This window comes from Motacilla alba, chromosome 2, assembly GCF_015832195.1.
Source record: "Motacilla alba alba isolate MOTALB_02 chromosome 2, Motacilla_alba_V1.0_pri, whole genome shotgun sequence".
In the NCBI taxonomy this organism is placed as follows: domain Eukaryota; kingdom Metazoa; phylum Chordata; class Aves; order Passeriformes; family Motacillidae; genus Motacilla; species Motacilla alba.
The window spans coordinates 94,119,694-94,228,218 of record NC_052017.1 but is presented as its reverse complement, the minus strand read 5'-3'; the positions used below and the strand labels follow the sequence as shown (position 1 = coordinate 94,228,218).

The 108,525-nt window shown below is 40.8% G+C and overlaps 3 protein-coding genes and 1 long non-coding RNA gene across 7 annotated transcripts in view; 1 reads left to right on the top strand and 3 right to left on the bottom strand.

The window, feature by feature from the left end:
• Nucleotides 1-36,296: 36,296 nt before the first annotated feature.
• Nucleotides 36,297-50,675, bottom strand: LOC119697501 (cytochrome b5). Its single transcript, XM_038128335.1, has 5 exons — nucleotides 50,456-50,675; nucleotides 40,862-40,990; nucleotides 39,161-39,190; nucleotides 38,225-38,259; nucleotides 36,297-37,369 (listed from the first exon to the last, which is right to left on the bottom strand). The coding sequence occupies exons 1-5, from the start codon at nucleotides 50,597-50,599 to the stop codon at nucleotides 37,291-37,293; spliced, it is 417 nt and encodes a 138-aa protein (XP_037984263.1). The 5' UTR covers nucleotides 50,600-50,675; the 3' UTR covers nucleotides 36,297-37,290.
• Nucleotides 50,676-52,072: 1,397 nt separating this feature from the next.
• On the top strand, nucleotides 52,073-72,970 carry C2H18orf63 (chromosome 2 C18orf63 homolog). 2 transcript variants are annotated; one of them, XM_038128334.1, is made up of 15 exons: nucleotides 53,187-53,573; nucleotides 54,281-54,450; nucleotides 55,121-55,199; nucleotides 56,613-56,669; nucleotides 58,007-58,118; nucleotides 58,676-58,717; nucleotides 59,678-59,754; nucleotides 61,171-61,280; nucleotides 61,925-62,021; nucleotides 62,119-62,204; nucleotides 62,775-62,958; nucleotides 64,425-65,486; nucleotides 66,473-66,589; nucleotides 68,189-68,279; nucleotides 71,095-72,970. In XM_038128334.1, the coding sequence occupies exons 1-14, from the start codon at nucleotides 53,553-53,555 to the stop codon at nucleotides 68,246-68,248; spliced, it is 2,274 nt and encodes a 757-aa protein (XP_037984262.1). In that variant the 5' UTR covers nucleotides 53,187-53,552; the 3' UTR covers nucleotides 68,249-68,279; nucleotides 71,095-72,970. The 2 variants fall into 2 exon arrangements, with proteins under 2 accessions (XP_037984261.1, XP_037984262.1); XM_038128333.1 differs by lacking the exons at nucleotides 53,187-53,573; nucleotides 62,119-62,204; nucleotides 62,775-62,958 and adding an exon at nucleotides 52,073-52,207.
• LOC119697502 lies at nucleotides 52,221-61,306 on the bottom strand. Its single transcript, XR_005255856.1, has 4 exons — nucleotides 60,328-61,306; nucleotides 54,759-54,859; nucleotides 53,346-53,396; nucleotides 52,221-52,668 (listed from the first exon to the last, which is right to left on the bottom strand). It is a non-coding gene; the product is annotated as an uncharacterized LOC119697502 (long non-coding RNA).
• A 19,267-nt stretch (nucleotides 72,971-92,237) lies between the features above and the next one.
• DIPK1C (divergent protein kinase domain 1C) overlaps nucleotides 92,238-108,525 on the bottom strand; it is a 17,999-nt gene continuing 1,711 nt past the window's right edge. For 2 of the 3 annotated variants that reach the window (XM_038129811.1, XM_038129812.1), the window contains 3 exons: nucleotides 103,808-104,485; nucleotides 100,223-100,387; nucleotides 92,238-98,558 (listed from right to left, as the gene is read on the bottom strand). In XM_038129811.1, coding sequence (XP_037985739.1) covers nucleotides 98,343-98,558; nucleotides 100,223-100,387; nucleotides 103,808-104,485 — 1,059 coding nt within the window. In that variant the 3' untranslated portion in view covers nucleotides 92,238-98,342. Of the gene's footprint in view, nucleotides 98,559-100,222; nucleotides 100,388-103,807; nucleotides 104,527-108,525 lie in introns of all 3 variants that reach the window. The other variant, XM_038129813.1, reaches the window with a different exon arrangement.

Below are 108,525 nucleotides of genomic sequence, written 5' to 3'. Positions count from 1 at the left end.
AATAATTGAACAGCAGAAGTATTTGATAGTTTTTCTTAGTAAATTCTCAGGGTTTTTTATTCTGTATGTGTTATGTAAAATAATCTATAGGAATTACAGAAAAATGTGAATTAATAACATCCTGTATTCAAATTCAGTATATTTATATTGTTAATGATATATAGTTAAAAGTTGAAAATATAGCAAAAATGTTTCACAATTTAAAGGAAACATAAACAAAATAGCTTTTTGGACTTCTGGTTGTCCTGGGAGGAATGTGCTGTATTTGATTTCCTTCATCTCATATAGGTTATTGTGGAACATTGGTAACTCAACAAATAAAAATACTAAGTACAGATACCCATTTCAGTAAAAAAGATCAGTGTGGAAAGCCTCTGTTTGTGTTTCAGGGTTCAGTATCAAAATACTGCATTTCATTTTAATATCTGTGTACACAAATTCTATCAGTTCTGGAAAAAGCGTCATATGGGAGGGATGCTCTCACCTGCTCCAGCCCACAGCCATGCTGCGGCAGATCAACCTTGGTCAGCGCCCAGAGCTGCTCCCAGCACAGCAGGATGGGGTGGAAATGGGCATCAGCAGAAATGAGACGAGCAAAACACGAAGATCACTTGCCAGTTAGTGCTGCAGTTAAACTAAACTTCAAAATGAGCTCAATTGATTGCCTTTGCTGGCCGGAGCAGCAGCAGCGTGAGCAGTGTGCTGCAGTGGTGAGCACCCAGCAAGGCTGGCAGCAGCGGTGTCTCTACTACCAGATCACATACAGGCGTCTGCCTCCACATCTTAAAACTTCCTGGTACTGCGCTGGGAAACCTTTTCAGGATAATCGTGTTTATCCAACCTCTATTTAATTACAATTCCCCTTTATCAGAATCACAATTATCTCCTCCAGCATGAGTTGCTGTCTTGTATTACTCCCCACAATTAACTCTATTAACCTTTTATCCAAGCACATTTTTACCTTTTATGGGAACTGGGTTGTTTTTCAATTTCAATCCTAATTCTTCTTTTCTTCCATTTGAAACATAACAATCTCAGCCATAACAACATTTTATTACAGTTATACACGTACTAAATCACAGCTATATTCCCTGAGATGTGATTTGCTTCATTAGTGCTACAACTTCCATAGAGGAGCTGGAAGTGAATTGCTATTTTGTGCGCTGTCTGGGGCCATGCATTATCCCATGTTTTAATAAAATGGAGGCAAATCCCACTGCTGGAGTGCAGATTTGCAAAATGCCACCAGTTGCTTTTTGGTGTGATAGCTGATAAGGTACGGATGCCCTCCCCTCCTCTGTGTGGCTGCAAAACCACCACATTCAGGACTCTGACACTGGTGTAGGGATAATAGAGGTGGAAAGAAATAAATGAGACATCTCATGATTTAAAACAGCAGCTTTCTATCAACTGCCTTGAGCATAAAAGCCTCATAAAAAGCCACAACTTTTTTTTTTTCTCTAAAAACATCCATGAAAAATGTCCTGCTGTGCTATTTTTTTTTTTGTATTTTTCACCTTATTTTCCTTGAATTTCTCTTTTAACACCTTTTTTTGTGGGGAGTCTTGCCAGCCTTTGCATATATTTCTCTTTTTCTTCAAAATACTGTGCTTAACTTCTATGTTTGCATATCCTTTCTTTACCTATACTTAATTTAGCAGAATAAAAGCTAATCTCCCTCAACTTCTCATCATGAGATGTTTTCTAGACGCTTCACCAGTTTCATTGCCCTTATACATATATAGCCCTGAAAACCACTGTCTAAATATATAATGTGGAGCATATATGTTATAGAATATATGTACATATTTGTGTTCTTCACTTCGTCTTGAAAGCTTTTCAGGTAACATCAAAATAAAACAGCTTCCAGGGCCATTCCAAAACAGAGACCTCCCATTACTGTCCAAGTCATGTTGCAGAGCTGGTCTCCAGGGATGTTCCTGAGAGCGCTGTGATCCTCAAAAGCCACATAGAACAAACAAGTCTTGAATTCTGGGTGGTGGGTCTGATTGACACCTTCATTTTTAACTGGTATCCAGCACCCCATCCAAACCTTCGATGACTGACAGGTAGAAAAGCTCCAGACATCTCTCAGTGGCAAATACTTGAAGGTGAATTATGAAGAAATCAGATAAGCAAAAGGATGTGACTTGCACCAAGATTAGAGCCAGTCAATTCTAATCTCTTCTGTACTGAGTGAATCATGATGGCAGCTCCTTCTTGATAAGCCATCCTGCATTATAATGGTAAAGGCCAGCAAAACAGTCCTGCTTTGCTGGTGGTTGTCAGCTTTTGGGGTGGAATTAGAAGTGGAAGTATGCGAACATGGCTTTTGTGCTTTTGTAAAAACGTGCATTTTTCACATGGGAAGTATTAATCCTAAAGCAACCATCAGCATCACAGTCAGCCCCATCAACCCACAGGCTATAGCCATCATGCTGTACTACTGACACAAGGGATGTGTGAGTAGTAGGAAGTCCCTACTCACATAGGGACTTCCTTTTCATGGAGAACAAGCTCCATGCTTCCTAAATAAAGTGTTTCTGCGTAAGGTCTCCAAAATAACCATCCACCATGGCATAAATATCAATGCATATACAAAATCAAGGGAAAACTAATACTCTGAAAAATGAAACATCAAGAATACAACATGTGTTCCATGGACTGAAATCAAAGTTTTTAGATTCTATGAACTTTGCCAGGTAAAGCTGTAACCAGTGAGCAATCTTGCTGTGTGGGAGCATTAAATACTCTGCTGTGTGCCCATTTGGATGTGGTTACATTGCTGTCCCTTGCCACAGAGTTCAGGAGCAGCCAACACATCCATATCCCTGTTGAGGTTATTGTGATGACTTCTATAAAGGGTTCTGCTGCTGTGCCAGCTGGTGTCCTGCTGGTGGGACTCTCCAGCTTTCAAATGGCAGACATCTGATGGCTTTCTAAAAATACAGTCTTCTCAGTCTTGGAGCCCTGGGGATGGTTCTTGTCTCTAATTCATCTCTTCTCAGGGAATAGGAGACCGTTTGATGGAGGCCAACTGCAGGCTGGTCTTTTAGACCTCTGCATACCACACATGTCCCTCAGGCCATGCTTTCTGCAGCAACTCTGTGCAGATCTCACTAGGATTTTAAGGACAAGAAATAACAGCTATTTTTGGAACTGCCTGTGCATTACATTACCACTGCTTCATACAGGGTTATGTGCAAATAACACTTTGACTCTGAAATAATTTACTTAGTAGAAAGAAGGACATGTTAGTAATGATACAGATATTTTTTTCATCACAAAAATAGGCAATGAGTACAGAGCTGGCACTCAGAAAATACTGATTCTATGATTCTATCACCTTTCTCTCCTGTGGACCAGAAGTGAGTGTTTTTGTCTTTCTCTCTGCTAGAATAATCACTTGTCCCAAATGTTGTGAGAATCAGGTAAGGAACTGAAACTGCAGACAGCCTGGGCCAGGTGAGCAGGAGCCCTCAGAACAAAACAATGAGTTTGAGGAAACCAGAGGGATCTATTTTCACAAATCCTTGATTTTCAAACACATTTCAAGTCAGTACTTGAAACCATTTTTCCAGGAAGAAGATCTCATCACTTCTGTCTATTAAAGTGATGAGTAAAGAAATTGTTTGATATTATGTCACAACATTAAGGAAACAAACACTATTAACCTTTCCCTCAGGCCATTCCTCAAAAACATGCATTATTGTATAGGAAGTTTCATAGGAAACTGATAATATTAGCACTGATAATAAGAAGTTGAAGTGTCCAATAGCTCAAGCCTGGTATTCCTGGACATTCCACATGTCTGCACTGCAATAATCTCTGGTTTTAGTGAAAAAGTCTTCAGACTTGAAAAAGAACGTGATCAGAAGCAGAAGCTTACTTTTAAACTCAGGTTAAAAAACAGCAAACCAAAGAATTTTATGCATAGCAGAACAAAGCTGATCACTTGAGAACAGTATAAAATTCTTTATGCATATAAAAAATAAAATGTATTTCTCTGAACTGGATGCATCTTTCTTATGAGGCAAACACTGCCTGTTGTGAGTGGGAGCACATACATCACTCTACAATATAAATAGTCTAAAAGCCACAAAGCTGAGAGCAGATCTTGATTCTCACATGACAAAAGTAAGACATGCAACAGAAACGATTGAGTTTTCCTAACACTGAACTGGGAACTTCATCAGGAGATGATAAATAATAGTATCCTAAGCCTATTCACCTTTTTTTTTTTTTTTTACTTCCTACAGCATTCCTTTTACAGTCTTTCTGGATTTTAAGAAACAGCAACAACCATCAGTAAGTCCTTTAGGCAGCTCCCACAGCTTTTTCCATAATTTGTAGTTTAGCACCACCTTCCTAGACACCAGAGAATGGCAGCTTTGCACTGCCAGAACATTTGGCTTGAAAGCCTTAGAACAAAAAGGAAAGCGCAAAGACAGGTGGTTATTTCCCTATCTGTTTTAATTACTAGACCTTTTTCAACAAGATAGTATTCTCTGTCCTCAGCAATTTTTGCAGCTCATCAGTTTTCAGAAACCATCTCACAGACTAGTGCTCCCTGCAGCACTTCATTTATGGCTCTATAGCTGTGCCTCTGTGCTGTCACAATTTCAGGGCCCATCGCTTTTGTTTCCAAGTCATGAAAACTGAATTTTCTAATGTTAACTGTATTTTCTGCTGAATATAGTGTATTTTAATGTTTTGAAATGAGCTTGTAAATGCTTGATGTGAACATGGTACTTTCATTCAACATTCACTGGCAACAAATTTCAACCTCTTTTCTGCACTTCATGATAAACAGGTGTTAAGGAGAGAGTTTTGATGTCCCATTGAAAAACAAAAAAAAGAAAAAAAAACCAGAATTTAAAATGGTGGTCTGTAGCCTCATAGTCCAAAATATAAACATTTTCTTCCATAATCCAAGGAGTTGGTAAGAAAAATGGTCAAGGTGACAGACACGTGGGTAACTGACCTGCATTGGTGTCAAAGACAAACCCATACCTCAAAGAAAATTCATGCAAAGCATATAGATTTTTTTTTTATTAATTCTTCAATTTTCCCTTTTTGTGTGTTCCCCAGCATGCCCTCAGTTGCATGGGATATGTCCCGGATCAGCTACCCAAGAATAAGCTTAATCACAAAATTACCTTACAGTCACCCCCTGCAAAACCTCCTTCTAGGCTGATCTCTTTATCTTGTGACACAGAAGCTGCAAATACCCACCATGACATGACCTGTTTTGGAAAATTCTCTCATATTGATCCCTGAAAACAATCCAGAGGTCTGTATGCTTGGTGCTTGGCTTGGTGCTTCCCATCAGCGCTGTATGAGGAAGTCCCAGGAGGTGCTCCCTAAGACGTGGTCACAAAATTCTGGGTGACACATCACCATCCTCCCCACATTTCTCGGGGCAGTCCAGTGGCTAAGCTGCTCACTGCCATGTTGGATACTGAACCTGCATCCCCTCTTAAGCCTTTGCTTCCCTCTCTACTTTATTCACCAACTAGAAAACACTTTCATTATTGGGGAGACCTCTTTGGCATTTTGTTCCTTCATTTCTTTGTCTGTGCAATCACTCAAGTGTAATTTGTCTGTGAATATAAAAAAACCCTCATTTATGTGTCTTTGAGGGAAGAAAAAAGCCCATGACATTGCATATTAAGCAACATTTTCCCTGCTAGGTATCCTCCCTTCTATCACACACTTATTTTCCCAAATTCGGTACCTCAGTGGCAAATGATGGCAGTTTTAATTAAGGCAGTGTGTTGAGAAATGGACACTCATTTAATATCTGCTGACTGTGGGCAACAACACAGACAGAAAAGTAAACGATAAGAAAGGAGCTGCAGGAGTCAGCCCTTAAAAATCTTCACTGAACTCCATGTGTGAATCAGGTAAGGTTTCTGGAGGCTACCTCAAGAAAATGCATGTGAATGAGTCATTTAAGGTGTATTAGTTTAATTTCTTTACACTTTTATCTGGATATTCTCATTCAGAATTATAAAAAAAAATTCTAAAATAGCCTTAATTTAATTTATTTAATTTCTAAGGAGAACTAAAGCAGATTGAATTAAGGAAACTGAAATTCTGGCTAGGAGTGTCCATGTAATATCTTTTAATGCAGTTTAATTCTTGACTTTTCAAATTCACAGCTTTAATTTGTTGGGGGTGCTTTTCCAGTGCAGCCGTGAGAAGCCAAACACCAAATGCATTACTGAGAAGAATGTCATGATAGTCTGCAATGCTAAACAAATATATATTCATTTTTGTCCTGGTTAATGGAGTCTACAAATATTTCCACAGACGTTGTTACTCAGTAGAGGCAACTGCATGAACGCATGCAACTGTATGCTCATATGGCCCATATTTTTGATGCTTCTGTTAAAATTTGAATTTTATTGTAATTGTACCTGGAGTTTGCATAGAAAATGTGTTATATAGGAGCATTCTTTCAACTGTATATGATATTTACCTTTGCAGGAACTAGTCATTTCTATGCAAACTTGCCCAGTATAAACAGATTAGCTCCTATTCAGCTGAGAAACTGGTTTTAGTTTTCTATAATTCCCTGGCTGCCCAGACCTTCTCAGACAGCAATCATTATCTCTAAAACCCCTCTGAGATTCTCCAGTATCAGATACAGACCAGCCACAGTGTAGGACAGGTCAAAAAAAGCCATGGGAAGGACTCAAGCATCATGACATTTTCCAGTCACAATATTTATATCCCCAGTTCCTGAAATTGATTTTGGTAGGCTCTGGCTTCTCTTTGTAAAACATTAGTTCTGTAAGTGAGCCAGCAGGTATCTCAGAGGTGTTGGCACTGGATGAAAAAGCCCTTTACAGCTATGGTCCATCAAAAGTCACAGTCCTGGCAAACACAGCCAGCATAGTAGGCAGCCACCCTGGGCTGGTAGTACGTACTTCTTCTTCCTCCCCATCTTCCTTCACACATAGCATTGCTGGCAGTGCCAGAGGCCACACAACAGCAGCACCTGGGGACTCTGGGGTATTGTGAAAGAGGAGCCTGGAGAAGGAGGATCTGTGGGCTGCCCATGAGCAGGAGTTATGGACTTCAGTCACTTTGATTTAATGCTTTTCTTCAGTGTGGTCCATCTCTTCTCATGAATGACAGACGAGGAAGTCAAACTATTGTGAGCAGCGAGATATGTCTGCCTCAAATGTACTGGCCTGGTGAAGATATTTGTTTACCAAGCAGTTTTCCATCTTTCAGGAATGTGAACTTCTCAATTAGCTCCCGAGCATGGTATTTGCATGAAAATCATTCCATTAATGACACTCTCTTTGTCTCCAGCTGCTGCACTTCAAATTTGATGGCATTGTGTGTTGTTAGAAATTTGAACAGAACAAAAAGCATACAGAGAGAACAGAAGGCACACAGAATTAGCAATTATTGTTTGATGAATACAAAGTGATAGCACCAGCTATAAAAGCTGAAAAAGTTGTGCTTACAGTTCTTTAACAACTTGGAATTAAATTTTACACAATGAGCATCTGTTATCAGTTGATTTTCCCCCACACTCTGAGAGCTTCAGTCAAGATAGTTTGCCCATTTCTGGGGCCAAGGCTGAGGAAGAAATGTGTCACCGTTTTTCTTCTGCCTGATGTAAAGTACCAAGACCTACCGGCTCCAGCAGCCTCAGATTTGAAGTAGGGATTTGGATTTTCCTGCATATAGTTTGTGCAGCAGAAATATGCACTTTTATTCCCATGAAAATCCAGGCAAACATTTCCAATAAATAAAGAAGTGATGATTGCACTTGTCTGCTTTGCACAGACTGAGGCCAAAGCCTCCTGCCTGTGGTTATTCCCCAGCACCTGGGACAGGGCAGCTACCAAATGCCTTGGGACACTCAAGCCCAAGCATCTCAGGTTGACCATGCCCCATGCTGCTGGGTCATATCCATGTGGATGTCCTGCTAGGCAGCAGGAGATCCCCTGGAGCTTTGTAAGTAGCCTTTCTCCAGCATCATACCCTTTCCTACAGCATTTATAGCCAGGAAGAGGGAATAACTTTTCTGTGAATTGGAGGGCAATAAAAGTGCTGAACAGCTACAAAACAAGTGTCAGAAAATGACACCAGAGAAGAGCCAGTTGCAGTAAGATGCTGGAGACATGCTCTTTGTCTCTCCTGGTCTGTCACAGCAAAATTTAAATGTGGCTTTGGGTCATTCCTTCAAGCTGTAAAAAGCATTATAGTCATCTTCTGACTTATGGTGAGTGGTGGGAGAAAGAGGGGTTATACTGTGACTGCTTTGGACTACACATTCATTTCAGAGTGATTCTAGGGATAGAATTTAAATGACACAGTATTTCTAGGATATCTGAGTAAACCTGATTCTTGTCTTGGTGTCTGTTTTAGCTCCATGGCATTCTGTGTCCACAGCTATTAGACACAACATAAAAATACTTCAAGATACAAAACAGTCCATTCCCCAAAGTGAAGCTAAGCAAAGAAGTGAAGAGCCCAATCAAATGCTATATGTTTTTGGATGCAGTTATTGGAATGACAGCTTTGAGGAGCCAGAATTCAAGGAGCCAGGTAAGATCAGTCAGAACTATGCACTGTGCTCTCCCCAGTATGTGGCTACTGGTGGCAGGTAGAAGAGCAACCTCCCTACTCCTAATGCTCATTCTCAGTTTGAAAAATACCCAGGCTGGGGCAGCGATCTGCCACACAGTGTTGGAAAACATTGCCTAGAGTGGGTGGGTGGTGTTGAAAATAAAAAACAAAAAAAAAAAGAACCCTTGGAAAGCATCTGAATATTTGTTGAGGCCAAGAGCCAGCAAAACACCAAGCTGGCTGATGTGCTCCACCAATGCAGCTTCCAGCTGGGCACTGGGCCTCCCCTCTGGGCCTGGTGCTGTGGCAGTGGTCCTGTGAGGGACCATGTACTCTTTATAGTGGCTGTCTGCTGGCACCAAGCACAGGAGCAGCTGGAGCAGCTGCCTGCAGAGCTGGCACGCCGCACTCTATCTGGCCCAGTGCTGGGTGCAGGCAGAGCAGAGCCCATGGAGGTAGAAGGGCACACAGCCTGAGTCCTTGACATCTTCCAGGGAGAGGGGGCATTGATGGGCTCCTCCAGGCTGCCTGTGGCTCATGCTGCTGTTCCTTGCTCCTGCAGGTCTGGCTCAATGGTGCCCAATGCCATGTCCTGCCAAGAGAGTCATGCAGAGTGCTGGAGCTTTTCTAGTGCTGAGAAAGAAGGAGCAGAGAAAAGCCCAGAGAGCTGGGATCTCCTCAGCAACTCCCCAGATTTCAAGCCACCTGGGGCAAACTGTGGTGAGCTGTCAGGGGGCACCTGAGAGGGGAGATGGAGCCTCCAAGCCCTCAAAGCACCGTGTTCTTCACCAGACACCAGCTGGATTAGCACAGGGCATCTGCCTTCAGGAGATGCCAGAAAATCTGGGCAATGTTCAGCACTACTGAAATCCCTGGCTCTCTTCCTGGTATGTCTGGTCCCAGCGTGGGCACCAAGGATTCTACACAGCCCTGCAGAGCTGAGTAGATGAGCTAGAAGTGCTGGAAGTGGGTTTGAACCTCAGGGTCAATGTGTGACATGGGGCCAGTGTCCTAAAGATTGAGACCTGGAAAACAGGCAGCCCCACACTACAGTGGGGGAGCCCTGGTGAGCTCCTGAGTGCCAATGGAGCAACTCAGCTCTTTCAAGGGCTTCACTGGGGGTAGAAGTTCCTGACCCTTGTCACTGAGATGGCAGTTGAGGTTGGAAGGGACCTCTGGAGGTCACAATGTCCAAGGTCCCCACTCAAGCTAGGTCAAGATGTACAAATACAGGTGTTAGAGAAAATTAACTTGACTGTAAAGAATTAGAGTTTTTATCTCATCAAATTTTTATCATATTCTGCCAGGTTCTTTTTGGTCCTCCTGGTGCCAATCTGCAATTGAGTGAGCAACAAAAAATACAAGTAATTGCTGTACTGGAAATAGGTCCTGCCATATTCAACATTTATCCTTCATGAGCAGCAGCAGTTGTATGCTGTATGTGTTAATGAATTCTTCATCCACCAATGCTGAAGGCTGTGAACATTCTCAGTCTAAATTTGAAACAGACTAACACATACCCTGAGTAACTGGTTTTCCCACTTTTCTCTGTCTTCTGCTGTGTTACTACTTGCCCTGTTACTACTTCCATGCAGAATTGGTAAGAGCCAGCCTTCCCTGCCTAGGTAAACAATGGCAATACTCAGCACCTGATGTGCTCACTCATATATAAAAATATATGTTCATAATTATTTCAGTGATACAACTATTTGTTTTTCTGCTACTACCTGAACTTCCATGGCCTGTGAAACTTATTTTCAGGCTTCTGTAAATTATATTCTTGGTAGCTATTAAAAGTATTAATATTTACATTATTATTTTTAAAGTTATTACCTCTGATTAGCACTTCAGAACTTAGTGAAGAACTGTAAAATATAAAACTTCTAAACATTTCTATTTTCTATCTACTCTAGAAAACCAGTAATTCAGTAAGCTTTTTAATAAATACAAATGGATCTCTCATTATCGGCTCTCCTGAGACTTTGAAAGTGTTAGTAGAATTCTTAGATCCAACCTTACCTATTCCAAAAATCCTTGTGTCCCTATATGTCTTTCTGTCTTTCTTGGGTCCCTGATCACTCTTTGAGACACGATGCATATAAGAACTCTTCTTGTCTTCAATTTTTTCAAGGTAAACTCCAAAAAGGAAGATTCTTTGTAAGGAATAAATGTTATATTTCAAAGGACATTTCTAGATTTTACAACCCCAGAATTTAAGATTTTGAAAAAAACATTATACTTTTACGAAAATGGAGCTTTATGAACCACATCTTTTCTGAAGTGGTTGTTTTGTTGTATCTCAGGCAAGCACTACCTATTCACTAATCATGGATTAAGGCTCTTGAAAAACATTTATAATCCTTTTATTTTCCTTATTTATCTATTTAGGCTTTGAATTACATGCCAATATGCTTCGATTTTCATCACAGTCACAAAGCCTGCAAAGTCATAACCTGAGAATCTTGGATAAATCACTTGACTCTAGAAATTGAAGATTTATGTGCATCTGTTAAAAAAAAAGTAGCCCTGCAAGTAAAAGCCTATAAAATAAAGCAAAAGCAAATAGTATTACCTATTTCTAATCAAATTCAAGGAGTAGACAGGAAAATAAAGGAGGAAAACTAGATTAGATAGAGTAGATAAGATGAGGATTATTTACATCTGAAAGTAGAATTTAATTGTGTAATCTTCACTGTTGTGGTTCCACTAAGAGTTCCTTGTCACATGTGCTGGCCATGAAACATGTATGTCTTGGAGGACACTGGAAAATTGTATGGCAATTCCTAAAAAAAAGTAAAGCAAGGCTTCTTACTTCAGATAGAAGTACAGAAAACCTAAGCTCACTTCACTGGAAATGGAAAAGTCTCTTCCCTTTGGTTATTTCTTTAGAATTTATAACATTCAGAAGAAGGCTTGAGTTTAATGACAGAAGAGGGGATCATAACAACCCTACACAGTGATGTCTGCTGCCTCAGATCTGCTGATGCTCCATTTTGAGGGAGATTGATCACCACATAAAAATCAGTCCTGTGAATTATGACTTTGCTTCAAAACTGTTTTATGGTTATCTAATGCTTCCCACTACCTTGCACTGTTGCAATGACAGACATTTTACCCTGAATGAAAGATAGATGAAAAGTAGCTGGAAATGCAGTTTCTTTGTTTTTTTTCCTGGACAATATCAATATTTTTTTTCTTTATTCATAACCTAGGTTGTTCAGCCGATCTTTACAAAGAGCAGGTATAAGTTTTCACAGTGCTTTTGTGTACATCATGCATCACTTTTTACATAGCTTCAGTGACATACTATAAAATGGGAAGATAACTTCCAAACAATGCTCACAAGTTTACCAACTTTCCCTGATAACCAGCAAATTTGGCTAGATGCTTAGTGATTTTCTTTCCAGTGCCATATGTCAACAAACTATGAGTCATACCAAATTCACATAGCCCCTAAGAGGATAATATTAACTCTGGCTGAAGCCAAATAACTCAAAGTCTTTGTGTGTGAGCAGGAAACAGATTCAACACAAATTTTTGTTAGATTAACATAGCAATGGAGTGGCTACAGCCGGCAGAGGAATGAGCTGTTGGGTTGGATATGCCTCGTGGTTTCTGAGAACTGACAAAATGTCTTTCAGAGTCTATGGGTATTACCACAGAATCAGTAGGTCATGGCAAAAGTCCTACTGAATTAACTGAGCTATTGCTGATTGGATGGATGTTCCCAGATATTTAACTGCTGACTTGCCTGGAATTCATCCTGACAGGTCAGCCTGCAGGCACTGATCCTGAATAACACAGAAGAATTTGCGATAGCTACATCGGCTATGCAGTACATGTTGTGTACTGCAAGCATAATAATAAAATTGTGTTACCTTACACAATAACCTTAAAGAACATACACATGAAACCACAGTAACTATTGAGAGTTAACAACTTTTCATCTTTCTCTGTTGTACCAGTAAAGCAGAAGTAACCTATTAGTTCAAGACACACACCTTTTTTCTAGTGTAGCAGCAAATTATTTTTAGTGTATCATCACAGAATTGAAGAGAAAGTGTATACCGGTTTAAATGACCATATACTGAATATACAAGCTATGCAATAGTTCTTAATGCAATTCTTAGCCAGTAAGGAGAAAATGTTAAGACTATTAAAGGAAATCACAGTAGCTTTTAGCTCTTGTACAGTCCCCTGCTAATTTCCTGAAAAACAGTCATCCATCTTTTCAATTAGTAAATATTTTACTAAAGCTGGAGTATTTTCACAAAAACAATTCTTTTTTTCACCCACAACTTTTACTGCTATTGGTTTCCACAATGAAGTCACTCAGCCAGCAGTCACTTGCCCTTATCTGTGATGCTGTGTACCTCTGTGAGGCAGAGGGAAAGGGGAGTGTGCAGGAAAGTGAAGTGTTTGGTCTCCTGCTGCTGTTCTTCTGCTGGCTCTAGGATCCTTGGAGGCCACCAGAAAAAGATTAAATTCAATCTCCTCTTACCCTCTGGGTATCTAGATAGGCATTGTGTAAATGCACAGAGATTGAAGTTTATTAGGTGACAGCATTATAAAAAAGAATATTGTCATGGGGTTCATTACTAAGGGGCTCACTCAGATTAACTTTTTCACCTCAACTTCTGCCTGGCAGTTATAATAAATGAGAACTCTACACTACCAATTACTGAACAGGCATCTAATTAGTATTATACCATACATTTCAATATTTTATTTACAGTTGTGGCTGATGTGTTATGTCTATTTTTCAAAGTAGTACCTGGGAATACCCTACCACCTTATGATTAAACACTTGCAAGGATTGCTTAGCTTTGCTACTAGAGCACAGGAGCAGAGTGTTTGGCAAATGTAAACTGGTGTTTCACTGAAACACGTTCATGCAGAAAGTTGCAGCAAACAGGTACTGAAACTAGTCAGCCCCACTTCTGTACACTCAAATGGGAGTCAGAAAAAACACAAGACACATATGTGCTGAAAGCATATACCTCCAGGATTATTGTGACAGCATGGAAAACTAAGGATGTATCTTTACAGTGTGGTACTGGGGAGGTATCTGCAATAGCCAAGACATTTGAAGGAGCGTGTTCTGGCTCAGGCCAGGTGTCATGCTCCTTCTGCCCACAAACACTTCAAACTGCATAGGCAAAAGCTCTGCTTGAAAAAATAATCGACTTCCTTTTAAGAAGTCATCAGCACCCACAAAAACTGTGCTCAACAGCTTTGCTCCAGCTTTGCCCAAAAGCCCATGCCTGTGTGGGACCTGTCTCTTTTGCACAGTGCAGGGAGAACAACCTACAATGTTTCCTAAATTCATGGGCCAGACTACCTGAATGTCTGTGATTCAAACCGCCTGCTACAACCCGTCACAGTTTCATTGCTGACTTTTGCTCTCTTGTTCATACTGCCTTTGACCTCAGGTCCTAGACCTCCATTTGCTAAACTTATATTTATGGGTAAAGCAGCCACAGGACAGCACGAGATCAGTGCAACAGAGCTGTGTCAGAGAAACATATGCAAAGCTACCCAACACATCTGTGCACTCACCGGGATACTTAGCCCCCAACAAAATCTGGAAATGCGTGAGACTTGCCCATGCACACATCAGGTTATCATACTCATCTCCATACCCCACTTCTCTGCTTTGCAGGCACCAGCCACAGCAATTACTCAGTCTCTCCTGAGCATCTGTTCTCAGTGTGTATTTAGCTTCACAGGTTGCCAAGAATTTTAAACCCAGAGGCCTTTTGGTATTCTTGCACGACAGAAGGTTTGTTATGGAAAGGCAGTGTGTGCACACCCACCCTTTCAGCTTCCACCGTATCCTGATATTGCAAACTGCTTCTGGACCTGAGAAGTCATGGGAGAGACAGACTACTCTTATGAAAGTAATCTGAAGCTAACACATCCCACACCCACAGCCACCACTGCCAATACCAAACAAATGGTAAATGAAAATAAATGAAAGGGAAGTGTGTTGAAAGATAAATATTTGCAGACTGTTTATAAACAACAGTTAGGGACTTTCCAGAGATGTAAAACGGGACCATCTTTTTCCTGAAGAAACTAATAAAAAAGGGCAGAGAAATGCTGGAGGATTCTTATGTACAAGATACAGTAGAAAGTCACTGGAAATTATTTAATTCAAATGTAAAGAAAAAATATTTTTTATCATCAGAGGGAAAGTTGTTAAACAACCTCTGAATGCAGGCACATTACCTTTCACCCAAAATTACTCTTACAAAATTTTTCGCCACATACCATATTATTAACTACCATGTTTAACAGGGAAATAACTTCTTGCTTCTAAATTCTGCTAATTTAAAATTAATCAGTAGATCATCAGCTGCAATAGCAAAGGTCACGGCAATGTTGTAAAACAAGTATTTTCCAAGGCTGCAAGAGAGATTTCCTGCAGAAACCTGAAGGGAACTGCACAAAAATGGTGCTGTTCTGTACCTCCTCTAGGACATACACAATGTGGAACAGACATTAGAATCTGTCTTCTGGAAATGTCAGCAACCTCACTGCTTGCCTTGGTTTCATCTAGGATATCAATTTCTGATATGGTAAAAAATGTTTACAAAAATGCTTTATGTGTATGAAAATGAGGTACCAGTATTAAGGGCAACTCATTCTTGCTACAAAACACTACATGTATTTTTATTGCTGTTACTTTAAACATTTTTCATCTGCAGGTACAGACTGTTTTCCCCCTGGGTTTCAGAGGAAACACTGTCCCAAAATCGCCATTAGCTCATATTGATCAGCAGCTTATAAACAGGCCATTCGTGTGACTGAACTGCTGCAGTATCTGCTGCCATACTGGGAAGAAAGTTTGATGGTATTTTTCTTATCAGTGTGCCTGGGAAGTGATGGCTTGTCCTCGTTCACTCTGAGCTCCTGCCAAGGCCTGGGATGACAGTTTCAGAAGAGAATAAATCCCAAAGAAGAAGAATTGCTGGCCTCTTTTTGTACATGATTGATTTGATAGTTTGGAGCATGGAAACGTATTCCTTTGTGTATTACTAGCAGAAAATTAATAGCCCTTTTCTTTTGCCATAAGAGCATTAGGTGCTTGCCTCATGGATTCTGCCCCCTTTCTCAGCTTAATTAGCAGGAAGGAGTTTAGATGAGAAGCCCTTTGGGTCCTAAACCTTAGCTGATGGTTAATGCTTTTGGGAAAATTCACCATGGTGGTGTTTTAGACTCTCCTCCAAAACATACGTGATGTGTTCACCCATCTCCAAAACATCTCTGATTCCTGAGTAGTGTGACGTGCAGTGACATGCTACTCATCTACTGGAGCTGCTGATTTTTGCAGTTGTGTATGCCTTGCCTTGTAGTACTCTGACACAGGTAAACAAATATCCTCTGAACACATTTAACAGCTTTCTTCTTGTACTTATCTAAAGCTTTTGTGGTCTGTTCTTGTTCCCTGACACAGGAGTTAATCAATGTGCCAAGCAAAGCTGCTTTGACATCTTGCTGCTGAAATGTAAAGCTGTAAAGTACTTAGGAGTTGATCCAACTTTCCTAGTTTAAGGAGCCTTAAGTCAAAATGTCTATAGGAGAACAGTTCTTGCCTTAAAGAGACTGAAATCATGCAGCACTGCATAGATGTAGCTACAGAAAGGTAACTACAAAATACCAAAATAGGTATTTTGGGTACCATTCAGTAAAAAAGTTAATTTGGCCAAAAGCCACTTCAATTTTTTTTATTTTTTTAAATGAGGTTTATATATACTTGAGGCTGTAAGTTTGAACAGATAGGTTTTAAGCAAATGTGAGAATGAAGCTTGGTACCTACCCTGTTTCTCAGATGGGTTTTGGATCTGCTGAGTTTACAGCAGGTCAAACAGTTCTTGCATAGCCAGCTCTGCAAAGCCTGCCAGAGAGCTGTCAAATTAGGGGGGGTTTGTTGGGGTTTTTTAAATTATTTTTTTTTAATCTTCATTAATTAAGTTCCCACAGGAGAAAAGGTTTCCATTTTTCAGCACCGGCAATTGTATCCTACTCTTTATTAAGCCATTTAAACTATGCTGAAAACTGTGAAGTGGCTTGAGGGTTTCTGACTGGCTTCCTGATTACAAATAACATTGATTCTTGTCCCAAGTGCACTTGCAGTAGAAAAATAATTTGTTGTGAGCACCTTAGTTTATGGGTCTTGCCTACAGGGGGGATTTTTTAAGACAAAAATCCCCAGTCACTTCAAGTAAAACTGAGAAGATACATAGTTAATGTGCTGTTGAAAAAAAGTGAGGTGCGCTTAAGTTTTGTATTGGCAATATATCCAAAATTAACATTTAGAGATGTGATCTCATTAGAGGGAAGGTAAAAGATCTAATTATAAGCGGGTTTTTTTTACATCAGTATTGTGGTGCTAACAACTCTAAAACAAAGAAATAATTTATTCTAATTTCTAAAATATGCATAATTGATTTCAAATATAGCCTAGATGCAAATTTACTGACACAGAAGACACCATTCTTGTTGTCATGTGCAAAAGAAGGATTGCTCTTTAAATATAATTAAAATCCTCAGAGAAACTTGTTCAAATATTTAGTGATTTGTAGGTCTTGCTAAAGTGATGTTGACTATTTTTCACATTCTGCAGCCTTCCAGCTTTGGGAGACATTTTTGCTGTGAGTGTTATGTGTTCACACAGATATCTCATGACCACTGAGACTGAAATTTAAAATTAACAGGATGGTGTGGGGTTTTTTCCAATTGTGATGACCACAGTACACAGGATATGCAGAGTATCTGGCAACTATAATGTCCTTCCTTCCTCCACCTCTTTAAATATTTGTTAACACTGCCTTTCTGCACGTGCTGAATATTCTGTGAAGAAAACCACATTAAATAATAAGAGTTAAATGTGTGGGGAGGAAGATGGGGGCAGAGGTAGAGGCAGATGACTTAAGGAGCAAGCTGGAGGGAAGAAATGAGATGATTTCTAATGACTGCAGGTAGACAGCTGGTCCCTGGCCTGAGCTGATGCCATCTCTCTCAGCAGGACATGGAAAAATTGCTGGTGGTGACAGATGACAGTGGAGAAACTGGGTTTCACAGGGGACTGAGGGGAAGGCATGTGAGCAAGGGGAAGACATGACAGGTGAAGGTTGTGCTGGGACTTTCGGGCACACTGTACCTCCCAGGACCTAGGGATCCACTTTGGTAATGCCCTCCAAGGCTGAGAATGTCGCCAATGGCAAAGGTGAGGTGGGATGCAGAAAACTGGGAGCAGTGAGGAAAAAGTGATTTGGGGCAGGCTGTTTATCTGAGTGGAGATAGGGGGAGGTGGGGAAAAGGATGTAAGAGGGAAGTTTAAAAGGTGATCAGGAAAGCAAAAAGGAAAGGATGAGAGGAAGATAAGGTGTAGAAACAATGTTACCTGGAGGTGGTTGCAGAGCAGCCCAGCGCTTGGCCACAGGCTCACAGCACCATTCAGGAGGTCTCAGCCCAGGCTCCTGCTTTTCGGAACCCGGGACATTCCTCTGACTGCTCAGGATGGCTCGAGCCCTGGGCAGGGGGCTCTGAGACCCTGGCATGCAGCCAAAGGCACCTGTGACTTTGATTTTGATCCATGGAACAAATTACCAACCTTGTATGAAGAATTACAAGTCACAAAAGTATAAGTAGCATAATAGTAGTCATCACAGGGTGAAAAGTATAATTTTGGGATTTTTAGAATAGAGGTTTGGGGTCCCAAGTTTGGGGGATTTGGGCGTTCCCTGTCCTTCTTCTTTCTTCCTTCTAACCTCCATGATTTGGGTGATGTTGGCACTTCTAGATTGGTTCAGAGTAGAGACTCACTGTCTAACATAGGTGATAGGTATTGGAACATAAGTATAAATATAGTACACGTCGTTTTAGTATAAAAGACAACACCAGCCTGGGAGGTGGGCAGCGTGGCTTTGGCTGACCTGCTGAACAGATCTGCAGCAGATCTTATTCTTTAGATAAGATCTTCTTATCTAAAGAAAATGTTTTAGATAACCAATAATAAACAACCTGGAGAATCAGAGCCAAAGAACTCCAACTCTTCCTTCGACCATCGGGCTGGGACTCTGGGGGTCACTCTGACAGCAGAGAACCCGAGACCTGCTCACAGCCCTGAGGTCAGACTTAGCTGCTGCTGGCTTTGTCCAAATGAATCTTGAAAAACTGGGGATCATCACTACCAGGATGCCTTAACTATTGTCGGTCATCTCACACGCACCAAATTTCATCCGTGCATCCACAGCCCGGATGGCTGGAGGCAGTGGGCTGCTTCCCTCCTCCAAGAAGCTGGACACATTGGGCATGAACCTTTCTTACCAAAGCTGCACATTATGGCAATGCAACCCTCCAAAACTGTGTTTGGCATGTCCCCAATGACTATTTGAAAGCATGTTATCTTTTCTGTCCCTCCTTGTCCCCATATCTTAGGTCGTCTGATGGACACAGACACAGAGCAGGGCTTGTCAGAGGTGAGTGACCATACAAGTCGGGATCAACCAAAAATTTGTCACCGTTCACCTCAGTTTAGCACTTTGCATCAAGCCTTTCCTGCAAAACTAAGGATAACACGTAAGAAAGTGGTTTTAACCAGGGTACAAGCCATTTATGGCTGGTATGTATGTATGGTATGCAAACCACTTTACAGGCTGTCTATCCAGTGTTTCAACTTTAATAAATTGTGACCAATTCATAACTCAACTCATTAAAAATTTTGGTACCAAATCATGTAATCACTCAGTTCTCTGCATTTGTCAGATTACCTAGGAGTAACCATTTCCTTACGTTTTATTTTAGATTGACTGTTTACATGAAAAACTGTGATCCCAATGCCATGACCTCATCCTCAGGCAGCAAACTTCGTGATTTAACCCCAGGAAATGTAATTGGTGCAGCCATAAGGCAGTAAAAAAACTAAAGAGGTCAGCGAGTCTAGGTCCTGCATCAAGGCCAGGGAAAATTACACATAACAATAAACTGCCTAACCTGAAGACCTTTGGCTGTTGTAGCTCCACAACCATTCATGCAGACTCTCCCACTGCTTCATATCCTTGGGTTGCCACTGCAACACAGTTGGACCTGCAGTCCCCAAATATCCTCTGATCCTCTCCTGTGCAGTAACACTACACAGTGACTCCTGCACAACTGTACCACTTTTTTTTTTTATCACTGTGATAAAAGTCATCCCTATCTCAAATTTATCAACATTTTTTAATTCTAACCTTGTTCCCCTCTGCTCACATCTTCTTGTGGCCAAGAAAATCACCTTGAGCTAGGTGTAAATTACCTGCTTTCTAATCTGCTGTGAGACACCGGTGAAAGTGTGGCTGGGTTCTCTCCATGTCAACCTCCCACAGGCATTCTGTCTCCACACTGACACTACTATTCTTTAATGAATTTTCCTTTGTAGATATCTAGTTGTTTTTACAAATAGTGTCAAACTTAGTATTTCCAAAACCTTTTTTCCCACTGCCAAATTCATTTGACAATAGCCAATAATTTCACAATTATTCAGGGGGACAAATACTGACTTCTGATGCCAAAGGTAGCAGTTCTTTAGAAAATAATAAAAGTTTGATTAAAGCATTTTGTGCCTAGGTATGATACTCAATTTAAGAGGTAGCTGTTTTCTATCCAGAATACCAAATTAAATGTAGAGGTGTATTTAGTGCAAAACTGTGTTTCTGATTTTAAAGAGTTACTTTGAGGGTAGATTTTTTGATGGTTGATGTGTGGGTTTATTTTGTTTTGGGGTTGGGTTTTTTTTTGTTTTGTTTTTGGTTGGTTTTGTTTTTGTTTTGTTTTGTTTGAGTGATTTTGGATTTTTTTTTTTTTGCTTGATTGGTTGGTTTGGTTTGTTTGATTGCTGGGATTTTTTTTCACGGTAGAGGGTGCTGTTATTTTCACTTTGACTTCATTGAGTTCCAGACAACAATAAGCTTCTGATTCTCTTTTCTTGCCCTCCCAAAGTGCCTGTTCAGAAGAAGGAAGAAGCAGCTACTTGTACTGTGCCAGCACTTTAGATATCTGGAATAATCTGTAGTTGACATATTTCATCACTAGAGGGAAATCATTACAGTGCTCTTCTCAGCAATGCTGGTAGGCACACTGTTCTCTAGAGTTGCAAAATGTGCAACAGGTTTCAGTAGGGATGCAAAAGTCAGCACTTGCCCCAGGCCCTGCCCCAGCCCTCACATCCCTGAGGGTGATCTACATTCCTGTGAGAAAGACAGAAAGGAAAGAGAAATGCTAACAAGGGAGCAAACCTGATTTTCAGTGCTGTCTCATTGGGATTTATAGTACATTTTACCTTTGACTGAATTTGGTAGAAGTCAAAGTGAGTCAATGAGAGAATTTCTAGTGCAAATGTTTAATTTCAAGATGATTTTGACTTCTGTCTCCAGAAACACAATTTGCACTGTTTTTACAGTGACCTTCTGAGGTGAAGCACTACAGAAACAAGTATTGCATATGTATCTGGCATTAATTAAGTATTCAGTCAAATACTCATTTTTAATGGGAGAGTTGCCACAAATAAATTCCTACTTTTTTTTTTTCCTTTTTAAATAGTTCTGTGTTCCTTAATCTTCAAATATTTAATCAAATTATCAAGATATTTCAAATCCTGGACTTGATTTTATGAATGAAAGAAATAATAAAGAGATTTCTGAGTGATTTTTTGATAGACAAATCCTTACTTTTCCATCCATGCTTTCAGGATTTTGGTTTGCTTTGCTTTCCTCTCTGTTGCAGTACTACACACCAGTAACTACTTTGCTGCTCTGACATCCTACTCACAGGTGCTGAAAGATGGAATAAATCTTTGGATTGACCCAGGGTTACATTGACTTATACTGGGATCACCCTAAGTTCTGATCAGGCTTCTATATAATTTCCCAATTATATTGTTCCTTTAACCCACTTCAAAGTCATTTTCATCTTCTTACACAACTTTCTTTGAATGCAGTTGAGGATTAGATTACAAAACTTTCGGGCTTCACAGATGACTGCCTGAACCTAAGCCTCATTAAACCCTCAGAGATCAGACTGAAGAAACACTTGCTGTAATTCTAGTTTCAAACAGCTGTCAAAATCCATCCAACTTCCAAAGTTTCTTATTCTGTTCCAAAAAACTGGAGTTTTGGAACAGAAAAAAAAATGGAGCTCTTGTGTCCTAGGGGGCTTTTTCTCCTAATGGTGTTTCACCTCCTATGAACAAATACTTCAGCAGACATATTATGGCCATTTAAAAATGGCTTAGATGGGTTTTAGGTTCTATTCCTAGATAACAACAACTAGCAGAGAGAAGAACAAGAGGAAGGAGAACAGGAATAGAGGGAGGAAAATAAAAAAAAAAAAAACTAGGGAGATTGTAATCAGGTAACCAGCAACAGCTGATCAAGTCACACTGGTGGAAACACCCACAACCTGCCTCCACACTGTCTTAGGCCACCACCTCTGTCTTGTTGCTGTGGGTCACTTTTTGCTGTGCAGGCAGGCAGGACTTCTAAATTTACCTGTTTTGGAGTGAGAAATAAAAAAAAAAAATGAATTCAGGACTTTTTTTCAGAAGAATTTCCCCTCCAAAAAATAAATATCTTAGGAAAAAGGAATTTAACTTGCAAAAATCTTAGAATAGTGGCCCTTCATTCACATGGGTTGGCTGCTCTGTATCTGATTTAATTACTTTCAATGCTTTGAAATTGAATTCAGAATTTAAGATTTAATTGAATAGCAAGATAAATAATTTTCTCTACTCACTGATTGAACCAAAGTGCCCTATGACAAATTTCATAGTGATGCTTTCAGTATGAAACTTACATCCTTAGCCTGGAGCCGAGGAGTAAGCTCTTTCAGTATTGTTTGCATACACATGTGTACACATCCACAAACTCATAGAGAAACCTCAGTCAGAAGGATCCTCCTGATCTCATCTAGTCTGATCCCTGCTCAAAGCAGGGCCAACCTTGAAGTTAGAGTCAATGTTAAAATTAGATGGGATCGCTCAGGGTCACGTCTAGTCAAGTTCTGATTATCTCCAAGGATGGAGATATATGCTCTTTCCATAACAAACAAGTGGCTTAGATCTAGAGCAAAGACAGCTCAAGGACTCAACCTTTTGGGGTTTATCTGCAAAATAAATTAAGGACACTAGTGAAAGGGATCATGTAAATGCATAAACATTCCATTCACTAGACCCAGACCTGGGCTTCAATTATGACCTACTGCTCTGATGATGAATTTTGCTTTTTCAATTCCAGTGTTTTACTCTCGCCCTAATATCACAAAAATAGCAGGTATTTTTCCCCTTAGGAGAAAAAAATTAATTACATTGTAGGCAATTTAAGGGTTTAACTTAAAATTGTAACCTTTTAGGTTCTCTCTGACCCACAGATGCTAAAACACTTCTTTTACTGATTAATAGATTCTGGCAATCAAACAGTCCAAAGTTTTATTGGCAGGACTGAACTCTTTTGCACTTTTTCAATTATGAACCCTTTCAGAGCGCAATAAAAGTAATTAGTTAGGCTTTTTAATAAATTACCTGGGGAAAAAAAGTCTTTTTCACCACCACAGAATTATCAGTAAGCAAAATAATAAAATCAATTGGTGAAAATAAATGTTTGTTTCAAGGTAAGTTTCAAAATGTGACATTTGATCAGTTCCACATTTATTTTGGAAAGCTATGCAAAATGTTTATACTTTACATTTTAAAATAAAATTACTTAAAAATATAATTGTTTTGAGGAAAAAAAAAAAAAACTACAAAAACTAGCACAGACAATGTTTTAAACACATAAAATATTGAATAGCTATGTTAATTTTTTCAGATAGGTAGGACCCAAGTAAAATATAGGATGAGACTGAAAAACAAAGGCTGGTGTAACTTATGTAAAAGTAATTTCAGATGTACTTTATCCTGCTAAAGGTCTTTCTGTTCACCAGCGAAGATTGCTGAGCCCATGAAGACATTGTCCTGTCTCCATTCTTCATTCTTCACATTCAGGGCCACTGCAAAATTCTCACCTATAAAGTTGGGCTTGTACTAATGTGCTGATTAGTACAAGCTATATATATGCTGGGCTATATACCAACCGGGCACAAAGCTGACACCTCCAGCAAAACAGGGCTAAATCCACCAGTTCCTGTCTTTCAGGATCAGCAGTATGCTTTAGAGCATTTTTCCCCAAATGAGGAAAAAACTCCAGATTCCTCCTCCCTTTACCTGCCTCTCATCTCTTAGAAGAAAAGTCCAGCCAACTTTATACCAAGTTCAGCCAAGTTTATACCAAGGCCATTCCAGATCATTCCCTCAGGGACTTTATGCAGAAGAACATCTATTTTATGGTTCCTATAACCAAGGTGTCAATCTGCTCAGCCTGGTTAATCCCTGGGAATTCTCTGGAAACACATATAGATGCTACAGCAGCCATTCAGAAAACCTCAGTCAGATGAGAAAGGTTTTTTGTGGATACTTAGACACAACACTTAGGCGTGGTTTTTAGGACCTTTGGTTTTGGACATTGGGCAATACATTTGTCTGGCTTCTGACACCCTCAGCAACAGCACACCAGCAGCAGGAAATAAATCAGGATCAAGGCCCAGGCCCCCACTGCACAGACCTAGTCCAGGCAGCTCTGTTCATCTCAGCAAGTGTGGGTGGTGCTACAGCCACAGCAGCAGCCAGACTGCCTGCAGAGAATGAGCATATCCAGGGAGGCCACTGCCCACTGACACAGCACTCCGTGGGGGGCTCACTCCATGCCCACTCCATGGAGCAGTGGTCAGGTGACACAGCTGCATGATGAGATGACCACAAACCAGGGAAGTCACTTCTGTAGCCCCAGCTGGCTTCTCTCTGCTAGCCTGGGCCTCTTTTGAACTGGAATTGATATCAGCTATTCTTGTCCTGCCTTCCAGACAGAATATCAGCGCATCAACACATCACTACAGTGAGAAGCCTGATCATAAATCCATCCTTTAACAAGGCCTCATTTCTTCTTTACCTGAATAAAGGCAGCCCTTCATCTGGACCTAACTCTAGCCTTAGTTCAGTCTGTGCCATACTGTCCTCAAGCTGTTTGCATTCCATTTTCCTCTTGGGACTTCAGAATTCAGCTATGACCCACCAAAACATTTGTCCTGTGCTCAGTCTCTAGCTTCCTAAAGCTAAAACCACAAATGCAGCATCAGTCATAATCTTACCAAAATATCCCCCCCTTAGAAATTGGATTGATCAAGAAATGAAATGGGATAAAGTTAAGAATAGAAGTTACTGAAACAATAGCTAAGATTGTTATGAAATTAATGAATTTTTCCCTCTTGCCCAACCATATTAAAATTTACTGTCTGCAAAAACTTGGCCATCAAACGCAGAAAGGATCCCGTGCTTCTTTACAAAGTTGACATGGCAAGGGGATCCCGGCATGTGACCCATGCTGAACTTAGGCCAAAACAGAGAGAAAAGAGCATTATCTGGTATTGCCACAGCAAAATTCATCTTGCTTCCTCTGACAGAGGGCAGCATTTTTCGAAACAGCTCCAGCTCTCTCTGCCTCTCTTTGAGGACACCATGACTTGGTGGCATAGGAGAGCCAAAAGGGTTGGGGTTTTAAGTATGGACCTGAGGCTACAGTGAAGGTCTGGCTTCAGGCAGGACCTCTACCAGGTGGGAGGCCACGGCCCCAGTGGCAAGGACAGGACAGGGACGAGGTTACAGAGCCATGGCTTGAGGCTGTTGAGAAGGCACCAGGGGCTGGCCAGCAGGCTGGCACCTACAGGGGTTTCTGGACAAGCCTGGACTCGCTCTCTTGGGAGGGCACCCACACCAACCATCCCATGGGGGATGGTTTGCTGGGTCAGGGGCTCATCCCAAGAGTATGGTGGAGCTCCAGGAAGAACCTCAGAACACATGCATGTGGAGCCATGGGCTTAGGCCGGGTATCAGACCCTGCAAAGCCCAGTGCAGGAAGGTGACTGAGCTGGCCAGGTTTCACTGGGCTGAGCTGTGGCCTGCTCTCTGTAATTAGTATCAAAACATTTCAGCACTTAAGGCTACACAGGATGCCTAGACCAGGATTAGGTTTGGGATATTTTTTCAGGACAGCATAAGTACCCAGGTTTAAAACATGGGTTGCCCAGCACACCCTGCAGGCTGCAGCCCTTAAAGCCAGCACAGCTCCTGCAGGTAACAGGACACAAGGCTTGGCTTTGGCTCTCTAGAGCTTTGGGATGGAAGTTTTTCTTTGCCTGAATTTGCCTAGACCTGCATGAGGCTTTCCTTTTGCTTGGTTTGGTTTGCTGCTTTAACAGGCATTTTTCTAATGACCAAGCAGCTACACTGAGCTTGCATTGCTTGCCTTCCAAAGGTATAACCATGGCTTTTATACAAAGAGTAGCAACCTGCAGCTCTTGTGTGGAGCCTGCAACTTTCACAACCTTTGCAGAATGATGCAAAGCAGTCCTGGTTTGAGAGAAGAGGCTGCAAAGGCAGGCTCCTAAGAGGTGCTGTAGAGGAGGAGTACAGGCACAGGATGTTGGAGACAGGGCATGGGCTCATGCTGAGCACTGTAGGGCTATAATCAGCACATCAGTGGTGAGCAACAGAAGTGCTGGCCTGGAAGCTGAACAAAACCCATCTTAGGAGTAATGAAAATAAAAAGAAAAACAAAAAAAAAAAAACAAAAAAGAAACAAGGGGGGAAAAAAGAAAAGAACAAGTCTTTAACATAGCTAAAATGTACCATATATAGTAAATTCAGATGTAACATTGAACTGCAGACAAATGAAGGAAGAAAAAACACAAAGGTGTTGGGAAATATGAGTATGACCTAAAGTAGATCCTAGAGGAGGAGGAGGAGGAGGAAGAAACCACCACCATCCTCACCATACTTATCCCATTGAAGAATTCTGAATGCTATTGCCTGGCCATACCCACTCCCCCCAGGCTGAAGCCATTGGCCCAGAGGAACAGTGGAAGAGTGAGTGGGACACCAGAGGAAAGGGGGAGAGCCTACACCATGTGTGCATTATAGTTTTGGCTGTACTATTATTACTGAGGCTTTCCATAAATAATTTTGAAAAACAAACAAACAAACAACCTGCAGAATAACAACTTTTCTATTAGTCTGATAAGACTTCAGTTACACTAATGCTAAATTCTTGGCTGAAGCTGGAGTCAGAGTTTGGTTTAAGGTTGGATTCATGGCTCAGGTTTGGGGAGTTTTTCCAGAAGAGCTTGGGCAGCAAAAGAGCTGTCAGGTGTGGCTGAGCTAAACCTGTCATCCCTCCACATCTGTAGCTACGTTTTTGCATCCCCAACTACAACAAAGGCATTGATCCCTGTTCAATGATCCTGTGCAGAGGCAAAGCTCAGCGACCCTTGCAGGCATCAGCTGACAACTTAACCCACCCCACCTTTTTTAACTTATCAGTTGCCTTAGTATGTCCCAAATTCCAGCTGTGGCCAGGTTATGGGTAAGGATGATGGCTCAGGTTTGCACACACCTGTGAGTAGCAGTAGGCTGGAGCTGAGTCCAACTGGTACCACCAGCACTCCCACAGCTTCCCAGCTGCTCCACTGGCTTGGAGCTTAGTAAAGGCTGATGCTGGGCAAACAGGCAGGGAAGTGGAGAGAGGCTTCCCATGCCTTCCCCTTCCTCTGTCTGGAGCTCACTGTCCCCAAAGCAGTCTCAGTTTTCCCTTGGGCTTCCTGCTCTCTGGTGTCTCTGAACTTGGCTTCGGTCTGAAGGAATACATAACTCTGAACATTTTTCCTTCCAATTTGCATACTGGAGCTTGACAATGGCTCTTAGGCAACAGAAATAGTTAATTAAGCTATGAACTTCTGAATGGGGTTGTCATGCAACAGGGTCAATTTAACTCTTTTGCCTTGGACTTTGTCCCGAGACTGTTGCCTTCACATAGTCCAGAAGGACACAAAGTTCAAGTAAACAAAAGATTATTGGTCTGCTTGGGCAACTGGGAAGGACAGGAAAGATAAATTAAACTGCCTGGATAACCATAAAAAGATTGATTGTTGCTACTAGTGCAGGGATAGAGAAAGGATAAGAGGTTTATCCAAGTTTTGTGGTGACAAAAGATAGAAAAGACAACAAGAACAAAGCCCTTTCCACTTGTATTTATATGAAAATTATTCAGCACATAGACACTGAGTTAAAAAATTTACTGAACATGTAGGAGGGAAAAGTTTTTCATCATTTCTTCTCTTTTTAAAAAGAAATCAAAACCAAATGTAAAGACCATGCTTACTTGAAAAAAGATCAATCACCTTATATTCTTTTCTGTTTATACTCTTCAGGTTTAAAAATAATTTTCTAAGATTAAAACTTTTTTTGGCCCATTATTATACTGAAAAAATAGATTTTAAGGGGTTTTCCCACTTTTTTTAATTATTGAATGTTTTAGTAAATAGTAATTTTTTACAGAAGAAAACACTACTGTGATTCAAAATGTTAGTTTCATTCTGTCTCTGCAGTTAAGCCCACAGCCTGACATAACTATATTCCTCATCCCCACAGAAAAACCTCTCTGATTGTTAATCAACTTAACAAGACTCCTGCAAGGATCCCAGCATATGGTCCCTTAGCACAGCTTCGTGATGCCCTGATTCTAAGGTCACTGAATTTCTCCTCGTTAACACCTACTTGCGTGACACAGCTGATCCTGGCTCATCTTCAAAAGAACCCCTCAAAGCTCTCAGGGAACTGTTTGCTCTGAGAGCTCAGCAGCCTTCAGAGGTGCCTCTGGAAGGAGTCTTGCACGTAAAGCCACACTAGCAGAAAAGGAAGAGTTACGGACACACAAGGGGCAGCCCTGAGCCATCACCCTGGTGACCCAACCCGCTACAGCCAGGAGTGTTTAAAAACCTTCAGCTGTAGCTTTTAAACCCTTGGCCACAGAGGAGTCAGTGAATGCCTTCAGCCAACACACAGGGCTGGCAAGCATTGTGAAAACGCACAACACGTGATATGAATCTTCTGTGGTGGGTGTGCAGCACTTCTTCCTCCTCTGAACCATGACTACTTAAAAACAACAAAATCCACTAGGAATGTAAGCATCTTCCAATCCTCCCCTGGACAAAGACCAAGCCCCTCCATGGCTCAGAGCCCTGTTATTTCAGCAAGGTCAGAGGGAGTTAGCCTGGACTTATGGTCAAGAAGCATTTGGACCAGCATTTGTTAATGGCAGTTTCCTTCTGCCTCTGCCTAACTTTCCATTAAAGGTGCAGCAAAACTGGAGAAGTGGGACCGAGTGGGGATTTTATACAGATCCCCCAGCTGCCCCTGCCCATGGCATGCTCTGCATCAACCTTTTTTTCTTTGAAAGAAGAAAACACTGCAGCAGAACTCACAAAAGCTATGTAATCCCATATGGTATAGATGGGAAGGAAAAAAATTAATGAATCAGCTCAACCTCTTGAAAACCTTTTGTTCCTTACTGCTCACATTGTCTGGCAACAGAACAGCACTATGTTTGGGCTGAGTTCTTTGTCTTGACTGTATTTTGGCACAGCTACAAAACCCAGACACAGGTTTTGTTCCACACGAGAAGGCATTTAGGACTCAAAAGAATGTGGGAGAGAGCTAATCATTCTTAAGTAAAAGTGTGACCAGAAGTTTTCAAAAAGAAAAGAACTGTTCAGTTCTCAATACCCAGAGATGAGCAGCTAAGTCTGAGAATTTCATTTATAATGAGAGCCTGTTTACATATACCTCCATATAGGCAACTAGATAAACAATTGTCCAGATTTCAGCAGCACAGAACAATAACCCAGCTAGGCTTTGGCATTAAGTAACCTTAGGACTGACTTTAGCTCAGTGAATCTGTTTACTTTGATCAAGTGTTTGTAATAAATACTAACTCATGTCTGGGCAAGAAGGGCATATACTCCAAGAAGGCCTCCAAGAAGGGCAGCTACCTTGGCACAAGGTTTCAAGAAGGTTGGAGTATTAATGGAAGAAGGGGGTGAAGGTGACCTTCTTTTACTAGCACCTCGTGAATGCAGCTTCACTGGTACAAAATATCTTTAAACTGAGCCAATGGTGCCCATTTCAGAGGGACCAGCCTGCTCAATGCAACAAAGCACTGCCAAAATGCTCAGCATGAGGATGTACTCTGATGTCTGAGGAGGCTGCAGCAGCCCTTAGCTCAGGACAGGAGTAACATGGGAGGGAGCAGTCAGACAGGAAAACTGTCACTGCCCAAAGACAACTTCAGAGATCCTCTGCATCTGAAAATCAGCACCAGTGAAATGTTGCAGGACACTCAGAAAGTGGCATAAGAACAACAACTCCTATTTATTGAGAAGAGTTTCTAAGATTTTTCAAATCCATGATCTTTGGATGCCCATTGCCTGGAGCAAAACTTACTTTCATTTTACCAATTAAAAACTGTTAAAATTGCACTTATCTTCCTTAATTTTTTTTCTATTGACAGCAATTTAAAGAGCCCTGGTGAGTCCCATGCACTTTTCTATTTTGCTATCATAATTCTAATTGCTGAACTTCCTGGTGTCATGTTAACTCATAATATAATTAAAAACTAGAGGACCTTTTTGGATGCAAACCTCAGTACTTGAAGTGTTGGCAAACCTTCCTTTAGTCTTTAGAGTGGAAATCAAATCAAGTTCTCACCTTGTGAAGTCATAGAATGTATCCCATTAAATTTTTATTACTAGGGCAGAGATATAAAATGCATATACTCTGACTTGGGCACATTAAATTGTAATAAGGCTCACACTATTTCATTAAATGGAGGAACTGGGAGGAGGATGATAACCAGGGTATATGGTGTACACTATAACAAAAGCCACCAAAACTTGGTTTGATACTATTTTCTGTTTATGCTGTTTATAGTGTAACACATTGACAAAGATAGGCTAATTTTGTTGTACACATAAGAGACAAAATTTGTCATATCCTGAGCAGCTGCTTGTGTCCTACACATCCTACAAGGATTTGTGGCTTACACATGACTGATTTATGCCATAAGATGCTAAAAGTACATATACCTACGCAAATGTGTTTCTGGAAGAAGACTGTTCTTTTTCAGGTCATTTTGATGGCACTTTGTTGCACAGATAGGGTTGATCCCTCTAAGATAAACGCTGTTGCCTGAGTTTAAAGTTTCTTTGAAGTTTTAAATTAAAAATAGAGAAAGTATATTTATTATATACTTTGGATATATTTTCGTGGAAATCCTGTTTCCTTCATGATATTCCTAGTCACTGATCTCCAGAGTTAACATCTGAGCCAGGATACGACCAATGAATAATAGAAATCATGATATTTATATGACATTTTCAAAATCTCTAAGTCCTTTTTCATTGTGTTAATAAAACAAGTATTAAAGTAAATTTAGCCTTTTTCTTCTAATAGCATTGTACTAGTGGATTCAAAAATGAGAGTATTAAGGGAAGTTTTCCCAGAAGACATTTCCCAGAATTACCAGAGTGTTGTGTGCCAGAAGGAATAGGATGCTGACACATAGTCCTCTGGCTTGCTTTTCAATAACACAGCACAGCAGACAGCTGCAGTGCCTCACAGCGCTCACACACCAGGGCTCAGTTCCTGCTTAGCTCCAAGACAAAGCTTGTTGTCTTAATTCATTCCATACTTCCCATTTTTAATTGTGCTGGTAGTTTACTTAGTAAACAAAAGAAAATCTAACAGACATACAAATTTGTGTTTATGAGGGAATTTACACTCGTCTCTTTGCATGCAAGCTGCATTGCTGACACCCTTTTCAACAGCATTATTGGAACTCCTGAGCATTCCAAACAAAATCAGAATCTGTTTGCCCAGGGTTTTCTTTCACACACAAGACTGAAGTCCCTGAAACAATGGATTTAAAATATGTGGATTTTTAAAGTACAAAAGGAACGTAGTTTGGTGACTTGTTTTTTTAACCCTGTGCCTCTTTGTTATTTTTTTTAATTGCATAACAGCTGTTGGAAGTAGGAAGGCCATCTATTTTTAAGGGATTCATAATGAGCTTGTGATGACTTCAAGAACAAACTGAAATGTTCCCACATGAAAGTGTGTGACAAGTCTGGAGCTGCATTATCATGCTTCATGCCAACCAGAAGCAAGGCCCAGCACAAACCAGTGAGGTTACGCCTACAGGGATGGTGCAGACATATCCAAACTCACTCTAAACTAGGCCAGAGTCTGCCCAGGCTGTAAAACTTTGTCCAAGAACCAGGATAAATATGCAATCAGTCCATCCATTCCAGTAGAAACAACAATGCTGGATTCATAGCAGAGAGGAGAGTAAAAATCTCTGCACTTAGCAGTTAGGGCACAGAGCTCGGACAGAAAATTGTGGACAACAGTCCTTGTTTCACAGCCTGTTTCTCTTTTCTTCAGCCACCCTTCCTCCTCTTCCTCACCTCCTGACATTTATTTGAAGACATCAATTTACTAAATGAAAAAGCATAATTAGTTTTGAAGAGTCTGATCCTGTAGATGTGTGTTATATGTGATCTGAGACACAATCCCAGATCAAGACTCTACTGGGACCTTGGGGCAGGATAATCTTGTCTGCCCAGGCTGGCACATCCAATAGATGCTGAGCTTCTCAGGCCTGTGAATGTCTTTTCTTCAGCTAAGGTGCAATAAAGTATCTTGCATGCAACCAAGACTTAGAGCAGCCCACCACCAGGAGTTGCCTGAAAGCAGCTAGTTAGCTCTAAGTCTGCACACCCCAGCTTGTACTCTAGTAACTTGTTCATCCATATCCTCATGCCTGAAGATCTCACCATGACAACAAAATATATAATAACCAGCATTCTCAAATGTCTTTGTGACTTCCACAGGGTCAAAAAGTAGTTCTACAGAATCACCTAAAAATAAAACAAGGTTTTCTCATTCTGACCCCGGAAGCCGTGACTGCTCAAATACAAACTTCCCTTTGAGTGTTTTTAAATTGCTTGTCCTCCTCAGACTGATACAGAGAATGTTATCAACTGCAACGCTACTCAGAAAATGGATCCTAATGAATACAAGCTGTGAATCCCCTCAGTTTACAAATGAAAGATATATTTTTTGTTTCCAGCCCACCACCCTGCTTCTAAGGCTTCTAAAGCAGCAGGTCAAACTCTTTCATGTCTACCCTCAAACACCTACCACCTTTTATGGATACCTCTGCAAGCCATGTTAAGACGAGTGATACTAAAAGCATCAACTACCTTCAGAAATCTGTGACAGGAGAATGATGTCTCCTTTCTGAAAAAAGTCACTTAGGAAAGCACACCCCTTGCTTGGCTTACCTTTTTCTCTCTGTTCATGCCCCCCCCTAAACCTTGAAGCAGTTTCCAGAACACATTTCCCACTGCTGAGAGGTAAAACACCTATTAATTTCAAACAATACATGGCTGTTTTTATCCAAGACCTAAATAGGTGGGACTCCAGAGACACAGTAGTGCTCTCACCCTGCAACAGGATCAATCAGGTTTATCCACACATCAGGGTCTGTGGAAAAGGCAAAAATTTCTGTGGTAGTCGTGCTACTGGGCACAGTTCCTGGACTCTGGAGGTCTGCAGGAGCTCTCTGGTGTTCTGTCCAGAAACATCCAGAAACCTTCCCTGAGGCTTTCTTGTGCATAGCTCTTCTAGCCTGACAGTGCTACTTTGAGTGAGCACAGCTGACAGCCACAGGCAGTGCTTAGGCTCTGTCTGCCTAAGTGCAGGAAACTGTTTCAGTATAGGCACAGGTATTATACTACACAGGATAAAAGTAAAAATCTATTCCCTTACACATGAGACTGCAGTGCAATTGTGTTTACTCTGAGCTTTGTTTTAGCAGAATCAATATGGACCATTGCATGTTCCCACTTTTAGAAAGTCACATTTGATGTCCACACTTTTAAAAAATTTGCAAAGAAAATGTCAAGGATTGCTTTATGCACACTCCTACATGTAAGAAGATTAAGAACAAGTCTAACTAGTTTTTAGAAAGAATAGAAAATCCAGCATTAATCATCTACCAAGATCCAATGTTCCAACATTTTCTCATTAATTCATGTGCTTGTCTGCCCACCAACTTAAAACCTCAAAATATTTCAACACATAATGAATAAATCACAGGAAGGAATGTAATGAAGTATGAAAGTAAAGTGGAATTCAAATATGTCATCCCTCAGTTACTAGCTTCACCATAGAGTGGACAGGCATTAGAGCTAAGCATAGAAGAGCATGAGTTTCCTCCGGCTTCTTCTTCCTTCTATTCTGAACTTCTGAATTTTAAAACCTTTTCTATATTCAAGAAAAGATACTGTAATACTGTTATGTTTTGTGCACACTGATATAGCTCATTCATTCCCACTGAGTTTCACTTAAGTCATTGCCAGCCTTGCAGAAAATACAGCAACAGTTTTGCTTCAAATGCCCATGAATTTATAAACACTGTTTTACCCTCAGTAGTCAAACATATAGAAAATAAAAATTAGCACCTTTGCATTTTTTTTTCTCTGAAGAAAATTTGTCATCAGCTTCCATTTGCCCAGCTTCCACCCCCTTGCCAGCTTCCCTCTAGCATTCTGCAAAATCCTGACTGCAGCACGATGACCAGGGAAACCAGTGAGAAAAACCAGCATCAGACCAGCGAGACAGAGCAGGGAAGCCAGAGAAAGGAACAGCACACTGTTTTTCCCTTGTCATCTCAGAGGGGGCAAGTGAACAAGCTGTGCTGGCTTTACTCCACAGACACCAAGAAGCAGCCAAGGCCATCTCCATCTAAGGGGGAGCTCCCCATCACTGTTCATTCTTGTGAACAACAGAGGACAGGGAAATAAAAGGCCAAAAATGCAATGCCCAAATAGTTTAAGGCAGTGTAAACATTACAAGGCTGTAAAAGTAGACAATAAGACAACTGATTTGAAGCATCAATCACTAAGGCCAGCCTCTTTTAAGAAAATAGTATCTATTTTCAGATAATTAGAGCAAATACTTTCAGATTGGATCTGTGGACAAAGGATTTTGTTCTGAGAAGAAAGCGGACTGTCAATTATTTTCTTTTTGCTGTCAGACTGTAAAAACATTGACTACCCTTAATTCACTTACTTTTACAATAGCACAGTCATTCATTCCTCACCACACCCATATGTATTTTCTCTTCTCCTATTCATACTCAAAAGCTATAGTCATCTATATGACACCCCTAAAGAAAGCAGCTCTAACCCGAAGAGTATTAAAAAGGAAAATAAACCTGATCATTTTTCTAGTTTAGCTCTATCTCCATTTACATTTTAAAACCCAAAAGGAATGTGTATCTCTGAGGAGCAACTTGTATCCACACCATTGGAGGGAAGTGCACATCTACATTAGCATTTTTACTTTTATTAGTTATTGAAGCACTGCCTATTTATCTGTACTCACCATGGTTCACACTGTGGAAATTCCCTGCACATGCCAGCTTGAATACTTTTAGATGGGACTGCGCTTCCACAGCTACTCCAGGGAATTGCATAAATATCCAGTATACAGGACTGAAATAGAGCTACATCATATTGAAACTCCAACATACACAGCATGGGAGAAAAACATTTCACAGCAAGTGTTTCACATTACAGATCCACATTAATTGCACTGCTCTATCTGCAAATGTGAACATCCTTATCTGTCTGAAATTCTTGGAAGGGGAAAGCTAAGCTTTCTAAAGTTTCCTTTTTTTTTTTTGCCCTGCCTACATATATGGGCTCAAGTGTTGTTTTAAAAATGAAACTTGATTTGTGATTCTAAGTACTAACTCTGAGTTATATCATTTTCAAAGGTTATCTAGAAAACTATCAATAAAGCTTGAAGTTTTAAACTCTGTTTTACCACATTCAGAGGAAAAGCCATGGACAAACATGGACAAAAGTTAGTGTCGGAACCCAGGATTCTCCTCTGGGTGCCCTGGATGGCCAGAGCTGCTGGCAGGGGGCTCTGAGACCCCGGCATGCAGCCAAAGACACACGTGGGGTTTGGATCTTAGCCCATGGAGCAAATTACTAACTCTATATGAAGAATTACAAGCCACACACACACAAGTTTAGATAGTGTAGTAGAAGTAGTCACGAAGTAAAGGGTAGGATTTTTGAGTGCTGTACAGGGGGGTTTTAAGCCTTGTACGCAGGGGTCCAAGTTTTGTACATGGGGGTCAGGAGTTCTAAGATGGAGGGACCTGGGTGTGTCCTGTCCTCTTTCTTTCTCCTTCCTAACCTCCATGTCTTTGGTGATGTTGGCACTCACAGATTGGTTTAGAGTAGAAAGTCACCATTCAATATAGATAGTAGGTATTGGAGAAAAAGCATAAACATGTAGTACGTAATATATGATATAAAAGATAGCACCAGCCCCCTGAGAGGGCAGAGAGTGTGCCTTTGTCTGAGCTGCTGAATGGGCCACAGCAGTTCAGGGAGAAGACTCTTGTAGATAACCAACAATAAACAACCTTGAGAACAGACAACAGAAGACTACTGAGTCTTTCTTCGAAGGCACGGGTTGGAGGAGGGACTTTTCCATCTTTCGGGGTCATCCCAATCCGGGGGTGAAACCCCACAAGTTAGTGCTTGACATGAAGTGATGGGAGCTACTGTAAGTGCACTTCTGAGAAGTGCCCCAATAGGACATCCCTTTCAAGACCGTCAAAGAATTTGGAAATGAAGGTGTTTGAGCCAGCAGGTGTAACCAATTAAACTTTTATTCATGATCATTTACATATGACTAAAAATGTTCACCACAAAATGCAAACTTGTAGTTATCTTGTATTCAGCAGTAAAAACAGTCGCCTCTTCATAGTAAAGCACCAAAGCACATAACAGAAGAGTCAGAAATAGATTTAATTTATCAGTTTTTCCCCTCACAATGTACTTGACAAAGCTGAAGATTTTATAGAAGGCTAAAGTTCCAGAACAAATTCTACAGTCACCTGAGTGTTTGGCAGGAACAGTACTACTTAGTAGCAGTTGCTTTTTTCTACCTTTTTTTTCACAAAAATGAGACAGACAGAATTGGGCCAAACATCGAGTTTCATTTCACCTGAATTTTTCAATGGGAGACAAACAGAACAGTTTGCTAGTAGGAGTACCTACAAAAACTATAAGAACAGTTGTCAAAAAAAAATGGAAAAAAACTCAGCTCATTATAGGTGATTGGTAGGGCCCAACCCACTTCTAGGCACCTATACCTCCACTCAGTTTTATCCATTACATTTAACTTGCATTTCATTCATACTGCATTTAAAAAGACAACATGATTTTTTTTTAAGTTAAGTTGTGTACATGTACACAGTTTTGGTAGTTTTTTAAAGCTGTAAAATGTATAAGTAAAGAGAGTCCTAATGACCCTATTACAGATTAAAGAGAAATAACCAGAATCAGTGTTACATACAAAATAATATTCTACCACAGAAACCAAATACAGTTATCAAGTAATTCATTAGAGAATAAAAGTGTTATACAAAAAGAGAAATGGTGCCTTTTTATCACTTCACAGCAGCATATAAGAAGGCAACATTGAGAAAAGTGCACAGCAGAAAAAGAATTGTTTCATTTTCTGAAAAACTTGAATTTTTCTTCAGACATCAGGCTTTTCTCCGGGAACATATTGGGTTAGGATTGCTTATATTTTCTTCCAGAGAAGGTATTCTCTTCTTGCATTACTTCTCAGTAAGGCGCTTACTCTGACATGTAGGAACGATACATCAGGGCCACGATAATGGCTGCTATTGCTGGGATCACCCAGTTGGACCATGAACTAAAGGGAAGTTTTTGAAAAAGCAGTTTAGGAAGTGCCAACCAGCAAGTTAGAAACAAAAAGGTCATTGCTTAAAGAAGTTTTTTCTAGCCACTCCAACAAATACTTCAAATTCAGGGCAACAGAACACCTGGATTGGCCAGTAATACTCCAGACAAGGGAAAAAGCTTGTACAGTAAAGCTTTGTACTAAAGCTTACAAATAGTTTGCTTACTAGAGTAAAACCCTAGGCACATTTAAAGTCATGGTGTGCTGCCCAGAATGTCATTCATTCAAAAGCTATTTAAGCAGCAGCATCACATGACTCTTCTAAGCACCCAAACTCCCCACCCAGAGGGTCATAGAAGAGTCCTCCGAGGTTTCAGCAGTAGGCAATTGTCAGCAGGATATAACCTTACGAAGTTTTTGATTCACTGGTATTCCGAAGTGTTTTGCAACCCTCTGCTAATGGAGGAGGTTCTGACATATCTTCCTTCATACACACAGAATCCTCTTATTTCCCTTAGATGCAACAGCAGAAGCAAATTTTAAAAGCATGGCATCCATGACACTAAAATATCTGGCAGTGGCACTAAGAGTCTTCCCTTCACTGGGCAGACTCCAGAAATAAAAGCCTGTGCCAAACAAACCATTTGGTAGATACTGACACCTGCCAATATGAGAAAAGTATCTACCTAGTAAGCTGCCGCACTTGTAAAGTGGTACATAGATGCCAACTTGGACTTCACAAAGAACTGAAGTTTTCACGCACCACCCCCTGATATCTCAGCTTCCAGCAGATAAAAGCTATTCAGCTTTTTAACATTCAGAAAATCATGAGGAACTTCAAGTTTGACATCAGATGTCATACTGTACCTGGAAGAAGACTGAACAGTGGTAATAAGAGTTTCCTGGAAAGCAAAGCATAAGAAGTTATTTACTTCAGGAAGACAAACCTCTCCACTTTACCTAGCCCCACAGTTTCTCAAAACTATCATCAAAAGTTTCTCATCCAGTGAGACTAATTCAGAAACAACTCAATGCATGCACTTGGGAAGCATTTTCTCCTAATTCCTACAGCAGGTCTATTGTATTATAAGCTAGCTAGTAACAGTTTCTATAGCTAACATTGCATCAAGTTCCTAAAACATTATCAACAAATATTTTGCAGCAAGTTTTCTATGAAGCTGACTTCAACCTCAGGTAGTATTTGAAAAGTTTCAGTCATCTGTAAGACAAAAATCCTTTCCTTGACTAAAATCAAATTGAAAAAACTTGGAATTAATTCACAAATATTTTTCATATCAAAACTACATAAAGAAAGCTACTAATTTATATCTACAAAGCTTATTAAACTCGGGGGTTTCAGTGTGGTGTTTCAGATTGTGTAAGAATCAGGCAAATTTTTATAGCTGATCCTGATAATGATTTCGACTTGTTCAGTTTCCACAGAAAAAGCAGCACTACAAGGCCAAATCCCAGCTGGGTACATGTGCACAATTTATATGAAGACTTATTAATTTGACTAACTCTACTTGTGTATGACCCTGTTTATTTTAAAAATCCGAGCATTAAAACCCTACCTAAATTTAGTGGTGCATGATCCGTCACTGCAAAATTACTTGTTTTGTTACCAACATTTGCAATTAATTTAAAGAAAGAAGGATTTTGCTATAGTATAGTGACCCCCAGGTATCCAGTTATTAAACTGAATTATTTCTTTTTCTGGGGTACACCATTCATACACAGACATTAGGTCACTGTCTGTAATGCCCAAAAGAAACAATGTGGCATTTCAAGAAACGCACTTACTGTTGGTTTCTGAAGCTTGGATCTATCATCCTGCAAGAGAAAAGAGCAAGAAACATTCAGACAAAATCTGAAGCATTGAAAACAAAACCAAACTCACACAAATTATAACTAAATTCAGTTTGCAATTAATTCTGTTAATGTGTAAATATTTTTCCCTAGGTAAAAACAGACTTGCAAGAGAGCAGATGTCAGTGATTGATTTTGAGCTAACATAAACAAGATCACTTCCTTAAATAATACTTCCCAGTATGCAATGAAGAAGCGAAACCTGAGCCTCCAACAAATTTCATTATTCTTTGTGCCTATGTTTTCACCATTCCTTTGTCTCCAGAGAGGACATAATCTTAGCTTATACATTGACTGCAATCATATTGATTCTGCTTACTGTACTTGTACTATCAGGTAAAGTCAACTAACTGGTTGTGCCAATGTTCACTGGATCAAAGGTCCCAAAATCTAGGGATCTTTCATAAACTCAAAGTTCTGTTTGGCACAGTCACATTCATTACAAAAAAGCCCAACAGTATATAATCCTGTTAGTGCTGTATTTGTACATTACACTACCAAGCTGCTTGTTTCACCTCAAGTGAAAACAGGCACTTGCCAAACAAGGAAGAACTGGACTGATACCCATGTTAAGAACAACATTAGTGGCATCAGAAATAGACAGCAAGCTTGCAAAGCCACAAATGCACAAATGTGCACCAGAGCCAAACCACTTCTTATTAGGACAAGCTATACTAGTAACACTTATCAAGAGATGACCTGAGACAAAAGAGACGAACAAGAGCGGGAATCTTACTGTGAAATAGGCTACTCAAGACAGTGATTTTTACCCCAAAACATGCGTGACACAAGAGGAAAAGAGAAGAGGCAGGAGTGGGCAGTAAAATAGAGCAGATGGGCACTCTAGCAGCCTAAACCCCCAAACAGTGGTTTTCAACTATTAAGATGCAGGAAAGTTGAACTGTGGCCTAGCTGGAGGAAGCCAAGGCAGCAGCTCCATAGTTAGAAAAAAATACTTCAAAACTTGAGACAGCAGAAAGGTGCTCATCAATGGATGATGAGCACCAGGAAATGGGATGGACAGAATAAAAGAGAGGATGCGACAGATGATCCAGTGGGATCATAAACAACCCTGACAACCACAAGTAGGGAACCCTGATACAGCTAAAAATGGCAGGAGAAGACAGAGCAACAAGCTAGAAGTACAATGCATATAATAACAATTTTCTAGACATGCATATGAAGAGCCAGGATTGCACCTTTAGATGCAGGTGGGAGCCTGGCAGATAGGTATTTACAATGGTGAAGGCATGAAGGTGGTTGTTCAGTAGTCACTCTGCATAGTGGCGTAAGAAAAGATCTAGACATTCTGACACACCACCTTCAGGGTTACAGAGTTTCATTACATAGCTGCCAGTGTATACCAGAAATGACAAAATTCCATGTTCAGTTTATTCAAGAACTAAGCTGTAAGGCAATTTAAATCACCAAAAGATGTGATTATCTTTATGCTACACTAATCAAATCCCTTTACACTGAGGGAACCATCTCAAACCTAGGTCCATCCACAAACAGCAGCAGGACTGACATCCAACCAAACTAGTAGTTCTTGATTTTGAAGTAATTACCAGACAAGTAACTAGACACAAAAGCAGTACAGTAAACACAAAAGTAAGGATAGGCTCATATACTCACGGGATGAAGTTCCCCAACAATAAAGGTTTCTGACAGTGTCCTTGCATCTGTGGAATGGCCAACATCTTCGAAGTTCTCAGTAGCATCTCCTCCAGCTTGCTCCCTAAGGACCTCTTCACCTCCTGGGTGCTGCAAATTTTAATGAATTTGAATTTGTTACTGAAATACATTTCAAATTTTAGAAATGGAAATTCTGCATTTTTACATTTCTAAAAATAAAAAAAAAAAAAGCAAAAACAGCCGCTTGACTTTCTAGAGCAAACATCAGCCTTTCTGAATAACTAGAGAGCTTTGGGTACTCTCTGAAGCCAAAACCAAGGAAGCTAAGTCTCTTTGTCATTGGCAAAGAAGCAGTAAGAGGCAGTACCCCTTGCAACTAAAGCACTTAGAAAGTTGTGTGGGAATCAGTCTGTATTTTAACAGCACAACTATTACCTGAAGTAATATTCTGTGTTATCACTTCATTAGGAAATGTGTATTTTTATCCAATCAATATATGCTTTATACAGCAGAAGGATAAAAGCCAAAAAGGTATTAGCTGCAGCAAGAACAATTCAGGAAGATAAAAAAATCTGTTCAAAAGATGTGAATCAAGCATTGGCAAAACAAGTTGGCAAGGTGCTAAGGAATCTGACCTTCTAATTAATCCTGGTTTGGGCAGGGAGGTGGGCCAGATAAGTTTAAGGGTCCTTTCCAAAACAAATTATGGTACAAATATCAAGACAGCTCCTTTGGAAGTGATTAAGCACAACTGAAAGCTCACTCAAGACCCTAGAATAGAAATTTGGTTTTCATAAGACTATGGAATCCCAAAACCACATTGTTGATAAAACCCCTGAGATACAGAGAAGTCATCTCCTAGGATTGTCTAATACCTCAATCCATCACCATTCTCTTAACATAAACCCCTGTTCTCCATTAACTTTTATTCTTCCCCAGGATGCACTTTGGGGGTTTTATGAAGTTTTTATGAAGAACATTTTTATCTATCAAATAACTCTGCCTGAATATACTGCAAGATCTATCACATTTTCTAGTTCAGTGCATTCCCTCAGCTCCCAGTTACTTATTATGTAAGAGGTAACACACCACAAAAATTCACCACTCAACTTTCAAGCAGGAAAGTGTTACATAAACATTGGGAATGATTAGGTAAACAAGTTAAAAGCACTTATTAGTACTTCCTTGGATTAAGGCAACCATGGAATAGATATTAGCACTTTACCAGTAGTAGAGAAGATACAAGCTTTTGAAGCTCAATTGAGTTTTTAATGCTTCTGAGTACAAGATATAACAGTATGGAAAATAGGCAAAATTTCCACAATTTAGTGTCATCTTCTGGGGAGCACAGCTCGCCAAAAAGCCCACAGGTTAAAGAAATGGCGTTTCTACTAGTCTAGACAATTCAGGTTAGCACTTACTTCAAATCCTCCTAGTTAATCTCATATTAAAGCTTCTCTTCTGACAAAACCAGTATTTGTTCATACAGTTGAACAAAACTACTAATATGAGTTTCCAGCAGTACCAGAACTCCATAACTTGAATCTTCACATTAAAGGCAGACATTTATTTTAACAGATTAAGGAAACTGAGGAGAACAACAAAACAAACAAACAAAAAATCCCAACACAACACCTTTTTAAAGAGCCAAGATATCACAGTTATTAGGGTAAAGGATCCCTACCATGACTAAGCAAAAGCAAGATTAAGCAACTGATAGAGAGATTAGACACAGCAGCTGAGCCAAAAAAGGTCAGAAGAGTACAAGCAGAGTAAAGATTATGCAAGCAACCTGCAAATATGGCATGCTCACCAAAATCCTGTCCTTGGATCCATTCTGGAAAGTATTCAGAGAAAGGACTGGACAAAAGTTGAGGGAGCACTCAAGTTCAATGCCTTGAAATGACACTTAAGAAGCTGAACTTGGGTCTAAGCAGCACTCCAAGACATTACCTCAACTAAATCTTCACAGAATTTCTTCAGCAATGTGGGTTTGGGCTTTCAATACCATGATAAAGAATTGTGCCCCCCCACAAGTAGAAAAACATATGTGCCAACTTTAGCAGAAAAGCTGGCACAACTCCTTGGAAAACATGCTTGGCGAACAAGGTATCAACAAGCAGCAAGAGGCCCCAAAGTTAAGCCACTCAGAGCACCAGCAGCATAAGCAGTATGTAAACTCCTACTCATGCACTGCAATGAACCCAAACCCCACTCATACAAGCACATAAAATACCAGTTACTCCAGCAAGTCATGAAGATCACATGGTTTACGCTACCTCACCAAAAATAAAAAAAATCCACGATCCAGCCAAACAAGTGGATACCTACCCAACATAACTGCATCTGCATTAAAATTAATTCATGGAGTACTTGAACAAACTACTTGCAGGTTGCCAGCTACAGAATGATCATGTACTAACTTGTGCTCCCAAATCCCTCCCCTGTGCCACTACAAAGCAATCACGTAGCAGTATGGGCAGCACCACAGAGGCACTCCAGCTTTGCTCTGTAGAACTAGTTTTTTGTCTAATTAGCAACTGATCCCTCTGTCTACAAAACCACAATACTAGCATCAAGACAGTGACTGCAACCAATCTCTCTACCAATCCTCAAACTGACTATCACACATCAGCTGAAGAGGACAAATTCACCCTGACCTCTGCCACTACAGCTGGAAAACTGATAATTTTTTTTTATGACATGAGCAAGGCTAAGTATGGAGAACCACACACAGAATTCCAAACTTAAGCCATCTACCAGATAATGTTAATTATAACCTACTAGACATTGATGGAAGTACTTAGAAACTAAACACTTTGCTTTTAGATGCCACTTCTGCTTAATGATATGAACTTACAAACCCTCTGTAAGTAACTAGCATCTAATACACGCAATTAATGAAAAGAGTTCACCTCCCCTAATGAAAGGGAGCAACTGTAATGTCTCACACAAAGGGCAAGAACTGACTCTTCTAACAAAAAAATGAGCATCTTTCATGGTTGGATGAGTTTCCCAAAGCTTGTTTATACAAGGCTTTTGTTCATGATTCTGCCTGGTAAACAAAGCCTGCTACCAGAACTGCTACTTTAATGAAGATCCTCTGGATAGCCCCTGCTGGAAAGCCCACAAGGCTACAGAGATAGTGACTCCTAAACCAAAATCCTGCTGATAAAAGTAATCAAAGAGTTCTTGCAGGTAAACTGTAGTTGAGGGGAAATGAAAAAGCTTTTGATGATGAATTAAGACAGCCTAGCTTATCCCCAGGACATTCCCAATAGAATAAATAGTCTAAGCTATATGCATAACAAATACCTATGTAGAGCCAGCACTAGTACAGAGCGCAGACAAATTCCTAACAGCAGCACATTAGAAAGTTTTAGATAAGGCAAATATGCAGTTAATCTTGCTGCTCTCATCTGGGTCAAAAGTCCAAATCACCTCATCCTGAATACCACCTTCTCCCCCTTGCTCATGCAGATTTCTCAGTGTCATAGTTCAAGACTCCATTAAATCATAACTACCTTAATTTGCAATTCCTGCCATCTCTCTTCCTATACCGAGGGAATGAAATCTAGGGTACAATTTAACTTTCAGGAAGATCAGCAAAGGTCTCCATTAGTGGCAGTCTCAAACTTACATTTCCCTTTCTGCACTACAGGAACGAAAAGCAGAAAGGGGGCAGTGACAGAGCCAGGAACACCAGAGAACCTCAGCTCTATTATGCAGGACAGACAGACAAATGCTTGCTTATTTCAAGGGCATTTTCAAGTGGCCTGAACAGAGTCCTCCAAATTATTTCTATCATCTATTTAAGTTTCAGGACAGAAACTGACAGCTCATATAAAATGTCAGGAGCCTAGGAAAGAAGATCTCTCTCTGAAAGTGTATTTTTGAAAACTATCATTAGGCTTTTAGATGAAGTGCAAACAAAATACCCAGTAGTTTGGTGCCTGCCCTGATTTCAGCTGGAATAGAGCTGCATTTTTTTCTTGGAGGCTGGTACAGCACTGTGCTTTGGATTCAGTGATACGAGTGCTTATGATTCAGTGAGATGTGGGAATAATCAGTGATAACACAGTGATGCTGCAGTTGTTGCTAAGTAGCACTAACCCTAATTCAAGCGCTTCTCAAATGTCCCATGTTCTGCCTGCAAAAGCACAAGAGGCCAGGAAAGAAGACAGCCAGGACAGCTGATCCAAACTGGCCAAAGGGGTATTCCATACCACAGAATATCATGCCCAGTATACAAACTGCAAGGAGCTGGCCGGGGGCTGCAGCTTGCTGCTTGGCAATGGGCTGGGCATAGGTTAGCATCTCTTTTTTCTCCCCCTTTTTATTGCAATTATTATATTTTATTTTATTTCAGTTATTAAATTATTCTTATCTCAACCCACACATTTTATCTTTTTTCCCTAATTCCCTTCCCCATCCCACCAACAGGCTGTGAGGAGCAGTGAGCAAGGGGCTGCACGAGGTTAAAGCACAACAGTGCCCATTTCCTGACTTACGAAACAGTTACAGCTTGCAGAGTTTCACATATAAGTGCTAAGAAGTGCTATTTCTTAAAACATTTTCAAATTCTCCTGCCAGCTTCATCAGAGCTTAAGGAAGCGTTAACACTGGATTCAATCCTCAGACTGCAAGGTTCTGCAGGAACAGTTCCCATGGTTCACTGGCAGATTCCAAGTGTGCCAATAAAGGCATCTTTCAATGCAAGGTGATCATGACTATAAACATGGAAGGCATTATGCTACTCCTCCACAACACCATCAAGCTGTATGAATGTACCTTATTGCCACACAGGGGAGAGAACATTTTTCATCCTGACACAATAGAACAATATTTGCTTTTTGCACTTTATTTGACCAGCATTACAAAACACATTTAATGGCAGCTGTCCATTCTAGAAGTTTAGGAAAAGTGCTATGGATGCACAAGTTCATACCCTATGGGAAAAAAAAATACCAATAATGTTTTTGCTGAATTCTTAGACCACCAGCAATTGAATTAACCTAAATAAATCTGTATTAGATTAATATTAAATGAATGCCATTGTTGGTTTCTAGAACAAGAAACTTCTCATATATGTAATTATCTACAATACAGATACAGCCATGACAGTCTGCTGTGAGTACACATGCATTTCTAGTAGCTATTTTCCTATAAGACCTTATCCTGGTTTTAGCTAGGATACAGTTCATTTTCTTCTTAGTAGCTGGTACACTACAGTGCTTTGGATTCAGCATGAGAATAATGTTGTTAATGAACTGATACTTTGGTTGCAGCCAAGTAGTGCTCACCTAAGTCAAGGACTTTTCAGTGTCCCACGCTCTGCCAGTGAGGGAGCACAGCCAGGACAGCTGACCCAAAGCGGGCAAAGGGATATTCCATATCACAGAATGTCACACTCCATCCATAGAGTGGGAGGAGATGTCTGTGAGCCACAATCACTGCTCAGGAGCAGGCTAGGCATCGGTCAGTGAGTGGAGAACCCATACATGCTGCACCATTTGCTTCTGTTGGGTTTTATATTTCTCTCTCTCCTTATCATCACCCTTATTGTTACATTTACTTTATTTCCATTATTAAACTGTTCTTATATTGACCCACAAAATTGACCTTTTTCTAATCCTCTTCCCCATACAGTGGGCAGGAGGGCAAGGGAGCCACTAAGTGGTACATGAGTACTCCATGGGGATAATCTACAAAATCTGAAGCAGTGGAAAAGGCTTCCCAAATCTTCTGCAACACAGGTCTGACAGCCTTTAATGACAAACAACATCAAAGTTTCTGGTTTCAAGAATGCTCTTTCTTGCCAAGACCTTTTAAATAATGCATTCTGAAAGCTGAGGTCTCCTAATTTCTTCTCCCAAACTTGGAAAATTAAAGAAAATTCAGAGATGAATATTCAAGCTATGAATTTTCCCCATTATCTGCCACTTAAACAATAAACCAAACAACCCCCCCCCAAAAAACCCAAACAAAACAAAACAAAAAACAACTAGAAAGAAAAAAAAAAAAAGAAAAAAATCAAACTGACTAAAAAAATGCAGTTGCTGGAATCTTCATTAACCCCATGGATAAGATATCAAAGCACACAACTGTTTCCTCATTCAGCACTTTTTCTCTATTTCACATGATCTTTTTTAAGCCTTGTCCTTTAGGAAGCCAAGCTACTATGTGTCACACCATGCAATGCCCCCACTCCCAACACACATATGTCACCATCCCCAGCCCATTTCCTATCTAACTTCAACCAAGTGTTCACAGAGGCTGATTGTTCCCCAAAGCCAAACAAGTTCCACTAAACATCTACAAGCTCCACGAAGACACAACAGCTGAACATAGGGAGTACACCGAAGGCACACCAGCTGGACAGAGGGACTACACCCTTTACCTACTGTAATGGAGTGAAAAACAGCACCACACTTTCACTTATTAAGCACAAGAGCATCCAAGGTGACTTCAAGATTGAAGCACAGTAAAGTTTTCAATTTCATTATTAATAAGAAAATATTTCCACAGGTTAATGCAGTAGCTGAAAAGATGACTTACTGGTTTAAGGAACAGGACAAGTGAGCTTAGCTGCTGCTCCCAGCTCTTCACTCCCCAGTAAACTGATACTTATGCACTACTTGGGAAGAGCATCAGTGAGGTGACACTTTAGCAATCCACCCTTTTTAATACTATTGGACTTAAATTTCAGTGGCCCACATTAAAGCTGTAAAATATGTTAAGCTTTTCTACTTCCTAAAGGAACTGCAAGAAATACACCTGAGGAGTTTGACCAATAATGCTACTGAAACAGCTAACATAATCCCCATTTGAGTACGGTTTTCTGGATTCTGGAATGAACTAGCAAGAGGCTAGCTTCCATTTCTCCTCAGCTGTCACATGTCACATGCCTCAGGGTGTCTGACAGTATCAAAAAAATTAGCATAACACTTGATAAGTTAACTAAGCACCAAAAGCATTAAAAAGAGGTTTAAACAAGTGCCCTATGAAGCATCCTAATCAAAGAGTTCCGTAACAAAAATCACCAACACAATGAATAGTAAAATGCCAAAGAACTTTCCCTAGGACTGTAGCTTCACTTAAAATATTTCGGGTAACTATTTCCTACAATCTCATTGATTATCTCAGAAGGTCTTGGAAATTTCAGCTCAAAACCAGCCATGTTCTGTTGAAAGCTGTTTAATATGAGGTTGAAGTCTGACTTATGCTTACCAGAGTGTCTCAAGACATCCCCCACATTGTCCAAAACTCAACTATTTAAATATTTACAAACTGAATTCTTTTGATATGCTATCAAATTATCAATGTTGGCCTGATGGATGAAAATGAGGTTTTGTTGGAGAAATTTTCACAAGGTGATGCCTCTTAATATTTACCAATTTCACCATATGTACTGAAGGAAGAGGCTGTGCAACTACTTAAACTCAAAAGCTCATGAGATCATGGAATTTTTTTTGTCCTATTTTTTTTTTTCTCTGGTGGGGTTAGATTTAGGGTTTTTCTAAGGTGTGGGTCTTTTTGTTTCTGCCTCCTCAATCTAGACAATATGTACAAATAATACAATTATGTATCAATCAAAACTGATCAAGTTCCCAAAAGCAAATTCAATTTTGCAGACTACACAAAAAGCTGCATTCTCCTCCAGAGCTTCTACAATTAAATTGGCCCTGACTGCATAACCATACAGTGATGCCCATAACTAATGGATGAAGATGACCAGGGGCAGAGCTAGATGACAAATAATGAAGGAAGAGTCAGTAGATCAGTTTCATAATCTGCCTTGCTGAAAAGCCAAACAATTTGCATTGACACACAGCTTAAGAATGAAATACTATCTGTGTCAACACTGCCTTTGAAAAATCACTTGTCAACCCTCCTTTGCAAAATGCTCAGTTTCTCCTTTGAATTGGAAGTGTTTACAAGCACAAAAATAAAGATGGGGCTACTGGTGCTTAAAATCCATCATGCCTCTACCCATTTAAACGGTATTCTTTAAGAAGTTTATGTGAGTCTACCATACACTTTTTAATTGGGTGCTTTTAGGAAGAATTTCTTCACAGAAATGGTGATTAGACGTTGAAATAGACTGCCAAAAGAGGTGGCAGTCACTGTCCCTGACAGTTTTAAGGAAAGACTGGATGTGGCACTTACTGCCATGGTCTAATTGACATAGTGGTGGTTGATCAAGGACTGGATGAGATCTCAGAGGCCTTTTCCAAATAAATTTATCCTGTGATTCTACCTCTGCTAACTGGGAATACAGAGGAAGGGAGAAAACTCAAAATATCTAAATCCCAGCGCCATTCAATTACTAAAGAAAAAAAAGTGGTAGTTTTATTTCTGCATTTCCACTGAAAAACATTTTAGCCCAATAACTAAAATGCTTCTTTATTAACCATGACTATCAATGATTACATCAACTGCTGTCTGCCAGAGATCAAAAACATCAACCAGTAACTGGGAAGGGAAAAAACCCAACAAAACACAGCCAAAGGAACTGAACTTGACTCTGGTGCTCTACACTAGAGCTGGAACTGGCTCAGCTTCGTAGCACCACACTGCATCCCCACACTGAGCGGATCAGGGCAGCAGTGAGAGCCGCCCTAATTTTCTGAACCTGACTGCCTGTACCTAAAGCCACGTCTGCCATGTCCTGCAAAAAAAGACCACCCAGGCGTTAAGGCTACCCAGGATGCACTTATTTGGCAGACAGAAGCACAAGCTACTGTGACCAAGAGGCTTTACCGAGGACTGGATATAAGGAAGAATTTTTTTACAGTGACAGGAGGGAGGCATTAGCACAGGTTGCACAGGGAAGTTGGGAATGCCCCATCCCTGTACACGTTCAAGGACCAGGGCTGGGAGCAACCTGGTCTAGTGGAAGGTGTCACTGCCCTTGGCAGGGGGCTGGAATAAGATAAGCTCTAACGCCTCTTCCAATCCAAACTATTTTGTGATTCTGCGACTATTAGAGTAAGCCCAAGATCTGTGATATTCTGCATGTTGTGGTACTTTCCTTCCACTTTGTGAAGGTTTCTCTTCTCTTCCATAATACAACACATACTACACTAGTGTGAATAGAGGAGTTGCTGACCTTTTAGTTTACAAGCTAATACGGCTCTGGGTCCCAGCTGAGTCTTCACTTTTAATTCTGTTTTCAGCTGGCACACCAAAGCAAGAAGCAGATGGATTCAGCAGACGGATTCAGCCCCACTCGCAGTACCCAAGATTCACACGGCCAGCCGGCCTATCTCAGCCCTCAATACTGACTCCAGTTTTTTCTCCTTGTCCTTATTTACTAGAAACTCAGATCCGAAAGTTTCAGGCGGGCGCACAGCGGATGATGGCACGGTGGTGCAGCCGGCGCACGGCACTCGCGGGCTTCTCCGGCCCGAGAGGCGCGGCAGCCCGGGCCCGCCCCGCGGCTCCTCCTCCAGGGCGCTATCGCGGCCCCGCGGGCGGGGGCAGGCGGACGGGAGCCCGCCGGAGGCACAGCGCGGGGAGCCGAGCAGCCGCGAGCGAGCCGGCCCCACGGGGCTCCGGTGCCCTCAGCGTCCCGGCAACGCGGGCACCCACCTCGTCCAGGAACTTGGTGACATCGTAGATGCGGTTGTGGATGATGATCCAGGTGCTCTGGCTGTTGTTGTGTTTCTGCACCTCCTCCAGCCGGTAGTAGCGGCCCCGCCACGACTCCTTCCCGGTCTCGCTGGAGCCCACCATCTCCCGTTCTGTCCCGCACCGCACGCACGCACCACAGGCCGATAGCCGCGCACCGCCAGCGCCCCGCCGCAGGCCCTATCACCACCCGCCACCGCCCCGCCCCCGGCCGCCCTGCCGGCCTCTCATTGGCGCAGAGCAATGCCACTCAAAGCAGACGGGCAGCCTGGCGGCGGCCGTGGCGGGCGGGGGCGGGACTTTGAGGTCGTGCCCCGCCCTCTCCCTCCTCCCAGCCGTGCCACATGACCGGCCGTGGCGGGCGGGGCGGGGCGGGGGCGGTGCCGGGACAGCCCCCGCGGGCCGCGGTCCGGCCTCCGCCGGTGCCGAGCGCTGCAGCCGCAGCTTCTCTGCTGTGGACTTCCTGCGGTGATCACCCCAGCGTACGCCACCTTTGTCAGCAGCGAGCTGTGGGGCTGCCGGTGTGCGCTGCGACGAGCTAATCGCCGACTTGCAGTGTAGAACCGCATTGGAATGGTTTGGTTGGAAGGGACCTTCATCTAGTTGCAATTCCCCTGATATAGGAACCACTAGACAAGATGGTTCAAAGTCCGATCCAGCCTGACCTTGAACACTTCCAGTACAAAAAAAGATAAGGAACAGCTGGAGAGTGTACAGCATAGGGCCACAAAGATGTTTAGGAGTCTACAGCACTTCTTACGGGAAGAGACTCAGGGAGCTATCAGACTCTTTTTAGTGAGCCAGGACGAGGAGCAAGGGCCATAAACTAAAAAACAAAAGTTTTTAAAGGTCTTCACCTTAATGTGAAGACGTTTACATTGAGAGTGGCACAGATGGGCCGGTCGGGGCCGCCCAGGGAGGTCGTGGAGTCTCCCTTTCTGGAGACACTCAAAACCGACCTGTACGTGATCCTGTGAAGCCTGCTCCAGGTGACCCTGCCTTGGCAGGGGCGCTGTACTAGATGATCTCCAGAGGTCCCTTCCAACCCTAACAATCTGATTCTGTGATTCAGGCTCCCCGGACAGCCTGTTCCAGTGCGTCAGCACCCTCGCAGTAAAGATTTTTTCCCCTAAGCTTTTTTTTCCATCTAAGCTGAATTATCCTGGTTCCGCTGAGGTAAAGCCGGCTGGCGCCCCAGCTCGGCGAAGAGCTGCCTGTGCCCGGCTAAAGCGCCTTTGCCATGGGCACGCGTAGCGCCGGGCGCTGGCTGAGTTACACCCGCACACAACGCGGCTCTGCCGGCGCTCTGGCCGGCGCTGTGACCGCCCGAGCACCCTGCCCTCCCATCCCGGCGTCCCAGCAGGCAGGGCTGCCCGGGAAGTCGCACACCCTCGCCGATCCCGGCAGGCGGCAGTGCCGAAGGCGGGAGGCGCGCGGCTGCCGCTTTTCCCGCGCAGCCCGTGAGGCGATCCCGGCGGGAGCGCCCGTGCCGCAGGGGCTGCCGCACAGCTCCCCAGAAGCTCCCGGCTGCCGCAAGAGTCCCTCGCCCCGCCTTAGGAGAGCTCCTCCGCAGGGCCGGGAGAGAGACTTCCCTGTGGCACCGCCCTGCTTTGCTGCCAGCTGGGCTGAGGGCACAGGGAGCCGTGCTTTCCCCTTCTCTCGGGAGGCTCTGTCACCAATCCAGTATCCTGTTTCCCTGCAGTTTTGGCTGAGGTAAAATGTTTCCTTTGCTCTGGTCTCAGATGTGTGCGATGGCTTTGTCTGTGTTTCAGGCCAGTACGGGTCTCCACATCCCCATGTCATATCCATACGCAAATTGGGTGCCTCAGCAGCAATTAGCCCCATGGACACACTCAGGCGTGATTATAGCCTGGATTTGTGGGTTTGTTTGTTTTTTTTTTTTTTCAGCATAAAACTTGCCCAGTGTGACCTGTCATCCTTCCTGGGAGCTGGTGCTTAACTTCTGCACCCTGAGCCTGAGTGCAGGACAGGTTTGTACTTCATGGAATGCCACCACCACCTTCAGATAGATCCCGCCTCAACTTTTCAGACAGTAAGAGTAGCGACTCCCCCTCAGATTGGTGTTGTTCCCAGCTTTGATAAGGAGGTTCTTCATTCCGACTCCAGGTTATTACTGGAAATTGCTGTGCTGCCGAGCTCTGGGATTTAGTTGCCTGTTCAGACAGAAAAGACAGGGATAGCCATTCCCTGACTGATGTTCCCTTCAGCTTAGCAGGAGCTCAGGTTTCAAGTGCTGTGATTATTGGCACGTAAAGGTCCGATTTCTCCCACACACGTCAAGTCCTCCTGAACAGAGGTTGTGTTCATTTCCCATGATTTATAACCAGTAGCACTTTCTTAACTAGCAGTTCTGTGTTAACTCCTGCCTTTCTCTTTATCCTCTCCCCTGAAGGGAGAAGTCTTTTGCAAGCCCTCTGTCCCATTAGCTTTTAAGATGTCTGAGAAGATTTAACTTAGGCTTAATACAGCAAGTTGTTCCCACAGGGGAGTCATCCTCAAACAGCAAGCAGGGCACTGGAGCATTGCAGCATGTGTTTTACAACATCTCTGCCACAAAAACCCCCAATAAACATTATGAAAGCCTCGGACTCAGGCTGTCTTTTCCATGGTTGCAAAAGAAGGAGATTTTTTTTCTCATTTGTTTAAAATTGAGCTTTCCTTTGAGCTATAGCTTTTGGAATTCTCTGATGAAGTGATAATCTTGGCTGGCATTTAAAAAAAGAAACCCTGCTTTTCATGACTGCTGAAAAACATTGGAATGTGTTTTCCTTTAGGGGTAAGAAATAAGAAAGCATTATTTTCTTTTAAATGGCAGTTATAAAACACTCACCTAGTGATTTTTCTTGGATATGATGGAGGTTAATCTGTTTAAAGTGTTACACTGTAAAGAAAGCAAAGTAAAATCAGAACAGCAAAGTTATCTTTGACATTGTTCCTCAAAATATGCTTCCAGTTCATAATTGCTTTATCAGAATTTACAAAATTGCTTTTCAGATGAATACGTTGTGAGTTCATAAAATTTGGGATCAAAGTATTTATGGCTGTCCTCACTGTGCCGGTGAGACCATTTCCTAAAATTTTTTTAGGGTTTGGAGAAGGAAGAAATATTAAACCTTTTAATATAAAAACCAGCTTTTTCTGGTGTGCAGTGTTTGTTCCCGGCTTTCTAAGTACCTGTCTATCTTTGAAATACTTTGATTGAAAAAGGTGATACAGTTAAAAGGTGTATTTTTCTTCAAGTAATGAAATGTTGATTTATTTTGTCATGAATATTCTACCTCATTACACTGAGCCTGGCCTGTGCTGCAGGGTAAAGGAGCACATCACAGGCACTCAACAAGATGGGTAATATGAATTCATGTTGTTCCCAATCACATGTAATTTGTTAGTACTGCATCAAAGAATCATATTCTTAGTCTGAAATTCTGGTTCTTTGGGTTCTTTTCAGTGGTTTTTAGGAAGTTCCAAAAATGACAGAGTTCCATTGCATGTGCTCAGCTAATATAGAAAGGATCATACATGTACTCTGTATTCTTTTGTCCTTGGCTTTAATCTGAATATTTTGGCTCTTGCAAATAATTTTTCAAGTATAATGCATTATAAATACAAAAAGGATATTCAGCTGTTTTAGCTGACCAAATCGTGTTATATTTTCTCTATATTCTTAATCAAAATATAATTGATTATTCATTTACCTAATAACATATAAAGTTCTGTAAACAAATACCTGCCTTACTAAAATGAATTATTTGTTTTTCTTTTAAGACCCAGGTGCTGCTTTGGGGCAATCAACAACATACCATGAATAGCACCAGACCCCAGTCTCTCTTCTTTGTCTGTCTGCCTGAACTGCAAAAACTCTGTGCTGCTACAGTAACACTGAGTTCTCAGATACCAGAAACTGAGGCAAGGAGTACACAGATAAAGACTTGCAGGTAAAGAGTTTTGAGGGCTGTTGTTTCCAGAAGCTGCTAGTGGTTGTTATTCAAATATTTTATTAGCCGTACTAGAATTAACTATAATAAAATCAGCAAAATTCTTATCAGTGGCAAGTAGTACAAAATTGTTTAAATTGTTTAAAATACCTTTTTTTTTTTTTTTTTTTTTGCTTCCTTGGGCAGAGGACTTGCTTGCTATTGGGGAGCAAAACTAAAATTTCTATAATGTTTTAAATTTCATAGGCTAAAACTAATGAATCCACATACTTCAAATTAATAAATGGTTAAAATTAATCTCTGTTTACCTGCAAAGCTGGGATGCTTCATGTAGGTTGAGAATAAGTGGAAAGACTCTTTGGAAAGCAGATGTAGGCTCCTTAGCATTCACTAAGCATTATGTTTTTCCCTTTAAAAGAAAAGGGGAGAAGTGAGAAATTCTGCCAAAAGGAACACTTCTGGAGAGCTCCATTTGTGTGCCAAAGGCCTGTAATCTTTGTCTTAGACCATTGTGTTTCATCTAGAGCAAGTAACTTGGACTAATCCAATTTATTGTACTGAGCCAATGGAAACTGATTAGAAGTGGAACATATTGTGCTTGCAAAAGATAAGGAAAATAAATTTAAGCTGAGAAAATAACATTTTAATTTATTTCTCATTTTTTTCATAGACAATTACTATTCCTTTATCAAGAGATCCTTTCTGCACCTGTTATGGGGACACTGAATCAAGTTTCGGTTGTGATGGCGGTCAGTATCACTGTGTAAATAAGTATCTGTAGTTACAGACTGCTGCAGGTGAGCAGAGTGCACCTCACTCAAAAGAGAGAAGCAGCACTATGTTTTATTGAGGTAAAATAATAATTTGACGGAGTTTGATTGATCTGATGGAATTTAGCAAAGTTTTAACAGTGCTTTGACAAGGTTCAGGAAGTTTAATGCCAAGTTTTACCTTAATAATTGCACATGGAAGAACCATGGAAAGGAAAACTGAGTTAGAATGACTCAGAGAGAGACCAGAGGTGCAAAGGGTGAAGAGGGCCCTCCTGTGGAGACATGAAGTTCATTCAGAGTGGATCCCTTTTTGGAATTCCTTTTTGGAGCCTAGGTGTGGCTGTATCCAATCATTGTCTCAGACTTGGTCAACAATTCATGCCTAATGGAATTATCCCTACAGTGTTTATAGTATCTGAGTAGCTGCATGGATTAATAATTCTTCATAGCATGAATTCAGCATGCTTTCAGTCACTTACTGCAGATCACAGGTAAGGGGTCTCTTGAGCTTTTGTAAGGAAGGTTTTCTTAATTTCCAGTAGGGAATCTCTAAACTTGAGAGGAGTCCCTGCTCAAACAGAGTCACCTGCCATGCAGACCAGCTGTCATACAGTCCGGCATTCAGGGAGTGCTCAGATTGAGCCCATCCTGATTTTAAAGGGTGAAGTAATTGGCTCCTAATCAATAGGCAAGACAGGTATCTTTGATTTAGTGCTGATAACGCTTTCTGTACTTTGGTTATCTTGTACTTTTGGGTTTCGAAAATGCCTTTTGAAATATTTTTCAAGTCCCCTGGCTGTAGATGAGCCAGGGACTTTCCAGCTTGCAAGTTCATCCCAAGGATGTGAGGCTTGTTGCTTCTTGGTCAGTCTGAACCAAAGTATGGCTAGGGGTCGACTGTATTTGTCACACATACATGTTATGTTTCTCTAAGAAGTGTTTTGTTTGAGGATCAAGGATAAGTAAAAATATTTCATTAAAAGCAGACTTCTTTCTTTGTTCATTAGTGGCGTACAACAATTTAAGTCCTTTATTTTTTTGATGAAATGGCCTTTTCAGATGGCAAATCAATCTGTGGAATGAAATGGACTCAATTGGCAAGGTACTACCCAATCCACACCAAAAGAAGCAGGTGCAGAGTTCTGCAGCTTTGTTTTGGGCAGTCTTTGGCTCACTTGTCTTGCTTGTGAATGTATCTTTAGCTAGAAATGAGATTACATGATGACAAATGCCTGAGCTTATTTTAGTTTTCTCCTTTAAAACACAGGATAAAGTGTTTGCTTAACTATTCCCTTGCATGATTTTCAAAGGCAAAGTCACTCTTGTACCAGAATCTAATTTACGCTTACTACCAAACCCTTGATGTATTTTTTTTATTGTTACTTTTAGATACCATTTTACGAATCAGGAATATGTCAAGCCTATGTAGAGAGACACGGAGCGACTGTAAGTGCTGAATTATGACACAGTTCTCTAGGCTGTAACACTTGTCTGTAGTTGCTGTTGCCAGAGATGAGTATTTTTCCTAGGCCCTGCATTTTGCACCACAGAAGCCTAGTTTCAGGGCTACTAAGTCTGCCCCATAGACAAAATGTATCCTGTGAATTGGGGCATGGTAAATATACTTTGTCAGACTCAATGTCTTTTAGAAGTTTGTGAGCAATACCTCTAGATTTCTCTGCTGCAGTGGCATCCTGCTCCTGCTCAGAGGCATTGGGGACTGACTTCAAGACAACCTTGGGCCACAGACCTCCAGCTCTCCTGCTGGTGTCATGCCCTTCATCCAGTGGGAATGTTCAGGCAGCTGTACTGTCTCCCCGTTCACCTTTGGGTTTACCCAGCCTGCACAGGACAGTCTCAGGGGAAACAAAACAAAAGCATAGATAAGAAATGGAACCCCTGAGCTTAACAGCTGGTATATTTTTAGACCATTATGCATATGATTTACAATCTTCTGGTATGCAACATCTATGGGGTTTATGAATGTATGTGTGGGTGCACTAAAATTGGTGAGTCAGAAGAGTGATAGTAACCAAAGCCAGTAGTTCTCATAATTCATTCACACAGCCAGCTGGGTGTATCTTCATTTGTTCCAAGAAGGGCAAATGCATATGCACATTAGTAAGACATACGCTGTTCAAATATGCTTACCTTACAGAACTGCTTTATGTTGATGTGTGTAGGTGATCTGTCATTGTTAAGTTTCCCAACACCAAGCAGTTCCTTGCAGGATTCATTAGAAACATCTCTCTGGGGGTGTATTACTTAACTCTTTTTAGCCTGCTGTAGTTAGTTTCTTGACTAATGCTGATGGTCGAGAGGAAGCTCTTCAGGACAGGCAGGGAAGTAGAGCTGCTGGGTGAGCAAAGCTGCATTTATCTACTGTGATTGCCAGAAAATATCCTGGTCTTGATTCTGACAGCAGAAATAATGTCAGCTTTGGATATTGTGCCTATTGCCTGGAGGGAGTTGCATATCTAGTAAAGTACTCCAGAGGGTCCAATTAATCTTTTCCCCAAGTCTATTATCAGCCCTGTGAAAGCATTCTAGGAGCTGTTGTGCACCTCACATTAATGGCACGTGAAATCCAAATGCCTACATCAAATACTGTGCTACCTTCCTCTTGAAGCAAAGTAGATGAAAGCTAAATATGTGTGGCACCTACTAGGATTTGGCTCCAAGATGAAGTAACAGTGCATTTGCTTAAGTTTTGACTGAGGCCTTTAAAAAAATCTGTTAAATTATTAAAAATGTATGTTTCTTTTTGTCACTGTTGTTATTAGCTGGAAGCACCACAAACAGTTACCCCAGCCCTTCTCCAAACCTGTCTCTCCTACACACTTACAGCCAGGCTTGCACCCAGATGGAACAAGGCTGGTCATCTCTTGGTGCAAGGTATTTGACTTGCTTGGGTCGGGGATCAAGCATTTAGTTTTCAGTTCTTTATTGTAGCATTTATTTTCCATCATTTTAAATGCCATAATTATTTCATTCATTATAATAAATTGTTTCATTCCTTTATCCTATTACTTTTTTTTCTTTATTTGATCTTTTATTGTTTTGTTATCCAAGTTCAATGATTCAAGTTAATATTCTGAATGGACATTCCATTCACCTTTTCATCTTCTTCCTTATCATGGTAATAGATAAATAATTATGTCAACTGAGTGCAAGCGTACCAGATGAAACCAAATATTGTTGGAAGCAGAGGGTTAGGAGGAAAAAGTGATGTATAGATTGCTGCCCACTAATAAACCTTTACATATCTCTATTTCTTGCAGATGTTAATGAATCAGTGAAAAGTTAATTGATATAGGGGATTTTATCTCCTTAAAGGGAACAGACTTTCAGCATTTGTGATAGACACAAACAAAACTGTGTGATTTCTCCTTTTTTTTTCACATAAAGACATATGTTTTAGAAAATAATGTCTGTCTATTCTATTTATTAAGGGAAAGACTTTTTGTCTCATTCAGGAAGGCAAAATGCTGTTGGTAAGTACAGTATTCTGTTAATGGTAAAGTTGAGAGAGCAAGGTAAAGTTAAGCACTTTAATACGGCCACAATCTTGGTATTACCAGCACAGAGTCTTTGGTTTTCATTCTGAAATGACTTCTGTCAAAATACAATTGGTGGCAGGTGATGTTCTGTCTGTAATTGTTGTCAGCTCAACTGAGCCTTTGAAAAATTGCTCACAAAGATAATTTTTATACTATTAATCTACAGCCTTAGACTGAAATTTGCCATTTTGAAGTTATAATTTTTGCAATTAAATGCACTTGCTTTAAATTATGAGTCTTGCAAGTGATGTGAAAGTTCCATTTTCCAAGATAGGAAAATGAGCTCTGGAGACTGTTCAGTATGTACTGTTTGCTGTTCACAAAAATGAAGTCATAAAGCATGCTGGTTAGCTATTGCAAAAATTAAAAAGTAGTACTTTTATTCCACTGTAAAAGTTAAAGATTACATTTGGTGATGTTGGAGCCTAAGTTTGTAGCAGAGATATGTTTTGAAGAACTCAGAACTGAGTGAAAGTTCTGGAGGTGTGTCCATAAATGCTTGGCTTGCTCATTTAGTCTTTCCTATTGACAGCTCCTGGATGGAAAATACTCAGCTCCTGGGCTGAATGACTCAGTGCAGCAAATGGTTATATGAACTACATTTGCTTTGAAAATGGGTGTTTGTTTGTCAAGGATATGAGGATCACACATATGAGCACACAGTTGCACAGCCAGCCTTTAGTTACTGTATGACACTAATTCATTATTATTTTTATTTTTCACAGTTAAAATGCACCTAATTCAATTTCTGTGCTGACAAAGTCTAGCCTTTTGATTTTCAAACACAGCATTTTGACTAACAATTACCTTAAATAAATATTTGGGTTAGCTTTCTGCCTAAGAGATGAGCTGTAATTCAAAACAGGGCATTGTGCTTTTTTTTTTTCAACTTAGTTATAGACCTCAATGTGTCAGAGAGACAGCTTTGCATCAGTGTGGAGCCTTGCTCAATTCGGCTGCCACCCCCCAAGGTATAAGCCAGTTATAGTTTCTATGACTGTGTTTGTTTTATTAATCTTAATCTCCTTTTCTGTTAGGTGACTTCCAGTTAGTGTGATGGGGATAGGAGTGCTTATTTCTGATTGCATTGAGACATTAACCGTATTCATTGACTATCTGCACAGTTTATAAAGCATAACATCTCTGTTGTATCTGTGCATTCTAGCAAGCCTTGTAAAACTGAGATTCCAGGCTAAGAGAGCTTTCAAAAATGCTAACAGAATATAGCAGTGAAGTGTCTTTGTGACTCTAGATTTCCTCCTAGCAGTGTTTTCCAGAAAGCTTTCAGTCACACTGTAGTACACAGACAGTTTTGAATAACAACAGAGCAACTACAGGTGAATTGTCAGCACTATGTTCAAGGTCCCTTTATATGGTTACTATGGAATCTACTTAATTTCTATGCAGCTTCCAAAATATTGGAGCAGCCAGGACTACGCTGCTTCTAAATTTAATTTATACATTGTTTAAGAAGTCACGGTTGAGATTGAAAACTTGTTATCCTTTTTGACAGCCATGCCTGTGGTGAGTATATCCATACTCACCTGTGTTGAGTATATCCATACACGCAGGGCGTATTTGTCAGGCTTGCTGGTTTCTTCTAAAATAAATATTTCTGATCCATGCTCTTCTTTCTTGAAATAGAAGAATAGGATTTCTTCTGAGACCTGCTTGAGACAGCATAAATATTAAAGCTATCTATAAGAAGCCAGTTCCTAAATTATATAGACCAATGATGGAAAAGGTCATGATATGGCTTTATTACCAGTTTGATCCTTTCAATAGTTTTCTAAAACAGAAATGGCCAGATTTTCTTCTCAGTGAATAAATGAAAACCCTCATAGATTATGGAAAGATAAAATGTTTATGAAATCTCTGTCTTTGATTGTTCCGTACAGCCAAATTCTGACATTGGGAAAAAGTGTGGTGTTTTTTGACTTCTCAGAGGATGAAACTGCATGTCCCATTAATTCTGTTCCTTGGACACTTGCACATGTTTAGGCAAAGTGACACACTCAGTTACTAGAATGTCAAGCATAGGTATCTGATTTGAACTTTTTAAAAACTTGCATTGAAGTGAGACTGCTCTCAGTTTGAGAAATTCCTTCTATACTCTTATTAAACCATTTTGAATAAAGTTTAAATCTCTCTGTTTTCAATAAACTTTAAGCCTTGTACTTGCATGGCTTGTGGAAGTGCAGGCTTTAACAGAAGATAGCGTGCAATTTGATGATGGGAATAATCAATCTGAAATAACCAGTCTGTGAGAGCTGATGAATAATAATATATCAAGTTTCAGTGTATTGTGATATTCAATTATTTTTGAAAATTTTAAATTTGTAGTGCTGTAGAATTATTTACAAATAAACTTTCTTTTCTGTTTTAAGCTAGGAGATTTTGATATTTCAGCAAACACTGTAAAACTGTTTGACAGCAGTGAAAATACAGTTATTCAGCAACATTCCATATTAAGTAACTGGTGCTATGTTTTGCCAAGGTAGGAATCTGTTCACATTTCAGCAGAAATAAACATTTCTTGGAATGTTTGCCCTACCAATTGTGAATTTGATGCTAGTGATAAGAACACTTCTGTTTTACAGTCTGTTTTAAATTCAGGAATTTGTTGTTTTTATTATCTCATTGTTTAGAAAAATAAGAAAAATTAATCAACAAATCATAATTACGCAATTAAATGCTATTTTAATTTTACTAATCTTTGTGCTGCTTTTATAAGCAAGACCATCAGTTTTTCTGAAATACAATTTTAGCAGAAAGTCAATTTAAAGAAAAAGGATTTCCACCTTTGCCATGGACTACCTCCACTTTTACCTAAGATTTTTCATCATTAGATGAAAGAGAAGTAATGATGATATTTGCTTTTGTTCTGCATTCACTGCTAGCGACTGTTGAAGAGAAATCTCACTTGATGTCATCACTTTATTCTTTACCATACTTCAGGAAATATTGCTATTGTTATGTCATAAACTTATGAGCTAAAGGTATTAGTCCTCAAAACATAAAAATAATCTCTAAGTACTTTGAATGCCAAAAATAAGAATTTTTTTTCCCCAAAAGGCCAGTATATTTTAAACTGGATTTTATGACACCCTTTCTAAGCATCCCTTCTTTGCTTGTGCACAGCATGAAAATGGGTCAGATCATAAACATCAGCCACATAATTCCTCCAGAATCCCCTTTCCGTTCATATAAGGATTTTCAGATGCACTGGAAGAGTCTGGTAAGAAACACACACGCTTCTTTCATTTTCCCCTCCATTTTTAGTTGGCCTACTGAGTTTGTCCTTGTAATACCTGTTTTTATTTGGTTTATCTAAGTATGGATATATTCTTCCTGAGGATCTTGAAGAGACAAAAATTTACTTGAGTGTTTACTTCAAACCAATAGGGGAAAGGTTCTTCACGTATCCTTTCAGAATATATTTGTTATGTTTCCTCTCCTCCACTTCTAGCAAAGCTCTGCTTTTCATTTTTGAGTGTGCCACATTTCCTTCTTTCATAATTTCATAGTAGTCAGTAGAGAGGTGTTTTACCAGACAAATTGAAACAAAATGTTTAGTCTAGTCTCTATCCCGGTATTGAATAATAGGAAGTCAAATAGAACAATTTGCTTCACAGCTTCCATAATTGTGATAATGCCACCTTAAATGTGATGTAAAAGGACGTGGTGTAAAAGAAAGTCAAATTGTGTAAAAATGTGACCAAAAAAAATTGCTTTTAAAGAGAATTTTCCTGCCCAGAAGCGCTAGACTAAGGGTAAGTTATATTGAGCAGTCTTTGCTGTTATTGGTTAGTGTGGTATAATTGTGCTGAAGTCCTGTAACTTTATAAACTTCAGGCCAATAAGGAATTAAGTGCTTTTCTCACCATTTAAAAAACCATTTAGACAAAGTCATGTTTTCTTCTCAACAAAGATGATTAATAATTGTAGAAATGTAAAGAAACTTGTTATGTATCCCTGAACACTTACTCAGGTACCCTTTAAGTTGCATCCGAAGTCAGCCAGTGCAGTATTTCCCCCGAACAGATGCAGAAAGTGTAGTGAACTCTTTTCTTTCTGACATGAAGAGCAACTTTACCCAGCTGTGTGGATTTCCAGTAAAGATGACAAGTAAAGCACTTTATGCTACAAAGGAACTCTCCAGGGCTTCAGTGCATGTAAGGCATTTTTTATAAACATAATAATGGCACATACTTTTTCATTGTATGAAGTAATCTTTATCATATTCAGAGCACAGTAGGAGCATATAACTGTGCTTTTCACAACAAACTATCAATCCTGCGACTTCTAATTATCATGCGAGTAAAAGCTACAATATTTGCCATTGTAAAGTTGTTATTAACATACATAAAATGTATGTCCATACATAAAAAATGGACTTGGTGTTAATTAGTTGCTATCAGTATTTGCAATTCTGTAGATCTTTTTTTACATTTGGGTATCCAGAAATTTCTCAAATCTCTACCATAATAATAAAAACAACAGAATTAAAAACAATAATAACAGTAACATTATTACTATTGTTACTGTTACAAGGACATGTAATGACAGGACAAGGAGGAATGGCTTTAAACTGACAGAGGGTAGATTTAGATTAGATATTAGGAAGAAATTTTTGCGGTGAGCATGGTGAGGCACTGGAACAGATTGCCCAAAGATGTAGATTCTCTATCTCTGGAAGTGTTCGAGGCCAGGCTGGATGGGGCTTTGAGCAACCTGGTCTGGTCAAAGTTGTCTATGCCCATGGCAGTGGGGCTGGAACTAGATGATCTGTCAGGTCCCTTCCAACCTAAACCATTAATGATTCTATTATTATTATTATTATTATTATTATTATTATTATTATTATTATTATTATTATTATTATTATTATTACTAGCAGCAGTAGTAGTATTACAATTCATTTAAAAATAAAAAGAGGACTGTGTGGACATAAGCATTTTAAAACACTCAAGCTGTAAGATTTACTCCATGTTTGGGATGGAAAGGAGGCAAGTAATCAAAACTCCTATCATTTGAGGTTGTGATGAAGGCTGAGGCTCAAATTTCTTTGGTAGTAGTGTGTTAAAGAAGAAATGAAGTAATTAATTCTGAACAAATAGTGTCAGAAGTTGCAGAGGTTCTAAAATACTATAATCCTCTTTCAGAAAGCAGTTTCTGTTTATGTCTCTCCAGTGATCAAAGCTAGAATGGGTCCTCTGTGTCATCTGCAGTTTTTATAGACATCCAAACTGTCTTTTGCTCAGAATACAGATGCTCTTAGAAGTCTTAAGAGATAAGGAGCCCTGTCAGTCAAATCCTCTGCAGAATCCTTCCAAAGGGGTAGACATTATCCAGCTGGAAAGCACTAAACCAAGATAATTACTGTAATCTAAGTCTTTCCTTCTGAGAAATACGATATTCTAGCATAATTTGTAAACAAAGAACTCGAGAAGGATAAAAAAAAATTATAATGACAACTAAATATTGTTTTAAAATATAGTCATTCTAATCCAAACCACAAAATTGTATTCTTGTATATTGTGATGTGTGTTAGGTTGATACCATGTAGCAGTGCATTAGGTGGCACTATCAGATCGTTAAATGCAGTTTATTCAATTTAGCAGCTCTTGATGTGTTGCAGGAAATAAAACCTAAGCATGCGAAATCGGACGGCGAGATGGTTTGTGTAGTATCTCTAACGCAGGCTCCTCCAAGAAAACCTGGTTTGCTTGGAATTCCTTCATCGTGCAGTACGGAAAACAGCCACTGGATGGAGCGTTTGATCAAAGAGCCAGGAACACACAGTTTATCGAGTAGCAGTAAGCGTCCAGGAGGGGTTAGCATTGAAGCAACAGAGAAATCAGTGAGCAATAAGCAAATACCACCAGGCGTAGCAGAGTTACCAGCTGCAAAATCTTTAGGAACAGCCTTTGAATCCACGCTCACAAAAGTTGGCAAAATTATACCAATTTTCAAAGGAAAGTTAATGCAAATGAATGGAAAGATCACAAATCAAACAGATAGGAAGAAAAGGGAAAATGCTGAAAGGCATTCACCAATAAAAAGTGTGGGTGATTCATCTCCTAGGCTGTCTGTGCACAAATCCAGCATAACTCAGGTTTTCAAACACATTCAAAATATGCCAGTCAAAACTCCTACTGACAGCAGTGTGCTTCAGGTAAAGAGCATGAAGACACACACAAAATGTGGTGCACCCATATTCCGATGGAAAACCCAATCTAGTGGACAAAATGCTAGCTCTGATTTTTCTGAAAACTCAGCTTCAGGTGGGAGTCCAAGTGAAGTCAGTCACAAAAAGGCAAATTCTCTGTTCTTCCCTAAGAATGTTGGGCCAGTGCTTCAGAAATCAAACACCAGTCCATGTCTGAATACACATGAGTCTTCCAGTTCAAGAAGGGGGAAAAAGTTTACAAGTCAAAATACTACTCAATTTCTTGAGAAACAACACCAGTCAACGGAAGTGCATTTGCAGATTTGTAAATTAGACAGTGAAATGACAAATTCCAGTTTGTCACTGCAACAAACAAAGAGATCAAATAAAGAAGCTGGGTTAAATATTCATGAATCTGTCTTCAAAGATACAGTGTGCATGGCCAAAAGTGAAGAAAACAAAGCAACATGCCACTCTAAGGACTGTACTGCTGAGACAACCAGTCATCATTCCAAACCTAACTTTGAACAGGTAAAGAACGGGGCTCATTCTCACTGCTTCTCACAAATGCAAAAACAACATTAAGCAATAAAGAGCATGACTTTCATCATGTTCTACCATCATTCTCAATATAGTTTTCTAAAATTCTACTATATAACTTAATGTTTTCAGACACTGCTGCTTTTTTTTTTTTCCTGAAAGGGAAGATGATTTATTGTGTTTTGAGAAATAAACACTTCTTTAATTTGAGACTTTTATGGTGAGGTAATTAGCTTTCCTTTGTTTTAGACAGTTTATCCAGGTCTGTGTGAGGTTAACATGGTGACATTATTTTGGTGTTCAGCCTCTCTCCACATAAAACCATATTAATGGGATAATTCCTTCCTCCTGGAAGGAATCTCAAACCTCATCAATTGTGTAGTGCTGACAGCAGTTGTGTGTAAGGCATTGTGCTGTTAGACAAACATGGAAGTTTTGCAAATACAAGTTTAATTACAGTTTCACAAAAAGCACAAGTTCCAACAGGAAAAAAATCCCGCTGGACATGAGGAAAAAATTCTCAGTGTGAGAACAGCTAGTCAACTTCTGGAATGAGTTGCAGAGGGAGGTTTTTGGGTTTGTTAGCTGTCCGTATTCTCAGAACTTGACTGAATGGGACCTAAAGCAAGGTGATCTATCTTTGAAGTTAGCTCTATTTTGAGTAAAAGTTATTATTAGGTGACAACTAGAAATACTTTACTACCTAATTTTTCTGTGCTTCTCCCTGCATTTCAATTAAGTAAATAGTGTAGCTGATTTCAGTGCAATTTTTATGAGGATGATATTCCATATATTGGGTGCATGGATGAAATATCTTTGGCTTATCACATTTTTCATCTATACAATGTAATTTGGTGAGTTAGCTTTGTGTGATGAGGACACTTTGTGAAAAAGCAGGTAATTTTAAAAGTTAGAGATCTTGTTCAACGTCTTGTGGGGTGTTTTTCTAATGAAGGTATAAACTTCTGTACTTTAAGACAATTACAGGGAACAAGTATCTGACATGTGAAACACTGACCTCAAAACCGACTTTGCCAGTCAAGGAGAGCAACATGGAAGCATCTGTAAAGAAAAGTTGTGCCAGAAGAAGACAGGTAAACCCTGCCACACACCCATACATGGCTTAAGCCAGTCCAGAAGGATGTGAATTAAGGGACAAAAAGTATATTTAATTTTTTTTTGTATGTTCCAATTAAAATGAGCAGGCTAAGAAATCTTACTGACCTCTCTGGATAAAATTAACCTTAAGCAGGATAAAGGTAACAGTAACCATTGGGTATGATGCTGTCACTTGAAGAGTTAATTTTAAGTGTTTGTCTCCCACAAAAGATGCTACTGAAATGTTTAATGATGTTACTGTTTCTGAAGCAGATTTTCTAGTTCTACAGAAAAGTCCGATCCTGCCCAATATAACTCTGGGCATTCCCAGTGGCTCTGTGAGATTCCATCTCAAGGACTTGAATTTAGCAACATTCTATAGAAATGACTTTATGTTTTGTTGTGCTTTTAAAGCCAAGTACAAGGCAATTCTGGAGGTTTCAACTGTAATTAAAGGAACACAGTCTGTGCTCTCCATGCAGATCAGAAAAGGCCAGTGCAGCAACCCCAGGGGCCCTCTGCAGGAACAGACTCATACCCCAGAGCTCGAGCTGCTGCAGGCAAGAGAGGAGTCTGTGTGGGAAGCGCCAGCCCAGCTGCTCTGAGCTGGCCCCATCCAACTGCAGCTGGGAAAGGCCCTTCCGCAGGGCCACAGCCGAGTCTGTGGTTACAGGCCCAGCACTGCAGTGCTACAGCAGTAGAGTCACTCTCACAAAGAGAAGAAAACCAACAACTAAAAATAGCTGTTTATAGGAATAACAACTCCAGGGGTCCGGGTGTTGAGGGGAGACTTCCACCACAATACGAATTAATGAAGTCCTTTGCCTGCCACTGGGAATGACTCAGATACAGCAGGGCTTGTGAGCATGGAGAGCTTGTAGCTGGCCTGGCAGCACTGTTGGAATGGGAAAGGGAAGGGGCACTGCCCTGTCCTAGTTATGAGTCACAAGTGCCCCATGCATTCCTCACTCTCTGCCAGGCTGGGAGTAGCACAGGTACCTGCCTGAGCCCTGCAAGTCACTTTTGGGAAGTGTCAGGACACAGCAAGTTCTCGCCATGCTGCCACTGCAGTTCTGCCACTGCTGAACTCAAGAGAGGTGGATGCACAGCTCTCAGGAAGTTTCATTGGTGTGTCAGGAATAGGAAAGAGACTTGTCTGTTAATTGGCATCAGGATGGACTCTCTGATGCTCATTAGGCTGATTCCTCCTGTCCCCAGATTAAAATATGATGGTGCTAATTGCTAACTGCAATATGTTTAGCACTGCTTAACACATCTCTGAAGAATATGCCTTTGTGATCAGAAATAATCACAAAATCACTGATCTTCAGAAATGACAGCTGGTTTTGAAAGTCATGGTTACCAGCATGTAACGGGTATTTTCAAAGTAGCTGGGGTCCTAATTATTTAGCCACTTTACTTATAAACATACTTTAAATTATTTATATGGAAAACAGAAACTTTTATTAATTAATTCTTATTCAAGTAAGCATTTCACTCAGAAACAACTTTTTTAGTTGAACTTTTAGATTCGTATTGCTGCTTCATTTGCTTTTTTGGTTTTTGCCCTTTTCTGTTTGTCTTGTTTTTGTAAGCAGAAAGAAGAAGGTTGTTCAAAGTTAAAGAGAGCCAAAAGAAGTAAAACTTCTACTTAAGGTGTTCTGGAGCATTGAAAGAAAACTCTGGGTATGTTTATTAGAAATTTAAAATATTTTCTTTTATTAAAATAATATCACATGTCTGTAATAGTTCCTGTGCTTTTGGATCATGATGGTGGTATCAGCTGTCTACAAAAGAATCACTTTACTATAGAAATGGCTTCTAGAGCAAACTGATGAGGTAACTGAGGTAACTAAATTGCAGAGGACACTAGCAAATTGTGCTTTTTTGTCAAAAAGGCATTTTGTACTTCCTAGAACTTAAGAGTTTCACATAAATTTGTACCTTGAATGGCTTATTTTTCTCTCATACTAAAATAAGCCTGGTTTTTGGGCTTCAAAGTTTCCCTTGAATCTGAGCTGAAGTTAAAACCAAAAACCATTAAAGTGGAGCTGTGTATATTATTTGATATCATTACAAGAAATGTGGCTAAATGCTCTTGTGTTGCCGAGATCTAATCACAGGACTAAATTGTCTGTCATAAAAACTGAATAAATTTAGTTTTGTGACAAGGTATTTCAGCCCACATTGTGGGTGGTTGTCAGTAATAGTCTTGCAGGATAAAACAACCTTGTCCTTTGAATGTTCCTTTGATATCAAGAATACAACATTAGGACATAGTCTAAGAAGCTCACCAGGTTTAAGGACTGATTGCCTATCACAAGTTATCAGTAGAAAAATGTGCAGGAAAGAGCAGCCTATACAGTTAACTGTTTCAGAGATAAATAGAAGTATATTTATTCAGATTAAAATACTGATGTAAGCAAGACAATCACACAGACAGAACAGCACGAAAAATGTATATTATACAAAACAAATAGAAAGACGGAGCAATAAAGATGCAAAATACAAACTGTGCATCTACTAACCTGGCTTTTAGCTTCAATGGAAGTGATAACAAGTAGCCAAATATGCATTTTGTCTCAGAGATGCATTTCATGTCCTTCCTTTCCTTATTGGGATATATTTCCTCCAGTGAACAAATTTATCAGTTGTCTGCTTTTCCTAAAGAAAGTCTCTGGTATGGATGAAAGCTTTCCATCTCTGGCCTTCACACTTTGGTATTCAGCATATTCCATCCCTGAGTTTAGCATTTAATCTCTCCTGCCTCAAGCCAGGCAGTTCAGGCATGGTCCTTCTTCAGAGGTGTTCTGTTCGAGTGGTCAGCACAGATATCCACAGGTCCAAAGTCTGTGACTTTCACTGAGGACTGATGAGCAGAAGTGGTGTCTCTGTGAATGGTCAGAACTTTACTTTTTTTTAACTCAGGTTTTTTTTCTTATTTATGAGTTAAATGCCACAGTATCAAGCTGATCATGGTAGACAACACTTAAACCCCTGAGAGAAAACAGTGTTTTCCATACAGTGTTTAAAATATGATTTCCAAGAATCCCACTGGTATGGGGTCTTCATTGGTGTTGATGATTTAAAAAGAAAACTAGAGCTAAAACAACTTCTGCTGTTGGACTCTTGCCTACAGTTTTGATTCTGAAAAACTGGTCTCTAAATTCCTTTATTATGTATTACTCCACATACATTCAGAATGCATGTTTTCATTTGAACACTTGGGAATTACTTGTGAGTTTTCCAATTTACTGTGTAGCAAGATTTATGTGTGAGAAGTCCTTACACTGGAATTCAGTCAGCAGGAAGGACTTTGTTCTATAATTCATGACAAAACCCCCCGTATTTTACAATTATCTTGCAAAAAAGGTTAGTTTTTATGACTTATGTGCCAAGTTGCACGGCCTCTTGACTTGTCCAGGAAATCACAGCATAATCCTTTTTTTCTTTGTTTTGTTGAAGTGTGTTATTAAAGCAATGTGAGAGAAGTATTTAACATTTTAAAAAGCTGAACATTTGATTCTAATACTAACAGTTTCCATGCTTAGTTTTTTATTAATAAAAGTCACCCTATCATTGTCAAGGTCACAAACTACTGTGAAAAGGAAATTTGTTTTCTATGGCAAATCAGAAACTGATCTGAGCTTCCAAAGGACAGCACATACTACTACAGAATGATGTTTTAAAATAAGCTTTTGCAGCATTGCAATTGTTGGGGGAAGAACAGACATAGTAAAAATGTCAACTCTGAAGCTTCCAAGCTTTTTCCACTGATCTGCAAAACTCTTCCTGTTGTTCTGCTCCTGTGTTGCAGTGAGATACTACTGACCTTTGATTTCAGTTGCCAAATCTCATTTACCAAATGAGAAGATAAAAATTCATCACAGACAATAATAATAGTAGGATTTCACCTGAAACTAGTTGCTGCTGTTACTGTAAGGGTATTGTGTGAAGAGGAAGGTAGGAGGTACACACAATTGGAATTATATTAAAAAAATCCTCAGAAGTTTTGGGCTGAGATATATTGGACTGTTTCTTCTAAAAGGTGCATCCCTCAAGCCAACATTTAGGAATTTATCTTATAATTTAAAGGCTATTTTACAGAAACTTCCACAAAGCTATCTTTCAAATGCTTTCTTTGTGTGAAATAGTAAGCTAAAATACTATCTTTCCTATGTAGTGAAAATATTTTATTTCATTAAAAAAAGATTCTGAAAATGTTCAGTCTTTCAATGAAAAAGCAATTTTTGTTATGATGGGGGAAAATATCTTAATTTAAATCTAGCAGCAGAAATAATGTTTAGACTGTGTACATCAGTTAGTTGTTGGTACCTAAGTACCCAAAAAAGAGTTGCTATTGTAATATTTTTTCTCTTATCCTGTCCATTTTCCATTTCTAGGGGATTGATTCAGGTTAGGACTTAATTTATTGCGTGGCTGACCATTTATAAATTCTAAAGAATGGTATCTTAAGATTCCATCTCTTACTTTCTTGTAGAGCTAAGAATGTGGTTTAGCTGCCTGACCTCAGCCAAAGGTTCAGAAGGTGTGAACAGACTTCTGCAACAGAAGTTCCTTCTTCCAACACCGCAACTGACTGTGATATTTGAGAGCTTTAAATTTAAAAAACCAAGATCTAAGAGAAAGGATAAACATCCTATGTGCATATATGTGCACATATATGTGCATAATACCACATATTTATGACAGAGACAATTCTTTCTTGTTCTGTATAAAAATGCAGACATTTAATTTGAATGCCCTGAACCCAAACTTTGTAAACAGAATGCAAATACAGATGTGGGAATACAGCAATATGTTTTTTCCTTCATGTTTGCCATAGAGTTCTTTGTTGTCTTTTGTTTTCTTCTATGATGTAAACTTTTTCTATGTTTTCCTCCATTCAGGTTCCCAAGAGGTCAGTAGCATACTTGAGAATCTCTGAACTTTGTGTATCTTGCTGTTTGTCATTGGTAGCTGTTCCTGGAAGAAAATTTGAGGGTTAAATGCAGTCAAGTGAATCCATGTATCATCAACTTCTTCAGGGAGTTCAGGTTAATAAGCCTCTAATGCATTTGAAAATTTAACTAAACTGGTTGGTTTTTAAATCACATTTTGTATGTCCTGCTACTTGCTTACACAGTTAATCATTCTTCCAAATTATATTGTTGTTTCTAGTTAGGTTTTTAAAGTTAAAATATTAAATTCTTGGTTACAGTGTCTGGGCCAGTTTGATTCATCAGTACAACATTCCCAAATAAGTTTTCCTTGTCAAGTCAAATGATTGAAAAATAAACAATTTTATTCCTAAGGGAGTAATTTAAAGGCTGGATTTGACTCAAGCTTCATTAATTTTTGTTGTATTTCTTGGTGACTTTTCAGATATGAAGCTGCTCTGTAAAAGATTTGTTTTAAAGTTTAATTACAACCCCATTCTTAGGGAGTTCATAGAGATCCTGTAGCTGCCTTTTGAGTAATTTTATTGCTGTAAGTGTGACTTCAGTGACCTCTTTCAATGTGCAGATACAAATATATACACATATATAAGATTGTTGCTTCATAATCACTGCTTTGAAATCAGTATTACTGTGTTACCTGGAAAATAAGAATCAAATGTCACACTAGCTCCTAAACTCAAATCTTATAGACCTGTAGTTTAACACTTGTTTTGGACATATATTTGCAAATCTTTTTTTTTTCTAAAGGGCTTGATACAATGAGACTTTATGCCCTTCATGAAACTTTTTTTTTTAGATTTATGTTGCTATAGCTGTATTTCTCTTCACTTCATTTTTCCAAGTTGGATTTTGTCCTACTACTACCACAATTTTTGTTTTGTTTTGTTTTTTTCTTGAATGGTGACTGTCAACATAGCTCTAATTTCACGGTGCCAGTGTTTAAGAGGAAGTGAGCTCTTCCACAACTTGTCATTTTCTCATACATTACACACAAAAAAAACCAAAACAAAACAAAACAAGCCAAGACAAATAATAAAAGAAGTTAGTGCAATATGCTCAGCAAGAAATCAAATTATATTTACATTTTGTCTGGAAGCTGGTATACAAGGCTACTTTTCAAATGCTGTAGTTTAGTTACCTTTCATAGGTTTGACTGTACGTAACTGATCTTTCTCCTGTCTCACAGGGAAAAGCCTGTAGATCATTTGCATTTCTGCCATGCTACATAAATTAGTGCTTTGCCTGATCTGTTTCCTATTGTTGCTTTTCAAATGCTGCTGGTTGCCAACATTTGTCTTGCATTATCTCAGAAGTAATTTTGCACTATTTTTGCGTTTTCAAATGTTTACATCATTTTGTGTTATCTGTTATAAAACTGAAAATACAGAAAAAATTATTTACCTCAGCTCCAATGTGTTCCACTTAAATAAACTGTTGAGTTACTCATCTGTGCTGAATTGCCAGCTACTTCCTGGTCTAAACTGTGGGGAAGAACCCTGTTACTCCACCCCACCCACCCGCTCCTTGTAAATTCAGGGGAAGGTGTTGACAGTCAGTGCTGGGTGCAGGAGTGGTGGCAGTGGAAATGCCTCTAGTGGGAAGGAGGGATTAGTGCTGTGAGTGCCTTGGGAGGATCTGGTGATGCTGGAGGGACCTTTGCTGCTGCCTTACTCTTTACTGTTTGTGTGGAGGGGTTGTAAGAGCACACCTCAGTTTCTGTTTTCAATCAGTTCTCACTAACTGGGAAGAACACCCTCACTTCTGGCAGGAGCCAGAACCCGTCAAAGCACAGGAACCCGTGACATTCAGGATCACATGGATCTTCCATGTGTGATATCTGCAGGCTTGGCTTCTCAAGACTAAGGAAACAGACTACTCCACAGGTCCCAAATAATATAAATGTATATAGAAACAAGTGAAAATGTAAAAGGTTAAAACAATTCCCAGGTCTGAGAAGCTGGGAAGTCAGCTGGCAAAAATTATCACTTGTCCACTGATATCTGATGGGTTTTGTAGTGCTTTATAGCTTAGCCATCAGTTCTCAAATCATCTGATTCTATATCTAAGTCAATTCAGATTTACATTTGCCAAAGAATTCTTTGTCCTCTGTATTAGGGGATTCAGCAAATATTTGTTCAGATGAAGTATTCATGATGAGTTCTCAATATTTAGTAAATATGCATTTCCAGAGCATGATCTTTCCTCACGTATTTCCTCCTAAGCTGACACTGTTCTTATCCTCCCTCATCTTCGCAGATGTAAGCCAGAGGGAATTTTTATGTACTATAAATTGGCATGCACTCAAGCCCTCTGTCAAATCTCAATTTAAAAGTTTACAGATTATCTTATAGGTGTTTATAACTGCAGGGAAGCTTGCTGTTTTGTTCCTTTGGTGCCAGCTTCATACCAGCTATGGTTCAAACCAGATGGTTTAAAAATAGTCAGATTAAGATCTCTGGAAGTACTATGTCACTGTATCACAAAGTTACTTAGCAGATACAACACTATAAGAACTTTGGGCTGCATGTTCTGTCGCACCAACATGCTCATCCTACCTTCATGGAGAACCAGGAACTGAAGAATTGTGGCATCTCCTGAACTAGTTCAGGAAAACATCTTATCCCAGCCCTGAAAACCATACAGTATTCTTCTGTCTCTTGGCAAATCCGTGTGATTCTGCTGACCCATGCACAGCCCAGAGCAGCAGCTCAACCTCGCACTTAAAAATTTGCAGCCAGGATGAGCAAGTCTGTTTTCCCTTGGATCGGTGCAGAACGCTATGCAAAAGCTGTACATCTTATCCCCCCCAGGGTAGTGTTAGAATGTGGAACAAGGCAGTCCAACTTTGCTGGAAAATATGTGAGAACTGTTTTCAAAGAGCTTACAGATCCACCAGGAACATACATAGCTTCTTACAACCATTTTTTATTGCTCCAAACAGTGACAACAAATTTCTTATTTAACCCAATACGTAAAAGGGATTTAAGCTTGTTCCAGCGGGAGAAGTTCAAAAGTATTGAAGGCTAATGTCTGATCTTCTTGTAGAAAGCCCTTTATCTGGGATTAAATAATCACTTTCAGAGGGACACTTCTGTTCCATGATGTTAACAGCTAAATATGTGTGTATATTTGTATATAAACATGCACACACATATCTGTATGTATTAGAGCACATGTGTGAACATGCACATACATACATATGGCTGTGCTTCATTAGAGATGTTTAAAAAATATGCTGAGTGTGTGTCATGTGGAAAATGATATTCTAGTGCAGACAGTTCAGATTGGGCAGCAGCATTGGGAAGTTCCCTGTTGCCAAGTACAGGGGGGTGGTGCAAGAGGGATAATTTTCATCTTGTTTCCCTGATTTCCCCGTCCACAATACAAAGTTTGATTTGCAATGACAAGAGTGGCTGCCAAAGCTTAGCTGTACTGAGCTTGATTAAATACTATTAAACCATCAGCTGCTATCTAAATAAATCAACAGTAAGAGACGTGTGCCGGTAGCTGCAGCTTGCGGTATGGTTATGGCATGAAATGTGGGGTGATGCCAGCTCAGTAGTGAAGGTAAAACTTTGACTCTTCTCTGTGTGCCAGGACCTACCTGTTCCATCACCGGTCTGGGCACTGCAGATGCCTGGAAGTTGGAAGTGGTCACCTGGCTGGGTGATCCAAAGCTGAACTTTAACATAAATAAACACAGAGCATGTTGTTGCGTGCTTCTCAGCTTCCGTGATCCAATAAAATGCATTTCCCTTAATTATGCATAGTATCACAGCACAGATTTTGGCAAGAGGGAACATTTGTCTTGCAAAGCGGTTGGCCACCTGTCTCAGTGCAGCCAGTGAGTACCAGGGGATGGTGAACAGCAGGTTGAGGGAGGGGATTTTCCCCCTCTACTCTGCTCTCATGAGACCCCACCTGGAGTGCAGCAGCCAGCTCTGGGCCTACCCACACAAGAAGCAAGTGGACCTTTGGAAGCAGGTCCAGAGTAGGGCCCCGCGGGTGATCAGAGCACTGGAGCACCTCTGCTATGGGGACAGGCTGAGGGAGCTGTGGTTATTCAGGCTGGAGGAGGGAAGGCTCTGAGGCTTCCTCACAGCAGCCTTCCAGCCAAAGGGTAGAAGAGAGAGGGAGAGGGGCTGTTTACAAGGGCACAGAGTGATAGGACACACAGTAACAGCATTAAACTGAGCGAGGCAGGTTTAGATCAGATGTTAGGAGATGTCACTGTGAGCATGGTGAGGCACTGGAGCAGATTGCCCAGAGAAGCTGTGGTGCCCCATCCTTGGAAGTGTTCAAGGCCAGGTTGGAAGGGGCCCTGAGCAGGTTTGTCCAACCAAGGCCAGGTTGGAAGGGGCCCTGAGCAGGTTTGTCCAACCAAGGCCAGGTTGGAAGGTGTCCCTGCCTATGGAAGAGGGGGTTGGAATGATCTTTGTGGCACCTTCCAAAACATTCTATGATTTTATGAAATCAGCTAAAACTGCTCAGTGCCAAAGTGTTTTCCAGAATAAAAATAAGAAGGGTTATTCTCCTGGGAAGTGCAAGCAAGAAACCCCTATATACACACATCCAAAAAAGAAAGGTACCTATTTAATTTTTTTGTCGCCTTTTTTATTACATTATGCAGCAGAAATATTTTTATTGCAACTGAAGCTTCACATCTCTGGGATATTTCAAAGCACGTGAGGTAAATGAAACTAAATTAAACCTCTGCTGAAGAGGGAAAAAAGGGGTGGTAAATCATAATTCAAGATCATAACATGTAGTTCTTAGTCTTCAAAATAAAAAAGAAATCAGAACATTAACTTCATTTATTTTCCATTTATACAATGGAAAATAATACGTGAAGAATTAAAATGGAACCTTGGTAAAGCAGATACCATTCTGCAGCTTACTATGCAGCTTTTAGCATGTGTGGCCAGCACTGCAATGTACTGAAATATGTGTAAATTCAAACATTTGTTAACCAGGAAAATTCTGTAGCTCTTCTTGTATTGCAAGAGAGACTTGAGTAAGGCTCAGTTTATAGGTTTGTGTTTTCTGGGAATTTGGATGCTTTGAAGACTGACAAAAGCTTTTCATTGTATATCAGATTTTGCAGCTCCTGTAGGAATGTCCTAAGTAAAATGCCACTCAAAGTGAACACATTGTCCTAGGTTATTACTTTTCAGTCTCATACTACTGGTTGAATACTCTGCCTCTGCAGTTGTTTTTTTTTTTTTTTTTAATTTAGAAAGAATAACAATAAAATCCAAAATCTGCCCATCCAGTGAAAGTAAATGGATTCCAGTAATGGAAAACACATAGCTCCCAATACCTGGGCACCCAGCCAGTCCAGCTTGGCATTAATCATACATATTCATTAATTCCCATTTAGAGATGAGTCAATTGATGCTAGCAGTGTAAGTGCACACAGTATGAGCCACCATTCAGCTGTGGAGGGAAAAACAACACCAGTTTGGGGATTTCATGCGCACTGGGAATACTGGATAAGCACACATCCCTTGGCCACTGGCATGCCTGCATCTACTGAAATCTGAGGCTGCAGCTGGGTGAGGGGTGCTGAACCACACTCCCTCGTGCCCTGCACTCCCCTGGCACAGCCAGATCTGCTGTCCTTTGTACCAGAATTGTACCAATTTTACCCATTTTCCCAGGCCTTTTATGGCCTGGAAGGAGCCAGCTGGGTGGGAGTGGGCAAGAAGTTGAGTTAAATCACAGAGACACTGCTTTAGAAAGCTGATTTACATGTTTGATATACGACTACAGAGATCAATTTATTTTAAATTACTTAAATTAAAAGGCTAAAAGCTACTTATTTGCTGCATTTTTTGTTAGTGATAATAAGCCTGAGAGAATTTGTTGTAACAATTATGCTGGGAGTTTCAATACTCTGAATGCCTTAACTTTTGCAGCTTTATGGAGAAAAGTTCTCATCTACTGGAATCTTTTTAAATATTAATGGAAATTCTAACATGTGCTATAGAAAAAGATTTCTTTTGAAAAATTTGGGGTTTTTCCAAACTTCAGTTTAAAAATAAAAATTTTATACTATTATATGGAATTTTAAACCCACGATGCAGCCCTAACACAGTCATACTGACAACTGGAAAGGAGAAAAGAGATCTCACAGAAAGTCTCTGTAGATTAAATAGAAAAAGGTAAAGAGAAGGAAAGTGGTTTTTTTTTGTGAACTAAGCCCATTCCCTGCCGAGGGGGAATTCCCCTCCCTGACTGAGTGCCCGCCTAGCTGGAATCTCATCTGAACCTACTGAGTCGTGCATGGGTAATGAGATAGCATGGAAAGCATGCATCATTAATTTTTAAGAGAGCTACTGTTAGAAGAAAACGATCAGACTTTGTGAAGAGTGTAATAGACCTGTCAGGGCCACGTTTTAACGCCAGAACATTTTTATTTTCATGTCTCCAAAGAGTCAGTATCTGTTTAAGTTACAGCAACACTCATTTATTGTGCAGTTTCACACAGTACCCAGGGGAAATTTGATGCAAAGTTTAGCTCCTTCGGATCAACTGCACATGCCTGCTACTGCATAATCAGGGCAAGTATTTGAGAATAATTTTCATTTTCAGATATAACAGTCACATAAGCTCAGAAAGTCTGTAAAAATTTAAGACTCACATAGTATCAGTGAATGTGGTATGCAGTTCTGACGAGCTTATACTCAAGCAGGACAGACACATTTTTGGAGGCACAAACTATGGACAGGAACAGAGAGCTGGTGAGTATAAAAATGTCCAGCTGGTTCTGTGTCACAGTTCCCATTAAGCTCTTTGCACATTTAATCAAATCTGCCTTTATGATTATGGTGGTACTTGCATTAAAGGCAATTTATCAATCATACTGAATTCTGTGCAATTTTTGTCACTCCTTTCTCCCATGAGTTTATGCTTGCTCAGTCCAAAGGTGCAGTTCTCTGCCTCCATCCAAATGAGGGTCTTCTCACCTCTGCCTCATGAGCTACAATGTGCTTAGAACTACAGTGTGAATAATGCACATTTGGAAATGCTCTACAAAATGTAATTAATGGGACTGGCTGTCATTCCCAGTGAGTCATGTTTGGGCCAGTAACAATTTTCATATGGTTTAGGTTGCTCAATCTTGCTTAATAAGACAGTTGTGATTAAATGCATTCAGAGCATCTGAGCCAGGTGTCTTTTGACAAGAAAATCTAACAAGAATTGAAATAAGCTTTATTTTTCCCATTTTGGTCTTTTGAGATTGAGGTTTTTTGTTCATCACCAAACACATTGGATTTCTTTTATCTTTTCCTTCTAACATTTCTTCTTGGAGAGAAAAAAATATTTTTACTTAAAATTGTGAGCATAGGCATTCAGGTCACATCTTTGCTCACGTCTTTGTTCATGTCTTTTTTATCCTTGGTCTTTTTGCACCAACTTCTATTGCTTCTTGCTTGTGCTTACAGTGAGTTGTCTCACAAAGCTGCCAGCTCCCATTTGTGATGATGTTTTGCTGCTCGCTGCTTTTCCTCCTGCTCTGTTCCCAAGTGGGTCACCCACAACTGCAGCTCCTTGGGGTGTCCCTGTGCCTGCCCCAGGGTGTCTCTGTGCCTGCCAGCATCTCTCTGGCCAGGAGTGTCAGCCCAGCTATGCAGTACCAACACCTGTGGGCAGACATCCCTGGGATGGCAGGGCTCTCAGGCAGTGTGGTCAGACAGCAGGGCTCTGCCTTCTGTGCCTCAGACTGCCCTTGTATACATTATGAGAAAAGATCTTAGCACAAATGGTCTTTGTTTGAAAGCAAACTCTTTGCTTTAAAGTGCTGATCCCACTTGGTACTCAGGCTCTGGCCAGCTGGATGCCTCCCATAATGTTCTGATGCCCATCCCTCCATTTCCCCACCACAGGCTTGAAGTGATTATGCAGTTTGGTTGATGGTGCTACATGAGTTGCATGGAGAAGATTCCCTCCCAGGCCAGGGAGGGCCCAGGACCAGCTAATTCTGTCTGTGAGTATATGCCAGAAATCTATTTATGAGCAGACCAGTGCATCCCAGAATACCCGACAGCGCCAGCTTTTCCCAGAAGGCTTGGAGTCTCGCACAGTCTTGCTCCAGCCCGATGTTTTCTTAGCTTCCCAGACAGAAATCTCTGTCACTAATCAATATTTTCTTACCCGTCTTGGCTTCCACAATTGTATCTGTCCAAACAAAGATCCAGAGAGGACCAAGAAGTTTTCCAGTTTTTTGATTTCAGTATTTACTTTGAAGAGACCTTTGAAAGAGGGAGTTTGAGACATGTCTTTTAGAGCAGTGGTTTTTTTCAGCATGCAGGATTAAGGGAATGTGCTGCTGATTTCAGACAGATGATGTTCTTCCCCTGGCTGCACCACTACCTTTCTTCCAGCTCCTACAGCCTTTTATGCCAAATGATCTATGATCACTGCCAAAAAGTATGTTCCTCCAGTTGTGTATCTGGGTATCTGGAAACTGATCCTCTAGCATCCCAAGATGAGGTGACAAGCCAGCACAACCTCCCCATCCCTGCCAGAGCTAGAGCTGACACAGAAACCGTCTAACAGGAAGGCTTGTGGTGGCTGTGCTGCCTGCACAGCCTTAGGCAGGACCAGACCTGCCCTGTGAGCAGGTGCACAGAGGGCATTAAAGGCTTAGAAATCCCAGAGGAGCTGCATCCATGACTGACACTCATCAGTAGCCCTGTGAGCAGCTAGTTTTCCGTATATAAGATTTGGACCCAAACTATTCTTAGTACTTGGGCAGTACATTTTATTGCTTATAGTTTGTGATTAAATGGGGAAGTAAGTTCTCATGCCCCTTTGTCTCCCATTCATCAGCATGGCTGCATCAAAACTAAAATAAATGACCTTAGAAAGGAGAACTTTATGTTACAAAAATACCCTTAAAGAATGTATGGAAAGCATGTGAATACTCCTGAAATATGATGAAAACAAAACACAGATGACTGTAAGAGGTTGAAGTAACATTATCTTTTCTTTATTCAACCCAACCAGAGTTTAAATCTGCTGCAGGCAGTCTTTAGAAATAGCACTTAATGCGATGCCAGAGCATCCTGCAGAAAAGGTACAGCACATTAATGTGCATGGATTGTCTTTGATTTTCTTTAGCTCTGGGAAAAGACTTAATCAGACAACTGCACTGATGGTAATTGTGCAATTGATCCATTCACAACAATTACTTAAGCGCACTGTTGTTCCTCCGTGGTGGAGAACAAAAACAAGAAGTTAGACCACTGAGTCAGTTATTAAAATAAATCTTGGCCAGTTTGATTTGTAGGGATCTTTGAAACTTGAGTTAGAAAGATGCCAATAACCTTCAAGAGTAGTTCCTGGGAGACTCTTTGGAGGGTGTTTTAATGTTTTTACTTTTCCTGCCCTTGTCCCTGGGCTCTGCCTGATCTCTGTGGGTTCTGAGGTGGGTGGATTGTCTTAGACTGTTGGCATGTCCTTATCTTGACATCCTTCCCAACCCAGCCTGCAAACTCAAAGCCATGGATCCACCCCACAACAGTGATGTTGACAGGGCATGACATTGACGGTCCTTGAATCTCAGGGGATTCTAAAACAGAAATATTTCAGTCAAAGTAGTAAAGCATGTCTTAGCACTGAGAACAAATCTTACATCAGTTCCAGCTGATGCAGGCACAGATTTTTTAATTTTTCCATGTATTTTTGAGTAATTCCTTTTTTTTTTGGGTATCTGAGGACTAAGTTTCTCTGTCCATCCTGATTTCAGAGTGGATTTTGCAGAGAAGAAACAGTTTTCTAATGAAAATATAGTCATTGAATGCTATGGCTGGGTCTTTAAGGGTTTTCTTTTTTGGCATGAGTTTTGTTAGAGATAGGTGAAACTTTGAGTTTTATTTAATTCTCTTTAGTCAGACTGTCATCTGGAGTGTCTTTTGAGTTTTCAGTATCGTTCTGGCCTACTCCTTATGTAGAAAATTTCTCTAACTTCATAAACAGACACTTGAAGTAGAAGAAAATGCGGATGTTTATTATACAAAGCAGAAGAACAAATATATAGGGGTTTTTTATTTTGTCAGTTCCCAGTAATATCAGCCTAGAGAAACACTGAAATAAAACCACATGTTTATAGAGCACAATGCCTTTTAAAATTACGTAAAAAACACTAATCTGCTGGGGTTTGTTTTTCTGGGTTTTTTATTTCAATTCATTTAGATAAATATGCGAGACAGTTTTTCAATTAAAAATGCCAACAAGAATTCTTGCAGAGCATTTTGCTTGGGTGGACATAGCGTGCCAGTGCCTGACCCTGCCTTACCCAAATCTGTCTTACTTCATGAGAAAGACACTGGAAGAATAGGTGGCTGGAAGCCAGCATCAGACAGACTTAATTGAGAAACAAGTAAGGGTGATTAGCCACTGGAACAAACCGGGAAGAGAAGTGAAGGACTTTCCACGTCTGGATGTCTTCAAATCAACAATCAGATCTCACATGGAAGAAATGACTAATCAAACAAACAATTTTGAGGCTCAACAAAGGGTGACTGTATGAAAGCCTGTGATCTACAGAAGATTACAATATTTAACAATTCCTTCTGGATTTAAGCCTGAGTTTGGGGCAAATTAAAATACTGATAACATGAGTGTGGCTTTCTGAACCCCGAATTCCCTTTTACAGATCTTTTTTCTTCAAGTCTGCCGAACTCTGAACATCCAACTATTCAGTGAGTATGGAAATAATTTTCAAAAAGGCCAGTTTTGAAAAGTTGCCAAGAAAATCATGGGCCCATGTGTTTTAATAGACATCTGTAGGTGAAAACTCCTCACAGCAGAAAGAAGCTGTTTTTATCCTTATGGGCCATTAAAGAGCCAACTCAACTGAGATGTTTTAATGATGGTGTCTTTGGCCCAGAAACCCTTTTGGTGACCTCAAATGTCAGACCAAGATAATTCTATTACTCAGTAAGTTGGTCTGGATGGACATCAAATGCAAATGATGCCAGGATTTGATTGTCTTCATGCTTGACAAGTCTAAGGACAGAGAAATGGATTGAGCAAACTAACTGGTAAGCTATCACCAGTTCTCCAAATCACATTTTCCATCTAAGCATTGACTCGTGTGGTAAAAGCTGTTTATCATTTGATAAAACTGAGCTGTCAGGGTTTAAAGTGCAAGAACAGGTTACCACATGGCAAAGAATTAATTCCATGCACTTATTTCATCAGATGTTTGTGGTGGTGGAGTCTGTGCTCTGAGCCCAGTCACCAGACACCCCTCAGGACTGCCCTGGGAGTGCTGCAGCGAGGAGGGGGAGCACATGGAATCCAATCATCCCTCAGTGGGAACAGCTTGGATAGTAAGCAGAATATCAGTATTTCAAATATCCATAAGAACAGTGGCACATCTTCTGCCCATATCTCACAAATTAATAGTAATTAGAGGAGGAAGAATTCAGTGGCTCTTCCCTTAGCAACACATTATAATCTGTGAGATATTAAAAGAGCTTCATCTCTTTCAACCCATTTTTTTACTATTTCTCTTGCAAAATAAGCAGATACATGCTTTAATTTCAGGCAAGCACTCTAGCCAGTGGGGTTTTGTTGTTTTTCAAAATTAGAAAAATTGGTTCCTTGGCTGAGTGGGTTCCTGTGATCTAAAGCTGCAGTGCCTGTTATCAGTATGCAGCTGCTTGCTTTAAATCACTAACTTCTGAAACACTTTCTCAAGCATTCCTGAAATAGAATATTTCATGTGGAAATAAATGAGTTTGTGAAACCCTTTTAATTATTTTACTTCAGTAAAAAGATTAAAATCTAAATCTCTCTCGCTCCACATCCATGTTGTAACTTAGAGAATAAAAGAGATTTATCATTTTCAAATGCTAAATACAGAACAAAGTCTATTTTTTTACTTCTCTTCACACAATTTTAAAGCCCCCAAACTCCCCCATCCACCTACTGTATGTATGAGTTGAACATTGTCAAGCACAAATTAACAATTGCTTTCAAGTGTAGTCTTACAGAGCTGTGCTGGCTGTGCTGGGGAAATTCCAGGCTCACTTCAAAAGCTGCAAGGCACTTCCCAAATACACAGGGGATCAGGCATCTCAGAGGAATAAAAATGCTCTGAACCTGCAATTATGGGCCATATCTAATTGTGAATCTAATAAATAAATAAATAAATTTACATATATATATATAATTTAACTTATATATATATATATATATATATATATATATATATATATATATATATATATATATATATATATATATATATAACTTGTAGAAAAATTTAGTACTATTTAGCAATAGGATGGCCTGATGTATTTTTGGAGGGGAGGGTGTACTTATATTCAGGGGTTGTTTCAGACTCAGGTTGGTGAGAAAGCAGACATCAAGATTTGAGTTCATATGGTCTTGCAGTGCCATTTATTCCCAGGAAGCGCAGTAAGCCTCCTGCCCTGCTCCCAGGGAAGCTGTTCCCTGGCAATACATTTGGGAACAAGGGCTTATATGTAGCCTAGCCTGCAGCTGGTGAATGCCACGCCACTCACTGCAGAGCCATGAAAACCTTGATTGCAGTTTGGAACGCTGTAATTAGCACTTTGTATTTGCACTCTGCATTTTAAATCAGGTGCACATTAATACATCAGTTATCAAGAATAGGCAGCACAGAGCATCAAATTTTTTATAAAGACTTATTCAAAGCTAGATGACTTTTAATGTGTGTGATTAGTTGCAACCAAAATTACAGTAATAAATAAAATTATATAGAAAACAGAATAGGAGGCTTCTACATAAGAATGAGGTAAATGGTACAACAAATGCCAAATTGATTTCTAATGCTGGTTCAAATAAAGTGTTTATAGGAATTGCTTATGCTTTGATCTCTGTACTGAAAAATGTGAAGATTTTGTTTATTAAAAATATTTTAAAGCTATTAAACTCTGTTAATATAGGGCATGCAAGTATTTGTAAATGCCTTAAAGAGTGACACTGACAGTAGGAGTTTGTTTTATGCAGTGTGGTGATGTCATTCACAGCAACAGAAGAATCCCAAAAGTTATGGAGAGTTTATCTCAAAGTCCCCCTTTGCTCAAAATTTCCAGTACCAAAATGTTGGGTCTGTTCTCTGAAGATCATTATTTGAGTTGGGACTTCTACAGTGCCACTTTTGCAGAAGTGTTTTTGAAGCTGTGGGGAAATATGCTTTCAGGGAGCTCACAAATTGGGGTCATTCTTATGTATTAAAATTTAGGCATTTGCAGGACTGCTCCTTTTGCTGAGAAGCCACAGGTCAACAGATTCTAGACATTAGGCACAATAGGTAACTTGGACAAAAAAATGCACAAGTTCCATGTAATTTTTGTATTCTTGGGGATATTTTTCAAAGCAGATACCTTTTTTTTTTCCTAAAATATTTGCTTTGATTAATTTGTATTTCTCATTCTTTAAAAAGATGCTGAAACATTCCCAAGCAGCTGGCTGAGGAGGCTTTACACTAGAAAAGATACTGAAGAACCCTTGAATCCAATCATCATGAGCACTGAATTTCTCTAGAGCAATTTATCCCCAAAGTCTTCTGTAGGGTTTGATCAACTGTTTTCTGTTTTCCCTGGCTCTGCTCCACACCTTGGAGTAATTTCTGTCACCAGCTCTCTCAGTGCTATTCACCCTGAATAGATTTTCTGCTCAGTTTCAGATTTTTCCCATGTCTCTCAGGCATTCTGGGTTTCCTAATGGAACTAGTCTGTGCCCCCCAGCTGCTAGGAAAAAGGGTTTCTGTTCTCTGTATTTTTGTATTTGATGTTTATTCACCTGTTTCTCCGTTTGTTGCATATATGTTTCAACACATTTCATCACCTGCTCCCTCTGGAACATTGCCAAATGCCACCTCACCTTTCCAGCGTGCAAAGGAAAGGGGATGAGCTGGCAGTGAGCCTGCTCCTGACCCCAGGGAGGCTGTCCTGGGTGCCTGAGCCACCCTTCTTACCTCCAGTTCCTGCAGCTCCAGTGGAGCCTTTGCTGCAACTCCTCCCTTCCGAAAGGAAGGAGAGTGGTGCAGACATCTCCACGGAGATCCCACCACCTGATTTCTTTCCAGTGCTGCAAACCATGGGAATGGTTTTGGCTTTAGAGCTGTCAATGCCAGCACTACCTTGGGCTGCTGTGTGCTTTGCTGGGCAGGCAGGATGCCAGCCCAGGGTGGCAAGGCAAGGCATGGTAATGCTGGCAGCTTCGGGGTGAGGATGCTGTCCCAAAGGTCAGGGATACTTTTCTTCCTGTATTTTTTGTAGGCTGCTTTTGTTTGGTTGTTTTTTGTTTTTTTTTTTTTTCAGGGAAGGCCAAACCCTTGAGGATTTCACTCTCAGATGTCACCTGCACATTTCTCATTAATAAAAATGAATTTACTCCTCTGCCCTGGGGTAACCAGTAACAAATATGAGGTGGAGTAACAAATGCACGTCTCAGAGCACAGCTTGACTGTGTCATTTCACTTGCAACGCTAGACAAGATGTTTGTCTGTCACTAGAACCATGCCAGATTGCAACCAGTGAGGATCTGACTGCTAATTTTTCTCTCCCAATGGTATGTACTATTTTGCAAAGAAGTTTTCTTTAAAGAAAATTCCATTAACATTATTCTCTTTCACTCCCATTACCAAAGAAAGCTTCATTTACTTTATTAAAAAATGGTTTTTCAAATGCACCTATTCTGACACTTTCTTGTTCTGGTGATGGGAAAATCTCTGAATAATGTGAGAAGAATAAAAATGCACTGCCTTTTTTTTATTCCATAAGTAATATATTGTAAAAGATACTTACCAGTTTCACCAGAACTCTTTTTGTGACAGCATTTGTGGCTTTCCTGATAGCAGGGCTGTTAGACAACTATTTTGTCTGACTCAAGAGTTGCTGACATATTTGATAACTGATGCATCTGCACAGCTAGTTTAATTGCTCAGCACCAGGTCCTTGGACCATGTGAAAAGCCCCAGCTCCATTAACTTCAGTGGAGATGTGTCCATTTATATTGGTTGGCACAGTGGGAGATGCAGCTATTGTCCAAGGAGGGAAGAGGATAGCAAATGCTGGATGGGTAGCCACTGACAGATTATTTCTGACAACAGAAGAGGAGCAGAATTAAATTCCCATCCCTTTTTTTCAATACTGCTATTAAATGCTGATTCACTAAGTAATGCCACAAATCTTTTTCCTCCTACAAGCAGCATGCTTGCATTACAATTTATAATGTGCTCACTAACTCTGAGGGGCCTTCCAAGGAAGGTCCTAGAGTACCTCTCAGAAATTTGCAGCAAAATTACACCAAAGATCCTCAGGTATTCATCCTGGATGTTAAAAAGTCAAAATGCTGTTGTCAATGGTCGCAAAAACAGCTTTTATCAGAATTCCTGGGAAGCCTGTGCACCTGCTGAAGAGAGTTTGATAAGCTTCTGTGCTGTGACCACTTTGAGTTCTGGCTCACGACAATAAAACCCCAGGGTGCCCCAGAGATTCAGCAATTCCTGCCAGCAATTTCCAGCTGCTGACTTGGTGGATGACAATATCCCTGATTCTCAGCAACAAGCCTTTACTCTCTCTCTGAGCCCACTGATTCAGAGGAGTCAGATTTGTTTTTCTCTTAGCAGACACCATTCTCTGTTTCCCCCCCTCAAGCGGCAACAAACACGCTGCTGGTTAGAAAATGATGGGGTTTATTTCCCCCTCTCTACAGATCTGATAAGTTCTGACAAAGTACACTCAGCCTTTATCCTTTCTGGCATCCTGATGAACTGCCTCCACGGCTTTTTGGCAGTCCAAGCTGCCCTCTTACTACAATGGAAGGATGAAGGCAAGGCTGGAGCCTCTGTGCCTACAGCTGAATGCCCTTGCAGCTTCAAGCAGAGGAGCAATCCCAGGCTGCCTGAGCTTTTTCCTACTTAGAGACCCATGGGATACATTCAGTCCTCTCCCTCATCTCATATGGGCCAGATTTATGAGGAATTAGTGGTTTTGCAGCTGCGCAAGTAGTCAATTTCAAGGTCTCCAGCACTGGTTTATTAATGAAAATCTAAATGGTAAAAAACTGCTAATTAGGAGATCTTAACACCCTTCAACTTAATCTTCAGATCTGTTGTAGGTTATGTATGAGGGACTATTGTTTCACACCATTATAAATTAATGAGGAGTATGTTATTAGTGACAATGAACTCTTTGTGGTTTATGGTTTACTGAAGAATATTTTTTAAAAGTGGACTTTGTGCTCTCAGTGCAATTTATGTTGGAACAAGAGTGTCTATAAACTGCAGGTGTCTCATTAAATTCTGCTGGTGATTAGAAGAAGCAGCCATGTGCAGAAATCTTCATCAGGGGCTCCGTGATTTGTGTTGTCATGCTCAGTTTTTCCCTAATAGCTACACATTACTTAGCATTGATGCTCAGCTGCTGTGAGCAGAGCTCTGCAAAAATAGTTGGTTTCCATTCAGAAGCAAATGGCACCAAGCCAGCTATTGATTTATAGACTGGCACATTCCCCTTTAAAATGGCTATAAGAACATTGACTACTTACCTGTTACCTTTCCCTAGAAGTGTGTTACAAATAATTTTCCACTCGATAGACGGAAACACAGTGTGTGTGGTATTTATACTGGTGATTTTCATAGAGAGCTCTGAAAAGGGCTACTTTATACAATTGCACTGGAGAGGGAGAGAGAAGGGCTGAGAAAGTTTGTCAGTATTCCCAGTTCTGGTTAAATGGTTTGGCCTGGAGGCAAGATGGATACATGCCCATTTCTTCCCAGCACGGACATGTGTTTGGAAACAGAAACTTGGCATAATGTTTTTTAAAAAAACCAACACTAAACACAAAACAGCAACCCTTTTGTATCTGCAACATATACTGCTTCTTTGGGGGGAAAAGGCAATACTATTCAAGCTCATAACTGCAGTGATACATTATTTAGAATTGAGCTATGTCTTATTAATCTGAACAGCTAAAGGACATTTATTTTCATATTCCTACAGAATTGATTTTGTAATTCTGTAGTTTCAGCTGTGACAGCTACTTTTTAAAATTTTTGTTCCTCCAGTGCTTGGCTGGGTTTTTTTTGCTCATAATCTTGCAATTGTGCTTGGGATAAAGGAGGAGTACCGGCTTTTTCTCAGGACTGAGGTTCTGTTTGGGAAAGAAAATCTATGCCACATAAAAGAATACACCGAACTATTTGGCATGATTCTGATTTTTCTTCATGTTCAGGTCTTGCAGTGGGCATAGATGACAATGATATCAATTCCCAGATCTGAAGGGCCAGAGAAGCCCAAACATGCATGCCAACTCAGGCATTGTTTATTACCCTGGTCCTGTCCAGCCCCTGGCACAGTGAGGCCCTTATCCACTTGGCCTGGGACAGATACCAAAATATTTAAACCATGGTCATATTTTCCTCGAATTCAGATGGAGATTGTTTTGGGATCCAAGAATTTTGCCGAGGATTCATCCTATTAGCAACGCAATAGGATGCTGCAATGCAATCTGCTGTTCCTTGGCATTCACAAAGCCCTTGTTCTTCCCATTCCTCAGCTAGCCTGTGTTGGCTTTGGCTAGGCCAGGGTGTGAAATTTGTTCTTCAGCTGAGAGTAGAAGATGCCTGCAAACTGGATGGGCCACCTGTTAGATGGAGACCAAATACATGCTTTTGTCTTCTTCACATGAATAGGAGCCACAGTTAAAAGAAACATTTAGGTATTTTGAGTAACAACAGTTTGCAAAGGCCTGATTTGTTTCTCTGATTTTCAAACTGCAGTTAACATTTTTGAAAGGCTCCATGCTGGCACTGAGGCATAAAAGCCACCCAGTCCAAGCTCTTGCTCAAAGGGGGACCAGTTAGACTGGATTTCTTAGGCTTTTGTCCTGCCAAGCTTGGATATCTCCAAGGACATAGACTCCACAACCTCTTTGGAACGCTGTTCCAGTTCTTGACACTTTTCAGTGTATAAAGCCTTTTCTTAATACCAAGCTGGAATTTCCTGTGCTCCTGCTTGTGCCTGTTGTCTCTTGTCCTGTCATTGTGCACTTCTGAGGAGAGTTTGGCTCCATCTCCTGTGCATGCCTCCATGAGCTGTACACAGGAGTCACTGCTTAAGGTTAAACAAGCCCAGTCCTCTCAGCCTCTCCTCATAACAATGTTCCCTGTTCCTGTGCAAGAGAGAGGATATGAGGATTTTTGTAGGGCTTGCTTCTTCTAATGAAAAGCCACTGTTATCTTCTGCTTTTAATAGCAAGCACTTCACAGTACCAGAAGTGTCTGCAGAGATCCATGCAAGCCCCCTTTAAAAGCCCATACCTATTGATTTGGCATTGCTCCAGCTGCGCTCTGCTTTCCAGCATCTTTGCAGCTTGAGAGCATGCACTCAGAGCAGCCAGTTTAAATATTTATAGCTGTGTAGTTGCACACTCCAGCTACCAGACTTTTATCCAAATGCCCAGACAGGTGTGTGTGCCTGCATTTAAATCCCTGTTGCTTACAGAGATGGCATCTGAGCTGGCTGACAGCTTTGTGAACTCCTGGAATAAAAACTAGAAACACCCTTGCTGGGCTTTGTCATCTGTTATATAAAAGGATGGACCACAACAAATTCATTCTCTTCCTTTACACTTAGAAAAAGACTGCTGTGTTTTGTACTGATTATTCAGACAATCCTTCTCAGTTTCGCACATGGAAAAGCAGATGGTATTAAATACACCCCTACCATTTTTTTGTAGCAGTCTACACTATGAGAGTAGGTCTTTCTCAGCAAAGTTTGTGTAAAGGCAATGGGATGGGGTGATAGCAACAGATGAGGAACATCCACGTTGCCACATTTGTTTTGTGTTCTTTCCCTGCCATTGTTGGCATGACTGTGGTGTTCCTCTGAAGTGCCACTCTCATCATAGAAAAGGTTATTTCCTTCTCTTTTTCAGTCAGAAGAGCAGGATGGCAGACGTGAGCTCCCATTGTGCTGGGACTGGGAAGGGTCCCAGCTATGAAAGAGACTTTTCTGGGTGGGACAGTTCAGCACTGGGAATGATGCTAGAGATTCGCCCTCCAGCACCCGATGGAGATCCATTAGAGAAGTAGTTTTATTTCCCAATGAGCTCAAGGACTGGGAGAGTGAACACTTGTAACTCATTGCCTAATGGTCAGTGCTGTCAGAGAGGAGCTGAGATTCAGCCTTCAGCCAGCAGGGCAGTCTGATCTATCTATTAATTTTCCAGGTGCAGGAGAGAAAAACTCTCCAGAGCTGCATCCCCAGTTTCCTTGCCCTGCCCGAGTGTCCAGAGGAGGAGCCTGTGGTGAGAGCAGAGCCCAGGCTCAGAGCCAGGCATCAATGGTGAGCCAGTGTGTATGGAGGGATAGGAATGGGCTGTGCCACAGTCTTTGAGGAAGATCCCTGGATTGTGTCTGAGTGGGTGCAGCCGTGTGTCGGTGTTTCCACAGAGATTCCTGCTATGGAAAGGAAAAAAACACTGGGCCGTGGTTAAACATCTGCATTCTCACTTTTAGTAAATGAGTTTATTGCTCATTTAACTCCTATCTCTGCCCATTTAAAAATGCAAGGAACCCCCACTCTCCTGCTGACATGAATCAAGAGCACACACATAAATGCCACTGAACTATGCTGGTGTAAATGCAGCCTGAGCCTCCAAACATGCCAGTATCACACAGGACTTCATATTCGGTGGAAAAAGGATGCAAAATGAATGAGGTGGAACTGAAGAACTGTCCCTGCATAGTCCATTTCCAGGCTTTTCAGTGGAGCTTATCACTGTCCTGTCCAGCTCTTGGCTTCAGTTCTTCACTTGTGAAAGATATCTATTGAAATGGCAATGGAAATTCAGGCAGTATACTTGCATTATCTAATATCTCTTCAGTGATATTACTTTGGCTAATAGAACACTGTTTATCCAATATTTTCTAAGAACTGGAGACTAGAATCTGATCCAAAAAATGTAACTCTAATTACTTAAGAAAGCTCAGTAAAATCAATGGGTAAAAACCAAAGAATTTGATTAAGCATTCTGTTAATTTTTCATTATTTCTGTGCACTCTGTGATGCTCGTTCATGTTGCTAATTACTCTTGCATTTCCCCAATTTATATAGAATGTAATATGAAAAATAAAACCCCAGGCATTTGTGGTCTGCCCATTGAGCATTTGTGACACAAAGTTACAGTTCAGCAAAGGAATGCCTGAGTATCTGTGTGCACACTGCCTTTACTCCACAAAAAATAGAATGTAAAGACTAAAAGAAAGACCATGGCTATAACATTCCAGGAGATGGTTTGTTCCTCCATGCTCTGGTCACAGTTTTGCCAGGAGTCAGATGGAGGCTGAATCCTTGTGTATGCACATCTGGACATATGTTTGGCAAAGCACTTACATGAGCATATATAATCTAGAATCAGATAGACAAATACTGGTATCATTACATTAAAAGAAATTCTGAACACAGGGATAAATATTTGGATATTTATTTAGCTATTGTTAGACATTTGATTCCATTAAATAGGCCCTGGTTCATATAATAAATATTTAGTCACTGATAAACTCCCTGCAAGATTAGACTGGTTTTTAAAAACCCTTGTACAAGAGAAAAAAAAAAAAAAAAAAAAAAAAACCACAAACAAAAAAACCCACCCCCCTGCCCTTTCCTAGCTATTCCCTTTCTTAAGATAAGGGAAAAAATCAATTTCCTAAGGACAAAGATACAACCTGGAATCTCTGACATAGAAATGAGAAAGAAGTAATTACCATATCTGTGAAATTTGAAGTAGTAAACACATTGTGCTTTTGAAATTTTCTTTTGAATTGGAAAGAAACAGAGGGCTTTGAATTATGCAAATAGAGAGGAATGTTAGCTCATTAATGTACATGGGATATTTGTTGAAAGATCTATTGTTTTCAGCTACTTATATTTAACTTCCTCTTTAGAAATAAGAGCTGACTTCTGTTCTTTCCTGCAGCTTTGCATGTCGTACCTTTAAGAGAATGAACCCACCCTGAACTCGAGGCAGTTTGTTCTTTTCCTGCTGTAGCATGAATCTTGGAGAGATTATAACCAATTTAAGCAGGATGGGGGATTCTGTTTCTAACTAGCTAGAAGCAAACTGCTAAGGAAGCAGCAAGGGAAAATGAGAGGTATTCACGATAGTCTCCAGCTTGGATTACATGTATCTTGAAAGCACTAGCAGCAGATGCTTGTGGAAGTGATTATGCACTGGATCATACGCACATCCTTCTGGCTGCCAACATCACTTAGGCACATTTTGTAGTGCAGGAAAAATCCCCTCCAGTTTACAGGAGAAGGAGCTCAGAGCACACTGCAGAAGGCACCAAGAATCGTGGTGTTTAAAGGAGCTCAGCAGTCACTCTGCTGCTCTGGAGGCCAAGCCTGCAAGATCAAAACTTTACCCACAGGATTATGGATTGTAGCCTTTCAGGGATTGCAGCATTTTGCCATAATTTAATTTATAGACATAATAACATTTCTAGTGAGAAAAACACTCCTTTCTCTCTTTCTGGCTGACATTGTTTGTTGCTAATTAGGCCAGTTTTATGCATTTATGTAAATAGTAGTTCTAAAAGCTTTTTCCAAGTGATTTTATTCTGTCTAGCCTTTAGGCTGCAGATGTCATCACACAGCTCCACAGTCTATTTGACAGATCCTTAGACACATACAACAAATGGCTTTGGTGATGGCTGCACTTTATCCCCTGTGCTACTGCCCTTCTTTATTTTAAAGAACTACAATGGAAATGTTGGGATTTTTTTTCGCAATCAATTCATTGACATTCTCTGATTTTTCAGTATGGAGTCTCTTATCTCTTTGCTTCTGAGTTCAATTGTCCTGGATTTTCATTCTTCCAAGAATCTCATTCTTTCTATGGCTGTGCATTGCTGTCTTTTCTTGCTACTGAAAGCCCAATAGCCTTTCTCCTGATTTCACTGAGGATCCAGGAAAGTCACAGCCATTGAGGCTCCTGCAGAGTAACTCTGCTTATTTTGGACTCACTACAGGTGGCTCAGACAGAGGGATTTCATTTTTCATTTGTACGAGGCTTCAGAGGGCATCTGCCAGAACAGCTAATCTGGTTGCTCACATCTGCTGATTCGGTGGATTCTTGGTTGTTTTATAGTTGTCTGTCCAGATGTGTAGACTGGCATGACAACTACAAGGCCCCCATCTTACAGCCAGAAACTCATTAAAAGCTGCAATTTATCACCTTCCTGGCTGTTACACATGACATGCTGTTACATATGATTTGCTGAAAGACAGGCAACCTGGTACATGGCTTCTTTAATTTTTTTTGTTTGGGTTGGGTTTTTTGTTTTGTTTGGTTTTAGGGTTTGTTTTGGTTTGGTTTTTGGGGGGTTTGTTTTGTTTTGTTTTTATCTAAGCCAAAATAAATAGGCCAGCTTGGGTCTACATTTTATAACAAAGGAAAAAAATCATCAGTGAGGAGTCCCTAACCTCTTCAAGTATGTGACCCCATTTTTCACCTTTAGGAAATGTGTTGTTCAGCCAATGTTTCTAATTTAAAAAAATAAATAAATAAAACCCTCTCTTTCTTCTCTTCCAGTCCCAAATATCTGTTATTATCTCTAGCGGTGCCTCCAGCAACTCATCTGAATGCTCTCAGTGCAGGGGGAGTCTGGGAAGTTATAGCAGGGAGCAGAAGTATCTGCAAGAACAACTCTGGCTACAGTAAGGACCTGCTTTTCTGGGCTATTCACCATTGAGTCAACCTAGAAACACAAGAGGGGCCACATAAACCCTTTGGGCCAAGGAGTTCTGCTCTGTTTTGTATTATCCTAGTGCAGGACTATTGCTTGCAGATGTCTTTTGCAGAGCATAAAATGCCAGTTGGAGAAAATCAGAAGTAGCTCTGTGAAAACCTTGAGCATTAGGTTGAATTTATCTTTTCTAAAGATTTCCTAAAGATGAAGTAGACCTCCAACTGGACTCACCTCTTGTAAAATATGGGAACAGACAGTGTATTTGGATTATTGCAGAGTTGAAGCACATGCCGTTAACTGAGATGCAGAGAAAGAATAAACAATGACTTAATGCCATTCCTGTTTCACAGGGAGCCATAAATATGGGGTAGAAGTTGCTGACTAAGACACTAATTCAGCAAGTGGTAGAAATGAATCAGGAGGTAATGCCACTTTTATAGGGCAAAAAGGATATAGGAAGAGACTAACAGAGAGAAGGGATGGGGCTGAGATCAATGGAATGGGAACAGACATCTTGGACTAAAGTGGCTGTTGCCAGTGCAACCAAATGCTATTAGTGAACCTGTGTAAGTCATCTTTTATATGGAAGGGATCAGCAGTGGGAAGAATCTTACACAGTCTTTGTAAAGCTGTGGTGCACTAATGACCAGAGAGGGGTGGGCAGTGCTGCCAGGGCAGCATGAAAGGGCTTTTGTCAGAAAGGAGCACCAGTCCTGGGTCTTCCTGTCAAACACCTGTATAGATTTTTCAATAAAAAAAAATATATTTTCACCAAAAATATGGTTGTAAAATCATACAGGCTCAAATTACAGCAGTTTACACTTGTCTCCTTAGGGTAAATGGCAACTAAACCAGTGCCTTAACTTTTTCTTTCTGTCCCAGGGACATAAAGGCACAACTACTGTTTTATTCCTGTTTTGGTCATTGCTATCTCTTCTAATTAAATTACCATATGTCATTTGCTTCACTGGTAGTGCTTTCTCTCCTGTTCCCCAGGATTTAGTGACTGTACAAAGCACGTGGGGGGGGTGTGAAGAATCAAGCCCTGTGTTCACAGAGCCTGTCAGATTCTCCTTGTCTCCTTGAAGGTGTGCACCAAAGCCTGCCTGGGGCTGGCTGCATCAGTGATATGTAATCTCACAGCCCAGCCAAGGACAAATAACCCAATTGCGTTGATGCTGAGAGATTTCTGAGGTTTCTCTGTATCCTGAAAAGAAGTGAAACCTAATGTCCTGGGAACGTGTGGTGTGGGGGAAGGAGGTCCCTGCCAGGTGGAGGTGGCTGCAGCCAGGCCCTGAAGGGTTTGGAGAAATCTGTCAAAGGCAGCTTCCCTTCCTACATCCTGCCAAGGAAAAAGGATCTTCTGAGCAGAGTCACATTCCACCAGCATTTTGGCTGCCACCAGTTTTAATTTCACTATGTTTTTTCCACCTGTTCTTAAGTGGAATATCCCACCCAACAGAAATTTATCCTGTCTGAAATGCAAACCTGGAAATGGAAGGGGGATCCCTGCCATGGGGGGAGCCTGACTCTGCTGCAAAGCACCAAGGGTCTGTGTGATGCCTGCTTTTCCCTGAAGGCACCCTCTGAGCTTGGGAAGGGGGAAAGAATCAGACCAGGGAAACAGGAACATCTTCACATGTGAAGATATATTCAGGTTCCCCACCAGCATTTGGGATTTATATTGAGTCCCTCCTGACCTAGCAAGGATCAAGAAGGAGGGATTTGTTGTGAGGGAGCACAAAAATTGATTTGTGTCACGAAAGCACAAATGCTAGCTGGTGATAACATAGTCACATGACTTGGAGGTAAAAGGTTACCTCAAGGCACCATCACCAACTTAACTTCATGTACATAATTCCTGACAGGCACTCACTCTTGCCTGCAGTTAAAAAACACAATTTGTGAAGTCTGAAGATTTCCCAGATGATTTGTGTCATATCTTCACTGTTTCTTTCTATCAGAAAGCCTGTAGCAAGTGTCTTACCTGTTTTCTTCCTTGCTACATTTTAAAGTCCTTGCTGGTCATATCCACCAAGGAAATCTGGGCACAGCAGTTCTCTCCTATTCTCTTTTTAGCAACCTCTTTCTGTTTTTGAAGAGAGTTATCATGTTTATCTTCAGCCTCTTCTTCCTCAGACTAAATGTCCCTTTATTGAATCTTGCATCATAAATCATGTTTCTACAAAGGCTGATGTGTTTTTACTTCTTTTTTTTTCTATTTTACCTTAATCTATCTTTCCTTGTCTTCTCTCTAACTGATAGTATACCTATACTCACTCCTTTGCCACAATCTGATTCTGTCCTTAATTATTTTCTCCATCTATTTCATGACTTTGTAACAGGGCTAGCTCTGGAATTCGTGTTCCTTCTTATTCTGCTTTGCCTTCCTTCTTTTGCAAAGAATGATCTTAAAGTAGTGAAACATTTTTTGCCTGCCTGGTTAAAGGAGAAGCGTGGACTGAGAGCAACTTTACCATTCAGGATCTGCTAAGCTGTAGCTCCACCTCAGCAGCAGCTTGTCCAGCCCCAGGCAAGGCATCTGACCTTGTTCTTGCTATGAGTTTCTTGAGGCCTTGCATGATTTTTAAAAATATGATAGCTTATTGCAAGAAATAAATATAAAAACACAGTAGTAGCACCAGTCTGAAAATTTGAGCTAGGTTTTAAGGGGTCAAGGTCTCCTCAACAGCTCCCATTTTTCTGGTCACAGGCACTCTTTAGCTTTACTTTAAAGAACCACTCCAGAAATGGAAAGTTTATATCTAATCAGTGCTCACAGGCTTCACAGCTGTCATAAGGCTGGGAAATAATAGATGGAGCAGATTTAAGTGTTGTTACATGTCTCACATCCACAAACCAGTACTAGTCTTAACATTGATTCCTCCAACTAAGGGCTGCCATAGGCTGCTGGGATTTCTGCTTGTGGGGTTTGTAATGTCCTTGTGCCAAAACCAGATCATGGGGATGTTGCCTGGTATTGGGCCTATGCACTTGTAGTGTCTCCTAAACCCATTTTAGTTTCTCCAGCCACAGCTCTACACATTTGAAAGGCAAAGTTAATGTTTTTAAGTTAATCTAGAGATCTTTATTTACATAACTGATTGCAAGATAATGAATTTGTACCAAAAAAATTCCTTTGGTTCATTAAAAAAATACCGTGGAAGAAAACTCTGCGTCTGGCTATTGTTCTGTGCAAAGGACAGATTGTTGACATTCCTGGGCAATTCCGCTCTCTGGCAAAGGAGTGCCTCTTATCAAGTGCTCTGATGTCCAAGTGCCTGAGGGCTTGCTCACAAGGGAAAATCCAGCAGCATTATTCATACCTCTTCACTGCAGAATATGAGTACCCACATGGGAGCTCAGCAGGGGTATAATTACATTGCTCTAGAAAATTCCAAAGTACCTCTATATAATTTTCCCCAATATAGTTAGCAGTGGCACAGGTAATGCAATGGCCCAGAGAAAATGCATTTGGGGACATCAGAAAAGATCGCTTTGTACAAAAGCATCTCTTTCCTTGTGTGACAGCACATTTCCCTGTTTGTGATTTCCCCCCCACCCTTTTTTTCCACACAAAATGCTCTGTATCTACTGTAAAAACCCGTGTCATTTGGGAAAGAAACTAAAACAAACACCATGCATGCGCTTATTCACACCTACCCACCCACCCATTCTTTTAATTATTGATCAAGTTTTGCTGCACTTACACTTTTCTTCTGTCAATGCATCCTCTGAGCATCACAGTCAGACAGATGCTATGTGAGCAGTGACTACAGCTCAGAAGGATGTGCTGTGTGCCGATGGAGAGGGGTGGCGCTTCCTCAGGAGAACAAGCAAGAGCAGAACCCAAGTAATGTAAAGCAATTTAACATTTTAGAGGATATTATCAGGACGTGCTGCACCTGCAGCTATGAACTTCATTTGCATAGCAGGAAAGCAATCTCTGTGCTGTAAAAGTACAGGGTTAGGAGGGGTGGCAGAGAGACTGGGAGGTGGCCTTTGCCCTTCTGCCTTTTGTGTCTACTCTGGCCCTTGCAGCTCTCGCTGGGTGACCCGCAGCAGGTGGTACAGCTTGGACAGGGATTCCAGAGTCCTCTGGTGCCCCGTGGCACCCGTGTGCCCCGGCTGAGCACACTCCTGCACGGCTTTCTGCAGCTGCAGCTGCAGGGGCAGGGAAACCAGCGGTCCTCTGAGATTTGGGGAAAACCAGCGGCGGAATATTTTGTCACAAATTACCTGGGGAAAGGAAAAAAGAGCAGATCATTGTGTTTCAGGAGCTACGACTAATGCCCTGCTGCTTCTCTGGGACAGTAGCAAAATGTCATCTGAATGCAAAGTGCCTTTAGCCATTCAAAGAGGGAGGTATAGGAAAGGAGCATCCATAAAGGCTATACTCTAGCTAAGGGATGGCCCTTCGCAGGCTGTTCCTGCACTTCACACATCTTATGAGTGGCTGGGGGAGCTGGAGTGGTTTAGTCTAGGAAAGTGGACGCTGAGAGACGACCTTATAGCCCTCTATAAGTACCTGAAAGGAGGCTGTAGCCAGGTGAGGATCAGCCTCTGCCCCCAAGTGACAAGCAATACAAGGGGAAATGGCCTCAAGTTGTGCTAGGGGAGGTTTAGACTGGATATTAGGAAAAATTTCTTTACCAAAATGGTTGTTAAGCACTGGAACAAGCTGCCCAGGGAATTAGATGAGTCACTATCCCTGGAATATTTGAAAGATGTATAGACGTGGTACTAGAGGTGTGGTCTGTTGGTGGACTTGGCAGCATTGAGTTAACAGTTGGACTTGGTGATCTTAAAGGTGTTTTCCAACCTAAACAACTCTATGATTCTGCATAACGAGTGGTGAGGGTGAGGGGGTGGGAGAAGCAGGCAAAAGGCCAACAAGCTACACCCCTCCAACCTTTCTGTTTCACCAGTGCCCCCCACCAACACAAGGTGGGTGAGCTGTAAGACACCTCATCCCAAAGCCAAGAACCCCATGGACACCCCTTTCCAGCACACCCACACACTACATCTCTAGAGTGGAGAATCACAACCACTGCTTACACTTGGACAGCCTCAACTTTCACAGAATCATAGAGTCACTACGGTTGGAAAAGACTTTTAAGATCATTGAGTCCAAGTGTCAATGCAGCACTTCCAAATCTATCACTATATCACGTCCCAAGTGCCTCATCTACAAATTTCTTGAACACTTACAGGGACAGTGATTTCACCATTTCCCTGGGCAGCCTCTTCCAATGCTTGACCACTCTTTCAGGAATTTTTCATCATATTCAACCCAAACCCTCCCTGGTGCAACTTGGTGTCATTTTGTCTTGTCCTAGCACTTGTTACCTGGGAGAAAAGGACAACACCCACCTCACTGCATCCACTGCATCCTCCTTTCAGTAGTTACAAAGAGCAATAACTTGTTCCACAGCCTTCTTTTTTTCCAGCCTAAACATCTCCAGCTCCTTCAGCCACTCCTTGCAAGACTTGTGCTCCAGACCCTTCATCACTCCATTACCCTTCTCTGGATATTCTCCAGCACCTCAACATCTGTGTTGAAGTGAGGGGCCCAGAAATGAACACAGGATTTGAAGTGCAACTCAAGAATGTGGCGTTACCATCAGTGGAGACAGAAGTGCTAATCTCCTGCCCCTGCTTACTCTGCTCTCCTGCCTGTGGCACTGGGCTAACACCTACAGAAAAGCATGGTAAATAAACATTGTATATAGTGAATATAAAGATCTATTTGTGTGCCTCAAGACAAGATTTCTGAACAGGACACTTACGTGGACACGTTTAAAAACTGTCTCCATCTCACAGTCTCCTTGTACATACCATGCATTTTACAGTCAATGTGATTTTAAAAGGAATGGATGCATAAAACAGCTGTGTCTACTCACTTGCAAGTTGTTGTTGGCTCTCTGTGCTCCACATTTTCTGATTTTCAGATTGCATTTTGAAAAGCAATCAAAGAAATTACAGTCTTCATCTCCTGTGCACTTCTGTTCCAGGATATCCCTCATTTTGGGTTCAAAAAAGGCCATATCCACATCAATGGCCACCACCTGTGAATCAAAACATCCCATCAGATCTGGCACAGCCTCTGGGACAGGGCTGAGCATGCATTCATTGCTGCTGGCTTTGGGAAATGCTGTGCTGAGAGCATCTGCTGGCGGGGAACTGGGATCACAGGGGCTTTATTTCACTTAACTGAGCCACAGTAACCTTGTAAACACCACTCTTTAAACAAAACCAGCCAATGCTTATGACACCAGGAATGGAAAAATTATTTGTGAACAATATGCATCCCTGGGGTCAATTGGATTGATTCACCTTAAAGTGGACCTCTCCAATCTGAGGATGGATTTACTTGCTGCTGCAGCACATACAGATGGCACCTCAGCCACTCAATTACATGATGGTGCACCCATGGGCCAGACAGTATCATTTAGAACTCAGCATTCAGACTAAACCCCTGACTTTGCCACTGTGGAGAGGAGCAGTGAGGTGTGCAAGGATAGCTGCACCTGGTACAGCTCCTGCAAACCTGCCCTTGTATTCTGTAGATTTGAGTCTGTTCAGCTGTAGGAGGAGATCCCTGACTTTGCTGAAAGCCGGGTCTGGCTTTGTGCAGTCTTCTTTGCTGTGGTTTGACAAATTTATTGTGCACAGTTCTTGTTCTTATAGTCCAGAAATATGTCCTGTAACAGACTCCAGCCAGAAGCTGGTCACAGCAGAAAAAACCTGACTGAAAGGGGTCAGTCACTTTCCTCCCCCTGGCATGAGGCTCTGAGATGCAGCACAGAACTGCTGCCTGTGCTGGGGGTGAGACCTCTCTGGAAGCCAAGGGCTGTGGGCTCAGCTTCTGCCAGTGCCACTCCACCCCTGAATGCTTCACTTAAAGAAATCACAGCAATAAAGAGGGAAAGAAAGAAAGGAATCCAATACAGGGATGGCAGCTGCCTGATGTGAGCCAAGCTGTGGGTGACCACAGGGAAGGAAGCCTGTCTCCAACATCATGGATGTGCAGCCTGCAAATGTTCACAGCTGCATTTCACACTTGACAGTCAGGATCAGGGATGTTCTCTCTCAGCATCTGACACACATTTTCGTAGAGGAAAATGTCTGGGACCGGGGCAAAGCAGAGTTACTTGGGCTCAAATAGTAGTTTTACTTTTCAGATTCGACCTCCCAAGTAACAGGAGAAGATGAACTAACTGTGTGACTGGAACAGCAACTGGATCAACCCCAGGAACTAAAGATGTCTGGTTTGGTAGAAGGCCAAACAAACCTTCCACAGGCAAAATAAAGAACATACTCTAATCTTCATTTTGTTCTACTCCTTTTTCCATAGGGAAAAATCTTACAGAGATGAGGCATATCTTAAAAACATAAGTATTTTTAAGCATTTTGGAGAGCTCTATAATGATGATGTAGCCCTAGGAATTTTACATGTTTGGACAGGGAATTTTTTTGTTGTTGTTTCTTTACTTCCTAAAGCTTTCTGTGGTTTTGCTGTTCAGTTCTTTGGAGAAGAGACAGTGAGAGAAGTGCAGGGTTTCCCAGCACCACTGTTCCACCTCCCAGGTGTGGTCTTTGCCAGCACATTTGACAATCTTTTCCATTGCTCCACCAGGAAAAGCAACCCTGGTTCCCAAATATATGTCTGCCAAAGGGTTCAGTGGCTTCACTGAAATTCTTCTACAAAAATGTGCGGGCATCCAGCTAGACCCTGTGAAGAAACATCTGACTGACACTCTGCCTATAAACAGCTACGTTTTGGTGGGCTTTGCTATGCTCATAGCCGATGAAAAAAGTACCTAAGGAAATACAGGAAGGATCCAACTTGGCTCACGACCTGATTTAAAGTCATGTTTAATGTGCTGTAATTTTTCCAGTTTTCTCTGAAGTATTGGTAAAAGAGGAAGCTCTCCCAGAGCACTGTGCATTCACTCAAACCTCCTTCTAACTCTGTACCTTATGTGGCTCCACGGCAGCTTGAATTTCTCCTGGATGATCTACCAGACAGCTCCTCTCTGTGCTGAAGGAGAGCACGTGAAGGCTGGAGGCTTATCCCCACCACATGAAAATAATCCTCAAAGTAAAACTATTGCATTCCAAGCACATTTCTTTGGGCATTTGAAGTCTCATTACTCAAATGAGGAATAGTGGTAAAATTGTGAGGTTTTTTATTATCCTATACAAGAAACCAGCACGTGAAAAAGTTGCTTAAAACAAGCATAAGAGACAAAAGAGAGGCTGCATTGCTGTGTTCCCATTCTGGAACTGGTTGGTCACTGGAAGATCCTGGCAAAGCAAGCCTCACCAACGGGACTCATAAGAGAAGGACACATCCGATATTCATCCCCTTTTCCCTAAATGGAATCTATTTTCCTGTAAGCAGGTTGTGAAACAGATGCTCTGGCCTGTGCTCAGCCACCAGCAGCCACAGCCCTGAGTAACTGAGGAAGATGGGCACAGCCTGCCTTGAGGAATTCCTGCTTTGCCTAAATAGTGCCTACAGCTTGCTTCAGTTTCTTGCTGTAGCTCCTCACCCAGTTCCCTGCTCAGCTGCTGTATTGCACCTGAATAAACAATGGGAGGGGAGGGAAGGGTGAAGAGGAAACACTCTAATTGCTCTTAATGGCTATATGTTTAGGTAGTGTTTGTCTAGTACTCTGAAGATACAAGTGTTACATTAACACTCAGTGAGTACGAAAAATAAAGTCCCTAAAAATGCTTTATATTCACTCAGAGTGCAGAAACTCCACTGATGACACTGCAAATTGGGGGCCCAGTTCAAACACTCACTGCACGGTACCTCCAATCTGTAGACAAAATTCCAACCAAAACCAGAGGAACTTCTGTCCACAGAACAAAGTGAGCTGCACTACTACTTAGCAAATATACATAACTATCACATCTGAGTTACAGCTGCACCATGAGAAGTCAAAGAGTAGCAGGGAGTTTCATGTTGCTGTCCTTGCATAGTTTCCAGACCAGAGAAGCTGACCACTGAAGCACAAATATGTGTGTTTGGATGTGGGGAGTTCCCCTTGTGTCAGACCGTGAATTCAGCCTTAGCTTTCAAATTCATACAGTTTTTTCATTTCAGCATCACTACCAGAAATATGACTCAAATTACAGCTTCACTTAGAGCTTTTGAAATCTCCTTGTCTCCAGGAGGCATGCCTCACCACATCCAAGGGACCTTGCACCGGTGCCTTTGAAGAAATGAAACAAAACAGAAGTGAGCAAGAAGTTTTCAAAATAAGCAGCAGGATTTAGTGCTCCAGAAATGTGGCTGTACATATCACAAAGAGGAAAAGCAGCAGAGACTCTCCCTTGATGCTTGTAAATTCATTGGCTTTGCAAAAACTTAGCCAAAAGCTGTGCAAGGAGGGAAGTGTCATTTTTACGCAGTCACCTTCAGACTAGAATTTGACCTCAAATTCCTGGAACACCACCCCAAAGGCCTAACTTACCGTGAGATCGTGCCTGATAGCGAAGTTTTCTGGTTTGATGTCGCACAGGTGAAGGCGGTGAGAGAAATCGTTATCAAAATGCTGCACCATGTCCAGAAAGCTGAGTGCAATGTCAATGATGGCTCTCACCCTGCTTCTGTGTCCAGTAAGGGAGGGGCCGATCACGTTTTCCAAGGGAAAAAGAGTTTTGTGCCAGGCATGTCCAGCTGTGAGATACTCCACAGCATAAAAGTGTCCACAAGAGCCAATAATTCGTAGCACATGTTTGCTGAAGTCCTGCAGCAAACTGAAGTAGATGTATTCTTCCTGCTGGAGCAGGGACCACATGCTGGCCACCTGTGCTTTCCAAAGTGGTCCCTTCTTCCTTGTCCACAGGGGCCCCATGGTATTGTTAGACAGTTCTAGCCCCAGGGCATTTTTGACCTCCAAAGCTACCATAAGCAGAAGCTCTGTTTCAGGGATATCCTGTGTTTCCACCTCCTCTAGCATACTGAGGTGCTGGTAGCTTGAAAAGCTTTCTTTTTTGGATTTCAGTATGATGGGCTGGCCTCTCCAATCAGCCTGAATGACCTTCTTACCTCTGTCATAGTAAAGGCAGTGTTTGTACACCAGCTTCTGTGCCACACACAGGTCTTCGCAGAGGTCCCCAGTCAGGGCTCCGCTGCTGTAGTCGAGGCACTGGAATGAAAGAGCAGAATATTCATAGCAGAACCATACCCCTACGGACCATGCAGAAGAAAGACAAATCATGAGCAACAGTCCTAAGCTTGAGAGGATTGCAGCAGTCATGGAACTGCAAACACACACCAACAACCATTGGGTCATTCAATGGTTTTTCAGAAGTCTCTAGAGATCTACTACTAGGGGAGTTTTGCTTCAAAACAGGGATTATGGGGAGGCTAAATGCAGGCTTTTCAGGGGCAAGAAAAGGGACTGGATGACCTGTTAATCTGAAACCTTTTGCACACATGAGTTCAGTGAGACAAACTCTAAACACTTGGGCTGTGCTGTGTATGATTATGGGTTGTAACGCTTTAAGGCATAGAGTAATGCAGGACTTGTCTGGAAGGTTTAGGGCAGCATAACTTAGACATGGCCGCTAAAACTAAAGGGAAATCCATGTGTAGCTGGATTTCTGGGACATTCCACAGCTCTGCATGTTTCAGCCTTGCACTCAACATACCCCGAAGGAAGCTGTGATAACCTCCTCCCGTATCACCAGGAAACACAGAGGTTGTATTCAATGAGTTTTGGACCAAGAACTTTCAGAATTTTTGAGTATGTAAATGCTGCAGAACACAATGACTCTCCAGGTTTTATATGTAGTTATCAGAAGTGACATTTTAATACTAATTCCTTCAATATTTAATATTTTATTAACTGGAAAGAAATCAGTCTTTGGAAACAAGGGAACTGCTGCTTGATAATTTAGTGGTCAATGCAAATTATTGCAAGAACTGCAAGGATTCCCTCACCAGTTCTTCTCTCAAGCCAGAGTGATTTCCATAATATCATTTCCAAAAGTGGAGGCAGCTGATGTATTCCTATGGTCATTCAGAAGTGCAGCTGTAGGGACTGCTTTGGGTCGCTCAGTAGAGAGGATGATCAGAGGTCTCTGGTGAAAGGGGAATAGAGGGGGTGGTGTAGAAAGCCAAACATCTGTGAGGCAGCTTGACAGTGTCATCCACCTCCATTGCTTTCTGGCATTTGAGCCTTCATTTAAACAAACTGGCAGGTCCCCCCTGCACGTGCAGAGCTTGCTGTGGCTGCCTGAGCCCCACCTCATTTGTGACTGGCTGTTACACGAGGAACGTGATCATAGCATTCAAGTAGTGTATTTTCTTGGGACAGTCCCTGAGGTGTGTACATCAGAGGAACATGTTCTGATGCCAAGCAACATTCAGAGTCCAGCCTCAAACAACACACCAGGGAATGGGTGGAGGATTAAGTCCAAAATCCAAGAATGGTGATCAGTTGACAGAAATAGCTCACTGAGGGCAGTTCAGAGAGAAATAAAATTTATTTATATTCTGATGTTGTCACAGCCTAAGTGGGAACATTCAGTGCCAGCAAGGAGAGTCAGGTAGGCAAATTCTTGCATGAGTGTCTGGACACTGAGTCCATGCATGGATACACACATCTGCATCCTCATCCACATCAGGATGACTAAAGAGACTCACTCAGACTTCTGAGACTCACTCGGACTCAGATCTGCTGACTACAGAGCATGCAGATCCATGTTCTTGCTTTTGAAAATTTAGTCTTACTAATGTAATACAATTTTACTCTACCTTTTTAAGTAGGAAATGTAGTTTTCTCAACAAAAGTAGGTTAGCAGTTCTTACCATCTGGAGCTCTAAGCAATTTTAGAAAGAAAATTACAAACAGAAGGAATTTTTCGGGGTTTCTTTGGATTGTAAGTATAAGCACATTTAAGACTCTATTGACGGACCACAATCTAATTCTACTCTTGTACAGTAAGAGAAGATAGGACATAGTCATGTAATTGGGTTCACATGGGTGGACAACTTTACTGTGGTTCACTCTTAGAGGTTTCACTTGCATGCACTTAAAGAACACATGACCATGACCTGTAGCCAAACATGTCAAAGCACAGCTTATTTTCCTGTGTTGACATCACGTCATTCTTAATGGCATCAGTGAAAAAAAACAGTTGTGGAAAAAGCAGACTCAGATTTCACAGGCAGAGGAGACAGGTCCTTTTTGAACCTGGTTGCTATTTAGGACTTTTCTGCTGTTTTTTCAGTTGATGCTATGAATATTTGATTATTAACCTAGTATCTGACAAACAGTGTTGGAATCACATTCTTCTTACAATGAACTTGTGCAGTGTTTTGCAAACTGGGATCTGTGAAAGAGGACTTGACCAAAGAGCTCATGGTCTCACAGTGATGAAACGCAGATCAGCCTTCCAGAAGTGCATTCTCAGCTGATCACAAGGACAAGCAAGGCTTTCAGAATGACTTCCTCAAGGAAGCAATCAAGGAGATTGAACCATTTCCTATCAGCTTTTTAGGCACAGTTAGCACTGGTAGTTCATCTTGTAGCAATTATTTGGCCCTTACATCATTCTAAACACACAGTTTTACAGGACCGTTTTCCATCACATTGGCATGGCTTGTACTGTTGTGCTCCCCAGTGTACTAGCTTGCATTTCATAGCAATAAAACACAAATTTGGTGGACTGAAAGCATTTAACCAGGTAATACGGATTACCCTGCCATGACACAATGGACTATTTATTATTTACCAACACAGGAAGCTTTCCACTAACTTCAGAATTCACTATACAGGATTGTCCATCATCCTGCTGATAAAAGGAAGAATCAATTCCCCAAAGAAATATTTCAGAAATGGTCCTCCAACCTAACTGCCATCCCTGTCTTAACGACTGAAGTTTGAGATCTGTTGATGAGACAGTTTTAAATCGACCTAGTGATTGACCTTTTAAAGCCACAGATTCTTCTTCTTTCAGTGCCAGATACTTAAAACTAAAATATGAAAGTGCTACTAAGCCAAAAGCCTTATAAAGAAGCAGCTGTACTACACAAAAATGCACACACAAGCATGGCTCGGACTCATTCATATGTATCCTATTAAAATCGGCTACATAATTTTTAATGTCTTCAGTGGACTTATCTTGATAAGTTTAAAAATCTGGGTTTAAATGAATGTAAAAGCTTAAATTAATGTAAACCTTGCTAAGGATTTAAATAAATTTAAATAACTCACTGTACCACCATCAGTGCCTTGAAACTGATGTTTTGCCTAGTTAGCTACTACTTCTATGTAAATGCAATACAGAGCCAGGTTTGGAAGGCATCAAAATGAATTGATTTCTCCAGAGAGAACAGAAATTGATTGCTATGGCTTAGTGTGTTCACTGTGAATGAAGATGAGACTGGCATTAGGAAAGAGCAAGGGGTTTTTTTCTGAGAGTTAAAGTTGGTTCCTGCAAATTGCCCAATGCTATTTTAGCCTTCTCAGTGCAGTACACATAGGCACAGATGCATATCTTACACAGAATAAGGAAATAAAACCTTCAAAAATGCTACTTGATAGGGCATTTTCACCCACTTCCTTAAAATATCTCCTACTGAGAGATGACTAGTAAAATAGTTTTTCTTAGAAGTTGATTTTTGCTTGATAGAAGGTGTGAGACTCAAGCTATCAGGTTATTTGTTTCACGGATCAGTTGCACTTTCTGTAACTGTGAAACTCATGCTAAGTTCAGAAGGTGTAGAAAAACTTATTTTGGGACAGACGAAGACGAGTTCATTTTCTAATTATTCCACTAGAAGGACAAGCCCTTTCTAACGTCATCTGGGAAAACTGTTGCTTACAAACCTTAACGATACTACCGATGATTCACCTACTCCCAGACAAGCACCGCGATCTCAGCTACTCTTGCTCTGGGAGAAGGGTCTGCAACTCTGAGCTGTCTCAGTGATAGAGACAACTTTCCAAGCTTGCGACTGAAATCTGATCCCTGGGCTTTTGAAGCCTTGCCTGACACTTTCCAAACTGAAGAACAGCAACAAGTCTCTGTCCATCTGTTTATCGGTGACTGCGACGGCAAGGACCTGGATCTCCCTGGGCTTGGCAGCTCCGTGCATCTCCATATCTCAGTGTTCTTCCCCAGCACGTAAGGATGAGGAGGAATCATTCCTTCAGCTGCAAACCTGAGCGCAGCCCTA

Coding starts and splice junctions, on each gene's coding strand:
- C2H18orf63 (XM_038128334.1), top strand. CDS start 53,553: ATGGCTGTCCTCACTGTGCCG. Junction 58,119..58,675: donor TGGTCATCTCTTGGTGCAAG/GTATTTGACTTG, acceptor CTATTTATTAAG/GGAAAGACTTTTTGTCTCAT. Junction 62,959..64,424: donor TCTCCAGGGCTTCAGTGCAT/GTAAGGCATTTT, acceptor GATGTGTTGCAG/GAAATAAAACCTAAGCATGC.
- LOC119697501 (XM_038128335.1), bottom strand. CDS start 50,599: ATGGTGGGCTCCAGCGAGACCGGGAAGGAGTCGTGGCGGGGCCGCTAC. Junction 40,991..50,455: donor TCACCAAGTTCCTGGACGAG/GTGGGTGCCCGC, acceptor TAAAATTTGCAG/CACCCAGGAGGTGAAGAGGT. Junction 37,370..38,224: donor ACTGTTCAGTCTTCTTCCAG/GTACAGTATGAC, acceptor ACTTCCCTTTAG/TTCATGGTCCAACTGGGTGA.